Below are 142579 nucleotides of genomic sequence, written 5' to 3'. Positions count from 1 at the left end.
CACTTTCGCATTAGTTACATTAATCAAAATAAAAACATTATTTCTCCTAGGTTCACTTAAGTGTCAAATGAAGACCTGAAGCTACTACCTACCGGTCATTGCTCACACATTTGTTCAACAACTAAATTCACTCCTCACTAGGACAGTCATGAACTGATTTTCTGAAGAATGTTTGATGTTAACTTGTTAGGTGGCCCATTGAAGGAAAGAGACAACTACACACCTGAAGAAGATAGAAAGAAAACAAAACATAATAGTTTTTTTAGGATTTCAATCTAACTACAACCATCTAAGTCTTATTACTAAGAATTTGACCAATTCAACCTGATCTAACTTGGGTCCCATAAAAGGAATAAAGTCTCTTTGTAAGAATTTTTTCAATTCTCAAGACTTGAAATCGATAATTATTACTTTAACTAATTCCATGATGCTAATTAAACATAATATGTATCTGCTTGCCTAAGCATACACAGGAGGAACAAACCCAACTTTCCACATCTTATTTATACAAGTTTACTAGCAATAACTTTTCATGTAGTGAACTAGTTTGAATGATTAGTGAGATACACAGAACCATGGGGTCTGTGGAGTACCAACCATTGCTAGACTCAAACACAAAGGTTTCATCTTTGTCAGCTGATGCCATTGAGGATTTCTTAGAACACAAGCCAATCGAGGCACGGTGGTGGCTGAAGCTAGTTGCTTGGGAGTCAAGGCTCCTCTGGCTCCTCTCTGGTTCTTCCATTATTGTATCCATTTTCAATTACATGCTAAGCTTTGTAACATTGATGTTCACTGGCCATTTGGGGTCTCTAGAGCTCGCGGGAGCTTCCATAGCTAGTGTTGGAATTCAAGGTCTTGCTTATGGAATTATGGTATGTATTCTTATTTGCTCAGAAAACTCATACTTATCTTTGGTATAGTATGCTCAGTTTTGAATCCTAAATTTCCATCAAACAGTTGGGGATGGCGAGTGCAGTGCAAACAGTGTGTGGCCAGGCTTATGGAGCTGCGAAACACGCGGCAATGGGAATCATATTGCAAAGAGCAATCATCTTACACATAGGTGCAGCAGTGCTACTCACTTTTCTTTATTGGTTCTCGGGACCTTTTCTAAAAGCCATAGGTCAATCAGACAGCATAGCTGCGCAGGCGCAGATTTTCGCCCGAGGACTAATCGTTCAGCTCTATGCATTTGCGGTAACCTGTCCAATGCAGAGGTTCCTCCAAGCACAGAACATAGTGAATCCTTTGGCATACATGTCAGTTGGTGTGTTCGTTCTGCATGTTCTTCTGAGTTGGCTAGTTGTCTATGTTTTCGATTATGGACTTCTTGGTGCAGCACTCACACTCAGCTTTTCTTGGTGCATTCTTGCTTTGTTGAATGGTTTGTACATTGTTCTTAGCCCAAGGTGCAACCAAACTTGGAATGGCTTTACTTTAAAAGCCTTCAAAGGAATTTGGCCTTATTTCAAGCTCACACTTGCTTCTGCTATCATGTTATGGTATGTAACGATTTAATTACGCATAATATCTAACTGTTAATTTAAGAGGCGGGACCCAAACATGACACGTCACAAAAAAAAATGGTAAAGATCAGACGTGATAAAATCATGTGAAATTTTCATATCTGATGATCTGTTTAAATTTTTCAAAATACGTTAAATCTATAGAATAAAACCACTTATGTACATATTTTTTATAATGTCGTATGGAACCTAAATGTAGTTTGGAGATATGGTACAATCAAGGACTAGTGCTTATATCAGGACTGCTCTCAAATCCAACTATTTCACTGGACACGATTTCAATTTGGTATGTTCATAGTTAATTTTGGAATGATCTTTCTACCCATTGTTCAAATTTCTTTCTAACAATAATCTCCATTTTTATGTACTTTTCAGTATGAACTACTTGAACTGGGACATGCAATTTATGTTAGGACTTAGTGCAGCTGCAAGGTAACTTACAAAACAAAACACACAAATTTTATTTTATGTTAATTTTTTTCATCCACTCAACTTTCAGACAAAGATTTTGATCACAATTTCAATGAATTCAGTGTGAGGGTTAGCAATGAATTAGGAGCAGCACATCCAAGAGTAGCAAAATTTTCGGTGTTTGTAGTAAATGGAACGAGCGTCGCGATCAGTATAGTATTTTGCGTCATTGTCTTGATCTTCAGGGTTGGTTTGAGCAAGCTTTTCACTACTGACTCTGAAGTTATTGAGGATGTTTCTAACTTAACTCCATTGCTAGCCATGTCTGTTTTCCTTAATGGCATTCAACCTATACTCTCAGGTAATAAAACTATATACTATATATAAACACCATTCTATGGTTTATCATTTATTTCTGATCCAAGGTCTTAGGTTTGAGTAAATAGGAAGAAAGAGATATTGGGAGATATAAAATTGTACCAACAATAAAACATAATAAATAAACACTTTCAAATTTTTTATAGCTAAGTTTGATAAATGTCTCAAGACAGAAATACTATACAAACTATTTGGAGAATGAAAGATACAAAATTAGATAAAAGATCTTTGTCTTAACTGTTAAGGCAAAATTTGTCTCTTTTTTGTCTTTATAAAGTTGAAACCAAGACAAAATTTATGTGTTATCTTTGTTTCCTATCTTAAATAAATAAATACATCCAATGAAACATCAATCAAGTTGGATTGAATTGATCAAACCTTTTATAATATGGTTTAGATACTAATGGTTCATTTAGACCTGGAAAGAATAAATGTTCCATCTTTATTAGTTTACTTTTTGTTTGAAAATTTTCAGGAGTTGCAATTGGAAGTGGATGGCAAGCTATAGTTGCTTATGTTAACTTGTTTTGTTACTATGTTATTGGTCTTACTGTTGGATGTGTCCTTGGCTTCAAAACATATTTAGGAGTAGCTGTAAGTTTGAACCATTACCATTTCCCTCACTAATTAGTTACTGCTCCTAAGCTTGTATTAAAATCAGTGTAATTCTAAGCATTTGGAATTTCTTACAGGGTATCTGGTGGGGAATGATCCTTGGAGTTTTCATACAAACAGTAACTCTTATAATTCTGACTGCAAGAACAAATTGGGATAATGAGGTAATCAAATTCAAAACATTAGACTATACAACCTTAAATATTTTAGAGAAATTTAGTGCCAGAAAGTTAATATATATCATATTAGTATTTTAAGATTTTTTGACATCAAATACGCTTTTAAATGATATGCATGAAATAAAAGAAATTTCTAAAAATTCGGTTTAGGGTTTAAGGTTTATTGATGTCACGTGTATTTTTTATAGACAAAAATAACGACACATATTTAACTTTTAAAATATCTGTTTAGCATAAAAGAAAACGGTTCGATACAAATATAAATTCTGATTTGATCTTTTAAAGACTAAGTTGATGTCTCATGAATCTTTTAGAAACTAATTTGTCCTTGTTATGACATTATCAAAGGTGAGACTATGAAGCAATTTGTAATTGTTGTTTGTAGGTTGAGAAAGCTGTCATTAGAATCAAGAGATCTGCAGAAGATGATACCTTAGAACAATTGGTTGCTGATGCTTAGAATAATAATTTACATCACCTTTCTCTGAGCTTAGTAGAAATGCTGATTACCAAGCACAATGATGTTGTAGTTCATGAGGGTTTCTTTGTGTTTTCACATATTTTTGGTATCAAATAAGGAAATCCACTTATGTGAAACTTATAATCTATATAAATTATATTTACATCAACTCATGAGTTTGAATCAGTTAAGATAAACTTTTATAAAGTGAAAATTGAATTTTAAAACTGTGTTAATGATCAAATAATGTATTATGTAGGTTTTTTTATGAGATTATTTAAATTGAAACATGTGAGAAATTTTCTTATTCAAAACATCATTTATATTGCTCATTTAAAATAAAGTTTCTATCTTACGAATATCTCTTTAAAAAAAATTATAGGAATCAACATGAACATTAATATTATCAGACAAAAATTACATATCAATTAAGATATTACAAAAAATTATTTAAAAAAATTCCAAATCATGGTAATAGAGGACAGAGTTATCCTCACTTTTACAGTTGTACGGTAAAGAGGTAATCCAAGCCTCCAATCAATGGAGCCAGTGAATTCTCCTTGCAAACGCCATGCAACCTGAAACTCAGCATGACTTTTAATACTAATCAAACAGAGATTTTTTGGGAATAAGTAATGCTAGAATTAGTATATTTTGTGATTTGTAGTTATTAATTAGTCATAATTAATATTTTTAAATGTGTGAAATTATATTTAATAGTATAGAAATATACACTCTTATGTTAATGATTAAATATTGACTAGATTTTAATGAAAGTATTGGCTCTGAAATTTTTTCTCTGAAAATATTACTTTTCTGACTTTTTTCACTAACTTGGTAGACTTCTTTTACATGTTTTTTGTGAGATAACTTCGAAGTTTCTCTCCTACAAAGTCTCCCACGATCACATGGAGGTGCTTTTTGGAGTTCTTTTCGAGTCTTCCGTCCTCTCTTCTCCCTAGAACTTCTTTTTTTTTAATCGGAATTTTGTGGTCCAATTTTTTAATATGCAAATCAGTTTGAGTGGTATTGTAATTATTAAAAAAATTATTGGTTAACTATATTGACAGTTGGTTAGTTTTCTAATGAAAAAAACACAACTATTCACAAAAAATATAATTTGGGTCTCTAATTCTAATCATTATAATAAACACTCTAATTCCATCCTTTTTTTGTGGTTCACGAATTGAAAGTTCTAAGTTTGGAATAAGGATTATTGGCAATGGCTAGAAGTATTATTAGTTTCATGAAATAACTAACATCTTCTTCTAGTGTTCGACCTAGAAGGAGCAATATACTTATTTAATTGTAAGATTTCGAATTTTCGAAAACTAAATAATTAACTATTTATGAGTTATTATATTATATGGAGATTTGTTTTTAAAAAAACTATTTTTTAACAAAAATAACTAAATAAAAATTTTATAATTAATAAAATTTAATTTAATTATGACTTATTTTATTCAATTTAAATTATTTATTAAAAATATTTTGATAAACAAAAAAATTAAATTGGTTATTATTATTATTATTATTATTATTATTATTATTATCATTATTATTATTATTATATTATCATTAATATACAATTACTTAATTTTATTTTATTATTATTATTATTATTATTATTATTATTATTTATTTTAACCTTTTGGCCCAAGCCTTAAGGAAACAAAGAAAAGAATGGAATACCGTGACTTGCATGCTTATATATATATATATATATATATGAAACATTTTAAGTGCATCGAAAATATTAATGTACCAGTTGTTTTAACTGTTGATCTAAATTATAAAAAATATATATAATATATATTAATTAAAATTAACGGTTAAAATAATTGGTGTACCGGTGCTTTCCGATGCACTTAAAATATTTCCATATATATATATATATATAAAATTTTTACACATGTTTTCTTTCTACATGTATCACCATGACATGTGTTTTCTTTATTTTACTAACCTTGACACCTATAACCCCTGAACACCACAAATCACAATTCATCACTAATCATTTTTGTTTTGTTCCTCATGCATCACCGAACATGCATTTGGAGAAAGAAAAGAAAGAAAACCAAGAGAGTGAGGGCGTGAACTTCATATAAACATAAATCTTTCGACTTCGATTTCTTGAGTTTCATAACTCTAATAAAAAATTTAATCCAGTAAAAGTATTCGTATTCTCCTTCTTTACGTATTAGCGTTATTTTTGGTTGGTGGAAGTCGACGGTGACATAGCTCTCCTGTCCCTTGGGCTCGGCTAACTGGAGTTTAAGGAGGCACAGATAATTTCTGACGCTTTTCTCTTCAGCAGCTCGGTCAAAAAATTTTTTCGAAACTTTCGTTGATTTTGATTTCATACGGAAGTAAGGAATTTCGTTTTTTAAATTATAAGTTTTTAATTTAAGAATGCCAAAAAGCTTATTGAGTAATTGCAAATAATTTATACGTGTTTTGTGTGTCTCATTGATGAGAATTGGTTGTAATTGTGACTTGTGAGTGTTGGTCAATTTGGTGTTGCTTGTTAAATTAAAATGTGAATTGAGTTTATGAATTGGGGTTGAATTTGAGACTATATTGGATGCTGGAATTTATGGTTATGGAAGTGGATGGTAACTGATTTTGGTATTAGTATGATGGTGAATAGATGCTGATGAAAGGCTGGTAAAATACGCGAGAAGGTGATTTTGGTTAGTATTAAATATTAAACGAGTATGGTCAGAGAGATTTGTAAAGTTTGAATGAAGAAATGAATTTCCTTAAATTTCAAAAGCAAAAGATTTGAAACGAGTTAGTTTAATTAAAATAGAAAGAGGCTTAGTTTTAAAGAGAATGATTTGATTCTATTTGATATTTTGAACGGTGTGAATATTGAAAATGATTTGTTACTTGAAAATGCTTTGAAAAGAATTTGAAAGGTGGTAAAGTTGGGATCCTTGAAGGGTGGTAAAGTCTGGATTTTAGAAGAAATGCTGTCGAAATTTTATAAAACCTGAGGTTTTATTTGAAAAGTTATTTTAAAAGATTTGGTTTTGAAAAATTAAATTATTTGAGATTATTTAGTTGAGAAAAGGTGTATTCTATTTTTAAACTCGATTTATTATTAAAAACCTAATGTTTTAAATCCAATTTTATAAGGAGATATTTTGTTTTAAGTGTTGTTTTGAGTTCGGTTTTTGTAAGAAAAAGAATCTCTGCCACAGGAGAGCAGAGAACCAGGATTTAAAGAATATATTAACTTAAAGAGATTGTCTGCCACAGGAGAGCATATGTGACATTGTTTGGGTCTTAGTGCCAAATATAAAGTGGGGACACCCACATACTGAGAACTGTTTTCTAGATGTACGCTTATTGATTTGGAAAGTCACACTGTATGCGGCCTGGCCTTACGACTTAAAGTCACAATGTATGCGGCCTAGCCGTATGACTTATAAGCATACTGTATGCATCTGGAAAGCCATATCTAGGACTTGTGCCCGGGTAATGTCAGGAGCGGGTAGGCAACCGACACATGAGCTCATGGCCTGCGTTAGGGATAGACATGCATAATGTCTTTTGCATATTTGCATTTGATTGTGCTTGTTTGTTTTATTTCTTTGTGATTGTACTGCTTGTCTGGTTGTGACTTGCTTGTACATTAAATTGAGTCTCTTGCTTGTACTATTTGTTTGTGAATGTATTCAAGTGATTACGGATTGACATTTGACTGAAGATTAACTATGTGACTGAGAGACGGGTAATGTGACTAGTTTTATATTTAGAATTCGTTTTGAGTTTATAGATTTTAAAAAGAGATAATTAGTTAGATATAGTGGAACTAAGAGTATTTTCAAAGGGTTTGATAAAAATATGTTTTATTGAGTAAAGTTAATTATTTGCACTTTATTTCGTTATTTTTATGGCATTTCTATTCCCTACTGAGACTGTGTGGTTCGTTCTCATCCCAAAATCTTCCATCCTTTCAGTGACACAAGTTCGAAGACTCAGTTTGAAGCTATGGACGATTATTAGCTTTATTTGAGTTAAGTTAGGAGTTGAGTTGCTTTCATAGAATTCCCTCGCCTTTGTTATTTTAGATTTTATTTTATACAGAGGGATAGGAATTGTATTCGAATTTTATATTGGATTTATTTGTATAACGCTTATTATTATTAGTAATTATGTGAATATTAGTGTTTGAAGATCTCTTGATATGTGATTTTTAGTTAGTAAAAATAAGATTTTTTTTCTAGAATTTTTTCAAAAACTGAAACGCGATATCGACGTACAAGCTCAATAGTAAATTTATAATAAAGAAAATTAGGTTTGTAACGCGTTACTTTTGGTACAATCATAACGTGCTAAAAGTAAGGGTGTTACACTAATCAACCATCTTGACCAATTTTTCTATCAATTTTTGAGATCGTAATTCGTAAAAGTCATTGTGTTGAGTTAAGAAATTAACTAAATTAATTAATGATGACAAACATTATTTTTGGGCAAAATAAATAATTATTTTTCGTAAATGTTAATAAGTATATGTTGCTAATTATTTATTTCATGTTGCAGGCCAAATTCATTTTAAGCAGCCCAAATGGTATAATAATAATTTAGCAAGGCTGATGGGTAAATAAACAAACTCAGCCCAAAAGAAACAAAGCCAAAGGATCTGATGGGCCAACTGGGTTACTTAATGGAAATTCAATCCAAACCCGTATCCATCTCACAAAGCTTCTTTTGTAAGATTGAAGTCTTCTCCCTCTTGAAGTGCAACGTTCCTCTACTTTCTGACCAAGTCAAATCAACTTCAAAAAAAGTAAGAAAGAGAGAAAGCTTCTTCACTAAGCTAGAAACCAAAGAAGCAAGAAAGAGAGAGTTGAAGCTTGAAGCACAGAAACTAAAACAGAAATTCCAAACCAAATCAAGCTTAAGAAAGGTAATCCATCTCATCCTGCATGCATCAGATCCTCATCCCTTCTTTCCAACTCTCTGCTCTATCCGAAAATGGCATTCAAAAGAAAAGTTAATCTCTGTTCTTCACTGCTACAAATCCACGGTCACAGGAGATTCTTGGGGACCAAGTTGCATCTCTATGGTTCAGATTTGGTTGACCATTGGAAGACAATTTCGGTTACTCCTTCATGGCTTTCGGTAAAGTTGGAAAAGTCAGAAGCAAAGGTCCTACTTTGATGTTTGAGAAGAAAAAGTGAGCTTGTGGGTTGGTAAAGCTCAGTGCTCAAGGAGTTGACCTAGGAAGATGAACCCATCAACATGCAAGGAGATAAAAGAGGCTTGCTGTTCATTTAGAAACTAAGGAGAGAAAACTAGTGAATTGAGGTTTTGTTCTGAGAAGAGCTCTTTGAAGAAGTTCAACTAACTGGACAGTGTAACCTAATCAAAGGTACATTCTGCCAGTATGAAGAACTGAATCAGAGGCTTGCTAATATGGTTTTTCGCATAGCACAGAGGCTGTTGATGAAGTCAATCTTCTTCATGTTTTACTGATTGTAATGTACTTTTCTAAGTTTATCTTTCTGTAATTTCTTGTGAGGAAAGGCATTGTGAGAAAGCTCAAGAAAAAGCCATGAGTGGAAAAAGGTTGAGTGAAACACTTGAGAGAAAAGCCTAGAGTTATTTTCAGATTTCTTTAGGATGGTTAAGTGTCTTGTATCTTGTACCTGTAAGGTATCCCTTTCTTAGTTGGGTTAGCACTAACATGTATAGTTAGGTATTAGCATAGCCAATGTCAAGTTAGGTTAGAACTTGAGTGTGAAAGGATTGGGTCAATCCTGTGTTATTGGTGTATGTAATACTGTTAACTATAGTGAAATTCTTCCATAGTTGTGGAGGAGACTGGATATATGTTGCATAGCACAAGGCAACCGAACCAGGATACATGCTGGTGTTAGCTTTTCTCTTCTCTGCTGTGTTCTGTTTTCTGATATTCATAAGACAAAAATAAATTGTCTCATAAATTTTCGCTGCTGAGTTCAAACAGAATCAAAACTACAAATTTGTTTTAAAAGGGTGATAACAACAACCAAAAAGGAAGGCATAGATTCAACCCCCCTTCTCTAAGCCTACCACAACCTTCAATTGGTATCAAGAGCAAAGGTCTCAAGTATCAAGCTTAACCGCTTGGAGCAAAGATCCAATGGCGAACAATTTGGGCACAACCACAATTGCCTACACCCTCACTGAAGGCTAGTCAAACAACCGACCACCTTTCTTCAACGGAAAGAACTATTCCTACTGGAAAGAAAGGATAAGGATCTTCATCCAATCTATTGACTACAACTTATGGAAGATCGTTGTGAGTGGTCCCAAGATCCCAACAAAAACAAGTGTTGATGGAGTGGTGACTCTGAAAGAAGAAGCTGAATGGAATGAAGATGACAAGAAGAAGATAGAGCTGAATGCTAAAGCAATCAACCTTCTTCACTGTGCTATCAGCTTTGAAGAGTACCGGAAGGTGTCTAGATGCAAGACAGCCAAAGAAATCTGGAAAAAACTCCAGGTTACACATGAAGGCACTAAACAAGTCAAAGAAACGAGGATTGATATGCTGCGAAAAGAGTACGAGATGTTTAGCATGAAGGATGGAGAAAGCATTGATGAAGCGTTTGAGAGATTCTCAATCATAATCAACAACCTTGATGCTATGGGTACAAACTATGCAGAACAAACCTTGGTGAGAAAACTCCTTAGAAGCCTCACAAAAGAGTGGGAAAACACTGCCACTGTCCTAACCGAGAGTAACAACATAAGTCCCATAACCTATGATAAGTTGAGAGGAAAACTCCTTGCCTATGAAGCCACACACACAAACACAGACTCAAAGAAAAAGGGAATAGCCCTCAAGTCACAAATAGAACCAAAAGAGAGTGAGTCTAGTGATGGTATTTCAGACGACGAGCTTTTGTTTTTTGCTAGGAGATTTAGAAGGATGATGAAAAGCAAAGGCAAATACAAGGATTCAAGTTCAAAGGAGCAAAAGATAGACTTGAGCAAGGTGACGTGTCATCATTGCAAGGAGGCTGGACACTTCAAGTCAAACTGCCCAAAGCTAAAAAAAGAGGACAAAGGAAAGAAGGAAAAGAAAAGAGTACTCATGGCAGCTTGGGAAGATCTTGAAAATGATTCAAATGAAGAAGAAGAATCTGAAGGAGATGACAAAGACTGCTTCATGGCTGGAAACAACAATCTTGATGAGGTAAACTACTATGATTTGACTATTGAGGACTTGCATGCTATTATTGATGATCTCACTTTAAATACGTCAAAACTGCTTGACAAATACAATGAATGTAAATCTGAAAGAGATGTGTTAAGAGCTGAAAATGGTTTTTTAAAAGAAAAAATAAAGGAAACTGAATGTGCTTTGGACATCATTGAAGAAAACAGATTTCTAAAATCTAAACTTAAAAAATTAAAAGGAAAGCACATTATGGATCCTTCTCATGAGTTAATTGCTGAAAATGAAAGATTAAATGATATGATTAAAAGGCTGAATGGTGACTTGGCAAAATTTGCTCAAGGTTCTAGTAACTTGGACAAATTACTTGCAAGTCAAAGACCATTGTTTGAAAAATCTGGTTTAGGCTACATAGCCAAGGAAGATGCAGTTTCCAACACTTCCTCTATGAAATTTGTGGCCTCTTCATCAAATACCAAATCCATACCAAACAAATCAGGTATCGGATATGTTTCAACTTGTGAAGAAAAAGCTGATGAAGAATACACAAATGAAGCTGAGCCTTCACCAAGAACTGGTCCGAGTTCAAACCGGCCAGGTTTGGGCTACATTTCGAAAAATGAAGCTGCTTTCAAGAAACCATTTTTTTACAACAAAAGCTCATTTTCGAAAGGTAAAAATATTCAAAAAAATTCTGGTGAAGATGCTTTTGCAAGGAGAAATAACTTTAATAAAAATCAGTTTGTCAAAAGAAATGTATCTCCTCCAAAAACCAGAAAATTTCAAAAATTTAATCATTTCAAGCAATATAACTCATCTCAATTTCAGCAACACACACCAGAAAATCATTGTCTTAATTGCAAGAAATTTGGTCACTCATATGCACAGTGCTTCATTGAAAAGAGAGTTGTAGGAAACAAAGTTTACAATGTTGTTTGTGATTTCAATGCACTTGGGCAGCCAAGATGGATTAACTTCAAAGGATCCAAATTAATTTGGATACCTAAGGCTACCTGAAACTCATCATGCAGATTTGCCTAGCATCCAAGAACAAAAAGGACATGTGGTACATGGATAGTGGATGTTCAAGGCACATGACTGGAAGGTCAACCTACTTCATTAAACTAAATAAGTATGATGGAGGTTTTGTGACCTTTGGAGATGATGGTAAAGGTAAAATCATTGCTGTTGGAAAAGTAGGTAATGAGCAATCTACTTTCATTGATGATGTGCTTTTGGTTTGTGGTTTAAAGCATAATCTTTTGAGTATAAGTCAGCTGTGTGATTTAGGATATTTAGTTGTTTTCAAAAGGCTTGAATGCTGTGTTGTTAATGAAAAGACAAATGAAGTGATGTTTGTTGCCAAGCGTTTCAATAATATGTATGGACTTACTCTTGATGAACTAAAGGATCAAAATGTAGCTTGTCTTTACTCTAAAGAATCTGAAAAGTGGTTGTGGCACAAGAGATTGGGCCATGCAAGTATGTTTCAAATAAACAAACTTGTAAAGAAAGAATTAGTAAGAGGTCTTCCTTTGATAAAGTTTGACAAAGACATCACTTGTGATGCTTGCCAAATGGGAAAACAAACAAAAAGTTCTTTTAAACCTAAGGAAGACATTTCTACTAAAAGACCACTTGAGTTGCTACACATTGATTTATTTGGTCCAACAAGAACTCAAAGCCTAAGTGGTAAACATTATGGTTTAGTAATTGTGGATGACTATACTAGGTTTGGTTGGGTTTTATTTCTTGCACACAAAAATGAAGCCTTTTCGGCCTTTGAACCTTTTTGCAAGAAAATTCAAAATGAAAAGGATTTGAAAATCTCCTCTATAAGAAGTGATAATGGAACTGAATTTGAAAATAATTTGTTTGAAACCTTTTGTGAGGAATTTGGAATATCTCACAACTTCTCTTGTCCAAGAACACCACAACAAAATGGTGTTGTGGAAAGAAGAAATAGAAGCATACAAGAGATGACAAGAGCTATGCTTTGTGAGAGTAATGTTCCAAAATTCTTTTGGGCTGAAGCGGTTAACACAGCTTGCCACATTTTAAATAGAACAATCATAAGGAAATTTTTGAAGAAAATCCCTTATGAACTTTGGAAAGGCTACCCACCAAACTTAGATTACTTGCACATCTTTGGATGCAAATGTTTTGTTTTAAATAACAAAGAAAATTTGGGAAAATTTGAACCAAAGGCTTATGAGTGTTTGTTTATAGGATATTCCACAACTAGTAAAGCATATAGGGTTTATCATCAAGATGCTAGAATTATTGAAGAGTCCATACATGTTACATTTTGTGATACTAACTTGGTGCAAAGCATTTTGGAAGATTGTGATGCAGGAAATCAAGCTCAAAAGGAGGATGAAACTGCTCAAAATTATGGAAAAGAAAATTCTGTACAAGTTGAACCAGAAACTGCAAATGCTGAAAATTCAAGAGACAATTCCATTTTGTCTCATGAATCTGAAAGAAATCATGCAGCCAGCAGCGCCCAGAATTCCTTGGTGATTGAATCTGCCTCCAAGACCACCAGACCTCGTGAGTGGAGATTCTTGAAGAATTATCCTGAAGAATTTGTCATTGGGGACGTGTCTCATGGAGTGCAAATAAGGTCTTCCACTAGAAAAGAAAATGAAGGATCCAACATAGCCCTTCTATCACAAATAGAACCTCAAAACGTCAAGGAAGCACTTAGTGACCCTTTTTGGGTTAAAGCTATGAAGGATGAGCTTCTTGAGTTTGATAAGAACAAAGTATGGACTTTGGTTCCAAGGTCTAGTGGAAAGAAAGTGACCGGCACCAAGTGGATATTCCGGAACAAGTTGGGAGAAGATGGTAGCATTGCAAGGAACAAGGCAAGGCTAGTGGCACAAGGATATGACCAAGAAGAAGGAATAAACTTTGATGAATCATTTGCCCCTGTTGCCCGAATGGAAGCCATAAGACTTCTCTTAGCTTATGCTGCATTTTGTGGATTTAAATTATATCAAATGGATGTGAAATGTGCATTTTTGAATGGTGTGATAGATAGAGAAGTTTATGTGGAGTAGTCTCCTGGTTTTGAAAACAAAGAGCATTCTAATCATGTTTTTAAACTGTCTAAAGCTCTCTATGGTTTAAGACAGGCTCCTAGAGCTTGGTATGAAAGACTTAACTCTTTTCTTTTGAAAAATAGTTTTCAAAGAGGCACCACCGACACAACTCTATTTATCAAGAATTCTAATGATTCTTTTATCCTAGTCCAAATATATGTTGATGACATTATTTTTGGATCAGCCAATGAATCCCTTTGTTCTGTATTTGGAAAACTCATGACAAGTGAATTTGACATGAGTATGATGGGTGAACTTAATTTTTTCCTTGGGCTGCAAATTAAACAAACTGAAAATTGTATTTTTATTCATCAAGAAAAGTATGCCAAGGAATTAGTTAAGAAATTTGGCCTTGAAAATGCCAAAACCATGGGAACTCCCATGCACCCTAATTCAAAATTAGATAAGGGAGAAACTGAGAAAGATGTTGATGAGACTAGGTATAGAGGAATGGTTGGTTCTCTTATGTACTTAACTTCCTCTAGACCCGATATAGTGCAAAGTGTTGGATTGTGTTCTAGGTTCCAATCCAAACCAAAAGAGTCACATCTTTCGGCAGTTAAAAGGATCATTAGATATGTTCATGGCACATCCAATTTTGGTCTTTGGTATCCTAAGATTGATGATTTTTCTGCAGTTGGTTATTGTGATGCAGATTTTGCTGGTGATAGAGTTGATAGAAGGAGCACTTCTGGTTTATGTTGCTTCCTTGGAAAGTCCTTAAATGTTTGGTCAAGTAAGAAGCAACCAACAGTGGCCTTATCCACTGCAGAGGCTGAGTATATAGCTGCTTCTTCTTGCTGTTCTCAGCTTTTATGGTTAAAAACACAGCTTGCTGATTACAAATTAAAGGCTAAAAATATTCCCTTGATGTGTGATAATATGAGTGCCATTAATATTTCTAAAAATCCAGTCTTGCACTCTAGGACTAAACATATTGAGGTGAAATTTCACTCAATAAGAGAACATGTCCAAAAGGGGGATATTTGCATTCAATTTGTTAAATCAGAGGAGCAATTGGCAGATATTTTTACAAAACCATTAGCTGAGGATAGATTCTGTATGCTTAGGATTTGTCTAGAAATTCTGAGTTATGATTCTTTATTTGAAAAATGTTGATGTACTTGCTGGAGCTTTTTGTCTCATGAACAGGTATGAGACAATTCTGGGCAGGTGATGAACGCTTCCTTCAAGTTAGTGTGTTCTAGGCTTACTTCAAGTGGATCAACCTCAAATCAGATTTGAGTAGTCCTATATGTTACACAGAAATCCAAACCACATCTGGGCCCAATATGAATGTTACATTCTTGCTTGCTTGATTTTTGATGGCTTGTGTGCTTAAGTCTTCCTTAAAAGTTTTTTTGTGTGTTTTGTGGCCCGAAAAGGTTTTCAAGCTAATTCAATTTTTTTTTCAAAAAGGGTTTCAGTCTAATTTTGTTGTCTTTCAAAATTTAAAATTTAATTCCCTGTTTCTTTTTATTAAATCAAATAAAATCTTTCTTGAATGATGTCATGTCTTTTCAAGTCTTTTCAAATGGTGATGTAGTTGCATGGTTTTAGAAATCCACTTTTTGGGTATGGTTACCAACACTCCTTCTCTTCCCTCCATAACTTTTCCACACACTCTTCGGCTTCTTCCCACTCACTTTACTGCTTATCTTCCCTCAAAAGATTGAATCTAACCAAATGAGGAAGAAAACCATTGCAAAAAGGGCTCCTCGTGAAAAGATTTACAAGCTACCCACCAAACCTGCAACTCGCTCCCAAGACCGAACCTTCACGCCTTCACCCTCTCCTCCTCGCTCTAGTCCCATGGCCCGAACCAAGACCACGCCAAGGATCCCTGTCTCAGCCAAGCCGACGCCACCGCCAAAAGCCACATCTTCCAAGCCTGGCTCCTCAAAACCTGGTTCTGCAAAGCCATCCTCATCCAAAGGGAAGCGTCCGGTGATGGAGGAACCTGTTCCCGAGCCACCACAACTCAGGGCAAGGTCAGTTCCTGTGCGATCACAGAGAGGTAAAACTTGAGTTCCTCTCAAATCAGTTAGTGAACCTGACATTGGGCCGTTTGATCACAAAGCTCATTTTTTGACCTCTCATTCGAACTATAACCCTTATAGATTCAAATCAGCCATGAACAATGATTTTTATGAAGGGGTTATCCAGTATCGTACCATGTGTCCTTCATTTCTCGCTGATTTGCCATCTTTGAAAAGAAAAGGTTTTCCTTTTGTTGACAACTTAATTTTTCTGGACTGGAATCACCTTTTTGACATCAAAAAACCTGTCTATCCCTTGTTGGTCAAAGAGTTTTATGCAAACATGACTTATCATGAAGGCACTGCTCATTCGTATGTCAAGGGCCGAGATATAGTTTTAAACAATGAGATCAGTGATGCTTTGAAGTATACTGATGTTGGGCCTTGTGCCTACACGTCAGTTAAGTGGGATGAAGGAGTTGGAGTTTCTTACAATGATGCCCTGGCTAGTATTTGTGAACATGTCTCCTTAATAGATGGCATTACACCCACACACAAAGTCCTAGGATATGAACGTGTTCAGTTGCATCGAATGGTAAACCACATTATACTTCCCCAAAGTGGTTCATATCAAAGGGTTTCATACACTGACACTCTTGTTTTATATGCCATTCTCACTAAAACTGAAATTTCATTTGCATATTTGATGGTTAGATACATGTTTGATTCTGTTAGAATTGAAAAGGACAAAGCTCTTCCTTATGGCATGTTTCTAACTTGTATTTTTGAGTATTTTGGTGTTGACTTGACCAATGAGAAATATGAAAATAGACATTCATATCTAAAGGGAGGTGGTTCAGTGAAACAGCACAAAGGACCCACTAGATCTGAAAGAGTTGTCCTAGATGATGAAGATGATGATTTTGTCCCCGAGGATTCTCCTGCTCCTTCCACTGAGGGAACATCCATCTCCACTGGAAAGAAATCTACTCTGCTAAATGTGGTTAAGGATGTTGCTCAAGAGTTTGTCTCCCAATCAAATCACTTGATTGCCATGAGCAAGGAACAAAGGAAACTAGCTAGCAAGCATGAGAACTTTCTGAAGAAATCGAGGGATAGTGTGGTTGTGCTCATGACCTTCATTGATAACCTTCAAAATGATGAAGATGTTGCCACTGACGTTGAAGAGGAAGCTGCTTCAGAGGGGAGTGGTTCTGATGCCTAGATTTTGTCTCATGAAAACTGTTGCTGCTGCTCTTTCTGTCTCATGAATTCTATTTATTTTACTACCATTGAACTGTTTTATTTTGGATGACTGTAATAACTCTAAATACTGCTGCACTGTTGATGGTTTAGTTGGGACTTTAAACTGTGATCTAACCTTTCTTGCAGGATTTGTTTTACTGTTTTTGTTGATCTTGCTAGTCGTCCACCCTTGATGACAAAAGGGGGAGTAATAGTAGGATAAGCAATTTTTTGGCATTGATGCAGCTATCAGTATTTCTTTTGAAATTTTTTGTCTAATTGCTGCACTAAATTTTGATTCTACATGCTGAATACTGATGCTGATGATTGGGCTGATTATGTGATGTTGCTCATTTGATATTCCTTATACAAGATATAGTGTGCATAGCTCTTTATTGTGCTTTCTTTAAGTACAATGTGAAATAGGGACAAAGAGGAAAGCATAAATCCAGGGGGAGCTAATATTGAAAAGAAAAGGGGGAGCAACATAAAAGCAAATGACAAATATCAAAGGGAGTTTCCAAACCTTACTCAAACTCAATTCCTTTTGATTATTGCTTAAATCATGTTTGTCATCAAGGGGGAGATTGTTGAGTTAAGAAATTAACTAAATTAATTAATGATGACAAACATTATTTTTGGGCAAAATAAATAATTAATGTTAAATGTTAATAAGTATATGTTGCTAATTATTTATTTCATGTTGCAGGCCAAATTCATTTTAAGCAGCCCAAATGGTATAATAATAATTTAGCAAGGCTGATGGGTAAATAAACAAACTCAGCCCAAAAGAAACAAAGCCAAAGGATCTGATGGGCCAACCGGGTTGCTTAATGGAAATTCAATCCAAACCCGTATCCATCTCACAAAGCTTCTTTTGTAAGATTGAAGTCTTCTCCCTCTTGAAGTGCAACGTTCCTCTACTTTCTGACCAAGTCAAATCAACTTCAGAAAAAGTAAGAAAGAGAGAGAGCTTCTTCACTAAGCTAGAAACCAAAGAAGCAAGAAAGAGAGAGTTGAAGCTTGAAGCACAGAAGCTAAAACATAAATTCCAAACCAAATCAAGCTTAAGAAAGGTAATCCATCTCATCCTGCATGCATCAGATCCTCATCCCTTCTTCCCAACTCTCTGCTCTATCCGAAAATGGCATTCAAAAGAAAAGTTGATCTCTGTTCTTCACTGCTACAAATTCACGGTCACAAGAGATTCTTGGGGACCAAGTTGCATCTCTATGGTTCAGATTTGGTTGACCATTGGAAGACAATTTCGGTTACTCCTTCATGGCTTTCGGTCAAGTTGGAAAAGTCAGAAGCAAAGGTCCTACTTTGATGTTTGAGAAGAAAAAGTGAGCTTGTGGGTTGGTAAAGCTCAGTGCTCAAGGAGTTGACCTAGGAAGATGAACCCATCAACATGCAAGGAGATAAAAGAGGCTTGCTGTTCATTCAGAAACTAAGGAGAGAAAACCAGTGAATTGAGGTTTTGTTCTGAGAAGAGCTTTTTGAAGAAGTTCAACTAACTGGACAGTGTAACCTAATCAAAGGTACATTCCGCCAGTATGAAGAACTGAATCAGAGGCTTGCTAATATGGTTTTTCGCATAGCACAGAGGCTGTTGATGAAGTCAATCTCCTTCATGTTTTACTGATTGTAATGTACTTTTCTAAGTTTATCTTTCTGTAATTTCTTGTGAGAAAAGGCATTGTGAGAAAGCTCAAGAAAAAGCCATGAGTGGAAAAAGGTTGAGTGAAACACTTGAGAGAAAAGCCTAGAGTTATTTTCAGATTTCTTTAGGATGGTTAAATGTCTTGTATCTTGTACCTGTAAGGTATCCCTTTCTTAGTTGGGTTAGCACTAAGAGGTATAGTTAGGTATTAGCATAGCTAATGTCAAGTTAGGTTAGAACTTGAGTGTGAAAGGATTGGGTCAATCCTGTGTTATTGGTGTATGTAATACTGTTAACTATAGTGAAATTCTTCCATAGTTGTGGAAGAGACTGGATGTAGGTTGCATAGCACAAGGCAACCGAACCAGGATACATGCTGGTGTTAGCTTTTCTCTTCTCTGCTGTGTTCTGTTTTCTGATATTCATGAGACAAAAATAAATTGTCTCATAAATTTCCGCTGCTGAGTTCAAACAGAATCAAAACTGCAAATTTGTTTTAAAAGGGTAATAACAGCAACCAAAAAGGAAGGCATAGATTCAACCCCCCCTTCTCTAAGCCTACCACAACCTTCACATTGGTATGGTAGTCGTAGATATGGTAGTACTCGTAATACTCTTGTTACCTCCCTTCTTGCCCTTAATTAAATTTGGTGGAGGTAGCTTCTCCATGTTACAAATATTTTTGTAGACTTCAACTAAAAGAACTCTTAAGGGAGCGTAGGAGCAATACTTTTACATTTTCTTTTTGGTGACTGTAACTAAAAAAAAAGAAGAAGTGAAGACCCTTCCATGACTCCAGCCATTCAGCATGGTAAACACCTTCCTTGATAGCATGTTTGGCCAATGAGTCAGCTACACAATTTGCCGTTCTCTGAATCAACACTAGCTCTGTCCTCCACAGATGTTGAGTAATGACACAAATCTTCTCTGCTAGTATGAGCAGAAAAATCTCTCAACAAAAGGAAGGTCTCAAGGCAATCAGTCTCATAATAAGCATCTTTAAAACCAGCCTCTCAAACCAACAATAATCCTCTCTAAATAGCAAATAATTCACCCTAAAGAACACTGGAAGGGAAAATAATACCAACACAGCCTGTCTTCCACATACCGTTTCAATCTTGGATAACACAACCGAAGCCAACAACACCATCAGCATCAAGTTTGCTAGCATCACAATTGACCGTGACAGAGCCATGGGCAGGGGGGATCCAGTCTAGAATTAAGGGAGACATGCAGGAAGCTTGTTGCAAGGTAAAAATCTTGTGTAACTTATTCTCAGAGGCATAGATTACAACAATCACATTATTCAGAGCCCAATGATCTGAAGGATTGAAAATAGCCTTGTTTCTCTCCTTCCATATCCACCAAAGAGCAGAAAAAAAGCAATAAGCATTACAATTCTTATCTCTCAAAATCCAAGGTAATAAATCAAGGTTCACCTGATCATAATTCAACCTTTGCCAAATATCGCGAGACATAAGACAGTCACGAAGGCAGTGAAGCACAGTTTCAGGGTTAGAGTTGCACCGAGGACAAAGATCTGGAGAGGTAAGGCCTCTCCGAAAAAGAAAGGAAACATTAGGTAACCCTTGATGAAGAGAAAGCCAGACCAACAACTTATACTTTTCAGGAACCTTCAGTCGCCAAAACCACAATCAATTGTTTTGATCATCCCAATTTAAGTTCCTCTTGCACAACCAATAATAGCCCCATTTTGAGGTGTAAACCTTTGAAGAGGATGCATTCCAAAATCAACCAGTGCTACTTCCAACTTAAAGGTCCAGATTATAGGCTAGAATATTTTGTCTCAACTCCTCTGGAATCATGGTGCAAACCCGATTCAAATTCCAAGTACCATTCTCCGATAAATCTTGAAGTCTTAGCTCAATATCCAAGATGTGGACAAAGGGAAGAACGTCTACAAGGACCCTTCAAATCTCCAACCATCATACCAGAAGGATTGGCGAGGAAGACCAATACTCCAGGAATAGCTATCTTGCAAGACTTGGAAGGCTTTATAAATACCCTTCCAAAAAGGGGAAGCATTATTAGAAAAAGGGAGAGTTCTCACTTCCCTATTCGAAAGGTATTTATATGTGACAAGTTGAACCCAAATTTTCTCCGAAGAGTTGTAAGGGTGCCAAATAAGCTTACCTAGAAAAGCAATATTAGACCATCGAGGATTCCTTACTCCAAGACCACCATTTTTTTAGGGGTGATTACCGTCTTCCAATTAACAAAACTCATCCCTCTCCCATCAACTTGTCCTTTCTAGAGGAATCTGCGCATCATAGAAGAGATGTCATTACAAACACCTACTGGAAAGAGAGACACTTGCATATTATAAATAGGGATAAATGAGACCACTGAGTTGATGAGATACAATCTACCTACTTTGTTAAGGATTTTGCCTTTCTAGCCAGCAAGACACCCTCTAATCTTGTCTAGGATGTTATTAAAAGTAGCCCTAATCGTCCTCGAGTAACTCAAATTCACACCAAGATATCGCCCCAAGTCTTGGGTAAACCGGATGGAGATACCTCAGTGAACAAATCTTTTCTTCTATTGCTGACATTCTTGGAACACAAAATTTTAGACTTTTTAAGGTTGATCTTTATGCCCGAAACTTTACAAAAGTTGCTAAGAGCATTCATCACAACTTGCACTTGAGCTTTTTTTTGCTTTAACAACAACAACAGATCATCAGCAAACATAAGGTGCGATATTCTCGGGCCACCTCTAGAAATAGCTACCAGGTCCCAACACCCATTATCCACTAACTTGGAAATATAATAGGCAAGCCGCTCCATACAAATGACAAAGGATATGGGGTCGTGCACCCTGACGGAGCCTTCTGTTAGGAGAAAATTTGTTGAGTCTAGAACCATTCCAAATGATGGATAGAGAAGAAGCTTTGACACAAGACATAATAAGCCTGACCGAGGGAGCAGGAAAACTAAAACTCGTCAGGAAATGCTCAAGAAACCGTCAGTCAACTCTATCATACGCTTTTTTTTAATCCATCTTAAAGGTTAGCATACCTTTTTTTACTTTGTATGCTTCATAAAATACAGCACTTCTTGGGCAATAATGATATTATCCGGTGTACCTCTTTCCGGGATAAAACTACTCTGGAGGGGGCTGATGATCTCTTCCAAGAAAGGTCGTAAGCGATTAACCAACACCTTCGTAATGACTTTGTACATCACATTACATAGGCTAATGGACTTGAAATCCTTTATAAACGTTGGCGCTTCTATCTTAGGAATCAAAATAATGAGTCTCCATAAATTTCGGGTTAAAGTAACCTCCCGCAAAAGCTATTCTAATCAAATTCCAGACATCCGCTCCAATAATATCCTAAAGCCTTAAAGGAGTTCATGCCAAAGACAGCCACTTTGACCTCGAAGAAAGAGACCGGAGTGGTACTTTTTACTTTGACTAAATGAGTCATCATCCCGTTTTCTCTATATTTATTTTTATTGTGACCATTGTTATCCCAACCTTCCCTTTCATCCCGAGCTTGCTAGGGCTTCTTTAATTGTACAGCTTCTTCCATGTTAATATATTTTTTTACTCGTACTTGTATGTCTGCTATGGAAGTTGAATGACGTTTAGAGATGAATTTGAAAATGGTTAATTTTGCAGGCCATTTATCAATCTGATGATGGCCATTTCAGTGGGAAGATGACGTATCTTCAAACACATTTTGTTGTAGTATTTTATGTATGTCGTAAAAAATGTCTCTGTTGATGTAGCATTACGTAATTAGATGCACCAATAAAATTACTTTGTATGAAGAAATGTTGTTATCATCATGCTTGACTCACACAGTAGTCATGACTCATGAATATACATTAATGTGAATATACACTTTTGCACTAGTTTCATTAATTTTAATGATTTTCATACTTCTAAGATTAACTGTAGTTATCATCATTATTAATTCCAGCAATGGTTATGATTCTACATTCACGTAATACACAATATGCATTTAGTTTCATTAATCAAAATAAAGACAAATAGTATTTCTCCTATTAATGGTGAAGTAAAGAAGAAAAGAACCATTATTATTAATTAAATATAAAAGTGGGGACAACTCAAACACAAATTCAAATTCAATCCAAATGAAAATGAGTGTCAAATGAAGACCTGAAGCTGATACCAGACCTTCATTGCTCGCACTTCTTTTCAACAACTAAATTTACTCACTCACTTGGTAGTTGGCCCATTGAAGGGAAAGAGACAACTACACAGCTAACAAAATTAGAAAGAAAACAAAACATAATAGTTTTCTTTTCTCCTTTTTATGTCAACCGAACTACTAGTATCTAAGTCTTGCTACTAAGAATTTGACTAATTTTCAACCCAACCCAACATGGTTTTCCATAAAAGGGATGAAGTCTCTTTTATAAGAATTTTTTTTCTATTTTCATGACTTAAATCGAATCATTGTTACTTTAACTAATTCCACGATGGTAATTAAATATATAAAAATATATTATGTGCATATAGAAAATCAAGTACTAAATTAGCTATCACATATCTATATATAAATACATGTATTGTTTAATTCATTTCTAAAATATATATTGTATGGTTCTAAAATCCAAATCGAACCCGTCAGTTTAACCGAATCAACCAAGAATCGATCACAAAATCAATTCGATTTAAGTGAAAAATGGATTTGTAACAAACCTTTCAAAGAGTAAAAAAAATCAGTCAAAAAATTAATTAATCGGTTGAACCGATACAATTTTTTAAACGATTTAAAATAATAAAATAAAATAAAAAAATTTTTTCTTAAAATTATATATTTTATATATAAATATATTATTTTATCATATTCGATTCAATTCCGGTTGATTTTCGATTGAACCCTTAAATTTTGCACTTTTAACTTTATTTGTTTAATAACAGTTCGATTTTTAGAATTTTGGTATTTTGAATTTCAATATATATTTTGTGATGGGGGCTAATTTTTTATGTACACATGGTATAGTTGTTAAACTATGTATCTACCTTCCTAGCCCTCCACATCTTATTTATACAAGTTTACTAGCAATAACTTTTCATGTAGTGAACTAGTTTGAATGATTAGTGAGACACAGAGAACCATGGGGTCTGTGGAGTACCAACCATTGCTAGACTCAAACACAAAGGTTTCAGCTTTGTCAGCTGATGCCATTGAGGATTTCTTGGAATACAAGCCAATCGAGGCGCGATGGTGGCTGAAGCTTGTTGCTTGGGAGTCAAGGCTCCTCTGGCTCCTCTCTGGTTCTTCCATTATTGTGTCCGTTTCCAATTACATGCTAAGCTTTGTAACATTGATGTTTACTGGCCATTTGGGGTCTCTAGAGCTTGCTGGAGCTTCCATAGCTAGTGTTGGAATTCAAGGTCTTGCTTATGGAATTATGGTATGCATTCTTATTCTCTCAAAAATCTCATACTTATCTTTGGTAATATTATGATAGTATGCTCAGTTTTGAATTCTAAATTTCCATCAAACAGTTGGGGATGGCGAGTGCAGTGCAAACAGTGTGTGGTCAGGCCTATGGAGCTGCGAAACATGCGGCAATGGGAGTCATATTGCAAAGAGCAATCATCCTACACTTAGGTGCAGCTGTGCTACTCACATTCCTCTATTGGTTCTCAGGGCCTTTTCTAAAAGCCATAGGTCAATCAGACAGCATAGCCGAGCAGGCGCAGATTTTCGCCCGAGGACTAATCATTCAGCTCTACGCATTCGCAGTAACCTGTCCAATGCAGAGGTTCCTGCAAGCACAGAACATAGTGAATCCTTTGGCATACATGTCAGTTGGTGTGTTCCTTCTGCATGTTCTTCTGAGTTGGCTAGTTGTCTTTGTTTTGGACTATGGACTTCTTGGTGCAGCACTCACTCTCAGCTTTTCTTGGTGCATTCTTGCTTTCTTGAATGCTCTCTACATTTTTCTTAGCCCAAGGTGCAACCAAACTTGGACTGGTTTTACTTTAAAAGCCTTCAAAGGAATTTGGCCTTATTTCAAGCTCACACTTGCTTCTGCTATCATGTTATGGTATGTAACTATTTAATCACGCATAATATCTAACTGTTAATTTAAGAGACGGGATCCAAACATGACACGTCACAAAAAAAAAATAATGGTAAAAGATCAAACGTGATAAGATCATGTGAAATTTTCATATCAGATAATCTTTTTAAACCTGTCAAAACATGTTAAATATACAGAATAAAACTGTTTATCTACATATTTATTTTTGATAATGTCGTAACGAACCTAAATGTAGTTTGGAGATATGGTACAATCAAGGAATAGGGCTTATATCAGGTCTGCTCCCAAATCCAACACTCTCACTGGACACAATTTCAATTTGGTATGTTCATAGTTCATATTTAGAATGATCTTTCTAACCATTGTTCAAATTTCTTTCTAACAATAATCTCCATGTTAATGTGCTTTTCAGTATGTACTACTTGAACTGTGACATGCAATTTATGTTAGGACTTAGTGCAGCAGCAAGGTAAGTTACCAAACAAAACACACAATTTTATTTTATTTGTTTCATTCACTCAACTTTCAGACAAACATTTTGATCACAATTTCAATGATTTCAGTGTGAGAGTTAGCAATGAATTAGGAGCAGCACATCCAAGAATAGCAAAATTTTCAGTGTTTGTAGTGAATGGAACAAGCGTTGCAATCAGTATAGTATTTTGTGCCATTGTCTTGATCTTCAGGGTTGGTTTGAGCAAGCTTTTCACTACTGACTCTGAAGTCATTGAAGGTGTTTCTAGCATGACTCCATTGTTAGTCATATCTGTTTTCCTTAATGGCATTCAACCTATACTCTCAGGTAATAAAGAAAAAACACTTTTGATTATACTTTTATAGCTAAGTTTGATAAATGTCTCCAGACAAAAATGTCAATCGATTGTTTTGTTAATCTAATCGATTGATTTTCTAAGAAATACGACTTCAAAATCCTCGACGGATGTAATAGATCAAAGATAAACTTTTAATCGATTGTCCAAAAAGTTATTACGATCAATAGAAGATCTAATTCGTTATTGTTTTTGTTTTTTATTATTAATAAACATAATAGATAATAGATGAATGATAAAATAATAATTTATAAAATAAAAAATAGTTTTTATGATTAAATAAAATATATAGGGTTAATTTATAATTAAAATTAGAAACGGACTATTTAGCGGTTATTGAAAAACTTAAAAAACATGTTTTGTTATGAGACCATTTAATGGTCCAAACGTCTTGGGACCATTGAATCCTTTGCCCAAAGTGTCTTCATAAAATTGGAATGACTTAGTCAAATTTGTTATATTCTTATCTATTCTTATCTATTCTTATTATATAAAAGTTGATACAAACCTATTATAATATAAGTTTGTGACATATTGGTTTATGTGATTATACCACATCAGCAATTTTACATAGATGTCAATTTTGCAAAATAAAAATAATAGATATTTATATAGTAATAATACAAAAATAATCAAATTTAATACCTATTATTACTTAATTGAATTAAAAAGTAACGGTTAAATATAATTAATATCTACATTAAAACTATTATCTGATTAATTCGTAAAGAATATAATACTTTTAAATTTATAGTATATAGTATAGTTAATTTAGCTATTTGTGCATTGTGCGGGTCTTAATCTAATATGATTTAAATGCTAATGGCTCATTTGAAATTTTTCAGGAGTTGCAATTGGAAGTGGATGGCAAGATATAGTTGCTTATGTAAACTTGTTTTGTTACTATGTCATTGGTCTTACTGTTGGATGTATCCTTGGCTTCAAAACATCTTTAGGAGTAGCTGTATGTTTGAATCTTTACCATTTCCCTCAATAATTAATTACTGCTCCTAAGTTTGTATTAGAATTAGTGTAATCCTAAGCATTTGGAATTTCTTGCAGGGTATCTGGTGGGGAATGATCCTTGGAGTTTTTATACAAACAGTAACTCTTATAATTCTGACTGCCAGAACAAATTGGGATGCTGAGGTAATCAAATTTAAAACATTAGACTCTACAACCTTAAATATTTTAAAACAAATTGACTAATGTAATGTGTCATTTGATCTTTCAAAGGTTAAATTGATGATCTTTTAGAAATTAAGTTGCACGTGTATGACATTATTAAAGGTGAGATTATGAAGCAGTTTGTAATTGTTGTTTGTAGGTTGAGAAAACTGTCGCTCGAATCAAGAGATCTGCAGAAGATGAAACCTTGGATCAATTGGTTACTGATGCTTAGAATAGTAATTTACATCAATTTTCTCTGAGCTTAGTAGAAATGCTGGTTGCCAAGCACAATGATGTTAATTTGTGCTACAACTACAAAAGATGTTTTTGTTCATGTTTTTTTTTTTCGCATATTTTTGGTATCAAATAAGGAAGTTCACTTATGTGAAGGTTATAATTTATATAAATTATATGCATGGTGTTTGAATGTGATATTATTAATAAATTATATTTATTCTGTTTAAATCAACTCATGAGGTTGAACCAGTTAATAATCTTTTATAAAGTCAAAATTGAATTTTAAACTTGTGTTAATGATCAAACGGCAAATTCAATTTTCAAGACTTACAACCCAAATAGGATTAAATTATTCAAAACCCCACGCAGTCTTTCAAACCAAGGAGGCATGGAGTGTCTGGAAGATTCCCAAAATCGTGTAAATCACGTTACGGCTGCTGGGTCAGAATAATAATCAGATAGAAGATTGAGAAATCAGAATATGATGGTATAATGTAAGCTAATGACTAATATCACCCGTCCCCTGATCCTAATCTATGACAAAAATTCTACCGAACTTCGAGTAGATTAAGGTTGGGTTTGGTAAAGTTTTTTGAAGAGGTGTTTGTACTTTTTAAAAGCACAAGTACCTCATCTTGTGTTAGGTAAATTAAAAAGGTTAAGTGTTAGTGCTTGCGATTTTTAAAAGTTATGGGTGCTTTTGAAAGCACCTAAGAAGGAGTTTTTTAAGGTTGGCTTGTGCTTATCAAAATTAAAAAAAATCTAATATAATAAATATTCAAAATTACTATTATTAATTATTAACACCAGATTTTATTTGCTTTTCCACACATATTTCCTTCGTTATATTGCAATTGAAATATTCATATATTTCTAATTTCTCAACCTAACCTTCATAAATTTTAACACCGTCTTCATATATTTTTTATTTTCCAACTTAATCTTTACAATTTCAACACAAATACATCTCTATCACGTATTAGGTATGAACATCTGTCTATTTATATTATTTTTTGTGAGTTATTTTTGTATTTTCTAATAAATGTTTGTTTTTCTCTCTTTTTTAGAACGTGAAGAAAGAGACCTGATTTATGGAAACCAATCATAAAATTTTCATACACCAACTTCATGAACATTAGTCAAAATTATAATAACAACATATATATACATATATAAATATAGATATATAATTTTACTTGAGATATGTGTCCCATTTTTTGTGATTTATAAAAGTGAGTTAATATATATAGATGAGTAATGGATATATCAGTACTAACATTGGATTACATACAATTTTATTATTGACTATTGCTAATTCTATTTATATTAATATAGAGAATAAATCAAATAAATATTTAAATTATTGGTCCCTAAAATTAAAAAAAAATTATTCTTCGTTATAAATATGTTTATTATAATTTTTTTAATTTTTAAAAGCTATTTTACCAAACATAATTGTAGTGCTTGTGCTTATTAAAAGCTATTTTTGACGTGGTTTTACCAAACGCAAGTGCAGCAACTTTTAAAAAGTTGTCTTTTAAAAAACAGCTTTCATAAGTTACTTTTGAAAAGTAAAAGCTTTACCAAACCAAGTCTAAAAAAGGTTAAGCGTAAAAGGTGAACACCAAGCGGTTCCCATATTTTATTACAGCACAGCACAATAGGCACGTGAAGTTGCTTCTGGATGGCTGACACGTGTTACTATGTGGTTTAAAAAAAAATCGGTTTATTTTATATAAATGATTTATTTAAAAAAAACCGGTTTAAATTGGACCAAGCAGTTACTTTTATTCCCTCCTTCTTCGTTTCGCACTCTTTCAATCCCTTTTCAGAACTAATATGAAACTTTCAATTAGGTATGTTCCTTTTATTTATATTTCTTAATCAAATTTATTGTTTCAAATGTATTTCTTAATTTATGTTTTTATTCATTCCTCCGTGAATGATGAAAATTATTTAATAAATACGTACATATTTATGTCATCACACCATTTTGATATTCAGGATCATAAATGCCAAGATAATTCATGGCAATTTCATGTGATGGAAGATAAAAATGTAATTATGGTATAACTTAGACTAGTTGATAGCATGAGCATTGTTGAAATTTTGGCATGATATCTTTCATATTTATTATATATCTCTTTAGTTGGTGATGTTATAGTTTATTGTGATGATATGATGGTAGTTTAATTGTATGAGTTAAGTCCTTTTTATTTGGTTGAATTTTTTCTATGGCTATCATATTTTTTATGGCAATGTCAAAATAAATATTTTCATTAGTTGTTCTTTTTTTTCTCTATTTTTGAATCAATTTTATTTTGAAAAAATTTATTAAAATTTTTTGTTGTAGACAAAATTAATAATATTATGTTCAATTATTTAAGGAGACCAAATTAATATTTTGATTAGATACTTTTGTTTTATTGAAAATAAATTCTAATTTCATTAAAAAATAAATTCTAGTTGATAAGTAAAAACACAAAAACGTGCATGACAGTGAAATCATAATTTCTAGACAAGTAAATTATAGTCTTATTATCTTAAAAAAAAATTATTTATAGAATAATATCGAAAAATCAACATAATTTGTATGAAAATAGTTTATTAGTAAAATAAAAATTAATTGATTGATTACCATAAAATTTAATTTAACAATAAATTTGCAATTGAACATATTTTTACAGCTTAATTTAAAATCTGTTTACTGCTTAATTTAAAAGCAACTGAAAATGTAAGTTATGAAAACAAAACAAAACTCATCAAGAAAATAGAAATAGAAACACAAAAAAAAGCCAGATGATATCATTTATGCCATTTCTATAAAAAAACCATGAATTTTGTTTCTTTTTCAAAATACTAAATTTTACTTTTTCAAACAATTTGTATACATATATTTGACAAGAATTAAATAAAAAAAAATTTCAGATAAATTTAAAAAAAATGGGTCAATATGAATGAAGAAAAAGAACGTATCAAATTCATCTGTTAGGAATTTAGGAATAACATACGGTAAAAATTTAAATTATTTTAAAAGTAGTTATTTGATCTATTTAAACCGGTTTTTTTAAATAAACCATTTGTATAAAATAAATTGATTTTTTTTAAACGTAACACGTGTCAACGATCCGGAAGCAACTTCACCTGCAGTCGACTGCAGGTGAGTTTCCACCCAATAATAATAATGTATTATGCAGTTTTCGTGAGATTATTCAAATTGAGACTCCATGGGTCTCAGCACTCTCAAGGTACAAAGATTCACAACACCATAACAAGGCATGACACATAAACCCAACGTAAAGGAATGATTTACAAACGTGATATCAGAAGAGGTATGGACAGAGCCTCCTCTCCCATCACAGGCTGGAACAGATCAAGCTCCCCATATCGCTCCAGAACGCGCATCCTGCAGTCCTCTGCTGCCATCATCGCAGTAGAGAATGCCCCATGCACGGACCCCGGATAGAGCGCGCTTGTTGCTTCCCCTGCAAAGAATAAGTTATCTACAGGCACTCTCAGCCTCTCGTACAGATCATGTGGCTTCCCAACTGCATCATAACTATAAGAGCCTAATGAATTAACATCTGTTCCCCACCGTGACACAAGATACTGAATCTGCATGATCGAAATAAGTTTCATTGTTATCGCATCATCTTTGGAGAATTGAGGTGAAAAGAGAGAGAATAGTCGGAGTAGTAGTTACCGGGGAGGAAGCATCTGGAAGGATCTTCTTGAGCTGCATGAAAGCGAAGTTAGCAGCTGCTTCATCAGACATTTTCTCAATGTCTTTGGCCAGCCGCCCAGCAGGCATGTAAACAAGAACAGGGTGACCTGCGGCCTTGTGGAGATTGAGAAAGTAACTGCATCCATAAGATGTCTCAGCAACCACTCCCAAGAACTCCACATTAGGCCAAAACACATTCTCAAAGTGTAAAATTATTTTGTTCTCAATCCCAACCCCAAGGTCAGCAATGGCAGCCTCTTTCCAATCAGGGAGCTTCGGCTCGAACTTTATGCTCTTTGCTTTCAACACCCCAAGAGGTACAGCAACAACAGCAGCATCGGCAATAAATGTCTCTCCGTTTTCCACTGTCACCTTTACTCCATTATATCGCCTTTCGATTTTTGAGACCCTGAAAAGTGGTCCAGTTAATTAAGTTAAGGATGATAACAGGATAGACTCTCAAAACAAAAACTTCTAACGATTATCTACCTATGTCCCAGGCGAATGTCAAGACCCTTAGCCAATGTGTGTATAACAGGCAGGTATCCCCTGACCATAAGACCATGACCACCAGGAAGCAATTCTTCCTGTAAGCAACATATAGACCAAAATAAACATGACTTGTACAAGACGAATCTTGATGCATCTAATCATTAAACCTCAAACTCAAACCTATAGCTCATAAGGATTAGCTTAGAATTTCAAAGTGCAAGCTTCAGAGATATGGATAGAAGATAAGATTGTACACAGACAATGAAACTGACATATCTTGAATTCAAATTCTTCGACATACCTGATCCCAACATTTGAGTGATATGGTATCCGAATCTGCAGCAAACCAACCCTCCATTCTGCACAAATACCACTGGAGCACCTTGTGGGCAAGCCCCTCTAACCTGTATCCCGTAAGGAAGTCTAATTAAACCCATTTTGTTCTTAGAGAAAAGTAATTAGGCAGTAAAGGAATTTGCGCTATAAGTAAGAACCGACCTGAATTCTGGCTTTCTTTCGAAAACAATTGAAAGTGCCTGGAGTATGGATATGTCTTCACTGAGTTCCTGTCGGACTTTATCTGTCTGCATTAAATAAGAGCAAATTGTTGGAGAAAAAGCTTATTACAAGTATAACCAAATATCAGAAGTATCAAATAGAAAGGCAATGGCTCATGAAAATAAATAAAATAAATATAATGAGCAACTTACCTCCTCTAAAATCATCTCAAATACTTTACCAACTTTTTTTACAAGTTCTTGGGGAACTTGAATACCATCCATATCAAAAAGTGCATAGCTGCAAAACGTTGGACAATATTCAATTAGTAAAGGGAAAAGTTTGGAACCAACTTTTTTCATCCAACAATCAGTCAACATAGATGATAGAGCATCAAAATAAATGCATTTACCTTTCCAAATCATGGTCATATAGGACAGAGTTATCCTCACTTGTACGGTAAAGAGGTAATCCAAGCCTCCCAATCAATGGAGCCAGTGGATTCTCCTTGCAAACTCCATGCAACCTGAAACACAGTATGTCATGTTTAGTACTAAACAAACACAGACTTCTATTGGTTTCTCGTCAACATTTAAATAAAATAAAATAGAATAAAAAAAGTTTTACCATGATGCTCCTAGGTCAACAGGGAAGCCAAAAGAATAATCAGTATGAATCCGGCCACCAAGTCTTTCCCTCGACTCTAAGAGGACAACCTGACGAAAATAATACCCTTTAATATAACCCCTCAATAACGCATGTAAAGTAACTACAAGCCATAGAGACAACAGAATGACATATTATCATTTTATAGAGTTGCATGCAAGTAGATAATAGCAGGTAAATATTTGTTTGCTTGAATACCTGAATTGAAGCATCATGAAGTGCCCGAGCCGCAGCAACCCCAGCCATGCCACCACCAATGACAATAACAGATGGTGACCTCTGCAACTGCCCATCAACCTTTCCAAAGCAATCAGCTACAATGAAAGGTAGGAAGATAACAAAAGAGAACCCAAGTTAGTAACAGCAGTAATTCATGATGGAAAAGAAGAATAAAATAAAATAATTCCAAAACAAACATTACATATATACACACTCAGACCATCCAAGTTAACAACCATCCAAGTTAACAACTCTTAAGCTACATTTAGTAGCTCGGAAAGACAGTACTCACAATTTGTCTTGGGACACGAAATTTTGTACCTATCTCCAGATCCAAACACATTCCTCTGTCTAAAAGACTAAAACCAAACACGGCCTTGAATACACAAGCATAAGCACAAAAACAACTCAACTATCTTTCCACAAGTTGGCGTGGCAGATATCTGAGGATGATGTCTATTCTATTTTCAAAGCATAACCATGCTTCTTTAACAATAACAAAAACTCATCATGATAAAAAAAAATTATTCTACTAGGTATGTGGGAGTAAAGCCATTCAAAACATAGTTAAGGGACTGCAACCCTTCCCAAAGAAGTTAAGATCACTTTTAGTAGCTAGATTTTCAAAACCCACCACCCTAACAGCATGAGTTTACACATTTGACTAGACATTAGTAAACCTAAGATTCTACCCTTTTCCTTCTCCAATTAGTATGCAGATTATTATTTAATCTGACCAAGTGATGATTGGTTATCAGATTAATAATTTTTTCATAGTTGTGAATAATTTACTCATCATTCCTAGTTTGTAAAAGAAAATATATTATATTATATTATTATAATATCATATTATCAACTGAAAAAAAAAAAACATGCATGGACATTTACAAAACGAATATTAACTTGATCTAGAACTTCGGACACATCAAATATGAAAAGTTTAAAAAGACAAAAGAAGTTGTACTAATAAATAAAACATGGTGATCGCAAACAAACCTCTGCGCAATTGAGAATTGCTCTTAACTCGAGACTCCATATTGCGTTGATAATGATCGGGTATTACGATTGAGATTACTACTACTATTAATTTCGATTAAGGGCGAAGAATTTATTAATTGAGGTGAAAAATGGAGGATAAAGATTAACAAACAAGTAACGGAGCGAATGGAATTCAAATTCGAGAATAAACGCAGCTTCCCCAACCAGCTCATGCAGCTAGCTAAAGTTTTTTCTTCCGTGAGAAAAACCTCGAAACAAACAACGCAAACCCTCTCGATTCGGATCGCGACGCGATCAAGCGAAGAGAAGAAAAAGTGACGAACAATCGCAGTTTCTGCGTTTTCGTTCCGAGAAAAAATATACAAACTCAATTCGCAGAGAGAGTCGCGATCTCGAGAGAGAAATTAAACTTGTCGGTGTTTGATTTTTCGGAAAAATGGAAAGGGGAAAACGTGAGAGGAAAAAAAAGAAAGAGAAAACTCTAGAGAGAGAAAAAGAGTTGAACTGGAAAATTGAGATTTGGTGTTTTCTGCGCGTATGGTTCAGTAATTGAGTTATGGGTTGCAGCTTTTTTATAGTTTTTTTTTTTCTTTTTTTTTTTTGGAGTCAGCTGAACCTAACTGGGACGGTGCGCGCCGTTTCGCGTGGGTGCACGCGCAGGGGTAAAAAGGTTGAAGGGTTGAAGCGACGTGTCGTTTTGTAGTTTTGGTTAAATTTTTTATAGGGTTGAAAACGACACACGACGTGAGTGTGTTTGGTTTGCCTTGGGTTTTGGTCGGTTGAAACTTGAAAAGGAATAAGCGAATATGATATGAGGATAACTAGATAAGTAATGCTTTTCTATAATTATATCTAGGGGTGGCAAACGGGCCTAAACCCGCCAGGTCGGCCCGCGTAATCCGTCAAAAAAGGCGGGCTGGGCTGAAAAATCGGGATCGCCAAACAGCAAAAGCCCGCCTAACCCGCACCGCTTAAACTGCGGATTTTGGCGGGCTTTGGCGGGGCGGGACGGGCTTCTCCGCCGGGCTAAGGTTTTTTTTAGTGAGGGGGTATTTTTGTAATTTTTTTCCTAAAAGCTAACTTCCCCCAACCTAACTTACAAGAGTATGAAGATAAAAATTGAGTGTTTTGAATTATGTTTATGTTATTTTTGAGACAATATTTATAATTATGTTTTGGATTATGTTTATTTTGCTTTGGAGAGAATATTTATACTTATATTTTGAATGAAAATTTGGTTTATAATTATATTTATTAGATATTTACAATTACAAAGACTTTAATGTTTGTGAATATAAAAAATATAATTTTTTATACCATTAGAAATTATAAATTTATTAATATGGTTGTGAAATTATATATATTACTTAGTAGTTAATAGTAAAAAAAAAAAAAAGAGGAGCTTTGGCGGGCTTAGCCCGCCAGCCCGCCAGCCGCAGTTAGGCGGGGCGGGCTAGGATTCTAGGACCGCCTAATTAGGCGGGGCGGGGCGGGCTTCTGGCGGGGCGGGGCGGGCTTCCCCGCTTGCCACCCCTAATTATATCAATGGAAAATGATATTTATACTATTAGAATTAGGAAATAATTAATAACTCTTGAATTTGTAAACAAAGTTTAATCTATTGAAAAATAAAGGACAATTTATATAAATAAATCAATTGGATTTTAAATTTATGCAATTATAATTTTTTAAAACAGGTTATATTTTTGTTCTATTTTAATTTTATGTGGTTTATAATTTACACGTAATCTACTACAAGTAGTGTGGATTATGTTAAAATTCATGCCATGCAGAAATTGCTAGAAGGTGTCGCGATTTCTGAAGAACCTAAACCATGTATAAACTATTTCAAGTAGTGGTAATTCACTGCATCCTGTAGCGGAATATGTATACGTGGGTTATATATATATATATATATATATATATATATATATATATATATATATATATATATATATATATATATATATATATATATATATATATTTCTAACTCTAGTGTATTACTCTTGAAAAAATTCAAAAAAACAAAAGGCACGATGGTAAGTTTTTTTATAGGAAACCATTGAGTGCCTTTATCTGATTATCGAATACCTTATCAGAGCTAAAAATCAGTATATTGTAAAATTTTGGAGTGTGTGGGATCAAGTGGGTAAAGAAGTTGTATTTACAAGATCCCTATAACTATTTTGTCAACTGGTGTGAAGTATGATACATTTGTGATAGGATCTGACAAATAAATGCAGGTTTTGTTTTACTGTCAGCGAAGTTTTTTCGGAAGTGAGAATACACGTGTTGTATGCCAAGTTGGAAGATGGTGTCGATAGTTCTGGGGCATCAACTCCGAATCCTCAATCGACTGCGTTAGGGGTGCTTCTACCTCGATGCCTATGATTGCACCTGCTTGTCCGTTGGTTGAACCTCCATCAATTGCAGTTGAGATGGCTAGTTCACCTCGTCTGATTCCTGATTTTGCAAGTGAGAGTGAACCAGATTGAGTTGAAAATGCGATGCAAGATGATGATTCGTTGAGGTCGACCACGAACTGTGCCTAGTAGCCCGAAATCTGAGCCTAGACCTCCGCCATCTGGAGGTAGTAGCCCGAAATCTGAATCTGGACCTCCGGCATCTGGAGTTGGTACTCCGAGCCTGAACCTCCGGCTTCTGCGACTGGTACTCCGGTACCTGTACATGGTCCCAGTTGAATATGGTTTCTCCAAATTTTTCAAATTCTCTCCCAACCTTCTCCACTCTATCTCAAGCCATAATTTTCTTTCTTAACCGAAATGTTTCCTTTCTCTACCAAATGAAGAAATCGTTGCTGGCTATCGCAATTTTATAGCCAAGCTACACGTAAATCGCGACATCCTCTAGCGAATTAAGGTAGCTGCTTTTTTCTTCATAAACTGCTGATAAACCTCATTTTTAGGGTTTATCTTGTGTTGAATTTAGAGGGTTTTGTCAACTTGTCTCCCATTTATTCACTAAAATAGCATGGTTTTGTAAATTCTCCTTTAATTGTGCTTAAGAGTGAAAACATGCTTTTTGAGTCCTAAAATAGCTAAATTTAATTCACTTTAATTCCATTAGATGCCTTCATGTGTTTGTTAAGTGATTGCAGGTTTAGGAGGCAAAGATTGGAATTGAGGGAATGAAGAAAAAACATGTAGAAATGGAGAACTCATGAAGAAATGAAGAAATCGCAAAGCTGTCAAGCCCGACATTTTCGCACTTAATCGACCATAACTTGAGTTAGAGAGATTCAAATGAGGCGGTTCTAGCTGCGTTGGAAAGCTAACATCCGGAGCTTCAAAATGATATAAGATTTGCCATAGTTGCATCGCATTTAGGGGCGCGCACGTGCACTGTACGCGTACGCACCGATGGTTGCACATGATTCACTTAATGCAACTCGTGGCCAGCGATTTTAGAAACCTTGTGGGCCCAATCCAACTCACTTCTGATGCTATTTAAGCCAAGGATTGAAGAGGGATGAGACGCCTTTAGATACTTTTGATCATTAGTCATAGTTTAGTTTTAGAAGTAGTTATAGTTAGTTTCTAGAGAGAGAAGCTATCTCTTCTCTCTAGGATTAGGATTAGGTTTAGGTTTAGGTTAATCTCTTCTTAGATCTAGGTTCAATTTATGCTTTGATTTACTTTTCCTTTACAATTTCTTGTTCCTCTACTCTTCCTCTCTCTAATTTTGTATTTCATTCTTGTAATTGTTACTTTATTGTTGATGCACTCTTTCTTCTTCTATTTTTCTTTAATGCATTTGAGGTAATTCATGTAGATCTTGTTTTCTTTAATTATTGTTCTTAATTCTTTGCAATTAGCTGTTGTTAGATTTTGTTCTTGTTGTTGATTTACTATGCTTTCCTTTTATACCTTCTAAGTGTTTGATAAAATACTTGGTTGAATTTTAGAGTAGAATTTTATGCTCTTGGCTTGGAGAGGTAACTTAGGAATTATTGAGTTGCTAATATCCAAGTAATTGATGATTGGTAGCCATTAACTCTAGTTCTCACTAATTGAATTAGTGGAGAGTTAGGACTTATGGACTTGGATTGATATAACTCATTTGACTTTCCTTTACTAGTTAAAAGATGATTTAATGGGATTGATCCTTGCCAATTCTCATATTATGTGTGGTTAGTGATTAGGATAGAGATTCTTGACCACCAACCCTTGCCAAGACATTTTTTAGCTATTAGTTTACTTTCTTGCCATTTATCTTTCATGTCTCTTATCAAAACCCCAAAACATACTCCATAACCAATAACAAGATACTTTATTGCGATTAGGGAGAACGACCCGAGGTTTAAATATTTCGGTTTATAATTTTAGAGATTTGTTACTTGTGACAAACAATCTTTTGTATGAAAGGATTTTAGTTGGTTTAGAAACTATACTTGCAACGAGATTTCAATTGTGAAATTCTAAACCGTCAAGAATCTAATCATCAACCGCTGGACCCTATAGTAGTTTATGCATTGTGAAATTTCTTCAAAAACTGCAACTCCCTCTAACAGTTTCTACATGTCACGAATTTTTACGTAATTTGTGCTACCCTATAGCGGATTACGTGCAAATTTTAAAATGCTATAGCCTGTAACAGTTTACATAGAAATAATTCAGAACAAAGTTATAACCTGTTTTAGAAAGTTACAATTGCGTAAATTTGAAACCAATTTGATTTATTTATATAACTTGCCCAAAAATAAAGGGTAAAGTACTATTTCGATGCTCAACATTTGGGGTAACTTTTAATTTGGTCTCTAACGTTTCAAATTTCTTATTTCAATCCCAAAACTTTTAAACACATTCAATGTAGTCTTACCATTAAATTTGACAATAATAATTAACAGAATAAGCAACGTGGACATTAATAACGTTACTAGTTAAGTCATATCTTCTTCTTCTATGTGTTAGAAAAACATAATCAAAAATTTTTTGTAACACTTCTCCTCAATTTCTTTTTTGTACAAAATTCTAAATCCTAACAATTAATCATCAACACTTCAAAATCAAAGGACCAACTTTTATATTAGTGATCATTAGTGAATTGATTTTATTTACACACTAAAATTGAATGTTATTGGCTCTTTAATATGCGAATTGGATTAGATCGATTTTGAGGAACAAATATAAAATTCGATCTAATTTATACAGTTTATGAAAAATAAAATTTAATCAAATTTAAATTAAATTTAAATAAACGATTTAATTTGGATAGTTTGGATTTAAACCTCCCTGGAAACACCATTATAAGCTACATTGCTCTTTCACTTTGCCGTTTAAAGAGCATAAAAAGGAGTGTGCTAATACTTTGGACTAGGACTACACATTTAAAAAAGGGGGAAAAGTGAACTTGACTTTTAAAGTTTAAGGCTTAATGTTGTAAATAATTATTTTTAAAATATTATGAATGAATTCATTTAATTTTTCCAACATACTAGCATAAGTCAAGTTATTTTAATTATGTGGGTATATAAGTATTGGTAGTGAGTAGTGACAGTGGCATATGTAGTGGTAAGAGTGATGAAGATAACGATGACTAGGTTTTAACACAATTTGATGTGAACTATATTGTTTAGTTATACCTAATTTTGTCATGTAAGGATATAACATTATAACTGATGCTATTAACAAAATGTTGGTGAATAGACTAATTTATTCATATTTATATTATTCAAGATACACGAGGAACAGATACTAACATAAATACAAAATATATGAATATATTAATTTTAGTTTTTTTATAAGATACAGAACTATATATATATATAATATTTTAATATTTTAAGTATTTTAATTTTAATTATATAAAATAGTTAAAATAATTTATATTTTAATAAATAATAATATTTTTTTAAAATTCATTTTAATAAGTTAAAAACAAAATTAGATACACTAATATTAATAGTATTTAAGTGTGTTTAAATGCGTTTAGAAAAATATTTTTTTATTTTTTATTAAAATACAATTAAACAACATATTAGATTAAAATTAAATTAGTCTCATATTTAAAATATATTCAATACAATGATACAATTATTCTGCAAAATGTCTATATTTTATAGTTTAAAACTATATTGATTTAGTGTAAAATGTATATATAAATCAAATGGAAGCAGATATTACACAATTCTACCAAAAAAAAAAACGTTACAAGAATTTACCAGAAGGATAATTTTATGTAAATCGAATGAGCCTCATTCGAATTACACAATCCAAGAGTAATTCGAATCAGTCAAATTCGAATTACAAGTGATCAACATAAATCAAATTGGACCAATTCGAATTATACATGCATAGAATCTTAAAGTAATTCGAATTACCTTGATTCGAATTACACACACGTGAGCCAAACTAATTCAAATCATCCAATTTCGAATTAGCACATAGTTTGTTGCATATGGTAATTCGAAACAAGCTGTTTCGATTTAACCACGGTATAGGCAATCCAAGGTAATTTGAATTGCACTCATTCAAATTACTAAAGCTTTCCTTATAAATAGGATTCGAATTGAGCTCATTCGAACTACAATTCCAAACCCCTGCCCCAACAAATCCCAGAGAAAACTCTTTCCCTACAACTCAAACAAAGCATTCAACATCATATTTCGCTAATGGGGGATAACCCGGACCGACTTTATCGTTTGGATGGAGTCGCCCATATAACTGGTGTCATCAATGAAGAGGTTAGTGCACATTTTTTCTTCTAAAATAGGATTTATTGTGTTACTTTTATATTTTTGTTTTTTGTTTCTTATAATGGTAGTCATCATTTACCATTGTTAAGTTAGATATAGCGGTTATATTAGTGGTTTATTAGTTTCTAAACGTTCGACGGATCAATTTCTAATTTGGATAGTGATTCAAATAAGTAGAAGAGTATGAGTAGTAAAGATAATGGGGGTGACACTTATGTAGAGTAAGATTTTTTTGTTGACATGAATAGTAGTCATTGAAGTAAATTATGTTAATGTTATACTATTTTTAAGAAAATATTTTTTTATTAGGCCCAGTTTATGTATATATGATGTTATTTTCTATTTTAATGCGTAACATTATTTTAATGCGTACAAGTTGTTTTGTTTGAATTAAGATATGCATTAGTTGATGATGTTGTATAAATATATTCCGAGATGAGAGACAATCTGATACGTTCTTTATGCAGTCCCACCGATGTATCACAAGCATGCGACGGCAGCAGGGTATGCGCCTGGACGAGAGGATCGTTCCGTACCTGCAGCATGAGATTCCTGATTGGTGGAGCCAGCATGGGAGGAGATTCCTGTCACCTGAGCTCTTCCTCGGTGACCCCAGGGTTGTTCCTATCTGGTCGAGTTAACTCAGCGAGGTCCAGGCCGAGTTCCTGACATGGATCGGGTGGATGATGTTCTAGATAAGCATCGAGTTGAGCGGAGAGCACGTGTTGGGACACGTAGGAGGCAGCATGAGTGGCGGTGGCTCGAGCATGCGATGGCGGGAGGTGAGGGCAGGGGTAGAGGTGGTGGACGAGGTAGGGGTCATGCTGGACAGGCTAGGAGGGGTGGTCGTCAAGTTAGAGCTAGAGATAGGAGAGAGATGGACATGATGATGATGATAGTGTTGACGAGGATGGTGATGATGGGGATCATGATAGGGTTGACGGTGGAGATGATGGTTGGTATCATGGCGGAGGTGACGGTGGGATAGGGAGTGGAATTGGAGGAGGTGCGCATGGCAGCGGTGGTAGAGGATCCCATGGTGGAGACTGGTATGATTCTGGCATGGGTGATGATCTGGGCGACAGCAGCGAGAGAGATGAAGGAGGGTCATTTGATGATTACTTTGTTGGTGTCATCAGTGATAACCAAGCTGTTCATGAGAGCCAGACATGGGTTGCTCTAAGTAAGCTATCGAACCTGTTGACCAGTGAGGGTTTTGATGCGGACTTTAGAGAGTCAGACTTCCTAGAGGAGATTAGCATCATTATGCAGGAGGATGAGGCAGCATGTCAGAAATCACATGCTACCGGTCCTCAGTCACACCTAGATGTGGACCTGGACGAGCCTCCGTCAGTCCCGATTCAGGAGCATTTTGCTTTGGGTCGTACTCCTCCGTCCGCATATACAGTTGCCCCACAAGCTGTTGTAGGAACGTCGGTACCACTCCCACAGGCTTCACAGGAGGATGATGCAGACAGAGACAGAGAGGAGGACGAAGTACCGCTTGCCTAAAGACGCCAGAGATTTCGGCGCCCCCCGACGCTGCTTCACAGGGTCGCATCTGTTCGGATGACACATGAGTATTTGGGTGTAGTGTATGAGTTATGGACCGTAGTTGTTTTTACTTTGATTTGTATTTGCGTTACTTAGTTATTTTGACTTTACGTTACTTAGTTGCTTTGACTGTGCGTATTTAGTTGCTTTAACACTCCTAGTCGTACTTGACTTCATGTCATTATGAGTTTATATCGTTGCAACAATCATGGAGACCATGAGACATACTATCACATAAGTTTAGTAGTTAACATCAGATGACTGCTGGAAAAAAACTTGTACCATATAACATAACACAATAGTTGCGAATACATAGTCACTGTGAAATAAAAAAAACGAACACTACAATAGAACACGTGGAACAGTATAATGCATAAACTCAATGAATGCACACTAAACTAGCAAATGTTAACATACTTAAGTGCAAATATGAAACTAATGGAAATAAGCTTACTAATGACTAGACATCGACTCAAGTGCCCATGGTGACATCGCCCTGTGGACACGTCCTACGTGTGTGACCTGGCTGTCTGCACAGTCCACATCTCTTGGGTCTATTCGGGTCGGCCCTCGTCCATGGTAGTCCGAATCCTGGTGGTCCAGGGACGCCCTTCAGTCACACGCCTCTTGGATAGATTGGGTATGACTGTGGATCTATCATACGGTAGCCAAAAATCCTCAGGGACTAGAGGGGTGAATTCCATCCGATACACGTTGAACACCAAGCTAAGGCGATACACCTGATGCACATACAGCTGCCAACTGAGATGTGAATACGCACAGCAAGCTAAGGCATGACAACATAGATAATGAAGTGCCTGGAAGTATCCGTAATCACATGTCTGAGTCCTGACTGACACTCTGTAACTACCAAGTGAGAAGGACCCAGTAGGTGTGGTCTCGGCGACAGTGAACTCAGAATTATCTCTGTCATACAAAGTCACTGTGAAACACCTTAATGTCTTCAGATTAGCCTTTATAGCCTTCACCAGATGTTGACTAAACTGATGTCCAGTTCCCAGTTGGGCCTCTGCCTCTCTCCCCTTGCGAACAAATAGCTCAGTCAACCTCCCGAACGTGGACTTCACCAGTGAACAAATAGGAAGGTTCCTCACGCCCTTCAGTATCGAATTCACACACTCAAAAATATTCGTCGTCATATGTCTGAATCTCCTACCGTCATCCCGATGTTGAGTCCACATTGCATACTCAATCTTGTTAGCCCAGTCACACATGACAGGGTCTTCAGTTCATAAAATATCAAACCATTAATCAAATTCCACCTCAGCCTTGGCATATACTGCATTCACCAGAAGCCTCCGTGCATCCTTGCCCTTAAAGGTCAGGACAAAATTTGCGGCCACATGTCGAATACAAAATGCACGATATGTAGTAGGTGGCAGTCAACCTCCGTTGGGAGCCTCAAGTGTCGCCTTGATACTGTTGTGCCGATCTGAATCATCTGATATCACCAGAATACCCAGCTGCAGAGTCACGTGCTGGCGGAGGTGGGATAAAAAAACGACAACAACTCAGCATTCTCACCATCTACAAATGCAAATGCAATATGTAGGATATTAGAGTTTTCGTCTTGGGCAATCGCAACGAGCAATGTACCTCCGTATTTGCCGTATAGGTGGGTCCCGTCAATACTGACTAACGGCTTGCAATGCCAGAATGCCTCAATACATAGTTGGAATGTCCAAAAAAGCCGGTGAAAAAAAGCTTGTGACTGGTCCACTTGCCCACCCACTCGTACAGGATTCGTCCTCAACACTGCAACACTACCAGGCATCGTCATCTGCACACCCAGGACCCATCGTGGTAACTCATTATATGACTCGTCCCAATCTTCGTAATTCTGTGCCACGTTCTTCTGCTTAGCCAACCAAACCCTCCTATAAGTCAGTCTAAAGCCGAAATGTGCCTCTGTCGCATTCAGTAATACCTTAATACACACGGATGCATCAGCTCTACCATTGGTAGTATGAAGGCCGAGATCACATGATAATCAAGACTCCTGTGATCGTTCGAGATCGACGTGGCTAGATAAGTATGAGGTCCATTGTACCGTTTTACCTCCCAAATACCTCTAGGCTGGCGGAGACTGATCCTAATCAACCATGTGCACCCGTTTCCAAATTCCTTACATTTCCTAAAGTACTTGCAATAATCGGACTCTACCACTTTATACTGTACCCCGCGTCAGATGATACAGGTCTTCACACTTAACACGTCCTCCTCTTTGTCCTGAAACTGTTAACCAACCTGAAACTCCACTAGACCTCCGGTACCCTGTGTATCTCTGGCACCAAATCCAACAGGTTTGCCAGGAATCCCTCTTGTCTCATGGCATCCAAGTCCAACATTGAAAAGTGGGACAGGGGGAGTATTGATGAGTCCCTAAGCTGGACGCTCCGGCGCTCTGCCAGTCCCAGCAGAATTACTCGCTGCTATGTCATCACTGCTATCATCAGCAATGATGTCCGGCTCCACATCATCATCGTCATCATCATCCGACAAAATATCGTCTATACCATCCGATTCCCCACGCTGTAATGAAACCAGCGCCGTATCAATAATACCAACTTCACCATCACCAATGCGGTTGAGATTAGCTGCAAAGGACTGGGAGGCAACCACCATTGCTTGAGGTGCAATCACAGGCACGGATGAAGATGCACCAACAGGCCTCGAACTAGAACATGCTGCCGTTGCTGGAGTTTGGGTATTCCGATTTCGAACCGCCTAAGCTAGAGACCACATCTACAAGCTTGGCTAACAGCTCAAGTGTCCTGACCTCAGGACACTGCCGACGACAATTGAATAGAACCTCCAAATCCTCGTCACTTCCTATGACAAACGAATCGTACTTCACATCATCTCGCAGAACTGAAATATGAATGCGATAGAATAACTTCTCAACCTATTTCACGCCTCACAACCCCAGTTTTTGGATTATAGAATTTAGGAATTCAGCGAAGCTCGTTGTAGGTTTCAGAAAAACACTGAGGAGATCATTGTCAGTAAACTTAATACCACATCGTGTTTTTTTTTTAATTGACCCTCTGAACCAACACTAAAAAACTCTCCTCACTAGCCATTGTGTTTCACTCTCATGGGAGGAATTCACGTTCACATGATATTTATATCCGTTGGGCCCTGAATAAATCGAATTTACTTGGTTCGAATTACATGTTCTTGGTAATTCGAATCAGCCAAATTCAAATTATATAAGGACAACTATATGTGTAAATTGAAAGAGGTTGTTTCGAATCACTAGAGACGTTCTTGCATGCATAAATCGAATTAAGGTGATTCGAATTACCCTAAGATTCTATGCATGCATAATTCGAATTAGTCCAATTCGATTTATATTGATCACTTGTAATTCGAATGAGACATAAAATTATCCTTCTGATATATTTTTGTAATATTTTTTTTAGTAAAATTGTATAATATCTGCCTCTATTTAATTTATATATGTGATTTACCCATTGATTTATCAAAATTTTCAAATGTCAAATTGATTTTATTTGTAATTTTTCTATGAACTATTTTAATCATTAACCACACTTTTAATAAATACAGTTATTTTACAAATTTTACTTGTAATATGAAACACAATGCTTTTGAAGGTCAAGATATATTTTTATATTAGCCATGCATGCACGATATGGATTTTAATAATTTAATAAACAAAACCATACATAAAATGGATTGCATGAGCTAATCATTGTTGTTATTTCAATTTCTTTTCGTACAAGATTTTTCTTATACAAAGAATTCAGTAAAAGAAAGTAAAAATTTTCTACAAATAGCGAGGTTATTGTCTAAACTCTCAAACTCTGAGTCACACGTTTTCTTACATCACAATATAAATATAATATCTTAATCTGAGGGCGAAATTTAATTATTATTTTATTTTCTTTCATGTTCCGCTTTTTAAAAAGTTTGAAAAATACATTAAAAAATGCAATGTATGGCAGAGAAAATTGACGAATTAAAATAATGACAACTACACTCGTCGTTTCGCTTTTCCTTTTGATTTGGATTTTGGACACAATTAACATTGTTGAACTCAAAACCTTCAACCTTCAAATATAATTTGATAGTTAAAATATTCAAATTTTTAATAGTTATTTTTAAAAATAAATATTAAAAATTTAAATTATATTTTATATATATAGTAATTCATTAATCGATAATAAATTTTTAAAGAATATTATATGATATAATTATTTTAAAATATGTTAGTATCTAAAGTAATTATAAAAAAATTATTTTTACATTAAATATTTTTTATATTTATATAAAAATAAATTGTTACTAATTGATTATGTATTTAAATTAATTTTAATTGAAAAAACAAATAAAATACATGTTTAGTAATAAAAAAATTAATATTAAATCAGTATTTGATTAATTATTATTACTAGATAAAAATTTAGTTATAATTAATTTCACGTAAAGTTAGTTGATAGTTGAGAACCTTTAAATATTTTAAATAATTTTATTAAATTTTTGTGTAATAATTTTTAATTATAAACTTTACATAAAATTAACTGCATCTGAATTTTTATCATATTATTATGTTGTACAACACAAGAAGGTGAATCCATCATCATCAAACACGTCTTAATTTTTGTCCTCTTAGTTTTGTCACATTTTTTGATAATAATATCCCAACTTAACATGTGATATCTTAACTAATTTGTATGGACATTGAGGTTGTCACCACATGTATTGTGTTTGAAAGAGATGAAATTACCGAAATGCCCTTCGTTTATCTTGTTTCCCTTTCCACCCTCTCCAACTCTCGCCACTGATTTCTTGCCCTTTGCTCTTACAAATTACAATCATGGTGGACAATTAGTGGCACCCACTTGTGTGTGACCAATAATAGAATGCTTCTGGTATTTTTAACGTGCTAGAAAATGATTTTCTTTTTATATGAAATAAAAAGTTCAAAGTTTCTTGGATAAATCATATAATTTTTTTTTTGAGGTTTAGTCCAAATGTGTGTAATTACACTGATATTTTCTTTAGATGTCTCACTTACCACACACATCAAAATTAGTATAAATTCCAGCTTATTAAGAATTTATAAAGAAATTTATAAATTTCTTATAAAAAGGATATTTTTAACTATAAATAGAACTTAAATTTGTTATGAATATATGTTATATATCAACTTTTATTTCCTCTACCAATTAATTTTCATTGTCCCCCTAACTTGCTCAAGTCTTACCGTTAGTAACTAAATAGTAATTAATTTTATTTATCTAACTAAACTATTAATTATGATGATAAATGAGATATGAAATATGATATTGGATAGTAAAAGATGATATCATATCAAATGTTTTTTTTTTCTTCCCTATTTTCTTCGCACTTTATTTGGAGGCTACACTTTTTTGACCGATATGTTAGGTGACTAATTTTTGCACAACATCAAGTCTTACAAAATCAGGCAATCTTATATATATATATATATATATATATATATATATATATATATATATATATATATATATATATATAGAGAGAGAGAGAGAGAGAGAGAGAGAGAGGTGGCCTTAAATAGATATAACTTAATAATTTAATTATTATATAGTGACGGTATGATTACATTAGTATTACTTAATTATATAGTTAGGTGGTTGTCCATGATAACCCTCAATTCGACAAGCCAATGACTAATTTGTCGTATGTCGCTAGCTAATGGATTGCTGCATGCATAAGGTAGAATTTGAACCATCAACACTTGTTTAAGCGGATGAGTGATCCCTCGGATACTGCAGAGGCACACAAAGTGAGCGACCCTCCCAAGCAAGCAAACTCCATTCCCATCCTCCAGTGAGTATCGAACCCAGGAGAGATGGTTAAGAAACACAAACCCTCGTCCATATGTGCCAACTTTCGTTGGTATATCAATGAATTGTTAACCTTTATTATTATTATTATTATTATTATTTTTTGGGTTGGTATCTTGTTTGGTCATGGCTGAGCATTTACAGGCTCCAAAGCTTTGAATGATTAAGATGCAAGGTTCGTTAAAAGAACCCAAAGAAGTATACCAAAAAATAACCCAAAGAAAGTGAAGGAACATCCCACTGGGCTTGGATCAAGAAATTAAATAAAGTTAGGTAGCCCATAGTGGTAGTTTTATTCTTTTTTATTTTAATTATTCTTTTGGTTGAATAGTTACTTCTAAAATATAATTTTTGTTCACACTATTTGTAATTTTCTTTTAAAATATTTAATTTTATTCAATTTTCTCTCTAAAATTTTTTTACTCATTTAATTTTGTCTTTAATTTTTTTATTTATATCAAAATTAAATCAAATTAAATATTAGAGATATTTAAATAAAATTACAAACATTAAATAAAAAAATACTTTACTAAAATAAATAAATTCCCCCCACCCCTCCAAAGAAAACAAAATCCAGATGAAAAATTTAAATATTTAATTCAACCCGTGAACTTGTAGGTTATAATTATGTATCAAAATCTTTTATTTGGTTGTTATAATGGATGGCCATATATTTTGCCCATTCCATGTTGTCTAGGTTTGAAACTAAGCTGGCCCCTTAATTATTTATTATTATAATTTTCTTTTTTATATACATACAAAAGGTTATAATGTATGTATATCTAAATCTAAATAATACCTAAAGAAGAAGAAGATTAGCAAAAAAAGATATTGGGGTTGTGATTATTGTCATTGTCACCAATAGTCCCAAAACAACCAACAACCACTACTTAAATTCTTCTCCATTCAACATCAATAAAAAAAACAAAATCACCGACACCTTTATTTATTTATTCAATTTTTTTAAGAGCTTAGTGAATAGTGATGTCCAATAATGTTTAGATTCCATTTACTCTACAAGCCTCAATTTATGAAGAGAAAGAGCAAGCATGCAACCTATGATATATGTCATCAATGTATATATATTCCTCACATAAAACATATGTTAAAATAAATATAAAATATTCATTAAAAATAAATAGAATAATATATATTCATATATAAATATATAATAGTTAATTGGATAGTTAAGTTTTTATGTATATTTAGTAATTTTTTATATGCCATACTATACTATCTCATATATTATTTATTCATTATTCATTAAATAAATATGATCTTAGAAAATTATATATATATATATATATATATATATATATATATATATATATATATATATATATATATATATGTTTAAATTTGTTAATTAAGAAAAAATGAATAAGCAAATATATATGTATATACTTTAGCAGTTTAGTATCATCCACATAGATACTGCAAATATGCAATTCAAGTAAGTATGGTATGTAAATTATTTTTTTTTTTAAATTAATTAAGAGTGAAATTCGAATACACGATCTAATATAAAAAGACTATCATTTGAGCTATAGTTACTTGAGTACATGATATGTAAATTAATTACTTATGAATTGTTTATATTTTAATAATTTATTGTACGACTAATATTGATTTTAGAAGTCATAGGTTGTAATTGATTTTTTTTTGTGTGACTATAGGTTGTAAATGATTTAACAATTAAACAATAATTGCAGAGAAAGAAAAACAATGATTAATTGATAATTAGTGCCACATTATTCTCGGTCACTCATATCTTGGAACTGTCGTGGATGATGTTAAGAAGATTCTAGAGATTGATTTGATGAGATAACAGAAAATGACTTTTAAATTCATCTATCAAAAGTTCAAAACACCAAATCTCAAAAAAAAAAAGGGAAAAAAATCACAAATAGTAGTAAATAACCAAATTCTACATAATTAATTAATAATTAGCACAATTATTGCAAATATAAAATATATTTTTATTTTAAAAGTTTTTCAAAAAAAATAATTTACTTTAATATTTTGGTTCTTAAAATTTTAATATATTATATTTTATTTGTATTTTTGAAAGTTAATTAACATTGTTAATGAAGATGATAACGTAATAATTTAATCTGTCATTAAAAATTATTACGTCATTATCATCTAATAGTATAATTAAATATATTAAAATATTAAAATTAAAAATTAAAATGGAAACAAATTAATTATGATATATTTTTAAATTATAGATAAACCACGTACTTTTATGTATCCTTATTAGAAATAGGTATATTTGTGATCATTTTGAAAATACTCTAAAATACATCTATTAGCAATATAATTGTATAAATATATAATTCATAATTGTACACAAATCAATTGTTTGTATATTATCTGTTAAAAAATAATATATATTTAATTTTACCAGAGTAAATATAAACACTGAATTCTAAAATAATTATACATAATCAACTAATATAATAGTCATTAAGAAGATGGAAAAAAATAAATAGACGCCATAAAAGAATAATTACTTATGGTAATGTATTAATACTTTCTGAAAATTTTATTGTTGATAATATAAAATAATATTGGAATAAATATTGATAATAAATTTTTAAACCCAATATTCAATTAACTTTGTCTTTCTTTTTTCCTCTCTCTTTTTAAGTTTCCTTTTCTACTATTAGAAAAAATTCTATATCTCTTTTTTAAAAGATGTTAAAATAACATTTTTTTTTTATTTGTAAAATCTACTCTTCCTTCTCTTATAATTTTTAAAAAATATCCTCTTTAATCCATTTAATTTTTATGTTAACTAACATTAATTTTGCTTATTTTTCAAAAAAAAAATAAATTATATTTTATAAAAATACTCTTTAACAAATATTTATTTTTTGTGATTAAATTTTATTCACCAAAATACCTTTTAACAAATTATTTTTTTATTAATTAAATTTTATATATTTTTAAATTTAGTGATTAAATTATTTTTTTCAAAGATATCCTTTAATAATATTTTAATTATTAAGGAACTTATTTTGTAAAAATGTGAAGGAATAAGATGTTAATTTTTTTAAATTTAGGATTTATCCATCTCAACTTATTTTTAAATTTTGATAAAGTTGTTAATAAATTTTAATAATTCTATGAAAGAAATTATTTATTAATATTAATTGTCATACATATTAATAGTGGTAATATTTTTTGAATTTAATATTAAAATAATATACATTAACATCAAAAAATTAATAATAAAGTAAAAAAATAATCGTTAACAAAAATTTTGGTAAAATTATAATTTAATAATTAAAAAAAATTAAAGGGTATTTTAGAAAAAAATAATTTAATCGTTAAAAAATTAAAAAAATTAGTAAAAATATAATTTAATCAATAAAAAAATAATTTGATAAAGGGTATTTTAGTAAATAAAATTTAATCACAAAAAAATAAAACTTTTGCTAAAGAATATTTTTGTAAAAACTGATTTATTTTTTTTTTAAAAATGGATAAATTTTAGTTAACAAAAAAATTTTAAAATAGATTAAAGAGAAATTTTTTAAAATTTATAAGAAAGAAGAGTATACATTTTACAAATAGAGAGGAAGAAAATGTTATTTTAACATCTCTCAGAAAAAGTGAATGAAATTTTCTCTTACTATGATTAACTTAAAAAGATTAAATAATTCTCTAATTTGAACAAAATTAATCATCTTATCAATTCGAGAATATATATATATATATATATACTTTGTGAATTGTGATAGTTGCTATCAATCTTTGTCAAGATATAAATTCACGAAAGAGATAGAAGATAAACTTAATCCACATTCAACCAATTTGTATGGCATTTATAAAATAATCTTACATCCATGCATTCCTGCCTTGCCCTCTCAATTATTCTACGTTTTCATTCTTTGTTTATATGTTTCCCTTTCGCACAACTTGATTTAATTTCGTTGTAAAAAAAAAAGCATGATATTAAGAATGTTTTAACAAAATATATATTCCTGATTCATATTTCACCTCTAAAAACAAAAAATGTTCATCACAACAAAAGGTGTTACGGGCAACATTTTCGAGTCGATTTAAGATATATATATAAAGAGTAGACAGTTGCAAATTCTTAAATGGAGTTCAGTACCGTGACGGATTAGTTTTTAGTTTATCGAATTAAGGGATACCGTGAAAAACCAACAAAAAAAAGAAAATTTAATGACTAATATATCATATATCCTATTTTTAATATTTTTTGGATAACGACGAATTTAATCGATAGAAATATTAAAAAATAAATCCAAAGAACATATATATATTTGTTTTGGTGGTAATATAAGGAGTAGAATCTTGTATATATTATATGGTGTTAGTTTATTGTTCTTTATGTGAAAAATCAGGACAATATCTTTCTCATATCTACAAAGTGCGCTATATATATATACTTTAGCTTTGATGTGTCGTAGTTAGAAGCATGAGAATAACCTAGCCCACAACCTCTAATAATAATTAATACAATTTCTCAAAATATTAAATCTAATATGATGAATTACATATTTTTCTCTAAACCACATAATATTCATTGGAGTGTATCTTGGTGCTTTTGGAATTGACTACTATAGTACACTGCACCATACAAAACCCTCCAAGAATTATTAAGTTTATTAGTTATTGTTCAGTTGTTGAAAGGTGGAAGTACCTGCAAATATCATGAAATGTTAAAATCATGGCACAAAAGCATATATAGAATTAGATTTTTTTTTGAGAATTGAATTTGTATTTAAAATTAAAATATCTAATTAATCTTAATATAATTTGGTTTTTTTAAATATATCTATTTCTCTTCTTTTTCTTTTTTCTTTTTTATTGAGGGTAATATAGTAATATTACATATACTTTAACCATTTCGTTTTCTTTCAATTCCTTTTGTTCCAAATTTAAAAATTGGTTTCACATAAATTCTTTTAAACACACTCATATGGTTTTAAAGTAAGATCAGATTCTGATAAAATATACAAGATTTTAAATAACATTTTATAAAACATTGTTTTTGCCAATTTAATTATTGAATTATAATTACGTATATATTAATCAAGTATATTATTTGTGGCCAATTTTCTAAAAATTATTATCGTCATTAAAAACATCATCCAATAATTTATTTGGACTTATATTTACTAAATATATATGTACTACTTGATTTAATGTGTATAAATATTTTATACTAACAAACATTAATGCATCCCATGGTATTTTTTTTCTTTTTTTGCAACCCTAAAAGAAATTAAAGAATTTATTTGGAGATTATATAAATAGGTGGGTGCTTAATTACCCATTTTGGCAGTGATAGCATCTTCAAAATTAGGTGCAACATTCATGGTCCCATTGTTATTGCTGGGTGGCATCATTGTTTGACTCTGCTGAACAGCCTGGGAACCATATCCAAATACATTCATTGGCTGCAACACAAAACACCAACATAGTAACTATCATACTTTCTCTAATGTCAAACTTAACCCAAACCTATTCCATGAAACTTATCATGAAGCCATAATGGCTTTGTCCATCAATAGTAACATGACTTTTTATTTATATGAAAGCATTTAAATATATCGGTACACCGATCTTTAAGTGAATTTTAATTGTTGACCTTAATTATATAATTTTTATAATTAAGTTCAACGGTTAAAAATTATTGAAACACTAACGTACTAGTACATTTGAAAGTTTTTCTTATTTATATAATGACATGTAAAAGAACATAGAAAGTTAACTCAAATCAATAAAAATTATTTTATTTTATATTTTTTAATGTTTGTTTATTTTTTTGTTATTGTATAATTATTGATAAAATAATTGAGTAATATTAAATGTAATAAATGTGTAACTACAAATGTTATATATAAAATTATGAATATTAAATTAAATTAAATAACTTTGAGTTATTATATTTCGTATTATTACATTTATATTATTTTTTAGTTGATATACCAAGTCAAAACATATCTTATTAAAATGAATTTTTTTATGGGAATAAAAAAAGTGGTTTGAAATGTTAAGACTAAAATTAATCATTATTAGTTGACCTGAGATGCAGTTTGCATGAGATGATGATAAGCCATGTAACGTGCATATTGGTCTGCAAGGCATGGATTTTGCATCTGATGATTTTGGTAATTAAATGCACCCAAAACTGGATTTTGGCACATCAAAGCCTGGTTTGAAGGCGTTTGATGATGAGGCACAGACACAGTAGAAGGCATGTTGGATTGGTCAAGGGCATTCTTGGTATTTGCATTGGATTTTGCATAGAAGGAAGAGAAGGTTGTGATGCTGCAGCCATTCCCATTGCACTCATTTGTGACATGTAATGCTGAATCCCAGGAAACATCACTGGTGTCATCCCTGCTCCCATCCACATTACCTAACACCACCAATCATAAAGATTTCTTAAGTTTTCTTGGAAATTTTCAAATATATCATGATTAAGTAGATAGCTGAAGGTTGTTAAATGATTTAATAGATTTGATTAAATTATTATCTAATAACTTTCGGTTACCAATTTTATATGAAGTTAATCGCACTTGAGTTCCTACCTTATGAGTATTGGTGTTCTAATAATTTAATAGTCAATTTAATAGTTAATTTTAACATATATACATATATATATTGAGATCAACAGCTAAAATTATTAAAAGATTATTGTTTTTGAAATGCTTGAAATTCTTTTAAATTTTTATATGGGAGTAAATTATTATCATGATGCTATTTCTCCAAAAAACTTAAACTCATTGTAGGAGATAACATAAATGGTTTTATTTTTAATATGTCTCCTCAAACAAGAGTCTCTTTTAGACATAGAGCTCTAATATCATATTATAATACTATTTTTTTAAAAGTTTAAAGGGATAAAAAGATGCAATATGAATAGCTATATCTCTAATAATTACTATTTAAAAATATTTTAGTGTTAACAATTTTAATTAATATAAGGCTCATTTTTATACTAAGTAAAGAATGTTGTACTCTTTGTTAAATAAATAAAAAAAATTACTAAAGGGTTATCAGAATTTATTATTTTTTACTATTAATTAATAATTATCAATGTTTAAAAGTGTAGGTTAAATATGTTGTTGAATTACTAAACTAAAAAAATTGAGTTAATGACTAAAAGTGATAGTAAAAAATAATCTATTCAATGATTCTCTAATATTTCTCATAAATAAATTTTAATTATTTATTTATTATATTTTATATCAATAATTCAGATTTAGAATTAAGAATTTAAGATCTTTTATTCATTATTTTTTTATTTTTAATAGCAAATCAATTTTTAGGTAGTGCACTCTTTATTATTTTTTTTCAAAATACGTTAGCATTCATCTTTTAATTAAAAAAGAGATAAAGTAACACGATATCCATTAAAAAAATACGGTTAGTTCAACAAAAAATTTTAAATCTGTTAGTTCTTTGGATAATTAGAACTAGCCCAATATTTGATGGATATCTAGTTAGTTTATGTATTTTCTAGTCTAAAATAGTTGTTTACTGTTTATGTTATTTTTTAGTTAAATATAAGAAGTTTATATAAAAAAATTTTTGAAGTGAAATTTGACACAAATTAAATTCATTTATGATTTGTGTGGCACTTGTACCTGAAGCTGTAACTGAAGTGACTTCAAGTATTCAATTGCCTCTTCTAGCATTGATGCTTTGTCTGTCTGCAAACACATAAATAAAACAACACTTTGTTATTTGCCATAAAAGATTCAAAAAAGAAAAAGGGAAAGAAAAAAATAAAAGTTGACTCACAACTTACTGTTCAACTCACTTTTGCATAGCTGTTCACATTAGAACTCACATTTTATTTGTGGTTGTAAAGAGTTTGGATTTAAGGTTGGAAAATCCGTGGTTAAAGATAAAGTTGATTAAAAATATTTTGACTAATCGGTGACCACAAAAAAATAACAGTAGAAGTAGATTTGAAACTTATTTCAAATAGAATAATGCTATATGACCAATAAATATTATTATTTTGATCAGCACATAGTCAGCAATAATTTATACATATATTTATAAACGATTTGCATATAAAAAGCATATAATTTGTAGTTATATTTATCAGTTTTACATACATGAATTAATATAGTTTACACTCATATTTTTTAGAATGTGCATATATAAATTAATAAAATTTATTTGTTAAAAATAATTTAGTATTCATACTGATCAAATGATAATAAAAAATACTAAAAGTTGCTGATCCAAAAAATTTCTCATTCAAATATTATCAAAAAATTGAATTAAATTAGATATTAAAACAAATTTAAAGAATTTGGAAAACATTAACAACAAAGAGCATAAGCTTTATCTTTGTACATATTCTATTAAAATTATATAGAATAAAGTCCTGTTTTAGTTTTTAACATTTAGCTTAAGTCTTATTTTTATTTTTTAACGTTTGAAATAACCTATTTTTTATGATTTTTGTTGCTACTAGAATAAAATGATAACGAAAGAAAGGATATTTTTAGAAAAAAATTTTTTAATTTTGATTAGAAGACTAAAATAGAATAAAATATAACGTTTAAGATAAAAATAAAATGTTTTAAATATTAAAGATAAAATTAAGACTTAACCAAAATATTAAGGACTAACACACTCCATTACTCAATTATATATGTGTATTATAAAATTTGCCTCCTTGAACAAAATTTTCTGGTTATAAACAATTTGTTACTACTTATAACTTGTTAGCTTAGTTATCAAGTTTTTAAACCATGGCAGACAATAGTAGTGTCTAGATCTGACTCTATAGCTTGATAGTGACAATATATGATTAAATGCATGCATCTACATAAACAAAGACTTAATTAAAATGAAGAAAGTTACAAGTCAGCATGCATTGTATATGATAGTGAACCTTATTACTGTTTGGTATGAGTTGTTGGAGTGTTCTCATTTTCTCATTGATCCTGTCTCTTCTTCTCTGCATTAGTAAAAACAATAGTTACTGTTAAAAGAAAAAAGGATGAAAAGAAAAAACTCTTTCAATTTGAGCAGAAAATTATTATGATTCCCCTTACCCTTTCAGATAGGTTATGCACTTCTGCTGCACGGTTTCTTCTAGAAGATCCTGATCTCTGAGATGTTTTGTTTCCAACACCTGATTTAGGCTCTGTGGCCTAATGCATACAATAGACATAACTCACATTATCAGAAAAATGTAATAGTTGTCGAATTTATCGTCGAATTTTATTCGTTGGTATTATAGTTAGATCTTTTTGTAGAAATTTCTAACGGTAACAAAATCCGACGCAAAATATAACGTGAATTGGTTTTTAAATTTAAGTGAGAATTAGTGACTTACCATCAGAATCTGCGTCGGATTAAAAATTTTAAATTTTTTCATGTTTTACCGTCGAATTTAAAGTCGGAAAAATTGGATGCTAATTTCATAATTTTTCCATCAGCACTTATAAATCCGATTGTAATGTATTTCTGTCAAAACTTTTTTTGTTGGATATGATCTGACAATAAATCTGACGGTAATTTGTATTTTGTCTTTAGTGTAAAAAATTGATAGGGTAAAAGAAATTGGAAAGAGAGAGGAATTCACCTCACTTTGTTCTTCTGATTCATCTGCATCTGTGATTTTCCTCTTTAGGCTAAGATGATTTCCTGTTGATAAAGAACAAGTAGTTTTTCCAAGACTACTACCTGAGCCACCAGAGGATGAAGTCACAGTTGCCTCAATCATCTCTGAAGATTTCCCCTTATTGTTACTCCAATTAGGAACACTTCTCTGAACACAATCTTTAACTGCTTCAGAGAAAGTAGTATCTTGTTCCTGAGGGATGATGTTGTTGCTGCCACAGTGACTTGATCCAACTGTCATAACTGAACACTCCCTACCCTCACTTTGTAGCACATTATTGTTACCACTAACTTTCTCCCTAAACTTTTGTTGTGCGGGTGCTGAAAAATGATGAGAAAACTTTGGAACCTTTTGTGATGATGATGATCCACCAACAAAGTCATTGGTTTTCTGATTAGATGAATCAGGAGCAACCTGGAATCTTGGAGCAGGCATAGGATTTATCGGTTTTGTATTGTTGTTTTGTTGTTGTGGACTTAAATTTGCATTTGGGGTAGCAAATTTTGCAAACTTTGGTTCTTCCAATTGCTTGATTGGCTTGTAAGCCTCAACTTCACAAGGTGTCAATTGAGATAAAAGATTTGATGAGCAAAGTTCTTGTCCCATTGGATGATCCTCAACTTGGTATTGAATCCATGAAGCTGTCTCATCTTCTTGTTGACTCAAATTACTACTTGAGTTTCCACAATGAACACCATTTCTTAATGTTGATGATGCATCACTTTTCTGAACTGGTTTCCTTTGTGTTTGGCTGCTCAATACTACTTGCCCATTTTTCCATAGAAGCTCTACAAGATCTTGGTCCAGCCTGTATAATTGATCACATAGATATATGGTTAGAAAAATATCTGTCATATTCATTTGAAATTGAATTCAAAAGAGAATGATTGATGAGTTTGAACAGTGTTTAGTTAAAATGAGTACACTTGATATAAATCATAGTGAAGCTATATATATAGAGAGAGATATAGATGACATAACACACACCCTATTGGACTCTTTTGATTGATGACACAGGCATCACTCTCAAAGTTCCAACCAGGAATAGTGCTGTTGTTGTTCATCATGGCTAACCAACCAAATCAGTTATATCTGTTTGAACAAAAGAAAGAGAAGAGGTTTTAGACAGACTATTGGAATAAACTTTTACAATAAGCAGAATAAAATAATCTATGCATGTACTTTTGTGTTAGTCCAGCATCAAATTATTGAGTTATCAACATAAGCATGTAAAGATGCATGAATTTATATAAAAGGAAAGAAGAAAATAATAATAAAATATAGCCTTGTTGGGACATCTATGGAAATAGTTGCTTGTTTTTTTGTTTTTTGGCCATTCTGATTTCTTTGAATAAATAAAGCACAGAAAGTTAGTTAAAATTCTCTTGAGTTCTAAAAATGGAAATCAATTTGGCTTTGCTATTACAGTTGAAAGGTACATGCACATTACCAGGAAACAAACAAGGCTCAGAGAAAGAATAATAAACAAATATGATGAAACACATACAAGAAAATTGTAAAAACACTTAATAAATTTGGTAACAAAACCTGTCAAGTCAACTTAACAAAAAAGCTTTAGCATAACTACAACACTCATAAACAGAGAAACAAAGAACTGTATTACTTGGATTAATGATAGACATGAAAAGAATAGACCCATTTTCAGGCAAGCAAAAAAGTAACTATAAGAACTGTATTTCTTTTTCTTCCTACAACTATAAGCAGAAAAAGAAGAACCCCACCTGATATATAAGGCAAAAAAACACTCTTTTTTTTATTTTTATATTTTATAGCTGGTTGACTAGAGGATACTATAGAAACTGAAGCTTCATTCTTCTCTCTGAAGAATGTGTTGTTGCATTTGCTTTATGGGAACAAGAAGAAAGTGAGGTTAACAGCAAGAAATAATGAATGTGACATCACCAATAAGAAGAAAGGAGAAGAGATGAAAATACAAGGCCCCAAGTTGAAGTGGTGCTTGTTCTTGTTCTTGTCAACGTTCAAACAGCTAGAAAAAACACGGCTCTGCATTTGTGGCATGTTATGATAGAATGGAATATAATACTCTAAATATGGGACCAGTTCTGTTGATGAGGACTATTTACAAACATGGGGTGTGCATAATTTTGCAAACAAGGCTTTTCTGATTGGTTAATTGTAGAAGTTAGAACTATGTGTTAAATAAATGTGTGTGTGTGTATAATATATCTAATTCTGTATGAGCATGGTGAATGGTATCAAAAAATTCAGGGAGGGTGGTGACAAGTGGCATAGTGAATAGAAATGTGCATTATTGGAGGATAGAAAAGAGACAGCAATGTCTGAATAAAAGTTGTGGCACTCATTATTCATACTAAATAATCTTTGAATCAAAGTATCTTTCAAAGGACAAAATAATAATAAGAAGAATAAGAAGAAAAAAAGTTTCATTAATCTTATTTAGGAGTATTGGAGCATGTAATTCAAGGAAACGTTACACTATTTATTTTATTTTATTCAATCATGATCTAATTATTATTGATAAGGTAAGATTTGACCAGAGATTTAATTAGTGGCAATTTAAAAATATGATCTTTAGTAAAAATGTAAAATACTAATAACTATTTTTTATAAAATAATTCTAAAGAGTGAGGTTCAAAAGAATGTTAATTTATTATGGATTTTTTTTTAAAAATAAACAAATTAAATATTATAGTGATTGATATATATTTTGTAGAGTATTTACGTTTTTTCATATTTAGCCTTATTTTGTTTACAGTGTACATAAGATAAGTATAGCTATATCTCGTTTACAGTTAAGGCATGCACACCTCTCCACGTATAACGTTTATGAACACGTTGTGATACGTGTCTTATCTCGTTTACACAGTATAAACGAGATATGACCATACATAAGGAAAATTGTGGCCTATAAATATAACTTGTTGACAGACTTTCTGTCCCACTCCTCACCCACATTTCTCACATTCTCTCTATCCTTAGGCCAAATTATCGGTCTTTTTGAGTCTCGGGATGTTATGGCACGCAACCCTAACATCAATCGGCTGAACGCGCAATGGCACATTGTGGGAGCCATCGACTTTGAGGCTAATGTTATCTTTTATAGTTTGAATTAATAATTTATTCCGATTTAAGTAGTGAATAGATGGAATGGACTGAATGATATTTAGGTAACACAGAATTTGTTAATTAGCAAATAGGGATTAAGACATTTATAAGTAGTTAAGTTTATTCATAGTGAACTTTTTATTCGTAAGGAAGGCTTGTTGATAACTTTGTTTGCAATAGTTAAGTTTATTCATAATGAACTTTTGATAAATATGTTAGTTGGTAAATAAGAATTTTAAGTATTATTTTTTTTTTTTGGCTGGTTATCTAAGTTGTATATTATATTTTTTAGAATTGCTTTGAATATGGTAGAGAAGTTAGTCTGAAGTTTTGTATTTAATTTTTTTTTTATCTAAAAACATAGGCCTCGCCTTTTATTGCCTAGGCGGGTTAGTCACACACTTGCACTCTCGGATGCCATCGTCCCTTATCTGAGGGAAGCTGGATTTGGTGACGCGGTGCAGTTCAAGGACTTTGTATTTGACAACTCCCTAATCAATGCATTTGATTCACACTTTTCACCTGTCATGGAGTAAGTGCACCATCACCTTGCAAAATATTATGTACCACCTTGGCTTACGCACAGACGACGAACTGATGGGTGGGTGCTTGCGTGACTTCCAGACTTGGCACCAGCGGCCAACATGGGAGTATGTGGAGGAGCTCCTAGGAGCGCTGACCAGCAGACTATGTTCCGGATTGCATAACAGTTCTGTATGGAAAGAGAGCATGGTGCCACATATGGAGTCTCTTTCTCTACCCCACCTACTACGACATCGGTCTGGGTGCCTCAGATGTCTCCTAGTGCAGGCTCTTCCCACGGTTCAGGTTACCGGCTTGGACTTCAGTATGCCATACCGCCTTCCACTAACTAAAGCCGATTGATGATGACCTCCCAATGGTTGCCTTCTTTTGCCACAGTATCCGTCACCCACACCACACTTTCAGGCTGAGCCCTCTGACCAACTACTCGATACTCTACGCTTTACCGAATGATAACTTTGGAATTGGTTTGGGAGCAAGTAAAAGGTATCGATGTGATCCCCTAATGGGAGTCTCTGGTATGAATTCATTTTCGTCATCATACTCAGATGAACCACTTCCGTCACTATCAGCAACGTACTCATCGTCCGATTTCTCACCCTCAACGTCCATGTCCTGCACTGGACTCGCACAGTGCAACGGACGTGGTGCGAGAGGAGGGTCATCCGATATAAAGTTCGAGGTACCACTACCGCCCCACCAATGTCACGAACCTCCGCTAAAAGCTTCATCACTTGTTCCACTATAATTTTTTCGTGCACATCAAACATAAGGCGCACATGCTCATCGCCATCGAGTCAAAACACATGAAATCAAAACATCTCATTTCCCATCGGTGCTAGCATCCTATACCCAACTCGACTAACTTCTTTTGTCTCCGCACCACCGACGTGCGTCAATATCATACTCTTCAGCTCCGACAACGAATTTGCTCTTCGACTTCAGAACAATGCCAAACTCTCATACTCAAATATCACCCCAATGTCACTATTTTTTATCTGACAGTTAGGATAAACCATCACAAAAAAAAAATCACTACCACTAGACATTTTTTCCAAAGCTCTATGAAAAAATAGGAAAGAGAAGGAAGAATTGATAGTTTGGTGAAGAGTACCAATGGTTTGCTACTCCTTTATAGATGCTTGATGGTTGTTTTATTATATCTCATTTACTGTGTCAACGACCTAGATTTACTCTTATATTATTTACAATGTAAACAAGATAAGCACATATCATAACGCGTTTATAAATGTGCATACGTGGAGAAGTGTGCGTGCCTTATTTCGTTTAGAGTGTAAACGAGATATAGGCATACTTATGTAAACGATATAAAGCTAAATATGAAAAAATATAAACAATTTACAAAATACACATATCAGTAATTATAATATTTATATTATTTATTTAAAAAAAGTCCTAATTATTATTCATCGAAAAAAATCTCAATGTAAAAAAGTATATAATTAGTTGTCTATTGAATTTGATTATTCTATTATGATAGATTTTAATTTTTTTGGTGATTGATTATTTAGTTGAAAAATATGAATTAATATATATAAATATATAATAATTAATTTATGACTAAATTTAATTTTAGTGTACATAGAATATTTTTATTATTTGTTTTTTAAATTAAGAACCCAATTCTTTTATATTTGAAATATTCTTTTGTTAAATTATTTTATCAGTCTTTATAATTTTGTTAAATTTATAATTAAGTTTTTATAGTTTAAAAGTTTTTAATTTGATCCTTATATTATTTTAAATTTTATAATTAGATCGTTGTCAAGACAAAAATATTTAAATTAAGAGAATATTTTAAAAATAAGAGGAGGTTTAGGGATTCAAATATTTATTCTTTAAGTGTGGATATCTTCAATCTTAAGAAAAATATTCTATTAATCTATGTATATTAAGTTTTAAACTTTTTTAAAACAAAATTAACACAACTATAATAAAATTTAATACAATTTAATTAAATATATCAAATCAAACTTAATTTAAATACAAATTTAACATAATAATACATACATAAAATTTTTAATATATAAATTAAAATAAAATAAATTATAATTATTTACATAACTTATATATATAGACATTTAAATAATTTTCTTTTACAAAAATTTTATGAAACTTATCCATTTATTCACGGGAGTGAGTCTCTATTTCCATAGAAATTTTATGAATCCCCACTAATATTTTGGCCACAAATATATTCGCGAGTGTGAATATTTTTACCATCCCCACACACGAATCTTTCTGATCTTAAAGCATTGAATTCTCCTTGTAGATACCTTTTTCAACATGAACTTATTGCTACATGATTTAACAAGTTCCCAAATTTCATCGTCCTTGGAATAATGGATAATACTCGGAAAAAAAAAAAAAAAACCTTAGCTATTAGCTAAGGTCATTTATATATAATGTCCTAAAATTGGTGTCATAGCTCATAACATTATCCAAAATACCCCACCAATGGATTAGAAGCTCTGCTGTAATATACACCGTCCAAGTCTTAATTATTATGTTTGAAACTTTGAATGTCAGTTGAAAATTTAATGCTGACATTCAATGTTAGCATCTTTTCAAAATCACCAATTCACTCCCTTCATTTGCTTGCCTTCATTCACCATTCACAAATCATTAAGATTGATGGGACAAAAACTAATCATTTGTTAAGCATTAAGGGACAAAATTTAATTTGTTAGTTGAAAAATAATATTTTATTTTTATGCGCTCCTTAATTAATTGTTAACTAATGTTGACAAACTTATTGACAGAAATAATAACAAATTTTCGAATCAAAATTAAGAGTTTAATTTTGATATATTGATAGTATAATTTTATACAATTATACAATTAGGTTGCATTTATTTTTTAGAACAAGACAGGATAAGATATTGATAACAGGATAGGACAAAACATTGATGGACAGAGACACAAAATTTTATGTTTTTGTATTTTGTTTAGTAATAAACTAGAACAAATTATAAAAATCCAATTTATTCTCATTTTTTTATTCAAAAAATTGAGATGAAAAATATAATAATAAAAATATCATTATAAAAAATTAACAAGAGTCATGGAAGAAAAAATAAAAAATAAATTGTGTTCTTTGATAGTGTTTGGACACATTGTCTCTGTCCATGTCTCTTCTGTCAAACACGATTTTGTGTATCTGTATCCCTGTCTCAGTGTCCTGTTTCTATAAACAAACACAGCCTTACATCCGTTCTTTTGATCATTCAAGCGATTAATATAAAAAATAGTTATTTTTACTGATGTGATATTACGTCATTAAAAGTATTATAAAATTACTTTTTATTGACAATACATCAAAATTAAATTCTCAAATTAATTGTGGCACAAGCAAGTTGTTATGTTAAACTTAAATTCCTCCAAATACAATCTTAGTTAACAGCATATTAAATTACTCACATTTGAACTTCTTCTGACACATTGAACCAAAAAAATAGGAGCATAGGACTTATAATAAATATGTGTCCTAGCTATATATCATTGTCTTCTTTCACCTGCACTCGTTCACAATTATTTCACCAATTTATGTCTGAGACATAACATAATTGCCATGTCGAGGTATTGTATGATCCCTATTCAGACTGAACATAGTACATACCATTTGAATTGAAAAGTCTTCAGTCTTTACATACACAGTTAAATGTACAAATAATACCCCCAAAAAAAATGTACAAAAATAATAGTGGCAAAGTGTTTGATGAGCACTTTATGACTTATGAGAGTTTCATTTGATAAAGTTATTTAAAATATTTATGAAATTATCCTAATTTAAGATTTTATATTGATTTATTGACATTATTAATCTGTTTAATCAAATTTGAATTACTCATTATAAATAGACAACTCAAAAAATAAAAACATCTTTTGCTTCATTTGAAGATGGCCATCCACCCTGAGCGATGGTTAGCAACGACTAATTCGTCGCCGATCGAAGTTTTATTTAAGGGTTTGTTGTCAATGAATTTCTACATATACAATGCGGGATTTAAACTCCTCACATTTGCTTAAGCGGATAAGAGAACTAAATACTCGGGCAATCTAATTTAGTTTCATTTTGTTTTATTTTATTATTAAGGAAAAAAAGGTCCTTATACCATTTTTTGTTCATATACACCATTTTAGGGCTAATAGCACTGCTTTTGTTTTTTTCTCTTGGTTAGGATTAGCACTGCCTTTATTTTCCTTTTTGTTTTTGGTCTTTGGCTTTTATTTTCCTTATCCTCTATTTTCTTCTTTTTTATTTTGGGTCAGACTCATGGTTACCCGCTACTGATATATTATATTTCATAATGGGCTTCACCAAACAAAACAAGAAGCCCAACAATCCATTGCACATATTAATCTTTTCTTATGATTGGGCCGAGGCCCATTTATATAAAAAAATGCTTGAAAAATATGTTGCTCACATCGAAGAAGAACGTGCTAAATTCATATCATAATGAAAACATATATATAATAATCCACATTTATATTAATCCCAGCAACACATGCATGCTGTAATATTTCAAATAATTATTTTGGATATAATCGATGTCTCAAATAATAATAAACAGAATAACAATTATGTATTTGGTTCAAAAAATGGTTAGTCAGAAAATAAGAGAAGTGTCGGATAACAACACTATTTGATACACATACTTAAGCAAAATTGAGGTAATAATTATTCCATTTGATATCTAATCTACACTGTGTATATCGTATTCAGGACATGTATGTTGAAGGCACCTAATATAACTTTAGTTAGTGAGTAGTTATTTTTTTGAAGAGGAAGGCACTTATATTTGAAGTAGTATATTGAAACATCACAAGTTAGATTTAGACATAAAATAGTAATAGTAATTTGTTCGTAGAATTCAAGGTGATAACTAATTAATAAGGTAAATAAGCTAATTAATGAAGCATAGGAAAAACCAATTTATCACTCAATATATATGTCCAATCCAATACTGCATTGATGAGAGAAATATGAAAATGATTATATATATAAAAGACTTTCCTACACTACTGCTTGATCATTCCAAAGTGGAAAAAATTTAATCAAAGCTAGTTAAACACAATATGTATTTATACATAATATAAATACATGTATGGTGACTATATACATATATATATATATATATGAAAAACTTATTAATAGAAAAATAAAAATATTATTTATACACTAAAATTAACTATTATACTAGAAGAAGAAATTGATATGCAGAAGTAGTTGATATATACAACAAGTATATGTATACACCACAACTACTTATAACTGTCATAACAGAAACGGTTATATAACCGAGTCATCTTAACCACTTAAGAAATATGAACGTTATATCTTTACAATAGTATTATATATAATAATATAGATTAACCTTTTAATACAGAAAATATTTGTTTATTTTATGATGACTTCATTGCCATGCAAAGTACAAAGAATTAAATTAAAGTCAGTTGCATATCACCTGGCCCCTCTTCTCATCGTTTTGGCTCATACACCAAATTAGCAAGAGAAATTTCATAGAGATATTAGAATTTATTATTTTTATTTATTATTTTTAATTATTAATCTAATTTTTTAATTTAAATAATAATATATTTTAATTTACACAGTTAAATATTAACAGTTAATTAATAGATAAAAATAATAAATTTTAATAATTTTTAATACTTTTTTATTAATAATAACACATCATTTTTTGTGAAAATATGTGATACTTCAATGTACATATAAATTAAAAAATAAAAATAATTAATTTTTAATTAATTAATATTAGCCAATTTTAAAATTTAAGTATATAATTTAAGATTTAGAGATTAAAAATTTATAATTTAAAATCAAAATTTAAGATAAATAAAATATTAAAAAAAGACTGATATTAACAAAAAAAATTAGTTAAAAAATAAATTAAATAAAAACAAATAAAACTACACCAACCTCTCTCTCCCAAAAGATATCTTTCGGCGGAAACCAGATAGCAAAGCAATTCTCATGACATTTATTTATTTAAGAATTTCGTTCTTTATTTGCACCCAGCATAAGAAACATTTGTATATATTATATTAGAATTAAATAAATTAAAGGAGTACATAAAATATTTGGTGTTTGCATCTGATTATGTTTGTTATATATATATATATATATATATATATATATATATATATATATATATATATATATATATATATATATATATATAGCTGTTTATATATGACATTATTCACATTCTCAGATATAGTATACCGAGTCAATGGCCAAAGAAAAATTAGATATTATGAGTCAAAGAGGGAGAAAAAGAGAGAAGAATTAAACCCTACTTAATAATAATACTAATTATTAATATAAAACTTGATACATATATATGAGTAAAAGATACACTATACTATATTAATTATTTGACTACATTTCATTTTTTCAGTCAAATGATGGAAGCTAAGCAAGATTATTATATGGAACCCTAAATCTTATTATTCTATATATCTATATATATATAATAAGCATATGCATTCAGAATGCACTACTCTCTCTATAGTCTTACTGAATAATAATCTTTGATGTGTATGGTTTCCAAAAAGAAACTATGCTGCTGGTGCTATATCGACCCCATTGTCGTCGTCGTCGTCGTCGTCGTCACCGCCATTATTGTTGTGAAAGAAGCTTCGCCATTGATGAGTTGTTTCAGACTGATGGTAATTGTTCACTTCTTCAAGCATGGAGAAACTGACCACCATTGTTGTAATAAACTATACTTAATAAGTTGACTCAAGTCTCTTGATGAGATCATGAAGTCTTCAAAGACACCATTTTATAATGTTGAAAAATATTTTTAAAAAAATTAAAATATTTTCGTAATATCTATCTGGGCCCACTTAATTTTTTTAATAATATATTATGCTTTTTTCATCTCCATAGCTTAGATTCTTCATTTCTTTATCTATTATTAGACTAGGCTGATATATATATATATATATATATATATATATATATATATATATATATATATATATATATATATATTTTAACTTTTTTTAGAAGAGATAGAATTTAAAATTTAAAATTTAAGATTTAAAAATAAAAGGAAAGATTGTGAATATAAGAGTAAAAAAAATTGAATTAGAATTTAGAATTTAAAATTTAAAAAATAAAAAAATATTGTGAATATATAATAATAAAAAAATAATTTTGATAAAAATTAGTTGACATTGATAATGTTGGTTAATGGAAGATTGATTCTCTAGTGAGACTTATATTTTAAATGAATGTAAAATAAATTAAAAGAAAATGTAACATAGCTAGCGGCGGGTTAAAACAATTCCTATATGCCTTGATAGTATTATTTTTTTTTGTTTATCCAAATGGTATCTCCCAATTCGACAGGTTGAAGACTAATCGTCACAAATCTGAACTCTATTTAAAGGTTTGGCGTTGGCTAATGAGTTGCTGCATACACAAAGTGGAGTTCGAATTTCCGACACTTATTTAAACGGACGAGTGAGCTGACCACTTGACCAATCCAAATATTACTTTATTCTTGTATCTAATTACCATCATCAATAGTTTGTTAAAACATTCCTCCCACATTATGATGATTTTTCTTTTTTTTTTTAAATATTATGTACACATTATATATATATAACTTATTTTTAATATATATTTTATATTAGTGATTGATTTTGTTGACTAATTTTAATGTATACTTAAAATGACTATTTTTTTAAATCTAGCAAGCTCCTTTTAATATATTCTAGATTTTCTGAAAGATAAGTTTTGCCTTTTTTTGTAGCAACTTTACAAACTAGCATAGAGGCACTTTAATGAGTATTGTTTTGTTGTCAAATGGTAGCATTCTTTAGGAGGCAATGGAGGATGACATGGTGAGGATTGTATCCATACATTTTGCCCTAATGGGCAGTGAGGGCCCAAGAATTGAGCATAGCTCATGGCTTGTTGAGGCAAAAATGCATTCAACATGTGTTGTTTAGGGTTGAACACACGCCTTGATGTTCCTTTCACATGCTTACACATGGATGCCATGCATATACCAAACAATTTTGACATGAATGAATCAATATTAATGTATGTACTAATTGTATATTGAACACACCAAAGGTTAAAAGATCCTTACATGAAGGCTTTTGGCCAAATGTGACCATGACTACAGAAAAGAAGAAAAGGGTACATAGATTAGGGTTTTTTAGGAATACCCCACACCAAGTTTGGTGAAATTTTTAAACCAGTCTTAATTTTTTTATTTTATTAAATAATCAATTTTTATATTAAATTTTAGTAAAAGGTTAAACAAATTAGTATTTATTGTTATTTAATAAAGACATAACTATTTTTAAGAGTTTTTGAAACTCTCCGATCAAATTCTTTTACGTGGACAAACAATTTGATGTAAGAATGAATTTGTCTAATGAAATAAAAAGTTTGGAAATTAAAGTGTTAGACTAAAATTTTTTAAGAATTTGTTCTGAGACTTACTTAAAATTAGGATGAGTTAGACCTGAACTTGAAGTCTAAACGTATTTAAATGAAAGATTTGAGATGGTACTTATAAGAAACTCTGAAACTTAAGTTATCTGATATTTAAGTTAATAAGGGTCTTAAATAGATTTTAGGTAGATTAGAGTTAAGAAATACTTAAGGTAGTAGGTATATATATTAGTAATAAGAATGAATTATTTTAAGTACTTATCCACTTATCATAATAGGAGATTGTTTTTTATTATTTAAGAGTTTGTTGAGAGCTCATATTTAAATATATGAACATGTTTATAGAAGTAGTTAGACCCATTGAATATTTATAAATAATTTATTAAAATGACTTTCATTTCACCAATACAAATGGAATTGAATTTTTTGTGAAGTTTATTAAGGCCATTTCTTAGTAAATGTATTGATTATCTTTGATGAATGTGTAGCCTTTGTATCTAGTTTGTGCTTGTTCATTGGACGATGACTTTTCAATTAAAGGGATATGTGGCTCTAATAAAGGGAGACATGATTGCAAATATTCTATTGTATAGCTCAAGTTTCACCTTAGTAACACTTAATCATATCTTTTGTTTTTTGTGGACCTAAATGCATGATTTGTTATTTATTTATTCCGAAAAAGTTATTTCATAAAAAGATTAGAATGAAATTCATTATGACATCATATTTAATAGGGTATTGCTGTTAGGGTTTATTCCACCTACCAACTTAACTTGATGTATTGATTTCATTCCAAAATACTTAGTATACCATATACTTCTAACACTCAAATTAAAAAGGAATTGTTGTTGATTAATTTTTTATTTAAATTATTTTTTAGTTAATAAAATATAAAACACATATTCATCGCCGATTATTGATATCAAAATAATATATGTTATAAAAATTTTAATTATATTATTTATACACAAAAAAATAATCACTAAATTAATTACTCATAAAATATATATTAAAAAATATATATTTATACACATTACACAAATACATATTAACAAATTTGATGTCTAATTGTTTATATGCACACGTTATTTTTATAAAAGTTATACTTACAAAATTATTACTCCAGATAATTAACATTTTGTGGGTCATGTAACACTTTTCCCAAGACATGTTTAATGTGCGTTTATGGGCTATGGTCGAAACTAAGTTTAATCTTTTTTCTTTGGTCATTAAACTAAGTTTAACCAATTTGTTTGGCAACCCAGACTAAACCAGTCCACTCCAGCTTAGAGCCCAATCCAGGTAGGCCCAATATAGGAACGCAGAGCTATAAATTAATAATATTACTTTATTAAAATTCATTTTGTTTATAGCATATGTAAATGAAACAAGTTAAAAACAACAAAAAATATCAGATTAAATTTGGGAAAATAATAAATTGTTACCAAATATATTCCATGGGAAACAGTTAAGAGAACAGAGACTTATCTTCTTTTTTTTATGTACTTGAATTTACACAGGAAGAAGATCAATCGCTGCCTAAAGCTTAAAGCATAAATTTTTTTGGTCCAAACCATTTTACATATAAGAATAAGAATGAATGTAATCATTCAAACTTCTTTCCTTTGAGCTTTCCCTTTGGGATCTTGCTAAGTAAACCAGCATCAAGCTTACTATAGTGATTTCTCATCTCACCAAGGACCTTATACACAAAGTTGTCAACTTGATCTTCATATCTTTCATACAGAACTGGGAGTGTATGTGCAGCAACAAAACCTTTGGGAATAATATAACACAAGTTTTAGCAATGAAGTATGTATAAATATAACATGAAAAATATCAAGAAAACTCTGTTCCTGATGGAACAATATCTAAAAACAGTTAACATGGTGTACCAAAATGGGATTAGGCTTGAAGCAACTGAATCGTTAATGAAAAAATCAATAATTTCAGAGTATGATTGCGTTTGTCTCTTGGTATATCCGAAAGTGTAAGTAACCAAATACATGATTATGTGCTTGCATTATGTTGAAGTATTTCCACAAACAAGCATCTCAACAGACAATCAACCAAATGTTTAAGAATGTTTTGGAATAGTTTACAGCAGCAGAGAACATAAATTCCATGCCATGCCGTTTACAGTCGCTTTAATCGTCAGTATAGTATTCAGCATACAGGCATAAATTGGCTTTACCATCCAAGAAATGCTAACAACTATTTGTGCTTTTAGCTTAAAACATTCAATGGGAATTCTTTAAAGTAAATACATTTTTCCATCAATAGTTTAAGAAAAACATAATGATGATTGGTGAGTGCATTTGATTAGAAGAGCCATCGAATGATAAGCAGATGAAGGAAAGCAGGTCTCACCGACATATATGACAGTCAAAAAGTTGCACCAGCTTCCAATCACAGCACCAGCCCACAAGCTGAATACAACCTGGCAATAATATGTTGATTTTAATCACAATAAATCTTTTTTAATCACGATTGTCGATTATAAATAACAAAATGAAAGCAAGCACCCCCTACCAGAAGAAACTGCTTTAGGTTTCCTCCACATGCAACATCTTGAAGAACCCTCAAACCACGGTTAACCTCAACACCAATGGCAGTTGCAATATTCACGAAGACATCTTCCGGGAGAACAAAACGAGGAACTTTAGCCGGCTTCCTGTAGCAACAGAGAACAAAGCATACTTACCTTAAGCTTTAAAGTTGCATAATAAATTAATTACAAAACTGTGCAGCAAATGAAGAGATGAAAGCATGCTCGAATAACCTGCTCATCAAACCAGAAGCATTTGTCCAAAGAAACTGTGCAAGCATTCCAAGAACCAAAGCAAAACATAAAAGAGTTAAGAAGTGATAGTTAAGCCATTCGAAAAGCACCCATATAGCTGTTGCAGCAGTTAAAACACTTGCAGAAATCTTCTTGTTCCTCCATAACAAGACATCGGCAGCTGCATCATTTGAAGAAAAATATAAGATTAAAAAGGTTAAGACTACGAAATGCCAATACTCTCTCCTCCCCAGAATACCTCGGCTTGGAAATTCTGTACATAACCCAATGTGCCAAGATACAATTTATATTGTATACATTAAGTTATTACTGTACCGAATTCCCAAAGTGACAAATATTTTAGAATGAAGAAGTATATTTTACAGCAGCAAATAGGCTAGAACTAGCATACATTTTCCGCCACCTAAAAGATTGTGCAACGGTTTCTGGCGTCCAAAGAGTCTGTTGAACTGGGAGCTCACAGAGCTCGATTTCTCTTCCTCAAAGAAGGATACAGATTTTGGCTTCTCTGCTGCCATTGTTTCCACAAGGGTGTTAAAAAGCTTTTCAGCTGTGATCTTGTCTGCCATTGTTCTTCCTGTGCTACTAAGAACAGGAAAGACCATCAATGTACGAAATAGCAATTCTGCCTAACATCATTGAATCATCATCAGAGAAATTCTTATTTAATCCATATGAAGAAATCCTTTTCTTCTTCCATATTATTCATCTACCTTTTATTCTTCTCTTTTTCTATTTCTTACTTTTTCAAATTCAATGGATAAAATCACTCCATGAAGTAAGAAAATGTCCCCAATTATCATCATCTATAAAGAAACCAGTGTGCAGGAATCAAATGCAAAATTCTGAACCATAACAAAAGAGGAGATCATCTAATAATCTAATTGCTAAATTCAAGCTATATATAGATTCATAAAGCTTACACCCACACCAAGTCAAACTTCAAGGCAAAACCTTGAATTTACAAGCTCATTGAATAATACAGCTTTGTTTTCATGAAACTGATTTTTCGTTATGAGAAAGTCTAAGGACTAACATTTTTATTAAAATCTGGCCAACACTTAACTGACGAAAGAAAAGTGAGTAATTCCACGCCATTAGATATAACCTTACACCATTAAAAATACTAATGATGACTAATTGATGGGTATAAATCACAAAACCTACTGGCCTCCTAGCACTCTTCTATTGTTATTATACATATTTCCAAAATTTCAAGGCACAAACAGTTATAAACAGAAATCCCAAGACATTCATAAACACATTAATAAACACCAAAAAGTAAGCCAAAAAAAATCAGAGAAATGTTGGCAAGTCAAGATCATTGATACAGAAGTCAAAAAATAAATAATAACAAATTATAAATATACATAAAAAGGAAAGCAGAAAAATAAAAAAGAAAAAAAAAGCAAGTACCCCAAAGTTTTCTTTTTTATTTTCTACCCCCAAATTCAGAAACATAAAGCGCATTTAACGTATCACGATTCACGAAAGGATCAAATAAACAATGGAATTCAAAGCTTATTCCACAAGCTGAAAACACCAACAAATGATTTCATTTTCAGAACAGAACGAAGATTTTCAAACACACACGCACACACTGCTTAAAACGGAAAAAATCGTAAGAACTAAAATTGAAGGCATGCACAAACCAGAGTAAGCAAAACGCAAGCTGAAGCAAATTCGCAGAGAAAGTGAGAGTGAAAGAGAAAGAGAGAGAAAGTGATGGAACTTGCTTTGTAGCAGAAGGAACAATGGTGTGAAAATAATAATAATAATAAATTAATAATAATAGTATTGTAATATTGTTAGATTAATAATTTAATTTGAAAAAAAAAAGAGTAAACACGAATTTCATGTTGCCATGGAAAATTAGTTAATTTTGTCGAATTTATGGAAAAAACAAAAAAGTGTTTAAAATTATTATTTTTACTTTTTTTTAGAACTTTTTTTTACAATTAAATCATTTGAAATTTTGAATAAAGTTTTTAACTAATTTTTTTAAATAAATATTTTTTTTTAAGAGTGGGAGACCTATAGGGAATATAGTAATTAATTAATTAATGTTGTGAGGAAAAAAGGAAATAAATAAATAATTATGCAACTACCTTTTTTCTTTCTTTTACTGCTTTTTAAATATTCTTGATGTCAAATTCCACGTGAACCTCCACACCAACCTTCCTTTCTATCTTGATATTTTGGCATCTTTTTTAAAATAAAATAAAATAAAATAAAAAAACCTGGTTTGACTGTTCTCAAAAATCAAAATGGTTATGGTTTGGTGATGCCTCATTTTGACCAAGTTGACTATAATTTCAGCATAGTTTATTTATAACTTATATGGTTATAAACTATCATTTTATCTTTGAAAGGTTTAATTTTTGATAAAAATATACCAACAAATATTTTAGTTTTCTAAAAAAACTTTAATTTGATAAAATAGATCATTTTTATAAATAACAAAAGTTTTATTTATTCATTTAATTTTTCGTTAGAATATCTAAAAGATTATTTAAAAAGTAAATATTAAAAAAAATCAATTTAGACCATTTTTGTAGAAAAAACAATTATACAAATTTATTTAAAGTAAAATTATCAAATTTAGAGAACGAAAAAATATCAATTAAGCAAATTAAAAGGAGAAAATTTTTTATTAAAATTTATTTTCTCTAATTTTTTTTACACGTAAAATGGTAATTTAAGATTAATGTACTTTTAAATTAAAAGTTATAAATGAATTTTATTTTTTATTTTTTATGATATCTTTTAATTTGATAAATTAAAATTAATTTATCGTAATAGTAAATATCTAATTTAAATTTTTAATATTTATTTAAATAAATTAATAAATTAAGTACTAGATTAACCTAACTTAGTTAGAAGTTATAAATGAATATATTAAGACGGAAAGGGAGACGATGATTTTTGGTGTGGGCCAAGCCATGATATGCTTCTGAAAGATGATAAGATTTTCCACGTTTGTATCCTATCATATTCATATCAACTATCAAGGCTTTGTCTTCAAAATAGAAATTAATCTTCTCTAATTTTTTTAACATTTAAAAGAATAAAGTATGATCTCTCATCTTTAATTTTATAAATAAGATCAAAATTAAATAAAAAAATAATAAAAAATAAGATCCTATATTAAACACCATCCAATTTTTTTTCCACAAAAAAAATTCACTCCCCTTCAAAACCAACTAGAATATTGGATTTTAATGGTCCTTGATCATAAATAATTTTAAGTTATGTCAAATTACGAGTTATTACTCAATTTAATAGTTGAATTTATATGTAAATTTTAATTTAGCTTTTAAAATTTTAATTATTTTTATTTAATTTTTAAAATTTATAAATGTAATTCATATTAATTTATGAGATAATTTTTGGTACATAAAAATTAATAAAGTGTTAATATAGATTATTAAATATTATATTAGAATTTAAAAAATAATGCAGTTTTAGTTTTGATATTTAAATAGCTTAAGAATAAAGTTGTATTACTTATTTAAAAAAAAATTACAGAATCTAGTGTAATATTTAATTGTCTATATCAGTATTTTATTAAGTGTTAATGTTAATGTCAAAAATTATTTCAAAAATTAACATCAATCACGTTTGTAAAATTTCAAAATTAAATAAAAGTAATTAAAACAATTGAAACTTTAGAAAAAATGTTAAATTAGACAGAAATAGAAGAAGAAAAGTTTAGAAAGAATAAATTTAGTTTCAAATTATATTTTTTAATACAATATAATGATTAAAAAGGTAACAAAAATTTGATCTTAACTATTTATTCAAATTTTTTTAATGGCCAAGATTCTTTTCTCAATGAAGAATTTTTCTCATATCAATTATCGTAATCATATCATAAATTAAGGGTGGAGTTTTTGGTACTTACAAATTTTTTGTCTAACTTATCTAAAAATAGAAATAAAATAAAAAGAAATCTACTTCTTTATTTTTAAATGTTATTAATAAATATTAACCACAATAGAAGAGACCTAAATTAAATCAGGAGTATTAAACCAACAAGTAAAAGACAAAAATAGCAACAAATGGACTAAGCCTATATATTTTTCTCAATTTGGGTGTGAAGACTGAAGACTACCTTCATTGCATTTTTCTTGTTTTTTTTTTTTTATGTCTCAAATTTTAATTTTCATGTAACCCGAATGGATCCAGGAGATAATAAACTATGAACAAATGACACAACTATTTGGGCCCAAAAATAAAAAAGTAACACAACCATTTGGGCCAAAAAACAAGTGACACAACCATTGACCAAAAGTTGAAGGTGACCGAACTCGGAGTTTGATTATGCCGTAAGGGATAAGAAAGAAAGGACTCAAAGGAGAGATTGTTTTCATAAACAGATAAACTTGAACTGCAGTGTAATATTTTTTTTTCTTTCTTATAAGAACATTGTATTAATATAGTTTTAGTTTAGAAGTGCCTTCAAGAGAGAGATAATTACGTTTTGGCAATCATGACTTGCACGTAATTAACTTTGTTAATGAAACGCTGATGATCCTTTAATTTCACTAGACTTGCATGCATATACAGACAAGTTCTTCACGCTTATACTTTATGTAATAAACTACAACTTCTTAGCTTCAATCTTGCTATTATCATGGGGTCTGACTCTCACTTTTATCTAATAAGAAAAATATTAGAGTAAAAAGGTGAATAAATCCTTGATATGTTATCATAAAAATAATAAATTTCTCATTAAATTAAAATATAAGTGTAGTAGGATGGAATATATAAAATGTAAGTTCGACCGCCGAAAAAAAAAATTAATACAGAGATAAAGATTGAAGAAAACATCCTACGAAAAAGTTAAAAGTTTTAAGTATCTTGGGTGCATCATACAGGATAATAAAGAGATTGAACATGATGTAAATCATAAGATCCAAGTAGGTTTGTCAAAATGACGGAGTGCGTTTAGTTTTATATGTGACAAAGAAGTGCCTTTAAAACTTAAAGGTAAATTCTATCAGATCGGCTATGCTTTATGGTAGAGTGTTGGGCGGCCAAAAAAAAGTCCCATAAGTTAAGTGTGACAGAGATGAAGATGTTGATATGGATGTTGATATGGATGAGTAGTCATATGCGATTTAATAAAATAAGGAACGAATATATAAAGAATTAGAATAGCATCTATTGTGAAAAAGATGGTAAAATTGCGTCATAGGTAGTTTTGATATGTGAGAAAAAGACCGATAAAGCATTAAATGAGGAGGGTAGATGAGATGGATGATGGACAAGGGGTAAAAGGCAGAGAAAGACCTAAAAAAACCATCACGAAGTGGTCAAACGAAATCTACATGTAAATGATCTCTCTTGTCTCTATAAACATAATACATGATAAAATTCAATAACATAATTTGATTCATGTAGCCGACCCCTTACTTAATGGAATAAAGTTTTGTTGTTGTTATTATTTTTTGTTATAAGCGTGTTTCTGATTTTTGTAAATAAGAGATACATAAATTCTTCTAACAATGGTTTAAATTTAGTACGAAGGAGTTTATATATTTTTCGTTTACAAAGCTCAAAGATCTATTTATATTTAAATTTGATAAGAGATTTATTTGCCTTCGTAAAAAAAAAAATTAGAAATTTATTTATATCTTTTAAAAATATTATTTGAACCACCATTTAATTTGGACGTTAAACATTTAAAAGGAGATGAAAAAAGTTAAAATGGAGAGAACAAATAGAGATCAGAAAAAAGGTAAGGCAATATATACATTTTTTAATTTTTCTTGTTTTGTTTTTGTTATTATTTTTGAGATTAATTATTCTATTAATTTTTATAATTTAAAAATTATAATGAAGTTTATATATTTGATAAAAAAATTTAAATATGTTGTTTTACTAACTGTTATTTTTTTAAAAAATAATATTTTTAGTATATTCGCTTCTAAAACATTTCATGATTAATCCTATATTAAACACAAAACGAGTATTTCAAGAATATGTTGTATTTATTCAACAGAAAAAAGTTAACAAAGACACTATTATAATATTTTATTTAATATAAAAACTCGATTACAAGCTTTTAAATAATAAGAAATTAATTTAAAATTTTGTAACAATAACATTGGTGTCTATTAACTTAAAGACGACTCCAACAATTTTTTTTATTCAATAATAATTGAAGTATAATTAAGTAACTGTTCCACATAATTTATAAATAAAAAATATCTAATTGAAAAGTGTGTAAATTTTCACAATTAATTTATCATATATATATCCTTATAAACCCTATGCTAAAGTTGTAATTGCCACCAATCCATGGTGAAAATTGAAAATGCACCTTCTATGACATAAATATTTTATCACTATTAAATTAAAATAATAAAATTCAAATTTTATTTAATATTTATTAATTATAAAATACATTAAATAAAATAAAAAATAATAAAATTTAGTAATTTTTTATTAATATTCTTTTAAAATGAATTTTAAAATGCTTCTATAATAGTTAAAATCTCGATTTAATTCTTAAAATCTTTCAATATTACAATTTTAAATGAGTTTATCGAGTTTATGAAATTTATACTAAGTCTACGATTTTACGATTTAAATCTTGTTAAAATTTTATATTTTACGTTCTCGATTTACTTTTTCAATTTTGCTTCATATTTAATAGAGTCAACCTACACAGCAGAAAAAAGCATGATACAAGAACTTGTGGCTGCAACACAAGAAAGATGAGAATTGAGTTGCCACGTGGCACCACTCAGAAGCTACAAGACCTTATCCGACATAATCAAGAATCTAATCCAAACCTGTCTCTCATTGGTGACATATCAGCACATCAAAATCCAATCTCCATTACCACACACTCCCTCCATAGTTCTAATAGCTCTAGTAGAAGTTAACAAGTATAGTGTTAGTGTGAGCAAAGTAGTAAAGAGAAACAATGGCTTTAACACAATGTTTCTTGCACCAACATGCACTTACTACTCCAACAAGAGCCTCATCACAACGCCAAGTAGTGTGCACAAAGCCAAACCAGGTTGTATGCAAAGCTCAGAAGCAATCACATGATGATGCTTCTGTCTCAGTGTCTCGTAGGTTGGCTCTAACTGTTCTCATTGGTGCTGCTGCTGTTGCATCTAAGGTCTCTCCTGCTGATGCTGCCTATGGAGAAGCTGGTATATATCTCTTGCCCATTTTCTGATTTTAACTTTGATAGATGTAACTTGTAAGTATCTGATCATGTATTTTAATGTTGTTACAAGTCTATGATGTTAATTGGTTTCTACATCTGATTGATGAAAGGGAGTAGTTGATACTGTAAGATACTTTATATTGATAGACTGATAGAGTATTTTTCATCATTCAAATTAATCTAAAATGAACTTGAAAGCCTAGTCTCTTGTATGATTATGATCCTTAGTGCCATGCAAATTCTTGGAGTACCCCAAATGAACTTGAAATTGCTTTACTTTGAACTGAAATGACATAGTATGCCTTTGAATATTGTGAATTCTACTCTTTTGTAACATGAAACAGAATTGAGTGATCATTGGATATTGAAAGAATGGTGTTGACAAACAATGATTCTCTTAAAACACCAGTTTAATTTGTCAAGTTTCCATTATCATAACAATGACTTTGATCTCTGACTTTGCTTGCAGCCAATGTGTTTGGAAAGCCGAAGACAAACACCGACTTCCTAGCATACGCCGGAGATGGATTCAAAGTATCAATTCCTTCAAAGTGGAATCCGAGCAAAGAGGTCGAGTACCCCGGTCAGATACTTAGATATGAAGACAACTTTGATTCAACCAGCAATTTGGTTGTCACAGTTACTCCAACTGATAAGAAATCCATCACTGATTATGGTTCCCCTGAGGAGTTCCTTTCTCAGGTAAACTTGTTCAAAGCTAGTACTATTGATTTCTAATTAAACGAATGATGATTTCGAATTCTAAAAGACAAAGTCTTTTTTGTTCTTTGCAGGTTGATTACTTGCTTGGGAAGCAAGCTTTCTTTGGGGAAACTCAGGCTGAGGTAAGTGATGAACACTTATTTGTTGTTTGAACACCTTTAGTCTGCTTTGATTTCATATCCTAAGTGAGTATGAACCTTGATCGAGCAGGGTGGTTTCGACGCGAATGTTGTAGCCACGGCTAACATCTTAGAGAGTGCAACACCAGTGATTGATGGTAAACAATACTATGTTCTATCTGTCTTGACAAGGACTGCCGATGGAGACGAAGGCGGCAAGCACCAGCTGATCAGGGCAACTGTTAAAGACGGAAAATTATACATCTGCAAGGCTCAAGCCGGAGACAAGAGGTGGTTCAAGGGAGCTAGAAGATTCGTTGAGGACTCGGCGAGTTCCTTCAGTGTTGCTTAAGAACTTGGTAGAGAGGGCTATAAATGCTTAATGCTTAATGCTAAATGCTGTATGTAAATCCAACTTATTAAAGTGTTATGTATGTTTTTTTGTTGTTGAACTCTCCTTTTTTTGTCCCCAAGCTTCAGTATTTGAGGGATTTGGTTCAAGTATATGGAAGCTTAATCTTAATCTTAATTAAGCATTTTAGTTTCAATAAGCTGCTATCATTTTATTTAGAAGTACTATGCTTGACAGAGAGCTTAAACCATCTCAATGAGAGTAATACAATAAGTTTCTCCTAATCTTAGTTACTAACAAGAGGAGAGGAAGAAAAAAGAGAAATTCTTGTTTGATCTGAGAGCAAGAAAATCCTTTTCTGCATTCAAAAAATGTTGATTCAAGTATATAGTTCGTAATTAGCATATAGATCTTGATTGAACCAAAAAAAATAATTACTAATAGAACCAATGTTAGAACAAAAATAGAAGAAAAAAAAGATTTTTCTTAGTTTAATTAGGGAGTAGTGATTTGAAGTTGTTCTATAATTAGTATAATGTGTTGGAAATATGATAGTATTAGTTATCAATACAAAACAGTCCAAAATAAATAAATCACATTGTTCTTGTGAAAACTTCAAATTTGGATGATGATGATGAATTGATGATGATTATTATTATTATTATTAAATCTTTCATAAATTTAACTGATATTACATATATATTTATAAATCTCCTTAATTGTAGAATTACATAACATTCAATATTTCCATAAAAAATATAACACCAATTTTTTTCCCTCTAAACACCAATATTGGAATAGCAAATCAAAATATATCTTAAATAGTGTATATATATATAAATAATATCCAAGGAAGAACAAGTGTTCTTGGTCAAATATTTACACTAACCAGAAAGTGATTGGTTTAGAAGGTGCTTGAAAGTTAGAGAAGCTAACAAATGCTGAACCTGATGATGTGGCCACGGGGGTTGCCACGTGGCATCAATGAGAGCCTATAGCACCTTATCCAAACTCAGAAATCTAATCCAAAAAACATGGCAATCCCAATCAATCAATGAACCAGTCTCCAAATCCAAAACTAGCCATAACAAGTTCCTTAGAGTGTGTGTGAGAGAAAGAAAATGGCTTCTACCCAATGTTTTTTGCACCACCATGCACTCACAACTTCAACAAGAGCCTCATCACAACGCCAAGTAGTGTGCACAAAGCCAAACCATGTTGTATGCAAGGCTCAGAAGCAAGATTATGATGATGCCTCAGCCTCAGTGTCTCGTAGGTTGGCTCTAACTGTTCTTATTGGTTCTGCTGCTATTGCTTCTAAGGTCTCACCTGCTGATGCTGCCTATGGAGAAGCTGGTATAGTTTTTTCTTCTTTCATTCATATATGCACGGTATAATTTACAGTACTATAGTAAAAGCTTTTATGAGATGTTTAATACATATATGCATGGTTGATCAGTGGCTATTTAACATAATGATATCTATCTAGAAAGTTTGTGATGTTATATGGTTAATGCAGAATATATACTTAAAATTCACTAGTGTATGATTTATATATGTGGTGTTAGGCTGATAGCAACTCATAGTCTTTAGATATGAATTGAAACTATACTCCTTTGCATGATCATGACTTTTCATTAAGATGAAACAAAATTGAGTGATATTGGAGTGATATCAGTAATATTCTTGAAACCCATTGGTTATTAAGTCTCTAATATCATGCCAAAGATTAAATTTTCTCAAAAGTTGAAGTGTCTAGGTGTATACCAATAAGTGGATTCGACGAAATTGATTGCTTGAGCAGGTAGATTTTGGCAGTTTTGCATCAATTTTGATTGTTTTGCTTGCTTTCTTGCAGCCAATGTGTTTGGAAAGCCAAAGACTAACACAGACTTCCTAGTATACAATGGCGACGGATTCAAAATTTCGATCCCTTCAAAGTGGAACCCGAGCAAAGAGGTCGAGTACCCGGGTCAAATTCTTAGATATGAGGACAACTTTGATTCAACCAGCAATTTGGTTGTCACAGTTACTCCAACTGATAAGAAGTCCATCACTGACTATGGTTCCCCTGAGGAGTTCCTTTCTCAGGTAAACTTGTTCAAAACTAGTTCTAATTAAATGAATGATGACTTTGGATTCTAAAAGACAAAGTCTTTTTTGTTCTTTGCAGGTGGATTACTTGCTTGGGAAACAAGCTTTCTTTGGGGAGACTCAAGCTGAGGTAAGTGACAATAAACACTTGTATGTTCTTGTAACACATTTAGTCTGCTGCGAATTAATGTTCTTAGAATGCAAATTAAGTATGGACTTTGATTGAGCAGGGTGGTTTCGACGCGAATGTTGTAGCCACAGCTAACATCTTAGAGAGTTCAACACCAGTGATTGATGGGAAAAAGTACTACTTTCTATCTGTCTTGACAAGGACTGCTGATGGAGACGAAGGCGGCAAGCATCAACTGATCAGAGCAACAGTTAAAGATGGAAAACTATACATCTGTAAGGCTCAAGCCGGAGACAAGAGGTGGTTCAAGGGAGCTAGAAGATTCGTTGAGAACGCCGCGAGTTCCTTCAGTGTTGCTTGATAAACTAGTAAGGAGTTCTTCTACCTGTATGTAAATCAAATGAAGTGGTATGTATGTTCTGTTTTGCTTTGAGTTTTGTCCATTATTTGAGGGAGTTGGTTGGAGTATTTATGTGGAAGCATAAGCATGATTTTCATGGAGTTTGTGAAACTCTTAAGACATTACCCCAACCTACTTTAATTTGTTGTCTGTGATTGCTGATTAAGCATTTCAAGTTGCATTCAACAAACCTTAACAATTCATTTATATGCTTGACAAAGGGTTCAAGACTATGATGTAACTGTAACATGCCTTAAATAGTTGAGTTATCTCAAATGAATTAACAACTGTATCGTGTCGTGTCACGCATCCGTGTGCTTCGTAGAAGCATACAAGAAATTTTTGCAACAAGATTTGTTACTAAGAAATTTCTTAATAAGTTAATAACCCAAGGTTAACTATTTCTCACCCAAAAAATGATGATTAGAACATCATAAGTAGTATTCTTAATATGTTTTTCTGTTATACAATTAAGAAGTATTCTTAAGTTATAAAGTAAACTCTCATTTTTAGGTTTAATTACTTTGTTGTTCTCTATGGTTTTACCAAATTTTAATTAGGTATGTATATATTTTTTCGTTTCAATTGAGTTCCTACATTGTTTTTAATTTTATAATTAGGTCATTTTCATGTCAAAAATATTAAAATTAATATAATATTTTTCTCAAAAAATATATAGTTAAAGATCTAGTTATGTTTTTAATTGTGGACACCTCCAATTTACAAATAAATATTCAATTAACTCTAATAATTTTTATACTAGGAAAGACATAATTACAAAGTTAAAAGTAGTGTAAGGACCTAATTATAAGAAAAAAAATATAAAAATCTAATTAAAAATTTGGTAAAACTATATAAGTCAACAGAATAATAAAACCTATTTTTTATCGTTAGAATTGTTGGTATTTGAATTTTTGATGGTTAGAAATAATAATTTACTTTAATTTCTAAACAAATAAAAATTTCTCAAACATGGAAAATGTGAAAAAATCATGGAAAATAATTAGAAGCATGAAGAGTGAAAAAGGATGAAAGAATGATCAAGTTAATTAAGCATGAATTGATTTCTTGTTAGATAAAAAATCAACATAACATTATAGTTATGTTCTTTGCCCTACTAAGTTCTCATCCATTCTCTACACCAAGGTTTGTTATTATCCCTTCACACCATATCTATCTATTATTATTTCTAGAAAAAAAAAACTGATCCTTAACTTTTTGGTTCACTGATATTTAAATTTTTGAAGATTTAAAAATACATTTAAGTCTCTGACAATGACATCTTCAAAATCTGGATACATAGATCCCAGAGTTTAATTTGTTCAATTTTAAAAATTCTTTCACGTGTGCATCTGTATCAACCAGATCAGTACAACAAAAGTCACATTTGATTTTTCTATTGAATTTGACAGACCCAAGTGAATATAAGAAATCAATATATCCAAATTTTAAATAATCAAAAACTTAAATATATTTTTAAATTTTTAAAAATTTGAATGTTAAGGACCTATTTGTCTTTTTTTTTTTATTTCTATTAGTTGAACCGTCTCAAAATTGCAACACTTTTCGGTTGCATATTTGTACCTTATTCTAATTCTAATTAACCATCATGTGTAACATGAATACATAGCATGAAGTTGACTCTTAGAAACAAAATGTTTGGTCCTCCTACTCTCTTGAAAGCGAGATTATAGATAATTCATAAATCATTCTCATTTTGTTTATTTTGTTATCTTTCTTTTTATGATAGATTTTTTTTATATATATATAAAAAGAAAGTTTAACTCGAAGATATGTAGAATTTGAATTTATTCCTTATCAACTATCTTTGACATGATCTTTTTAAAAATTCATTATATGCTTAAATTATTATAGTTACTTATTATTTCACCAATATTCACTTTACACTTTATTATATATGTATAAGTATGGCGTAATTTTTAAATTATGCATTGTCTTTACTTGGAATTATAATAATAAATGGTATTAGAATGTTGAAGACTTCAGAAAATGAATCAAGTTTCGTATGCAAAGAAAACTAAGAAGGCAAATGCGTGAAGGTTTAAGTAGCAAGGAAGGTATATACCGAAACCAAAAAGGAACTGTGGAAGGGTCATAGTTGTCATTTCAAGGTTAGGGACGGAAAGAAAAGAGTAGAAAGCTTTTATCTTTTTAAAATATTGTAGGGACCACAAGGTATTTTCACATATTCGGTGGTTTTTTTCAAGGTTTTTTTTTTCAAAAATATTATTGGTACATTAAAATCAATCACTAATGTATTTGTGTATATATATATAATTAATTTATTTTTAATATATATTTATATTTCAATATTATTTTATATTTATAACTAATTTTAGTGTATACATAACATAATTTAGATAAAAATAAATATAGTTAAATCGAACTTTAATTTAGATGAATTTGGTCTATATTGTAAATATATGGCCCAAATTTAGATTTGTTATATCTGTAGATTTTTTTTTTCAGATTCGAATTCGACTTATTTAAAATTTCACAAATCCACAAATTTATTTAAAAAACTTGTTTATTGAATTATAACTCAAAACGATAAACTTAAAAAAAAATCTAAATTGACATTAGATATATTTTAGATTTTATAATTTATTTATATATCAATCATTAGTCACATATCATAGTCATACTTATAATTTATACACATAATTTAAAAAAATTACAATTTTAACTAGTTTTAACTATTAATTTTTTTAATTTTATTTTGAATTTATTATGAGTGAATAGTTAAAAGCTTAAATTAAGAACAATTCATTTTTATAACTGATCCAACAAATTTCATAGATTTTTTTAAAAGTCTATGGTTTAGTCTTTTTAACTAATAAATTTTATAAAAAATTCAAAATCTAAATTATTTAATAAAACAAGCTGCTTTGAGCCTAACCTAAAACAAGTCAAACTAAGTCCAATTTCGAACAAATTAAGTCACGAATTTTATCGAGTAATTAGACCAATTTTCACTCTTATTAATCTTTATTAGACATTGTAAATCTTACTCTTAATTAGTAATTAGTAATATTTTCTTCAAAATTTGAATGGACTTATTTTGTTATAATCGACTAAACTAGTGACATTTAAATTTTTTTGTTAGAAACTTAAATTTTATTACTGAGAATTTGATTAATTCGATTCAACGGAAATAAATTCTCATAACATATCTCAATTATTTTTTTTATGATAGACTTAAATTCAAAACTACTATTAAGATATTTGTCACATTCACCAATTCACGTTTCAAAAATCGAATATGATTCTTCCTTAAATTTCTACAACAACTAAATGGTTGTGAAATTTTCTTTGTAATAATCATGTACATTTATATTTGAACTTGCAAATTTTTTTTACAAAAATTTAAATTGTTAGGTAAAGAAATATAAATAATGCTTTTTGATCCATATTTTAATACACTTTGTAAAAGCATTTTGAGGTTGGAAGTCTGAGTAATACCAACAACAAGAGAATGGACATAGCTCATTCTAAAATCTAACTTTTATTAGAAAAATATAAACAAATAAAAATATAATTATGATAAAAACTCACATACAGTTATTTTTATATGAAATTGATAATTAATAATAATTTAATTAAATTTATTAAATTATTTAATAAATTTTAAATATTTATTTTATATAAAAATAACTACACATAAATTTCTACTTATAATTATAAGTAATTTGGTTACAAAAATACTAATGTTATCATATCATGTAAAGAATAATTACTTTCAAACATTCAAACTTCTGCATTAATAAAAAAACATAGGAATCCTTTTACTTTAATACTACATTCATTTCAATACTAAAGTTGCTTAATACTTTAACTAATTAGACAACAATAGTAGATCTCTTATAATGCATAAATATTGACATAAATATAGGTTATGACTTATGACACAATATAAAATACACAGATATGGATATTTAAAATTTTTATAAGGTATAAGGATATAACATAGGTATAAAATATATAATATTTTTTAGATAAATTATAATAATATTTTAATATTTTATTAATATTAAAATATAAATTAATTTTTTAATTATATAAAATATTTAAATTATTTTTTGTTTTAATAATTAATAATATATACTATTTTTAAATTTATGTCAATAATATATATTAAAAATGAATTATGCTACACATACAAGTCTTTTTAACTTACAAGTCTTATAAGTTGGACAAAGTCTAACAAAACTTACATTCACCCACTGTAACACACGCGTCACTCAACCGTTTATAAAGCGCGTTCTCACTCACCATTATAAAAGATACTACTTCTTTTTCACGTTCCTCCTTCTCCTTCTCCTCTTTCTTTTTATTCTTCTCATTCTTTTTTGCGTTTCTCCTTCTTTTTCTTCGCGTGTTTCATCTTCATCGTTATTTTTTTATTACTGTTGTTGTTGCTGCATTTTTTTCCTCTTCTTTCTATTGATTTTGCAACATTATGTATTTTTTTCTTTGTTTGATTTGTTCTTCCAAAAAGAATGATAAGAAAACGAAATAAGAAGATGAAGAAGAAGCAGTAGAGGAGGAAGAGTTTTGAATTATACAAAATTTACCAGAATAAAAATACACAAAAAAATTCTTAAAATACATCCAAATATCTTCATGTTACACTCAAATTTGCTGTAAATATAGAAAAATATTTTCTCTAATGCTGCGTTTTTTTCTTCTTCTTTTTTTTGTTATTTCTTTCTTTCTTTTAGTTAAATGACTGTAAGTTCATTCTCTTCCAAGTAATTCTGTAGCATTATGTGTTTTTTCTTCTTCTTTGTTTGTTTTTTTTTTTGTTTTTATTCTTATTAAGAGAGTAAAACAAGAAAAAACTTGAGAAGATAAAATAAAAAGGAAAAGATGAATAAGAAAAAAAAAGAAGATGGTGATGATGATAAAAAAAAGAAGAAATAGTAGAAGATAAAAAGGAGGAAGAGGGAAAATTTTGAATTATGCAGAACTTATCAGAATAAAAATACATGCAAAAATTCTTAAAATACACCAAAATATCTTCGTGTTACACCTAAATATCTTCATGTTACACCCAAATTTGCTGCAGAAAAATGTTTTCTCTAATGCTATATTTTTTCTTCTAAATTGAATCACACCTTAGCCACTTGATTGGATTCAAAACAATAATAAATTTTGTTATGGTTCAATTGACAATCTGAATTATTTATTATCTTCAACAACGAGATAACTGATGATAAAGGAAAAAGAGAAAAAGAAAAGAGGAGAAGAAATTTCAATAAAAAAAAAGGAGGAGGAGGAGGAAGAGGTGGTCAATAACGAGAAAGAAAAATTACGAAGAAGAAAAAGAAGAGGCATAAAAGAAGAAGAAGAGGCAAGGAGAAAGAAGAAGAAGAGGCACGGAAAAAAACGTGAAAGCGCGTTAATATAAATGACTTGTATGAGAAAATGCTTATACGTGGAGAATAACTCATTAAAAATAAGGTTGGATATGTGATGATATTTAAGTGTGACGTGTCTGAAAGTTTTTTTTTTTTTTTATTGAGATACGGTCACACACAAAAGACAGAGATACGGTCACACACAAAAGACACGTGTATGTCTAAAATGTATCCGCTACACAATAAAATAAAAAAAAAATCCATACTTCATAGCCTCTTAATCATATAAATATAAATATGTAATCGAATTATACTATAATAATTTTTTTTGATAAATTAAGATTAACCATATATATATATATATATATATATATATATATATATATAAATTTTAGTGTGTTGATAGCCGTTTTTAATAGAAAAATTGAAAACTATAATCTCATACATATTACTAGAATCTTACTTGCTAATAGTAAATCTCTTAATTATTTGTCAATGAATACTAGAAAGGTAATGGAGAAAAAGAGGTAAAAAAGAAGAAGAAAGAAATCCAGTAGAATAATAATAATAATTTAGGTAAAAAAGAAAAAAGATAAATTTAATAAATAATTATATATATCCAAGAAGAAGGTGAGAGAGGCATTTGGGATTTTCAGGCTGTGTGGTTTTTGCCTTTTGGTAACTGAAGAAAGAAAACAAAGAAGGAACCTCATCAAGAAGAAGAAGAACAACAACAACGAATCGAAACGGTGTCGTTTCACTCGCCGATCGCACCTCAACTCCGTTCACGTTCAACTCTCCGATCGTTCTTCTCTGCTGTCTTCCGGTAAGTCGGTGGATCATCATCGCCTTCAATTTCTCTTCTGAAATACTTGGATCTGCAACTTCTACCTTCGATTGTTGTATCGCATCTTCTTTATCTTGTTTTGCCGATATTCTCGAATTTGCCTCTGTTTCTTCGGAAAATGTATTTTTCTTTTCTTATTATTTATTTATTTATTTATTAATTATTACTATTATTTTTTATTATTTTATTTTTAATAATAGTTCAGCTTCCGTTTTCGTGTGATGGTTTCAGATAGAGTATGATAAACCTCCGCTAGGATTCTGGTAATCCCTCTGTGTTCGTGGATTGTAGTAATTTGGTAGAAAACCTTGCTGATTTTGAGTGGATTGTGTTCATTTCTTAGTTTAGATTGTAAGGATGTTATAGTTTGCTGATTCTTGTTCAATGGATTTTTTTAGTGTTGTGGTGCTTAATCGATTCTTACTTGCAGGCATTTGTTCCTTGTGGTTTTTTTCAGAGGCGTTTTTTACTTGGTTATGTGATTGTGTGTGTTGTTTTTGATAGCCGCTGAAGAATTATATCTATATATATGGGCTGAGGTTTACTTTTCATGGGAGGTGTGGGGGATGAAGAACCAGCTTTGAAACGGATGAAATTTTCCTCGAAAGGAAAAATTGGTTTGTCTAACGGCTGTTCTTCTGTGGAGCCTGTTGGTGGAGGTTTGTGCAGCGACTTGATGGCTCGGCCCCTGCCGTCCGAAGGGGACGAACAAGTTATTGGCTCCAAAGGGGTTATAAGGAAGGAGGAGTTTGTCAGGATAATCGCAAAGGCGTTGTACTCTCTTGGTTATGGAAAGAGTGGTGCCCATCTAGAGGAGGAGTCTGGGATACCTCTACACTCGGCTGCTGTGAATCTGTTTATGCAGCAAATACTTGATGGGAATTGGGATGACAGTGTAGCTACATTGCATAGGATTGGTCTAGCGGATGAAAGCATTGTTAGGGCGGCCTCATTTTTAATATTGGAGCAGAAGTTCTTTGAACTTCTAGATGGGGAAAAGGTCATGGAAGCATTGAAGACACTGAGGACAGAGATTGCTCCACTTTGCATTAAGAATAGTAGAATCCGTGAACTTTCTTCCTGCGTAGTCTCTCCATCTCCTAGGCGAGATGTTGCAAGGGTGAGGTCTAGGTCAAAGCTTCTGGAGGAATTGAAAAGAATGCTACCCCCGACTGTAATGATACCTGAAAAGAGATTAGAGCATCTAGTTGAACAAGCCCTTATGGTGCAACGAGAGGCTTGCCCCTTCCACAACTCATTGGATAAGCAGATGTCATTATATTCGGATCATCATTGTGGGAAAGCTCAGATACCTTCTAAAACATTACAGGTTAGAAATGATAATAGGCATGAGCTTTTATTTGTTCTGTACTCCTCTAATTGATGTGAAGATCTTCATTGGTTACTTCTTACTTGTTCTCTATTCCTCACTTTTCCCTCATGTCCTTGCTATGAGATCCTTTTCCTTCCAATGAGAATATTCACCTAAAGCTTAAAATAGTGCCATGTCATGAATTATTTGAGTATCTAAGTGAGGATGTGCCATTGACTGTCATATGCAGCTTGTAGAAACCAACTGATCACATTTACAGCTAAATAGATATCGGATTGAATTTCTGTTTCTATGGTATCATGTATTTTACTATATATAGTGTACATAAGATGCCATTTTCAAATATGCATTTCACTTGATTAGTTTCTTGCTTGATAAAAAAATGTTTCATATATCATTACATGATTTGATAGTAAATTTTGCGCACAACTTCAATATTTATAATTGGATTTCTCTCTAAAGTCAAATCTAGAGAGGAGGAAAGAGAGATAAAAAAAATGTCTGGTTTGTTCCCTTTACTGTTTAATAACCATACCATTCTCCATTTATTTCTATTCCGTAAGTGGTTTGTATATGTATTTTGATGTTATTTTCTTTTCCTATCACTATTCAAACAGATATTGGAAGCACATGATGATGAAGTCTGGTTTGTACAATTTTCACACAATGGGAAGTATTTAGCTTCTGCATCAAATGATCGATCTGCAATAATTTGGGAGGTAACATTTGACATTGATCTGACAATTTTTATCGTGGTCTTGTATTTTCTCTTGTTTTTCTAATTGCTTATATTATGTGGCTTATTTTCTTAGTTTATCATTAACTCATCATGTGCCAATGTTAGATGTTATGCAATCTTAACCCTGGCTGGTTCCTAAGCCTGGATAATAGGAGGGTTGTGTCAGGGCATTGACCACTTCTATAAATCTGTTGTGAAATTTTTATGGCATGTATTAAAGGCACCAAATGGTGATTAATGCACAAGAAATGAATTCTATCTGTGCCTCTCACACTCACACAGACACACATGAAATAAGGCTTATTGTTATTAACGTAGATCATTTTTATTTTTTTGTCAAATAGGTTGGCATGAATGGCGAGCTCTCCGTAAAGCACAAACTATCTGGTCATCAGAAATCTGTTTCTTCTGTCTCATGGAGTCCTAATGACCAAGAGCTACTCACATGTGGAGTGGAGGAGACTATCAGGCGTTGGGATGTCTCCACTGGTAAGTGCATCCAAATTTATGAAAAAGCTGGGATTGGCTTAGTCTCCTGTACGTGGTTTCCAAGTGGGAAATATATACTTTCTGGCTTAAGCGACAAAAGCATTTGTATGTGGGAATTAGATGGGAAAGAAGTGGAGTCTTGGAAAGGCTCAAAAACCCTTAAGATTTCTGACTTGGAAATAACGGGTGATGGGGAAGAGATTATAAGTATTTGTAAAGACAATGCCGTGCTGTTGCTCAACAGAGAATCAAAAGATGAGAGATTTATTGAAGAGTATCAGACAATAACATCCTTTTGTTTATCCAAGGATAGTAATTTCTTGTTGGTTAACCTTTTGAACCAAGAAATACATCTCTGGAACATTGAAGGTGAACCTGAGCTTGTTGGCAAGTACAAAGGTCACAGGCGCAGCCGATTTGTTATCAGGTCTTGCTTTGGTGGACTTAAGCAATCCTTCATAGCTAGTGGAAGTGAGGATTCACAGGTATGGATCTTACATTATTAATCACAGATATAGTTCTTAATGATTGGCAGCAAATTGAGATTCTTCAGGTGCTTGTATGTGTACATAATGAGTTATGCCATCAAAAGGACATGTTTTTAAATTTGGTATTCCACTTTTTATTCTAGTAATCTATTGCAACAATCATTAAAGTATTCTGTTTCTTGAATATCGATATCATAGATGCCAACCAAACAATGCTTATGTTACAACTTCCAAATCATGATGTCCATATTTTAATGTCTGGAAAAATACTTGCAGAAAAAGATAAGGCATTTTGCATTATTAAACCCAGGTGCAAATTTCTTTCCACCATTGTAGGTATACATATGGCACAGAAGCTCAGGGGAGCTTCTAGAGGCATTGCCTGGACATTCAGGAGCTGTCAACTGTGTGAGCTGGAATCCGGCAAACCCTCACATGTTAGCCTCGGCTAGTGATGACCGGACAATCCGGATATGGGGCCTAAATTGTCTGAATGTAAAGTACCCGAATGCACACAGCAATGGCATCCATTACTGCAATGGGGGAACATAGAACAACAAAGTCAGACTCATTTCATTTTATTTCTCTTTTCTTCTTTATCATTGCAATTGTGTAAATACCTTTACTTATCACCACAAGTAGAGACATTCATATCAAACATGCTTGTGACTTTCCATATTTCTCACAATAAATCCATGTTCTATTTACGCTTGACTCTTTTGGGGGGCTTATTAAAAGTTGATGATTCCAGAATGAGTGTTTTTAACTTCTAAGATTAGCAGATTTTAAGTTACTTACCTGTTAACATTTATAGTGGTTTAAACTAAAGTAGTCGTGAATTTCCTTTACTTTAGGCGCATACATTGAACCAGTTTTGGAATTTTGGTAGGGACATTAATATTCTTATTTTATTTGAGGTGGTGTTTCTTTTATAAACTTTCCGTGCAAGGTTGAGTGCTAAAACATGATTTGAAGAATGTCATGAATGATGTAAACTGCAAAAACATTCTTAATTTTGAGGGTGTATTTGGTATGGAGTAAAAAGAGATGTAAATTATTTCGAAAAAAAAAAAGAGATGTAAATTATTTACAAGAAATTTATTCGTGAAATTTAACTTTCCAATTTTCTTATGCCGAATACCTTTTGGGCTTTGGGTTGGATTGGATAAAGAGCAAATATTTGTTTTTATATAGTTTATTTTAGAATTTTATGAAAAAAGAAGCTAAACACAATAAAAGTATGTTTTTTAAGTTTTTAACTGTTTTTTTAGTCTAAGCTAGTTGACTCATTTGTCAAATTGTTTGTTTTAGAATAATTTACTCAAAACAAAATTGTGAAAACTAATTTTATAGTTTGAAGTATAATTTACAAATAGCTATATAGTCTAGTCACAAATTAATCTTCAAAAAAATTGTCTGATATTTAGTTTTTAATTATCAAAATTGATATTTTAATCATTTTTAAAAAACTGTCTTTGGCAAATAATCATAAGATTAGTTTGTTTAAATTTTTTAAGTAGATCTGATTATTTTAATGAAGAAAAGGTTGGATATTAGTTTAATAATTAAAATTAGTTGAAAATCAAAATATTCTATTGAAAAAATGGTTGATGATTAATTTGAGGTATTAGTGCATCCAAATTAATATCTCATCCATGGAATTGTGTATAAATCAATAAAAAAAAGTTATTATTGTATTGAACGGTATTTATATCTAAGTGAATAATATATCAAATTAATCTTTGAAAATTTTAGACAATTTAATTTTCAACAAATTTTAGTTACTAAGCCAATTTGGTAAATAACTTAAATAAATTCTTTTGAAAAAAAATTTAAAACATAAGGACTTTTATTAATAACAACTTATAAATAAGTTATTTTGTGTTTGAATTTTTAGTTATAAAAATACTTATTTTAAAGTTGTAGCGTTTGGATAAATAACTCAAAAAATATTTTTTTTTTACAAAAGATAATGAATATTAAAATAACGATAATAACAAATATTTTTTAATATTGAATATTGATTTTACATAACCTAATCACTAATATTGTGTATGATATGGTAGGTGAAAATAAAAAATGAATATAAAATGTGTGTCAATGTATATTTTGTTGCTGTTTTTTATTTTTTTTACTCCTATTAGAACTCTCTTCTCTTTTATTATGGTCAAGAACTTGCTATAGTTAACTATGAAAATAATAGCAAGTTATAAAATCACATATGAAAAGAATAAAACTAAAATTGAAATTTTATACAACAATTAAAATATAAATTTAATAATAAAAAATAGAGTGATAAAATGATAAAAAAAACTTAGAAGGAATATATGCAATAGGTTGTTCAAATGTAATATTGTCTGAAAATGGTGGTGGAGGATCAATACTTCCATCAGATGAATCATTACGTGAAAATGGTGAAGTTTGGAACATTGCGTGAGAATGATGGTGGAATTATGGTGAAAGGCCAGTGCTTCTAGCAGACCTTGCGTAAAAATAGTGGTGAAAGGTCATTATTTTTCATAGAGAATGAAGAAGGAAAGTAAGTAGATTGCTTTTGTTTTAAAATTAATTTTTTTTAAATAAGTGGTAGAATGATTTATCGAGAAGTGGAGACGTCATATATTTCTATTTTTTTAAGAAGCTGCAAATTAACTTTTCAGAAAGTTAAATTTTTTTTTTAAAATGGTATCAAACATATAGATTGTGGCTTTTCATAATCCAAAAGTAAAAAAAAAAATAGCTTCTACTATTTCTCAAATGAGCTCTAAGTATATCTCTAACTTTTTGATTTTATTAGACAAATCAATTCTCATGTCAAAATAAAAAGTTAAACAAATTAATTTTTATCGTTATTCAATAAAGATATAATAATTTTTTAAAATTTTAAAAATTCTCAGATTAATTTTTTCAATACAAACGAATTAGGGACAGAGTTTAGTTGAGACAATGGAGGACCACGGCCCTCCCAATTTTTTTATAAAAAAATTAATAATACTTCTTCGAAAAAAAATAGTTCAGTTGACTCAAATATTTTACTATGACTTAAAGCACTCAAGTTTAATTCTCATTCTTGTTTTTATTGCACAATAGTTTTTAGTTTTAAACATTAAAAATATGTTGGATTTGGACTGAATTGAATATGTCTTTATTGACTTTCACAACACATCAAAACTAAAAGATAAAATCAAATCAAATAAAAAAATTATCTAACAAAAAAAATCATCTAACAATCAAATCAAATAAAAAAGTTATATAACAAAAAAATAAGAATAAAAAAGATCTTCTAATAAAATAAAAGATAAAAATTATTCGTTATAAAAACACGCTGCTTTACTAGTAGCTATATTCACATTTTGCAGCTCTCTATTCAACAAGCAACACTCCCTCTATTTTTGAGTTCAAATATAAAAAATTAGGTATTTATTATTTATTTAATTTAATATTATTTTATATTTTATTATTTATTTAATTTAATTTTTTATATGATAAAATATATTATAATATCTAATAAGTATTGATATTATTGTATTTGTATAAATTGATAAAAAAATTTAATAAATATTATAAATTGCTAAAAAGTTTAGTTATGATTCAATTATTAAAAATTTTAAGTCACTAAAGACTCGAAGTGTACCATTATAAATTATTTTGTATTTTTTATTTATAAAATTATTTATTTATTATCTTATTAGAAATAAAATAATTATATTTATAAATTTAATTTTAATATAAATATTATTATTAATTTGTTTGCCCCTCTAAAATTTTGCTTCAAACTCCGGTAGTGAAACGAACAAAAAATTAGAGACTAATTTAATAATTAAATTTTGTTAAGACTTAATAAAATATCGTATCAAATATTTTTTAGGAACTTATTTAAGATATTACCGTGTGGCAGTAAATAAATATCTGAAAAAAAATTCTTCGGCTTAACCAAAAAAGAGTTTGTTTCCATGTTGTAAATGGAGAGGTAAATTTTACTCGAAAAGGAAAACGAGAAATAAATAGAGACATAGCGAGAGATGAAAGGACGGAAAAGGACCTTGCTTCTGTCTCTTTTCAACCAAAAACGAAAAACCGAGGGGATCGGGTACGGGTATTCCTTCGGTATATACTATGAAGCCCACGCTGTTGTCAAATATCAACGACGAAGAAAAGAAGAAAAATTCATACACAAAACGCATAGCACAACCATAACTCACAACTTAGCCTCTTTTCTTCTTATTATTCTTCTCGTTTTCGATTTCTTCACTTGAGCTCATTCTTCTTCTTCTTCTTAATATTTTGACCGAAAGTAATGACGAAGAGAAAGGAGAAGAACAAAGGAAATCCACTTCAGCGTCAGAATCCCAAGGTTGAGGAAGTTACCAGGATCCGCATTTCACAGATTCTCGAACAGTTTCGAGCTTCCAAAGATGAAGGTCAGCTTCACCGTTTTGTGTTTGAAATTATAGTGCACTGTTTTTCCGCCCCTAAAAAATTGGACTTTTACAGTTCTTATTGGTTATATGCATTCCAGGTGTTTGTTGTTTTGTCAAATTTTGAATTGAAATTTGGATTTTTTATTTTTTATTTTTTTCCCCCGACTTGCAGTGTACAAATTTGAAGCTGGTTTGTCGAATGAAGACCGTGCTTTGGTGCATCAATTAGCCCAGAAAATGGGGTTTAAGTCTAAAAGTTCTGGGTGAGTGATAACAGGAGCAACATACAAAGTTGTCTCCATTCTCAAGTGGATTGGTTGCTAATAGAATGTGATTTGTTTGGTTTTGTGCTTATTTTTTTAATGTCAAGTTTCGTGCTGCTTTTGTAGGTATGGGAAAGAAAGGAGGGTGGCTGTTCATAAAATAAAAAAGAAAGTTGAAACCAATAATGGGTTTGGGAATCTTCCTTGTTTTGCATTTTCTCAGGAGGCAAGCCAGGTACTAGGTAATTTATTTGCCCATTATCCGCCTGGTGATGGAAGCCTGTGGGAGATGATTGGAGAGGATAGTGGCTCTACTGAGAAATTCAAACCGAAGAAAGATGACATTTTTGCTAGACCTTCTATGTCGAAAGCTGATATTGCTAAGAAAATGGAAGCCCTTAACTCTAGAATCATGACAACCTCAAACCTGAAACAGGTCCATTCTTATTCCTCCCTTTTGTAGTCAATGGCAATATATACATTTTGTTGGTCGGATGCTTTTCTGCCATCACTCTTATTATGTAGTATGTGGTAAGTCTTCTTAATGATTCATTTACTTGATTTCCATTCATTCAGATCACTGAAGATAGATCTAAGCTGCCGATTGCATCCTTCAAGGATACCATTGTGACAACTATTGAATCTCACCAGGTTAATTTACTATTTTGCTTTGTAAAATTGCCTTAGACATGCTTCTGCTTGATAGCTCGCTTGCAAATTGAACAATAATGAAGCTTATCTAATATTGTTAAGTAAGACTTTTTGTTTTAAATCTATTTCAATATAACAATTGATTTGAATTGAATTTGAGGATTAGATTTTGGTATGTGGTTTGGTCTTAATATTCTTTTCTTCTATTTCAAACAGGTAGTTCTGATATCTGGTGAGACAGGTTGTGGAAAGACTACTCAGGTTACCAACTCTTTGCTTTGCCTTTAATCTTTATTATGGTGCAACTATGTATACATAAATGTCAACTACTCTTTTCAAAATGATAATTTTTTAGTCATATACTATTTTTGATGATTGGTTCATTAGGACATTTACTGTGTTAGGTTAAACATTTCCCTTTCCCTGTCCTACTGTCCTACTTAACTTGAAGTTGAAACATGACTCAGGTTCCTCAATTTATTTTGGATCATATGTGGAGTAAGGGTGAGGTATGCAAAATAGTTTGCACCCAGCCTCGACGTATCTCTGCAACTTCAGGTGTGCATCATTTTCAAACTTGGCTTTCTCAATTTTCATATTTTATACTTTATTGACATTTTCATTCTTCTGTTTCTATGTCTAGTGTCTGACAGAATAGCCAGTGAGAGAGGAGAGGGTATTGGAGAAAGTGTAGGATATAAGGTAATTTTATTTATATATCGTGTGTGTTGATGCGATACTCTATGCGCCCAATTTTTAAGATGTTTTGGTCTTTCAACCTTTTCATACATTGGTTGCTTGCATCTTATTCTTAGTAGCATGTTACTAGTTTTATTTGTGGTTTGCACCTTATACATTTAACAAACAATCCAGATACGACTGGAAGGCAAAGGTGGAAGAAACTCATCAATTGTGCTATGTACTACTGGAGTTCTCTTAAGGGTGTTGGTATCTAAAAGTTCTTGTTCATCAAAGACGGGGCCCATAAAGGATGACATTTCTGGCATTACTCACATAATTATGGTACATATTTTTGTTAATTTTTTTTTCTCGTTTTATTTTTTAATATTTGGGTAGAGCACAATTGTATGTATTTTAGTCTTTGGGTAAAATACCTTATATTCTCACTTCTATACCACAACTGTTCAGTTTGAGTTATTAGGATGGCCGAAGATATTTGTTTATTAGGTATGATTAGTAAGATATCAGATGCGCTGGTCACCTGGAAATGCATATAGCTAGTGAATCCATTAGAATCTTAAAAGTTACATTTGAAAATCCGTAAATTAGATTTGCAGAGCCACATCATCATTTTATTGTATTGAGTTGAACTTAGATTTTTGAACAAGTTCGCCTTTTGTAATGAGTGAGGTCACAACTGATTCTATCATTGGTCAATAACACCGCAATTGCTATTATATGGTTGGTGAAAGTAGAAATTTTTTATTGTTATTCAACTTATTCTATAATATTAGAAAGTTATAACTGGTGTAACAGTTAGTGCTGAAAATTGTGTGTGAAAACTGATTATAGGAGTTAACATACATAGAGTGGTGACTATAACAATACAGACCAAAAGCAAAATTCAGTATGACCATTGTCCTTAAGATGGTCTCTACAGAAGTTTGTATACACCAAAAAGAGAAAAACAAAAAAAGAGGGGCAGGGGGTGCTCTGATGCTAGCTGTAATACTTTGTTGAAGGGAAATGATTTTTGAAATTTTCCTATATTGCCTTGTGAGAACTGAAGTGGATTCAAATGTCTTTATATATTGTGTCATCAAGAGTCTTGGTGTGTTTGAAACATGTAATATGCATCCTTGGCCCTTGCCTTAGGCAAGCGTGCATTGGAAAATGAGGTGACATTCATTTCTTGTTCAGGATGAAATTCACGAAAGGGACCGATACTCAGACTTCATGTTGGCAATCATCAGGTATACCATTGAAAGGAACTCATTAGCCTTTATATGTTCGTGAGAGTAAAAGCAAGTGTATAATTTCTTGTTGCATATATAAGGAAGATTAAATTGGGGTTGTAGCTTAAACTTGTTGAAGATATCTTACTGCTAAAACTAATGGCTCAAGCTATTAGGGTCCTGTTGGTCCTTAACAACAATGGCAATTTTTTTATGCTATTCTGTCTTACAATCCTCCATCATAAAGAAGGGGGGGGGGGGGATCTTAGTTTCTTGCTTAAGTTGGTTCTCTGAGTTTTTGGTCTAATATTCTGATTTTTGGTAACTTGTATGCAGAGACATGCTCCCTTCATATCCTCGTTTACGTCTGGTCAGTTCAAAGTTATTTAGTTTGCATATCTTCTTTTCTATTACTCTCATCCAGTCAAGTGTGTATTTAATTTGGTTATGTCAGTTCCCATCATTGACCAATATCTTTAACCTCTATTTTCTTGGTCACTTTAATATTTACAGGTACTTATGAGTGCTACAATTGATGCTGCGAGATTTTCTCAGTATTTTGGTGGATGCCCAATCATCAATGTTCCGGGATTCACTTATCCGGTATCTACACAGTTGTAGATTTGGATTAATTAATATTTCATACGTTGCTGCGATGTCTACCTGACTAACTGTTCTCTCTTCAGGTCAAAACTTTCTATCTGGAGGATGTACTTTCTATTATAAAATCCAATGATGGTGGTAATCATCTTGAAGATAATACCACATCTGAAACTCCAATAAACAACTGTGAGCTAAGTGAAGAAGAGAAGCTCTCTATTGATGAAGCTATTAATTTGGCTTGGTTTAATGATGAGTGGGAGATGCTGTCAGAGTTGGTTTCTTCCGAAGGAAGCCTGAAACTGTTCAATTACCAGCATTCGTTAACTGGCCTTACTCCATTAATGGTGTTTGCCGGAAAAGGTAGGGTGGGTGATATGTGCATGCTCTTATCATTAGGGGCAGATTGCCATTTGAGGTCCCATGATGGAAACATTGCTCTAGAGATTGCCGAAAGGGAAAACCAGCAAGAAGCAGCCGAAATACTCAAAAAGCATATGGATAATAATTTTTCGAACTCCATTGAAGAGAAGCAGTTACTTGATAAATATCTTGCTACGGTCAACCCCGAACTTATTGATGAAGTTCTAATAGAGCAGCTGATAAGAAAAATATGCGTAGATTCAGAAGATGGAGGTATCCTTGTCTTTCTCCCAGGATGGGATGATATAAACAGAACACGTGAACGATTGCTTGCGTCCTCTTTTTTCAAGAATCAATCCAAGTTTATGGTCATAGCTCTGCATTCGATGGTTCCAAGCATGGAGCAGAGGAAGGTATTTAAGCGCCCACCTCATGGTTGCCGCAAAATAGTTCTTTCAACCAATATTGCTGAAACAGCCATCACCATTGATGATATAGTGTATGTCATAGATACAGGACGAATGAAAGAAAAAAGTTATGATCCTTATAATAATGTCTCAACTCTTCAATCATCTTGGGTTTCAAAAGCAAGTGCTAAGCAGCGAGAGGGGCGTGCTGGCCGTTGTCAACCTGGTATTTGCTATCATCTGTATTCAAAGATTCGAGCAGCTTCTTTGCCAGATTTTCAGATTCCAGAAATTAGGAGAATATCTATCGAGGAGCTTTGTCTGCAGGTACTCATCTTCTCCAATTGGTTACATTATGACATTGATGATTACTATATTTCAGGATAATGGTAAAATGTTTTCTCTTTTATCACCTAAAAATGCAAATTTTAAGAATGATAAAGTGGCCTGTTAGTGGCTTTTATATTCTTCACCACGGACATGGAATGGATTTTATATCACACAAGAAGATTATAATTTTCCCTTCACATTTGAGTTGTTCCTTTTTTTGGGGTGATAATAGGTGAAGTTGCTTGACCCAACTTGCAAAATAGAAGAGTACCTTAGCAAGACATTAGATCCTCCGGTTTTGGAGTCCATACGTCATGCAATTTTAGTTCTACAAGATATTGGGGCATTGTCTACTGACGAAAAACTCACACAGCTCGGGGAGAAACTTGGTTCTCTCCCTGTTCACCCATTAACTAGCCGGATGCTTTTTTTTGCTATATTGATGGACTGTCTCAATCCGGCTTTAACGGTAGCATGTGCATCTGATTATAGAAATCCATTTACACTTCCAATGTTGCCTGAAGAAAGGAAGAGAGCTTCCGCTGCCAAGGCTGAGCTTGCTTCTCTATATGGGGGCTCTGGTGATCAATTCGCTGTTGTAGCTGCATTTGAATGCTGGAGTAATGCAAAGAATATGGGTCTAGAATCCCGCTTTTGTTCTCAGTATTTTGTTTCTTCGTCTGCTATGCATATGTTATCTGGCATGCGGAAGCAACTTCAGAAAGAACTCGTTCGAAGTGGCTTTGTTCCTGAAGATACTACGAGTTACAGCATGAATGCGCATGACCCTGGTGTACTCCATGCAGTTCTAGTCGCAGGTTTGTATCCAATGGTTGGGAGATTTTCGCCGAACAAAAAAGGGAAAAGGGCCATAATTGAAACTGCTGGTGGGGATAAAGTTCGCTTGCACAATCATTCCATAAATTTTAAGTTGTCGTTAAAGAAAAACGCAGAGCACACGTTAATTGTGTATGATGAGATTACTCGCGGCGACATGGGAATGAGCATACGGAACTGTACAGTTGTTGGACCACTTCCACTCTTGTTGCTTTCAACAGAGATTGCTGTTGCCCCAGCACAGGATAATGATAACGGTGATGGGGGTGATGGAAGTGATTATGACAACGATGACGATAATGATGAAGAGAGCGAAGATGAAGATGAAGTCAAACTCGAAGACGCAATGGAAGTTGATAACAAATCCAGTGGTGACAGAGAAGATAAGATTATGTCTTCTCCTGAAAATATAGTTAAAATAATCATGGACCGGTGGCTTTATTTTGGTTCAACAGCAATGGATGTTGCTCAGCTTTACTGTCTGAGAGAGCGATTATCAGCAGCAATTCTATACAAAGTAACTAAAAGCAATTTCATTTATCTTTGTTTTTTCTATGTTTTTACTTGCTTCAGTCTTTTGGTGCATTTTATTTCATAGTAGTTTACATTTTCAGGTGACACATCCAAGAAATTCTCTTCCTCCAATGCTAGGGGCATCTATGCAGGCTATAGCTTGTATCCTGTCATGCGACGGGTGTTCAGGTTTGCCGGTGACATCGGATGGCGTGGACACACTGGCTACTATGGTCAATACAACATATTTGGGCAAGCCAGCTCCGGGAACAAGGCGACTGGGGAAGAAGCAAAAAGGGCAGTCTACAGAACATATAAATTCCGAGGAGAGTCAAATCCCTGGGCCTTCTAAAGGCAACATATCTGCATCTTAGGAGCTCCCCGTAACATGATAGATTTCCAATTTTAGTGTACTGTTTTACAATATCATCGTTCATACGGAATGCTTGGTAGAAAATGTTCGACACAGAGTTGTGTTCAGGTTATATAGAGAATACCAAATGCCAACAAAAAGTTTAAATTTCGGTTAGCAGACCCACGAGTTTTATGTTCATTCAGCGGATATATTAATGCTGCACAATTCGGGGAATGGATTTTCAGTTGATTGAATTAGGAACATTTTTTATGGAATGCAGAGTCTTTGTACGTAGAAGCCATCATATGTATTAAAATTCATCAACTTTTTGACTAGTATGGTAATATCTTGAATACGAAATAATAATGAACCAAAAATAACAAATTCGAAAAGGTTAATAAGAACAAAACTATATAGGCTTAGATTCTATCTAGCTCAAATATCAGGTATAAAGAATACAAGCAAATTTTAAGCAACCTTAGTTATTCAAAGGTACAAAACATTTTTTCTAGACAAATCTATTTGCATATACTTTTCATAAAGGAAGATACGAACTCTTGAAAGATGGTCCTGTCTAACGTCTCCATATAACAAAAGCAAACAAGAAAATGACAGTTAAAAGCATGCCTGCATATTTGATCCACTGATCAACACGGTTACGTCTCTCAATTAGCCTCAAAACAGAATTTGACATGCCCACTGTGTTCAGCACATCCAATGCTTTCCTATGAGCATTCTGCAGCAATCATTTAGTGTTAACATTGCTAGAAACGAAATCTAAAGCAACATTTTAAATTTAGCTTTTAACCAAAGAAGAGACAGAAGCTACACTTGTTCAAAACCAACTTATTAGTCACAAATGAAATCTGCAAGAAAATGAACTATTTCTTCAAGAAGTGCTATGTAAACAACAGTTTTGACAAATATATATAACTATACAAAAAGTAAAAGAGATGTCTGTTTCGAACTTGTTATGCCGTTTCATTAAACACCTTTTTAACTTGTGTGTGGTTGTCGAGTATAGTTGTCAAAAACTAGTTGTTTGCGTGAAAGTTAAAAAATATACTAATACATATAATCTATCATTCATAACGGATAATTAAAAAAAGAGATTATAGCTAAACATAAACAATAGTTTTAATCTAAGTGTTTGCTAATCCTATCTTTCATATCTTTCAGGCCATGGATCAAGTATATTATCATCGTATTAAATGTATGAAAGGAAGGCAAAGGAAGAATGAAGATACCTTCAAGCGTTCCCTTTGCCCATGTATTGACGAAAGGATGGTTTCCCCAAGTGCAGTAGAATTCTGCAGCTCAAGCCTTGAGTTTCGAACCGATTGCATAGCTTGTGCCTCCTCATCAAAGATCCTCAAAACATGGCTGGATTCCCCATTCTGCCACATCAAATTAACAAAAATCAAATCAATCATGCATGCATCAAAATCAAGCAAGAACATAAAAACAGTAATAGAGAGAATCACCAAAACCAGAGCATGATGAAAATTCAAGTACATACTGCTCGTCCCAGAAGCTCTGCTCTCTCTTTAGCTTCTGTGATCCGTTTCTGATTTTTTATGTTATATTTATCTAAAGACTGTTTCAGAGAGTCAGCCTCTTCAGCTATCTGTTCCACTTTTCTGCACCAAAATTCACATAGCAACCACTTCAACATCAACCACTGGCAAAAAAAAAAAAAAAAAAAACCAGATTCCAAACTTTGCTACCACACTAGTTACCGTATTGGAAATTCTTCTTCTAAACTACAATGTACACAAACTGCATGCATTTATTTTACCGATTGCAGATACTTCGTTTATTTCAGAAGCATCATGGCCTCATAACTAACGTGTTGCAGAACCAGAATTTTCTATTAGAAATTATTAAGAATAGGTTAAAAAACGGGCGAAAGAGGAGATGATTTGGAACGAACCTTTTCCAGAGATCTCGCTGAGATTTGGCGGCGATGGAGCGCCAGAATCGATCCATCTGGACGCATAGGGATTGGATCTGAGAGATGTCATTGGAGAGGGAGAGGGAGAGATCGGAGGAGGCGGAGTAGTCGAGGCGCTCGAGGCGTTCCACGCCGTCACGCGTCTTCAGGAGGAGCTTCTTCGCGCTTTGGTAAACATCCGATAGCGTTGCTCCGCCACCTTCCATGGTGGCGCTCAGTGCTGGTGGTAACTGTGGTGGTTTTTCCGGATGAGAAGCTAAACGTCAGAGAGAGAACCTGTGAATTGAAGGAACGTAGAAATCGGAGCAACCCCAAATATTTTCTTTTTTATTATAAAAAATGTTAGTTTTTTAACATTTCCTTTTGAAAATATTTACTTTCTAACAATAAAAATATTTCTTTTCTTAGAGATTAAGCTCCCTCGTTGTTTATAAAAAAAAATATACTACTTATTTATACTATATATTAAGATCTATGAAAAAAATTAGAAAAGTAATACAACAAATGAACAAATATTATGTCAACAGATAAAGAGAGAATACAAAAATTTTGTTTGAAAAAATTTCTAATGTGTTGTAAGTACATTTTTTTTTTTATCTTTTATGTATACTTCTTACATTCACATTTCATAATACTCGGGAGAAAAACAAAACAAATAAGAAATTTACTCAAGATATTTAGTATGTATGGATTTTTTTTTAAATAAATGTTACATGCATTACTTTTGTTTTAATCTTGTGTATACATATTCTATTTTTGCTATTAAAAAAATGATAAAATTAAAAAAATGAGATAATACAAAATGTTTAATTTTTCTACTATAATAAACTATCATTTCTAACCATTTATATATATATTTAGTTAATTTACATTTTTTATTTAAAATTATCAATATTCAAATATTTTATGACTAGATTTTTTTTGGGGTCATTTTATGACTAGAAATGAGTGGTTGTAGTTGTACACGGGCTTTTGGGCTAGTTGGTTGAAGATCCCTTATATGATTTAAGAATTGAGACATGATGAAGCCCAAAGTAAAAGCCCTTTTCATTCTTCCATGGTTGGTGAGTTTGGATTCTTTGCTTCATTTTCTGTTTTTGGATTCTCTGGTTTTGAAGAATAGTATTATCAAGAATCAGCATTTTATTCTCAATCTCCCCCAATTTTCTAGGGTTTTTGAGGATCCCAAATGGCGCTGAGGAACTTCGTCAACGAGATCAGGGGTTTGAAGGTGAAGGAGCTTCCCAACTACATCAAGCCCAAGTTATCTCTCGATTACATCAAGAACTCCTTTAACCGCGGATTGGATAACTACTATACCAAGTACATCGAAACCAGTTCTCCTGATCCACTCTACCATGTTTGCTTCGGCGGCATGGTTTTGTCCTACCTCGTTAATCTTCCCGAGGAGCGCCGCCATTATGAGCACCTCGAGCACGAGCGCCTCGCTAAGGCACACGGTTCCGCCGCCGCCCACCATTGATCTCCAATCGGTACTTTTTAATCTTTTTATTTTATTTGTGGTTTTAGGGTTTATGATGTAGATAGATCTAGAATTCGGTTGGTTGTTGGTAATTCTAGGGTTGATTGTGTTAGGTGCTTTATATGTGGGTAGAAATGGGGATAATTTCCGTGGGTGAGATGTATTTGTAGAATTAATTACAAGCCTTAGGGTTTGATTTTGGTAACGTGTGATTGAAGAGGATTCTTACTGTGCTAGTCAATGCCGGACTTGGATATATTAGTGAAAGTGTTTGACCTTTTCTATCAGCAAGCATCTCAAGAGTCAAAGATGCAGTGGTGGATTGGATTTTGATGTAGTGAAATTTACACTGATATGTTGTCAAATTTGAGTACTACTACTTTTGATTTGTTTGGATTGCTTGTTTGGTATGTTTTCAGTTTGGTGATATGTTATATGTCTTTGAGAGTTTGAGGTGTAGTGATCAGGATTGCATTATGATCCATGCCTGTTTGGGTATCCTTGAAATGATAACATCGGTGGAAGGAGTTGTTGGCTGAATTTTTTTTGGGAGGTTTTGTTGTGATAATAAGTGGAAGTTCTCACCTTGGATGAGTGGGAAATGGAGCATCTTGCATAAGTTTCTGTATTATTTGTCATTCCATCTTGAAATGATTTTTGTGTGAGCAGTTGTTAGCTTTGTTTGGCTGTTTGCTATATACAAAATTCTTTTGACCCTTTGGGAACTGCAGATGAGGGTGTTGTTTTAAATTGAGTGGTGATTGATGATGATCCCTTGCTGCAATTGTGTATGAGAAATTCAGAATAGAGTTATACTTAGTTTTGACATGATGGTGCATTTTGACTTTTGGAGGCCACGTCTTTCTATTAGAATTTATTACTGATGTTTCATGTGTTTGTGGACTTATAAATAGTTGTTCTAAACAATTGATATTATTTTATTCCTGCAGATGATTGGTTGAGCTATAATTGTACCAAAATACACAATTTGTGATCTTTTCGTAGCACACGTTTTTAGTTTTAGCTGCTGTATGACTCTTCCTCCTCTGTGTTTGAAATTATGGGCATGTTGTTTAGGGTTCGGAATTTACATATTAACTATGATGCTGTTTGATAACATTGTTTGCCGTTTCTTTCCAATAAAGGGTGCAGCACTTTTAGATGTCCAACTCACAAATCACCGGTTCTCTTTGATCCTTTTGTTTGCTCCAAAATTTTCAGATTTAGAAGTATTTATTGGGCATAGACAAGCTAGTTAGAAATATTTATGGAATGTACTTAACATGACATGACAATGAAATCGGTGGCGGCTGAAATGCCTTATTTTTTAAATACTTGCTGTAGTGTGGGATAAATGATAAAAACTGACTGTATCAGAATTTCATAGTGTAGCAGAGCCCTCGCTGTGTCCAAAGTTCAAAACGTTCAAACTGTTTGCGCAGATGATTATGTTTTGAATCTCAATAGTTTCATGACGTGTTTGTTTTTTATCTTATTATGTGGTTGTTGATATATGACTTAATTGATTTCTGCATTTGCAGGTTCCTGGTTGTTGAGTTGGAGATGGTCCGCTTGCATAATCATTTTGTTTGAAAATCTGAAAAATCAAGGCTTAACAATGCTGTTGCCTTCAATGTATTTCAGCGCTTAGATGGTTAAATAAGTTTTATTTGATACAATACTGGTTTCCTTGCATTAAAAATGCTAACTGAATCTGCGAAAGGTGGACATATTTCTTGTTTCCCTTGCGTTTAAAGTGACAATGGAATTTGTGGAAGGTGAACATATTTCTTGGTCTCTTTCTAGGCTGAGTCCTCTTCACGTGATTTTTTTTTTATTTTTTAAACTAAAAATATTGATTGGAATAGGGGGATGAGTAGGGATGCCAAATGAGCCTAAACCCGTCAGGGTGGCCCGTGTAGCCCGCCATTAGAAAATTGAGCGCTACACTTTGAAAGCCTGCTTAAACCATGGGCTTTGGTGGGGCGGGACGGGTCTCCTTGGTGGGCTCAACGCTTTTTTTTTGTCCATGTTGATTTTATTATTGTTTCAAAAAATTTGGTTTATGATTATGATTATTACATATTTATAATTATAAAGATCTCAATATTTGTGAATTTAAAAATTATAATTTTTTTATGTTTTTAAAAATTATAAATTTATTAAAATAATTGTAAAATTATCTATATTATTTAATTATTTAATATTTAATAAAAAAAAAGATTTGACAGGTTTGGTCTGTCAATTCGTTATTAGGCGGGACAGGGAGAGATTTTAGGATCTTCTCATTAAATGGGATGGGGTAGGCTTTTCCATTTGCCACCCATAGGATGTGGCCACATAAATAGTTAAATGTTTAGTCCAAAACGATCAAAAAGTGTTTAACCAAAAACAAAACCTTGGCTTATTAATTAGGGACTCTGAGTCAACTCTATTCAATGTAATGAAGAAATGTAAAATTACAAAGAAGAGCTGAGAGTGTTTTATTAGATGGATATTTCTTCCGGAGCAATTTATTAAGCTCAATATAGATGAATCTTTTTATGCACATAATAATAATGCAGCATGTGGAGGTTTGTTTTGTTTTGAGATTATTTGGGTAGGTTTATTTCGGCTTTCTCTTGCAACATTGAAGGTGTTTAATTATGCATGCAGAATTATGGGATATTATTAAAAGATAGGTTAGTGATACAACATATTATCGTTGAGTCTGATTTATAGCTAAGTTTTGTAAAGAAAGGTTCCTTTCCACTTATCCTTGCAGTACTTTAATTGAAGATATTAAAATTTTGTCAAGAAGAATTCATAATGCGAGATGGAGTCATTTGCTCAGAGAAGCTAATTATGCAGGAGAGCATCTAGCAAAGAATGGGCAAGAAGTTCCCTTTAGATTACACACTTTAGACTTCTCCATTCTGATTTTATGTCAACTTTATCTTTTGATTTGTTTAGATCTCCCATATTAAAAGGATCTTGATTTTCTTTGTTTTGTTTTTATTTTTTTTGGGGTTTATAATCCCGTTGATTCACCCCAAAAAAAAAAAATCAATTTGGTTTGGCCGGAATAATCAACTCACTCGTCTGCTTAAGTAAGTATTGAGAGTTTGAATCTCGTCTTGTATATACAAAAATTTATTGGTCAATGGTATACCCTTAAATAAAGCTCAGATTTACATTTACAGCAGATGAATTCTTATTCTATCAGAATGAAAAAGTGAAAACCAAAAGAAAATTTTCTAAATTCTACTAAAGTACTAATAATAATGAAATAATCATACATAGGTTAGGACAATGAAGTAGGTCAAGCCATGAAGAACAAGCAGCAGCTTCAACAAACACCTCTTCCAGAATTAAACCCACCAATGCAATTAATCTCTTTTAGGAAATCTGATACACTTACAACATACATAATTACAAGTTTAGATTATTCAGTTGGTGTGGAAAATAGTTAATCAAGTCAACTAACCTGCTACAATCATATATTTATGGCAAATTACATGACATAATATCTCAACACGTGTCTACTCTAAACATTGCCCCAATCAACCAAATCCTTTTTTTAATTAAAACTTGCTTAATTTTTATGTGATTGGCTATATTATATTATTTCTTTATTTTATGCTTTTCTTCTTGTTGAGAGGTTAACCGCTTATCACACCTTGGATCGGAGAAGGTACATGATTATTAATTAGTAGATAGCTAGTTATACTTTTTGTGTTTATTTTATAATATAATATATAATTGAGTGTAGAATGATTCAAGTTTGACTATATATTCAAGTGAAGTTATAGCTAGCTAGTTTTTATTTAGTGGCGGTAGAAAATGATTAAGACAGCATATAATATTTTGTTTGAATATTCGTATACTATATATATACGTATGCTCCTTTCTTTGTTTTATATATTCCTTTCATATTTAGAAATCATATCAATATATATGAAAAAAAATTGTGTATTTTGAAAGTAAATAAATATTTTTATTCTATGTTATTTATTTTGTTAGATTAATGTTAGTTTTTATTTTAAATTTTAAAATTTTTAAGATTTTATTTTATTAATATTTAAATTAATAATAAATTCATAATACTGAAATGAAAGATAATTAATTGATCTCCCACACATATACACACACACACGCATACACACACTACAAGAAAATATTAGAATAGCGACCGATTTTGCGATCGATATAGAATTTTTAGGACCAAAAAAATATTAGTTGCTAAATCGATTGCTAAATTATATTCAACGACTGATTTTAGCTACTAAGAAAATCGGTCACTACTAGCAATCGAATTAGCGACCGATAAAATTTTAATGCAACCAGAATAAAATTGGTCACTAAAATCGGTCGCTATTTTTTCATTTAGCGATCGAATTAGCAACCAAAATAGAAAATAATTTTTTGGGACTGTTGGTCACAAAATCGGTCGCTATTTTTTATTTTAGCGATCGATTTTGCAATTGATAGTGAAAGGGTGAATAAGTGTATAGTCGTTAATTCGGTTGCTAACGTGCTGATCGCTAAATTAGTTGCTAATTGTTAAGTTAGCGACTGATTTTAGTGACTATCACTAATAGCTACCAAATTAGGGACCGATTAGTTTTATACTATTAGAATAAAAGTGCGCATATATATATATATATATATATATATATATATATATATATATATATATACACGCCAATTATTACAATAAGGTGAGCTGAGTGAAATTTAGACATGTGATATGATTAGGACTACTGCACATGACGAATTTATACAGCAATAATGTATGACTTTTGTTGCATTATTTTGGTAAAGTAGATATAGGTGTAGTCAACAAATTAAACTTAAACTTTACCCTAAAATGAACAATGAAATTGTGCGGATAGAAACAAACTTTTATCCATATATCATAATTTTATATTGCATAAGCATGCACAATAATCTCAAGAATATTAATTGGTAATTAAGAACCTGTTTATGTTAGATTATCTTAAACCGCATGTTAATTACCTACTTTTCATGCTAACATTCACACGCAACATGAAGAGAAAAGTTGACAATAACTACACCAAGTTTATTTCTCACCAAAATCAAGGTAGCTAATGATTCCTTTATTAGTGCATTTTATTATAATTTAATTTTAATACATTCACGGTGTAATATAAATAATTTTTGGTACATGTTATAAATAGTGTCTATAATATTATAATAGTTATAGTAGTATATATATAACTTTAGCAACACTTTTTTTAAAATTAAAATAATATTTTTTATTATTTAATAATATTTTTAATTTTAAAATAAAATTTATGAGTATTATTAAAATATACAAAAATGTGGATTTAATTTTTTAACAATTCTTTTTAAATATTACAAAAAAAATTTAGTCACTATAATTAAATATATGCATTTAAATAATTTTTTTATTGCCCACAGTATCTCCAGCTCAACAAGTCAAAAATTAATCCGTCGCCGATGATTCGAACTCACAACACTTATTTAAGCGAATGAGTGAGTTGACCACTCGACCAATTCAAGTTGGTTAAATAACTTCTTAATACAGTGAAACATGATTGAATGTCTGTATATAAGATTTATACTATTAGGTACAAAAATTAAATTCATATATATATGAACTTATATCTAATAATTTATTTTAAAACCTTCAAAATATTTAAATAATAATGGTGCCGTGAGAAAGATTATTTATTTGAGCGTGTGAATCATTTTCAAGAATTGAGGCGCATGTTGTTTAGTTTCATTGAAACTTGGTATATATATAGTGGAAAAAATTAATTAAATATATAGATAAATAGAGAACATTCTTATTCTTAATACTAACAACAATAATGAGGAAGTAGAACACATAACCCTAGCTAGCTAAATTGGAAACTTGGTATATATAGTGCGCATGAAAAGAAAAAGTTGTTCAGAAATTCTGTGTAGTTTACTTTACAGCATGGCCCTTTATATATATATATATATATATATATATATATATATATATATATATATATATATATATATATATATATGCATGGATCAATAATAATATTGCGGCTATTGGATATTACATAGCACAAACCATACCTACATAGATATGCATCTTTCAACTTCAATCACCAAACTAATTAAATAGGTGTGAAGAGTGTGTTTGTGATTTTTTAAGAATGAAGAATGTGTGTAGGTAGTTTTAAAACTTGTTAAAATATAATAATATTACTGAAAAAAGTTAATGTATCCTTAATTATTTCCTAGAAGATGAAATTCTTAACGAGGGTATTTTTCTTTATGATTTCCGAAAAGAAAAATCTAGTAATAATAAGAGTTTGTATTGGGTGTCGCTAAATTATTAGGAAACAAAATTCAATAAAAAAATAATTTTTATTTGTTATTGTGTTTGACAAAATTTTAGTAATGAAAGTAAAAAAATATCACAAATATATAATCATGTAATAATTGAAGGGTTATAATTTTTAAAAGTTATAATTTATATATTTTTTACTTAAAAAATATTTTTAAAATAATAAATAAACAAAAAACACTATTTTTATATAGTTGTACTCAAAATAATTATCAAATAAAAAAATATTTTTATATAAAATATTTAAAAATAAAATTACTTTTATTTTTTTATTTTTTAAAAAATCACCTAAAAAAGGATCTTTTTATATAAACCCACCCCAAGTCTTAAATCTTTTCATATTTATAAAATTTTATTTAATTTTAATATTTTTTTAAACTGATTTGTCCGTTTATTCTACCCGCTTATGAATATTATTCGTTTTCAGTATGGATAATGACAAAATGCTCCACATTTACTTGTCAAAATGTATCTATATATAAAAAAATATCTTCATTCTCCACATTCTTATATATATAAAGTATATTTCATTTTTCTCTCCAACTAACTTGAGGCTTGGATTTTTTATTTTTATAAATAAAATAAATGTGATAATTACTAAAATAAATAATTAAAAATTATTTACCAGATCAAAACCCTTGAATTTAAAATGATAAATTATTTATAATAATTATTACATTTATTTTATTTATAAAAATAAAAAATTCCTTGAGGCTTATACCTACTCTTAATAATAATAGTAGGAGAAAAAAAACTTTTTGAATCTACTTTTTAAATTATTATTTAAATCACTGAATATAATTGAATAACAATATAATTTTAAATTCTCAGTCAAAACTAAACTCCTTTTCTAATTGGAAAATCTCATTTCTAAAATTTCGACTTGCAAAGCTCCAATTAATAGTTCAGTAATTGCGTTGTTATTGCGTAGTTGAAAAAAAGAGATGTACTCGCAGAGAATTTATTTATGTACATATCGTACGCAATTGCAACTTGTAAGAAAGAAAATCAACACAATTGAATTTTTGTCGCAATTCTAATAAAATGAACTTACCTTATTTGTTTATATTTATTTAAGTAAAGTATGTTTTTGTCTCTAATGTTTAGAGAATAAATTTTATTTGTGTCTCTAAAGTTTAAATCATCCAATTTATATATTGTAAAAGTGATTTAATGTTATCCTATCATCAATTACACATCATGAGCTTTAGTTTGGGTTTTGAAAATCTCTCCTTAAAATTATAATACAAATGCGAAAAATAATTTATCAAAAGTTGAAATTAATCCCTATAACATTTACATAATTCACTTTTTTAGGAACATAATTGAACCTAAACACAAATAGTGGGTACAATATTGAAATCGAATACATCTAAATGAGATCTAATTGAAAATAAATACATTCAACTGAGAATAATTGAAAAATACAATCTTATTTGTTAGTATAATTGACAGTAAAATAACATTGAATTACTTTTATAAACATTAGAGATACAAATAGAACGATTTAAATATTAGAGACACAAACAAAAATGATACTTTAATCTATTTATTTTTGTATCATCCAATACAAAAAAATCCAAAGTCTTTTGCGTTGCATATATATAGTTAGGTGGTCACAATTCTAATAAAATGCAATATATATATATATATATATATATATATATATATATATATATATATATATATATAGTTGACTTATCTGATTTTAAGCTGCATTTATTTTTAAAAATAAGATAAGATAAGACATTAAGAATAAGACACAAAGAATAGATAAGACACAAAATATTATGTTTTTGTATTCTATTTGATAACCTAAAATAAATTATAAAAATTCAATTTATTCTCATTTTTTCATTTAAAAAATTGAGAAGAAAAATCTAATAATAAAAATTATAATTATAAAAAATTAACAAGAATAATAAAAAAATAAAATAAAAAATAAGTTGTGTTCCTTGTTAATATCTACGTATCTTTCTTGTCAGGATAAACACAAAATACACAAATTTAGTATCTCTGTCTATATCTTATCTGTCAAACACAATTTTGTGTTTCTCTATTCCTATCTCAGTGTCCTGTCTCTATAAACAAACCCAACCTTATATATCAGTTTAGTTCATTAATCCTATCTAAAACTACCAAAATTGTTGAGACAAAAATTAAAAAAAGAATTAATTTGGATTTAATTTTATTTTAGTCACTATCAGGCTAAGTTTCTTTTTTCAATTAAAAAAAAAAAGTTTCTTGCAAAAAAGGAATAGTTTGATACTTTAATTGGAAAGCACTATGCTAATGTAATAATTTTTTTTTGATATTTTGTTTTACAAAAATAGGAGATTTTTCTTTAAATAATTATTATTCATTCCATAAAGTAGTTAGTTTGATGAGGAAGTTGAGAAGTGGTTATTTGCAAGGACATGGTAGGGACCAATTATGTGCATGCATAATATATAATAATGAAAATAATTAGCAGATCAAGAATACATAATAATTATGAATTAATTAAGAATTAAAATTCTATTTGTCTGACATGAAAAGTGAAATTAAAGCCATTGGTAGTAGATAACATTATAACAATAACCTACACATATATCTACATTCAAAATTGTCGTTTAACAAGTTTAAAGAATATTATCTTTTTTAATTTGTCACTTTCACACATTGGCAAAAGAAATAATAAGACAATATTATATCTATCAATTGATGATTCATACATGATCCCATTGTTTTCTCATTTTGAAAAGAAAATCAGAAACATTCCAAACACGAAGGAAAACTGTGGAACAAATCAAAGAGGTAGTGTGTATTTTATTTATCCTAAAAACTATAATTTAAGGGGCAAAAGAAAATGTCTACCTCACATGTATAATTAAACACTCACCCTAAAAACCACATTAAAGAAATATAAAATTTATAATATGCCTATTTCACGTCCAGAAATAACATTAAATCTAATAGATTTTGTTTCTTGACATGTATTAAAGTTATGAGGTTCCATATCATTTTTAAAAATATAGATATGAAAATTTTATAATTAATTTGATTTGGTCAAATATTTAGTTTATTTGTCCACTTAAATAAGTTTTAGAATTTTAAATAAATCATGTCTTATATACGTAATAATTTATTATCTAACAATAAATTCTTAAATAGAGTTTCTATTCCTAAAGTAGCGTTTGTTTTCAGATATTAGGACGGAGATTATGCAATTGAGACTCAATATTGTGTTTGATGGTCAGAAATTGAAACTAAAATTTTAGTCCCAGGACATAAATTTCAATTTCTTCAATTTCTCTAAAAAGTAGAGACACAGAGAGCTGAAATTTTTTGGGATAAAAATTAAAACTTTAATAACATTTCTTTTAAAAAATACATTAATTTAACTTTTCAAATTTCAAATCAACCACAATCTTTATATTTATCTTAAACTAAACATAATATTAAAACTTATAAGTCCAATATATTTTACACAAAATATAATATAAAAACTTAATTAATTTCTGGCTCTCATTAGTCCATGTCTCTCAATTTTAATCTCAATCTCCTTTTTAAATATAGTCTAATGAATTAATTTTTAATCTATTAAATTAAAAGATATTGTGAATAACAAAAAGAAATTGCCAGGTTTGTAAGTAATTTTGCAACTTTAATCCATAGAATTCCTGCTTTGTGCGCAGAATATTTCTATTTTATTGTGTCTTAAACAGTAAAAAGATACAATGTAACTCATCATTAATTCTACCTAATAATAATAGTGTGAACGAAGAAAATGATACCTAGAATTTTTTGCATGCTTGCTTTTAGGGTTTACGTGCATGAAAGTGGGACCTAACATATAATCTTATAAAAGAAGGGACTGGTCAAAGAAATACCATTAGTTTGTTGTATAAAGGGAATAATAATGAATGAGAGTGCATGTGTTTTGCCATGGACGGCTATTCAGAGGAAACTGCTCTCCAACAATTAATATCAATAATACCATACTCTTAATATTTGTAGTATAAAAAAACTGTTACTACTAATTAATTATATATTTAATTTTTAATTTAAAAATAAAAAAATACATGTTGATAAATTACTGATCCAAAATAATGTCTACAATAAAGGGTGTAGGTATATAGTGAAATTCTTAATATATCATCATCATATAATAAACCCTTTAATTAAAATTTGAAGAAATTGAAGTTTAATTTGTTTAGGTTAATTGTTTTGTTTTTCCATGGTGCTTGAATTTTTGGAGCAGTATGGTGTAGTGTTGAACACGGCAGTATCAAAACAGATAGATGGGTCCAAAAGTAGGCACCGTCTATTATTGACATCAAATTCTTATATTCAATATTATTCTCATTCTTCTTTTTTTTTTTCTCTTTTCCTTTGTTTGTATATATTTACATTACAACCTTTGATTTTTTTATTAGATAGATTAGGGTATTACTTATATAATATATTTATAGTAAGTTTAATTATTCTAATATAATAAATTTGATTATTCTGTAAATTGATTATTTAATTTATATAAATATATATAGATATATATTAATGATTTAATAGCTAATTTTAGTATACAACTATAGATAGAATATTAGTTTTCTAAAGGAATGAATATGTATGTTGAAGGAAACTAATAAATATAAAAATAAATTATACAAAATGGTGTGTTACATTAACTTAAACGATATTTAAATACTATATACACATTAAACTATGAATAAATATTAATTCCATTTAGATTGTCTCATTTGATGGGGGACACATTATACATGTGGTGTATGTCCAAAAAAATATTATTTTCAGAAAAACGTAACTATATATAAAATTATTATATTAACTTTTTTGGTAGAATATAGAGAAAAAGATAAAGGAAATTTCTAAAAAAATGAAAATTTGTCAACTTTACATTCTGGTAAAAATAATTCAAAACAGATCAAACTGCAATCATTTCCATATAGAGATTGTAAGTACTTAATTAATATATATATATATTATTCTCATCCATATATTATAGGATAGTAGTAGAAGTTTCATTCCTGCATAACACTATATTAATGATTGACAACGTGATGACAAGAATTTATATATATAAAATAAAATAAATCAAATAAAGTACTAGCCAGTGTTAAAAGCAACTAGTATTTTCCAACTCTATGTAAATTAACATACTTTTTTTTTCTTTCTTTGAATAAAACATTTCAATATATATAAACAATTTGACGAAGAGTATTTGATGATTTATTATTATTATTATTATTATTATTATTATTATTATTATTATTATTATTAGGTTTAATTACTTTGTTGGTCCTATAGTTTCATGAAATTTTCAATTAGGTCTCTATACTTTTTCCTTTTTAATTGGATTCCTGCACCAATTTTTTTTAATTAAGTCTCTATTAGTAGTAATTGGCTTAATTTTATAGGGACCCAACTAAAAAAAAAGAATTGGTACAAGAACCTAAATAAAAGGAAAAAAAGTGTAAGGACCTAATTAAAAAAAAAATTTGGTGCAAGAACTCAATTAAAAGAAAAAAAATATAGGAACCTAATTGAAAATTTTGTGAAACTATAGGAATAAGTAGAGTAGTTAAACCTTATTATTATTATTATTATTATTATTATTATTATTATTGAAAAATGGAAAAATAGATCACAACAAACTATAGAAAAATTGGAAAAATATTGCTTTAAATTTGAAAAGTTTTGTTTAGTCAACGGAAGAAGTTAGCAATATAATGTTTTGTAATGAACTCCCTTCCTTACCTATCTCTTTATTTTATAAAAAGAGAAAAGAATAAAGAAGAAAAAGAAAAAAGAAAAACCATTTATATATATACTTTTAGGAAACATTCTTTATAGTCTATATTATATTCTATATATAGTTGCATCTTCATGCATTCACATTATTAATTAATTAAAAGGCCAAAGACCAATCTCATTTATTTATATATATATTCTTGCTCTTCCATTATTGATGAGCTTCTTCATTATCTTCTTCTGCTGATCAATTGAAAATTAGAAACAACAAAAAAAAAATGAGAACTTGGGAGAAAATTGGAGTAAGACAATACAATAAATCAGAACTTCCAAGGTTGAGATGGACACCTGAACTCCATGAACAATTTGTTGAAGCTGTTGAAAGCCTTGGTGGAAAACACAGTAAGTACTTTAATTAAATTTTCTTTAATTAATTATTTTCCCTTAATTCTTCCACTACAACATGTTCTTCATTTTCTACCTAGCTAGGGTTTCAGCAAATTAATAAAGGAAATTCAAATAAAGCTATGCACAGTTTCATGATCATAAAATTTTGATGTTTCAAATTTCAAGTTGATCTCTTTAATAAAATAATAACCACCATACTTTATTATTTGAATTAACTATGCTTATTTATTTAATTTCCTTGACCTTGGTTGCTCCCTAAAAATTCTTTTACAGGAGAAGATAATATAGTTATTATTAGGGTAATAAGCAAAATTTAGCATGAATGATGAAGGAAAAATAAAGAAATTTGTGTTTAATTTGAAGTATCATTTACTACAAAAATTTCTTTTTTAATTGATTTTTGGTAATTATATGAACATATATTTGATATGTAATTAAAAAAAGATAAAAAAAATATTGAAGGGGTTGCTTCATCTCTTTTTTGTTTAATTCTTGTGTTTTATTATTAACAAACAAGAAAGGGGAAAGGTTAATTAATTGTATTTGATATATATGATTAATCAAGTCATATATATATTAAATATGAAAATTATTTAACAAATTATAAAATTTAATTTGTTTGACAGAGGCAACTCCAAAGCAAATTTTGCAGCAGATGCCAGTGAAAGGATTAAGAATTGCTCACATCAAAAGCCATCTTCAGGTACAAATTATTCTTCTATCTCAATTCATTCTCATCTTTTCTTTTAAAAGTAGTGGTTAGGTTCCAAAAGGCCATGATTCATTTGAAAAATGTGATTGATATGATTATATATATTATTCCCCAGCTGGCAAAAAAATTGATTAATTTTCCTTCTCTAACTTATGTCACATCTCTCTTTAATTTTAATCAATCAAAGACATAGCCCTAGCCAAGACCTAATTTTAAATATAGAGTGATGCATATATATTAATTTAATTATTTAATATCTATATATATTTGATGTTCTTTTCAAACATTCTATTAGCTAGTATATATGTAAATCCATTTAATTTACAATATTATCCGATCCTTATATTTAGGATAAGATATATAAACATTAATTCAGCATATTGTTACTTTTCTTTTCTTTCATTTGTTAATTAGAATTATTTTATAAGAGGATATTTATTGTACCTTAGCTTCTATAAGTACATATACTTAGCTTTGAAAAAGAAAAAAAAATAGAAAATAGAAAAAAGCAAACAGATCCTTCTTTAGGAAAAGACAATAATATTAGTTGAAAATATATATATACATATATATATATATATATATATATATATATATATATATATATATATATATTGTGTCACATTAATGATGATGAATGTTACTTGTTGAAAAAAGAGTATAGTGCACATTTAGTCATTTACTAATATTAATATATGACATAAATGTAAAGATGAAATAAAGCAAGAGATTATTTTTCTTATTAGCTTTGTTGTTGAAGAACTCTTAAGATTTAATTTATCTCTCTATATTATAATATTATGCATTCTAAAAAGTGATTACAATTTTTAAATGTGTTTCTCATGCATGTGCAACTTTGGACACTACTCTAGGTTAGGTTAGGTACATATGCATATATATATGCTCTTTATGAACAATGAAGATAAGCTAGCTTTATTAACTAAATTGGAATTACTACTTTCCCCTTAGCTTGTCCTTTTAATTAGTATGATTATTTTTCTTTGAAAAATGAAATGAAATTAAAAACTAGCTACTTTTTTTCATTCTCTAGCACCCAAATATGTAGTCCTATATATTACAGCTGTCTCTCTTCTAATTGCCACCAAATTCTCAACTGTTACTAATATGATTAATTCAATGAAGTCATACTTTGTTAGCTAGTATATATATAGGCCACACAATTTTATGGCATATAGTTATACGAGTTTAATTTTGATGTATTGAGAATGTAAAAATATTTTATATAATTATATTTATTTTTTTGAATAATTATCTACGTAATTAATATAAAAGATAATTATTTTTATTGATGTAATATTACGTAAATAAATATATATATAAAATTAATTTATATTCACAGTGTATACACTTATCTTAATTGTGTTCTTTTATTAATTTTTTTTTTGAAAATTTATATCCTTGTAATTATACATGTGTACCTTAATTAGATATATCTAAGAGCACTTTTTGATTTTCTAAATTAGATGTACAGAAATTTGAAGGGACATGCTTCCCTCTCAGTGGATCACTTGATGGAAGAATATCAACATGTTAAGGATCTCAAAATCACCTCCATTCCTTCACCAAAAAGGTAACTCGTGTGGATTAGTAATAATTTTAATAATATTATATGTGTTATTAATGTATCAACACCGCACATATACAATTAATCATATATATTATTTAGACACCAAGAAAAAAATTAGACACCAAAAAAATCATATATTATTTACTATTCATCAAGATAAATGACATAATTGGTTTAATATATATTTTATGTTATGATTTATGGATTAATTTAATTAATAGCATAAAATTCTAGTATATATAATATATCACTTTGTATCATTTTAATTTGAAATATATTAAGAATAATATTAGGAAGTTAATTTTTTTCAGTCAGGCTGACTTTTTTAAAATTATTTTATTTATCTTAAATTTTAAATCCTAAATTTTAAATTATAAATCTTAAATTCTAAATCCTAAAAAAAAAATTAAAATTGAAAAAATTAAAGGACTAATGTTACTCATCAATTAAAATGTTGGTTCTCTATATAATTTGTATATTAATTATTTTAGTCTCCTTTATATTTTAGATCATCGATAGTGACCAACTTAACAGATTCAAATTATGAAAGGAGGATTTTGAGGGAAGACCTTCATCTATCAAACGGCATTTCACAAATCAGTGAAGAAACTGATTATGATTTAAACCAGGTACTATTTATATAAAACCATGCATAATATAAAACCAATGTTTGATTTTAGGTGTATAAAACCAAATGTTTAATTTTAGGTTTAATTACTCTTTAGTTCTTATAGTAGTTTTACCACATTTACAATTAAATTCTTATATAATATTTTTTTAGTTGAGTTTTTATATTGTTTTTAATTTTATGATTAAGTTATTTTCGTATAAAAAATGTTGAAATTAACGAAATATTCTTTTCAAATTAAAAAATATGTGATTAAAGATCTAATTAAATTTTTAATTATAAATACCTTCAATTTATGAAAAAATATTCCGTTAATTCTATTATTCTTTACATTAACAAGAATCTAATTATAAAATTAAAAATAGTATAAAAATTTAATTAAAAAAATATAAAAACCTAGTTACAAATTTAATAAAATTATAGGATCAACAAAATAATTAAATCTTGATTTTAAAAACCTATATATACTATATATTGCTAAATAATTAGATGGATTAACGTTCATCTAACTGAAATCCTATGCATATATATAACATAAAATATAAACACACCATCCACACAAATAATTTTGACATATATATATATATATATATATATATATATATATATATATATATATATATATATATATATATGTATGTATGTATGTATATTATTTCATTATGATTATATTTGCCTTAAGACATTATATACATGACATGTTGCTTTTATTTATTAAACCATGTCTCTATGAATTTGCATAATTAATTAATTACGCTGTTTATATTTCTGTTCCGCACACGATTTTAATTTGAAAAATGAGCTTATTATCATGTTGTCAACAATATATTACATAAGCTAGACCAGTGGTTAGAGATTTATGAATGAATGCCTAATTATGGATCACATGTAAATATCTAAACAAAATCATGTTTACACTAAAAATTAGTCATCACATATAGAAATGTATATTTAGTATCTCAATTTTTTTTTATTATATTACTGTAAAGTGTAAACAAATTTGATTATACGTCTATTTTATATATATATATATATGTTTGATGTTTGATTATTCAATTATAACAGATTTGATTATTATACTTTGCTGACTGATTATTTAATTAAAAATATATAAATCAATATGAGTAAATGTATAAAAATATATAATAATTAATTTGATGACTAATTTTTAATATGTAAAAAATATTTTTGAAAAAAAATGACACACTTAAATTTTTTATTTTAAAAATAGAAAATACGCACTGAAAAATATATATTTTTGCAGGATCTAATAGAATTTAAATAATAATATTAATTAATTAATTAATGAGATTTTGTCATTATAATGAATTTTGTTGGTACATCTTGCAGGAAGCTGAATCAAGTGGAGGCTTATTAACTTGTGATGATGAATTAAACGAAGAAGAAAACAATAATAATAGTAACAGTAATAGTAGTAGAGTAATTCATCAATTTATTCCTGCTGTCTCATTCTCTTTTAACACTAGTACTGTGCCTCTAAAACAAGACATAATGCATTTTTCGACAACTATGACAACGACGACAACACCAACAACTGCAGTTGATTCTAGTATCTTTGTACCATCATCTACCCCAAACAATAATTATATAAATTTAGACCTAAGAATATGATGATGAATTTGTATTATATTTAAATACTTTTTAATTAGCATTCAACTTTTTAGGCAAGGAGACTTAGTGTAATTTAATTAAATTATTATTGTATTCATCACATGCAATAATAGTAAAAGGTTTGATCAAACATGACTTCTCTTACAAATTATTCAATTACCAACAAATCCATTTCTAATGGCTTTATTCGGTACATATTAGTGTTTTTCTACTAGTAAGGAATCCGATTAGGGTATAATTAGGGTGTTTGTAATTTTTGAGTAATTAATGAATAATTAGTTAATAAATTAATTATTAATTCAAGAAATTAGAAACTTTAATCTTATAGTTTAATGAAGTAGGAATAATTAAAATATAAATTTTGACTCTAATTTTAAAGTTTTTAGTAAAAAAATAGGCCAACGAGTTAAATTGAATGAATTGGGTTCAAGTGAGCCCAAACCCACCTATACACTCATATATATACACTTGCTTCAGCCTTGTCCTCCCCCAAACATTCATGAAACATGCTGAAAGTAAAAGGAGAAACGTGAAATCCTAGTTCCCAAATCTTTTTCCACTTTAAATCTACGTAATTTTCAATCCGGAGCTCCAATTGACAACCTGTCAGCGATCACGCATTCGTCTCGAAATTCTCTACAAAATTTATCTAACAATTTGCTAAGAAATTTGAGATTTCATTCCCAATTCTTCCCCTCTTTAGTTCGTGCTTTTGGAGTTTTGATATTGAGAGATTTTGTAATTTTGATGGTTTAGAGGCACTCTAGTGGCGAGTAACTGTTGGATTTCACCCTAATTAATTTTGAGTGGATAAGGTAAGAAACTACTTAATCTTTTATGAATCATTAATTATCAAACTCTATGTTAATTATAGTGAATTTGGATTGTATTAGATTGAATTGGGTGTTTTGGAGTTAAATTGGTGGATATTGGAAGCTTAATTAAAATTGAATCCTCGGAGCTGAAAATTCAATTAGTGAGAAGTTGGAGCTTTGGAGCTTGAGAAACGGTGGATGATTGAAGCGTTTCGAACTTAGGGAGGAATCGGCCAAAATATAGTTTCGGTTTTTGATAATTAAAATACAATGTAACGTGAAAACTTAGGCTAGTTGACCATTAGATAAACTTGAATGGATTTTGGTTAGTGAATAAATGTGTGGTTGATGTATAATATGAAGAATATATATTAGCATGTTGTGGTATGAGACTAGTGTGTGTGGATTGTTGAATGAAGTTGCTTGATGTTGAATTGTTGAGAGGAGAAGTGAATTGTGAATATTGTTCATGATGTGGAATAAATATAAAGTGTTTAGGCATATTTTGGGTATGGTTGGTTGAAATGGAACTTGAAAACTTGTAAGTTATGTAATGAATAATCGAGTTTATGTGAATGATTTGAGAAAGTGTTGAATATAACATGAAAAAGGCTGTAATGACGATGATTGATCGATATTATTGAGGATGAATATATGATTGATGATTAAATGATTGGGAGTAATTGAAGAAGTGTGAAAAAGTTGTGAAAATGTCGGAGATGCATATACGAGTTAATGAATGAATGAATGATTTAAAATGAAATTGATCTTTGAGTTTTGACCTGGCAAGAATCGTGGTAGTTTACTGCTTGCGCAGTGTCAAAATGTCTGTGAGGATCGTGGTGGTTTACCGCTCACAGAAGGTGGGAATTGTGGTGGTTTAACGTCCACGTGTATGTTGTTTTTCCATATTGAAGATCTTGCAAGATTCGTGGTAGTGTACCGCTTGCAATGGTGGGGTTCGTGGTGGTGTACCACTCGCCAGGTGGGGTTCGTGGTGGTTTACCGCCCACCGGTTTTCAAGAGAACCATATCCGGGTTAGCTATCGGATGTATTGGATTCTGAAAAAGTAACCGACATGTGAGCTCACGACTAGTAGGAAAGACAAGCATCATATGCATTTATGTGTCTTGTTTGGTTTTGCATTCTTGGGTTTGCGTAACTGATATTCATGCTTAACTACTGCTATATGTTATGTTTGGTGTAACTGTAAACTACTTGTGTTTTCTTTGTATGCACTATTTGTCTGTGCACGGTGTGTCGGAGGATTGGAGGAAAGGCGATGAACTCAGGAGTTAAGTTAGAAATTGAGATAGAATAAAAAAATTCTTAGATACCTCACCCTGTTTATGGTATTAAATTTTAGTTTTAAGTTTGAATCTATTATCGAAAGTTTTAGGATCGCCTCTTACTTTCTCGGGACATTATATGTTAGTTATGTGGGCATCATTACCATGCTGAGAACCTCCAATTCTCACTCTATACATATTTATGGTTTACAGATGCAGGACGTGAGACACCTCGCTAAGGCATTCTAGAAGTTTTTGAAGCGAAGGATTCTAGATTTTTGAGGATTTTATTTTGGTTTCGATATATCTGTAGATACTTTTATATCTCTACTATATATGTATATTATGCTTTATCCCTCCTAGAGGTTGATTTGGAGAAACAGGTTCTGTAAACTGTATTTTGAGCCTTTTGGGGATTTTCATTTATATATATATATATATATATATATATGTATATATGCTCTGGCCGGTTATAACTTCGTGAGGCGAGTCAGAAGTTTTGTTATCTGTTTTCTTGGAACTCTTCTTCTATGTATTTATGTTTTGCTTCGCTTCCTATCCGGTCTATATTTATCGCCTCCGTGAGTAATGCGTTTTTCTGTTTAACGCTTTTGTCTTAACTTTCCTTCAAAGGCTCCTAGGTACAACCCTTTTTAACTATATATATATATATATTACTTTTAGAGGTCGTAGCGCTTCGTCATCTTTATTTTACATTCTAGATGTAAAGCTCTGTGTGATAAGATGTTACAGTATTCACATCAACTAAACTGAAATTGCACTAAATCATTTTAAATTGTTTAGAAAATAAACCAAACTATTTGTCACATAAGAAATTAATTTCAATTAAACGAATTTATAATACAATGCATCAATTTAAATCAGTTCATAAAAATAAAATTAGTTTTAATTAAAACTAAATTAAACAGCAGCAATCATGAATTTAAACTCCTACCTAACTTCGTATAATGCCTCTGCACCTATATATGGTGTTATAAAAATTTTGAATGAAATCAATTATGATTTATTAAGGTGTAAATATTGTGATTAAGAGGGACTGTTAGGAAGATGAATATGCAGGATCGAGACACAAGACTGCAAATCTCCTTGTTCTGAGTTTGTATTTTCACCGCGCTAGAATTGTATTTATAAAAGTTTTCGATATTAAAGAGTATATAGATTAAAAATAGATAATATACGTTGGCCTTGGGCATATGTAAGTTATTTATTTATTCGGAAAAGCTTTGCATACAAGCGATTAGGACTTGTAAGCATTACAAGTCAATTAATCACTAACCCCCCAAAACGCGCTCCTAGTATTATGTCCCTTACACGCGCTATATAACAGATTCCGCGTTTCCTTCTTCGTACTCTTTCTTTCCAAATTTTTTCGTTCTTTTTCTCGCGCGTCTTCCCCTGCTTTTTCTATCGTTCTTTTCCCCTACTTTCTCACTGGTTTGTTCTTCGTCATTGACGTCAATTCCTCTCTCTGAAACTCCAGCTTCGTTTTCTTTTCGATTTTCTGGTTTTTGAAATCAAAATTTGAACACGTTTTGAAGATAATAGATGATTCAACCTCAGATTGTCAGCTAAATCAGGGCAAAGTGGATTATAAATTTGAATCTAACGAAGTTCTTGAGGTTTGATTTACATACAATTACTCTAAATTTTGTTACAGTTATTTGTAAAGCATTGTGTAGCTGACTAATTCGTGAACATTGACTGTGAAATTAGAACGTGAACATAAATATGTGGATTGAATATAATATATTAGTTTTGATTAATTATCTGCAATTTATAGCAGACACTTGGGTGTATATCAGAATTTTTTGGGTGTATTTTAGGGGAAAGTGTGGGTGTATTTACAGTTTATGGCTTTTTTGTTATTTTAGTTGAGTTGTTTTCGTTCGGGTGTATTATATCAGACATGATTGGGTGTATTTTTAGTTTTTGACAAGGTGTATTCTGTAGCCTCTCTTTGTTGTTGATGACCAGTTTGTTCCCAAGGTTGGAATGACCTTTACCACCCTTGAAGATGCTGAAAATTTTTACAAGAACTACGCCAAGGCTGCAGGTTTTTCTACAAGAGTTCGGAGTACAAATAGGAAGGAAAACGAGATTAAGAATCAATTGATTACATGTAGCAGAGAGGAAAAATGAAAATCTAAAATATCTCCGACCGAGAAGACGAATCCGACAGCCGGTTTAAACTGTCCTGCAAGAACTTATATACACACATTGAAGGATGTTGGTGCTTGGATCATTTCAAAGGTTGTGCTGGATCATTCACACCCTTGCTGTCTAAGTAAAACAAAGATGCTCAAACAGCACAGGAAACTAAGCAGAGATGCTCAAGGACGTGTTATAAATTATCATTTTAGGGTACCAGCAACAGCGGATAACTCTTTGGGTGTATAGTTACAGAATATGGGTATAAAAGCACTGTTGTTTTACATATATATACATATATATATATATATATATATATATATATATATATATATTTCACAATATGTTGTTTATGTTATAAAATATTGTTTGTTTTTTTATTATGGTTTTAGGGTGTAGGGTTTTAGGGTTTAGGGTTAAGGGTTAAGGTTTTTAGGGTTTAGGCTTTAGGGTTCAGGATTTTAGGGATAAAGCGTCAGGGGGATAGAATTTTGGGTGTATATTCAACTTTCTTTTGGTGTAAAAAATATCAGGTCATGGGTTATATTTAGTTTGATGTTTTCCTTCATATTATTGTACCTGTAATTCAGACATTTTGAATACAGCAGAGAGAATTTTACTCATAATTGGTAAATTTTTATAGCATGTGTTCAATTTGTTATATTAATCAGTTACATCAATCATATAATAGTTACATTAATCAGTGTCAATATTCTTAGAATCTATCTGACACTTGGGTGTAAGTTGTGTATTCGTTTGCATTAATCAGTGGCGGGATGTGCATCAGGCCACCAAATCCCAAATCCCTAACAATTGTTTTCTTCTCCTTGCTCATGTTTCTGAATTTCTCATTTAACAAATGGGTTGCACACTTAAGGTCTTTGGTTTGCTGTAAACAAAGCAAAATTATAGTCAGATATATTTCTATTATATAAAACTGATTTCATCTAAGACATGTATTTGTTCTTACATTTTTTTCAACTTGGTTTCTGCTTGCCATTTTTTCTGAAATGAAAAATACACCCATAGATATCAGTCGGATACACCCATAGATATGAGTCAGATATACCTATAGATATCAGTCAGATATCACTCAAACATGCATTAATATACAAGGTCAAGCAATATACACCCATGGACAAGCAAATATTAGAACAGTTGCAACTGTTTACTATGTTACAGTATATCAGTTCAGAAATATACACCCAACAAATTATGCCATATACACCCAACAAATTATTCCATATGCACCCACCAAATTACGCAATATACTCCAAAAAATCAGTTACGAGAAGAACTAGAACAATAAGAACAATAACACCTAGAACAACTAAGAAGAACAGTATAACCTAGAACCAAGAATAACAGTAAAATCTAAAACAAGTAGAACATTAAAAACTGTAAAATGAGACCTAGAACAAGAAGAAGAGTAAAACCTAGAAGAACGTAGAAGAACAGTAAAACCTAGTTCTTCGATTTCGAAATGTGAAAAATATACAAGATGAGTAAAATAGTAACGTACCTTGAGTAATATATCTTCGTTTTTTTCTGGAGATTGTTGATGGAGAGTTCTATCTTGTGTTGATGGAGAGTTCTGATCTTCGCGACGAGTTCTATCTCTGCAGTTTGCAATGTTGCTCAAAAATAGATGGTTTGTGTTTTCTTTGAAGGACTTGGAGAAGTGGAAGAGTGCGCCATTAAAGAGCGCTATTTGCGAAGAGAAACCGTTTGAGTGGGGCGCGTGCAATTTACGCTCCATTCAAACTGAGATGAATGCGCGTGTGAATGATGTGTGAATTGGAAACTTGTAAAATTTGTAGGGTCTTTTTGCTTATATGTGTAGCAGGCCCGTTATTTATTATGTTTAAAAAATAAATCTAAAAAGGATTCGAATAAATCCATGTAAGATATTCACAAAAATCTTATATGAATATGATTTAGATTGCGTTCTTTATGAACTGATATTTTTTTAAGAAAAGCGCTCTTGGACCGCTACCGCTTTAGATCCAATCTAAAAGTTGGACCATAACAATAACTTGTATTTCTACCTACAATGTTTAGTATAATAGTATATATCCTAGTAAATAAACCATGCTTTAGTGGAGAATATGTAAGTCTCTTAATTCACATATCCGAATTCAAATCTCAAATCTCAGTAGAAAAAGTGGTGAAAAACCCTTTAGTAGAATGTGTATTATATACAAAAAAAAAAATCTTCTAGCTATTTTTAAAATAATTTTTGGTATTGCAATAGTAAATGTCATTTAAGGACTCTCAATGAATTTATTTTGGTGTCTACTCTCAATGAATTATTATTATTATTATTATTATTATTATTATTATTATTATTATTATTATTATTATCATTATTATTATTATACATCTAGTAAAATTTGGAATGATAAGTATTATCTTTTAAATAAAATTGCACATATTGATAATACAACATTCAATTGGGTTCAGTATTCATATACTATATATATATCGAAAAGGATTAATCTCTACATACGAGTGTTTTGCGCTTAAACTCGAAGAGAACGAAACCCACTAAATGCGCTACGTGCCTTAAATCAATTCAAATCAATTAACGCGCATATATATTACTTCTATTTTTCAAAAGATTTCGTTTTTTTTTTTCGAATTTGTTGCCAAATTTGTTGGATCTTCTTGTTGCTTCGTTTTTTTTTTTCGATTTTCATGGTTTCTGAAATCAAGCTTTGAAATTGTTTTGAAAATAATGGAACTTCAAAAATACACCCAAACGATTACAGAAACGATTACAGAAATACACCTAAAGGATTACAGAGATACACCCAAAACATGGGGAAGACAATATATTTCTTCTTGAAATCTTTTAATGTTTTGCTAGTTAAGGATGAGGCACATGACAGAGACAATCTAGAAAAAAACTTAGAAGAACAATAAAACAGTACCTTGAATAATGTTTCTTCGTTTTTTCTGGTGATTTTTGATAGAAATTTGTATCTTTTCTTCTTGATTTCTTCTACTCTTCGCGAGGAGTAACGTGTTTTCAGAATCATAGTTTGTTTTGAATGTCGCTTGAATCTTGACGTCTTGCGTTTTGATTGAGGAAGAAGAGGAAGAGTGCAGCATAATGAACGCGTGCGTTGGATGCTCGATTTTAAAGGAGTGATGCGCGTGTTTTTTTCTTGAACTTAGGAGGGAAAAATGCTTGTCCCAACTTTTTATACATAGTCTTCATTTTCCAGTACATGTATTAACTTGCATAACTACTATATCATTTCCGAATGCCAAATTGATGGAACGAAATTAATTACATTTAACAAAACATGAAATAAATTTAACTAATTAACAAGGACATATATATATATATATAGCAATAACACATTTATACAAAGACAAATGTATGAGTTCAGATTCACATGGGAACCACAGAAGTTAAATAAATCCTTTCTGCTCTGTTACATCTTACAGTGAACAGCATGACATTTTAAGTTTACCTCAGAAGAGAGAGATGAATGGATGGTTGGCAGGGATATTAACAGTGTAACCTATAATTCATTTTCCTCAAAATTTTTGAACTATGCAGATCCATCAAAATATATTATGTTACTGCCTCTTGGCCAAGGTCTTCCTTAGGCCTTTGATAATCTTTGAGAACCAAATCAAGTTCATTGCTGATAGTACCAATGGCACTACAATAACTAGCATTTCCCCAAAGGTGCTCATATGCTCTACCTGTTCAATAATTCAACAATCATATCTCATCACAAAATATATGAAATATTGTTTTGATTTCCCACACAACAGTGATATTAAATTTAACCACCATGCTATGTGTACAGAAAAAATAGCTACCAAATCAGCCACCCATATAGAATACATGTTGGAATACAAAATATACATTGGAAATGAGTTAAACAACACACGTATTTATACACAAATACATAGTGACTGATTTGGTGGCTGATTTTTTGTGGCACGTAACAACCACCAAAGCCTCATTTGGTGGCTTATATTTTTATGCGCACATATCATTTTAGTAAATTTAATCACAAGATTTGAACATCCCAAAATTGATATCCATTTGACACAATACAAACATATTACTTATATTTCATTATAGAAAAACTGATCTTTTGGTCAACAAATTGATCCAAGTTCTATGTCAGTTTTCACACAGTACAAGATGCAGCTATATTAATAAGGAAAAAAAATATTCAGTGTTAAGATCTACATCTACTTGCAACAACATCGCAAATTCAATTACAACACAAGTGTTATATCAAGTGTGTTAGTATCTATTACCTGATCATAGTGCAGGTAGACGTGGTAAAACATGTACACAAACAAAATTATTCTGGCAACCTGCGGAAAAACCATTCCTGTTAGCATGATAGAGGACACGAACAGAGGACAAGAATGGAAATGCAAATACATAAGACGAATATTACAACATAGAATGCGATGAACCTACCAGCCATGCAACGAATATTACAACCCCGTTGACAAGATAAGCCTTTGACTTTTTCATTCCCGCTACATCTAGATACCTATACACAAAAAATATGCACGTCAATAAAGAACAACATTACGTGATGTATTAGATTTCAGATATAAGCACATGAATACCATCTCAAATTTATCCCTGGAGTTGTTGTCTCGGAGATCAGGACCATGTATGTGTAAAGCTGCCCCTCTCCACTCAACATTGAATAGGCGACTGCTACTAAAGATAACAGATGATGAATCACCTGAATCAATGGTAATATGAAGTCACATTAAATACCCGATCAACAACCTAAAGAGGGAGAAAGGGGAAGGAAAGCAAACTCTGGCCATAATCATCTCCAGCCGGGTTCCTATCAAGTGAAATATCTTAAACTTGAATGACAGAGTTCAGCTAAAGAGACATGCTAGTTTAGTCAAAAGGAATGATCCTTACATACTCGTATCCACCAAGAGAAGGAAAATACCAAAATATCATCGCAAGGTCAGCGATGAAGTAACCAACAGAGACCTGTCAGGGGAACTTCACTATGTGAGAAATATGGACTTCTAGACCAGAAAAAAAAAAGAGAGAAAATGTTACCAGCTTATAATACGGGTTACAAACGTGTTTTCTTTTTTCAAATGAAGGTAACTTAATATTCACATGGGATCTATATATTGAAAATGAAGGCATTTCATGTAATAATAGAAAACCTAGCAACAAAAAGAAGCCTTCAACCATTTAGGCATTTACGATTAATTATAGGTCATTATTATTTATCACAAATCTGACATGCAGAGATAAATGGCAAACAGGATAACTGAATATGAAAAGGACAAGGCAAATTGAGAAAGATCTAGATCATTCCTACCCCTAGAGCAAATGTAGACACTGGTGAGCTTCTATGTGTAATAATTTCAGATGACCAATTGTCAGAATATAGAGTTGAGCAAAACACCAGGTACAATGACATAGATGTTATAAAAATGGCATGAATAGTTGACATAGAACTGCACAGAAAATAGGAAAATATTCAGAAACATATTAGATCATCGAATACAAAAGAAGAGATTCTCTACTAGCGAAAACTTCCAGTTACCGGTTATTCCACTCGATACGCTGGATTTTAGTGAGGCTGGAATAGGTCTTAAAGTAAACAGTGCTAAAAAGCTGAGTAAGATCATAAACCTGAAAACAGGAAACATTTATATATAATATAAATACAAATCGATAGAATAATGACAGTACTAAGTGCATACATAAGAAATAGAATTATAGCATAATACAATAGACTGTTGTGGCATACCATCTTGCAAGCAAAAATGCCACCAATAATGGATGTATAAGGAATCAGAGGATCTGCTAACAGATATTCCTTCACGAATAAATTTGCCTGATTCTGGTAAGATTTGAATTTCATAATTTCATGTGAATTCAACATTGCAAAGCCTTATATGAGAAGTCCCTTGAAGATTATGTGATTTCCAAACTTTCTTCAATTTCACCTATTATACAAATGAATAATAAGAATGAAAACACAATTTAAGGATCACATAAATTACATGAATTACGGGAAAGGGGATTAGAAACTTAAGTATATGCCTATTGTGTGTCAAAGAGGAAAAACTAATTAATTAATTACACCTTTCCTCTGGATCAAGAAAGAATATCCAGAGAAGTAAAGAAGAAATGTAAGTAATATGAAGGAAAAGGCATCCTGGTCAAAGAAAAGGACACAATAGGTCACAACCAAACTAACAATAGCAATACAAAAAAGTGTTCCAAACTCTCTCATTACAAGCTAACTTATCCCAAGTCAAGGGTAAGAACTTCCCATGGGAAACCCTGCACCAATCAAAGACACCAAAAATTCTTTGGCACACAAAATGCATTGCCGTAGCACTTTTTTCTTACGTATTGCCGTTGCACTTTTTCTTACTTAGTTTAGCCGAAACCTTAAAAATCAATCAAGACCAAAACACCAAATGCTTCAACCTTGTGTACATATACCAAAGTTTCACCCAAAATCCAAACATTCAATTCCAATTTCCCACATGTAGCTTCCTATCAAAATGAAACATAACCAACTCCAATATCACAGATCCTCCAATCAAATCCAACCAGAAAAATGAAGGCAAATCAAGTTTTTAACATCACCAAGCAATGAATTATTCACTAATACTGTTTCAAACCTGAAAAATTGGTAACTAACGGCTTCTGGAATTAATATCAATCCTTAACAGTTACGACTATAAATATCTACTGTCATCAGTAACAATCAAAGTTAACTAATACCAAATGAAAAATAAATTTTTCATTTTTAGAAATTGAAGCTAACCAAAATGCAATTCAAATAAACAATAAAAAAAATTAATAAAATATCCACATCAAACCACCATCCACAATTGAAGTATTTTCAGAAACCCATTAAGAAAAAGTTTTCAGCTTTGCGAGCACTGAGAGTAACAACGAACAAAAAAAAACGTCACATTCACCGAATCAAAGTGTATCCGATGCGTAGATTGGTTGACTCACCCAAACGTTAAAAGGGAGCAATTGCAACCGCGTGTGTATCTGAGAGCATGAAATTTGAAGATGGATGCAGTGATGATCGAAGAAAAAAAGGGAAAAATTTTGAATTCAAAAAACCCTAATACGATAAAATCGGGAATTTGGGAATCGGAGGTTAAAGTAAGGTATAAGGTTAAAGGATGAGGAAGAAAGATTATAGGTTGTTGCCACCCGCCTCTTGTTTTCTTTTTTTTCTTTCTTTTTTTCTCTCTTCTTTTTTCTTCTTTTTTATCCCTAAATTCTACAATATTCTTCAATTTTCTTTTGGTTTATTATTTTCCTATTTTCTTTTTTAAGAAAAGAGGAAACCCTAATAATAGTAGTAGGCTACTAGCACAATGTTGTTCAATCATTTTCAACAATGACTTCAATTATTATCATCTGAAAATCATTACAAGTCACTAGCACTTGTTACTTTGTAGTACTACTTCTACTACTTAGTTTCATTGATTGTGTTAGGTTTGGATTTATTTATTATCCTTTGTTCCAGAAGCTTCATAGAGTTATCTATGCCTGTATTGTGGATTGGTGGACCTAGGTTGTTGATATTGAATTTGAGTTTAATTTTTAAAACATTTTATAGAATTTTATCATTATAATTATTTTTTTAGATAATTATTTACATAATTAATATAAAAAATAATTATTTTTATTAATGTAATATTATATAATTGAATATATGTATAAAATAATTTTACGATAATAGTGCATTAAATTAAATTTATTGAATTTATGTGTTAGTAATCGTCAAAAATTTTAGATTAATTAATTAAATTGAAATACAGATATTTATGCAGTGTTGAATTAAGCTTAGAGATAAAAAAATTAATTTACTATGTATTAAAGATTAGTTTATGAGTTATTGCATATATAATATGAATTTTGATCACTCTTCTCATATTATATATTGTTTGTTATGTTTTTCACTTTATTTCTTAATCCAACAAGTCAAAATTTAATTTATCGTAGAATAAAATTTTATTTTAAAATTTATATAATAAACTAATAAATTATTGTATATATAAAATGAAATTTAAACTTCTAATATTTATTTAAATGAATGAACAAACTGATCATTTGTGTTATTATATATTGTTTGTTACACTAACAAATATGTATGACATATCATGTGATTGAACTTTAGAAGTTATTTCTCTTATTCAATTTTAGCATGTTCAATTAATGAAGCCTATGGAATCAATCCAAAATAGCTAATGAATTATTGGCTTTTTGCGTTTGCAAGTTACTACTAATTGATGTTCATGCATCACCATTTCATGTTATTGATTTCTCAATGTAATTTACTTATTTATTTTACTCTCACTTTATTAGTGTGTACAAAAGTTTAAAAAATAAAAATTATGACTTAATTATAAAGTATGTTTTCTTAATTACATAGATAGGGCTAAGATTTACATTAGAATGGTGAATTGGACTTATTGATGCTGACTTGCTGAGAACTAATGATTAGGGACATCATGGAATTTCTAATATTTAATTATAGCGTATGAATAAGCTTACCATAACAATAATATATTCCTTTGTCTGAATTATATAATTACATGTTTCTGAATGGTTCCTTGTAATCTTTGAATAATTCATAATGGTAGTCCAAATGAAAACGCGTGGCTAAAATTAAAATAGAGTTTTATTGTATAGGACATTGATATGGCTAGAGAGAAAATTATTACTTTAGAAGAAGAAAATGATAACCCAATAAGTGTTGCTAAAAAGTGGAATCTTGTGGGGGTTTGGAGAAAGTGTGTGGTGCTCTAATTTGAGTTCATGCTTCCAAGGTGATACAATTTTGTCTGTGTTCATGCAATCACATTCACACCATCAATGTCACGTGACTTGGAGAGGGATAATTCTTGATTTATGGGGCATACCCACGTTACTACTAATAAGTAATAACTCTTGAATCATTTCATTTTCCCCTACTCTTTTATTTTATTTTTTTGTTTTATTGACCGAAATATTCATTATCAATCACGATGTCGATTTTCATTAACTTAAAACTTTTAGAAAAATTTTCAAATGTTTTTCAAATCAACGGATAAAATTATCAAAAAACCAGTGTAAAATACAAAAAAGATTAATCTTTTGCTTAACCACATAATTGGGTTTCTCCTGTTTCTTTTAAACCTAAGAATTTAGTATATCGTGGAATCAATATAACTTAATCAATGCCAATAATATTGATCCAATAACATACTAAATTTAGTGTTGCTATTAGTTGGAGACATGTTTTGTATCTCTTCTATTGTGTGATTTGGTGTGCTTTTGCTGTAATTTTGTAGCTGCTTTCCATCAAGCTCCACATGATTTTAGAGCTCTCTTCTTTTACTTATAAAATTTGAAGAATAAAAAACTTACTAAAAAAAGTATAATTAATTTGGTAAAACTGAATTCACCAAATTTTTTTAAATTTGGTGATGTTAAAATGTTGGGTTATTTTAGATGATTTTTTAAATAGTGTGTTTAAAAATATAGTTACTTGTGTTAAAAAGTTAACAAACGACTAAATATCTGTGTAAAACTTTTATATACCATCAACAATAAAAATTAAATTATGTGCAATAATGTTTTCTGAGCATTAAATTTAGATCCAGCTCTCTTGTAAATTGTAATTACAGCCAAATATGTCCCTCATTGCAAAGTTGCTACCAAATCACATGATCCAATTTGGGTGCTATCATAAACACATTTCCATGTTATATAAACCAATGGCTCAAAAGACCCTCCAACTATTGGAAAACTTCATTGAAAGCTTTTAAACATTGAAACAGCAAAATTCAAGTTAGAATAATAGAAGCAACAGCCTTCCACAATCTTCATAGAACATAGAACTACTGCTCTTAATTTTGATGATAATGAAAAGGGAAAACTACCTCCAAATAATTAAATAAAGTGAGTTTCTAGTTTCTACTGAATCAGAGATGGCTCATGCTAGTTTGAGGGATCTACCAGATCATCAATTTATTGCAGCTAGAAACATTTATTAGCTAGACCTAGAAAATCACAAACAATTTACTTCTGATTCCCAGTACTCGTGAAACTATGTTGCCAAGCAATTCTATGCTGGTTTAGATAGACATAAGCTTCTCTACCAGCAGGTTTCAACATATGCCAATGTACCAAAACACTCCACAGGACAGTTGATTGAATATTCGAATGTCAGTATTAATAGTGACTTTACCATGATTTTCTATACAAGAACCTCTAAATTAATGTATATGATAATCAAAGTTCCATAGCATATGAACTTAAAAGCATACATCAAACATATACTCATATAAGAATGTGAAGTATTGAAATAGAGGGGGTAAAATAAAAAGGCTAAAATATTCACCAAAATAACAGGTAAGAGTATAAAAAGAAATCCAATATAGATAGACGGTGATTCAATATATCACTTTAAATGACTTGTCTATTAACATGGTTTATGACAGGGTATTATGTCGTCAATTGATCCATATAGCCAAACATACATGGTGGAATTAGAATAAGGAACTAGTTGTTGTTTTATGTTTGTTATCACTTATTGCTTCTAATTCGAAGCACAATTATCGTACAAAATGATATTCAACCAAATATTTCCCTTGACAAACAAAAATAATTAACATAAATCACAGATCATAAGAAAATAAGCATCTTTGTTGATTGTGTTTATGCGCCATCAAAATAATTATCCAAGATAATAACAAAACTAACAACCACTTGTAAGTGGTCTTAGACTTTTGGCTACTTGATTAAGGGATCAACATGATACAAAATCAATGGCTTATGCAAACAATGCCCTTCTCAAGTTCTCAATGAACTGCAACTCAGTCTCAAATCCATGCACAAAAAGTGAAATCGATATGTCCAGCTTTGCAATGAATGCACAACTACAAGTCTACAACAAAAGTAAGAAAAATCTCCAATGCTAAAGTAAATCCTTATAATCAACCAAACCTTGATATACCTTAGGTAGAAGAGGCACCTGACCCAGATACTTAGTCACAAAGTCCTCCAAAAACTCTTCCTCCTTCATACACATGAATGTTGCCAAGCATAACTGATCTTTGACGAGTCGTTTCGATTTCAAGACCTTAATCACATGGCATCTAGGGATAACCCTCTTCTCCAAGCTGTATCCTAGAGTTGTGGGGAACCTCGCAATGTCCTCGGAAGACCAACCCATATCCTCCACCAAGAATCTCATCGCTCGCCCGATCCTCTCCGGCGAATATGACATGAAAGTAGGGAACTTTCTAAACGACGAAAGGGACACCTCTTTTGACCAACCCCATTTCTCCAAAGACTTCATTTTTCGGTCCATCTTCGCGCAATCCATATGCGAGAGCACATGTACAGCACTGATGAAATTGCACTTGTTAGGATCAAACCCCATTTCCTTTGCCAACTTCACACATTTAGCAAACCTCTCATGATTCATAAACGCCTCGCTCGGGTGAAACATAACCAACAGTGAGATTGAACTCTGAGGCACACCCAAATCTCTCAAAACCTTTGTGTTGGGAATCAAATTCTTCATCACATCACACAACACAAAAGCCATTGCACCGCGCTTCAATGAACAAACAATTTCTTGCTCACTTCGAACAACACTCTTCAGGACCTCATAGCGCGGAATGAGGCACTTCTCCAAGCTCCTCGCTAACAGGTTTTGGTTCTCAATCACAAGTTTTGGGAGGAGAACACGTGGAATCCCAATGGAGGAGAAAAACATGAGCTTGGGCTTAATGATCTTTTCCGCATCAGTGAGGAGGAACAACGGTCGCTTCTGAATGAACTTAGCGATCTGCGTATCGGAGAATCCATATTGTCTGAGGAGGGCTAAGACCGCGTTTGGCTTTTCAGGGGTTTTGAATTGAACCTTTTGTGACAAAAGCGCGGCGGTCTCGGGGGAGAATCCGCATTCGGCGATTAGATAGGAGATTGTAAAGTTGTGATCTTTTGGGCGTTTGGTATCTTTGGTTGCGAGTGAATTGAAGAAAATGAGATGCGATTTATGCTGTTGAAGAAGATTCAATTGGGATTTGGGGTTGTTGAGATTTAGGGTTTTAAAGGAAGAAGCTAACCTTGAAATGAGAAAATTGGGCATCATTTCTTTGTATGGCTGCTCTTCTAAGTGCTAATTTGATCCTCCACCTCCACGCATGGTTGAATCACTCACTGATGCAGAGCTTCAAGATTTGCAAACGGAGCTGCTGCACTGCACTGCACTGAATAATAGTTGAGAGAAAAAAGATGAGCAAGACCTCCTCTTGGTGAACATTTTTGGTTTTCAATAACCTCACTAAAGCTCAAAAGGCCCAAAAAAGAGTTTGGGCTTCGCTAAAAGCCCAAAACTGTTCAGTGAAAGTGAAACCCACAAATAGCATTACCAAAACGGCAATACCTCTCCTCTTGTTGATGATTTTTGGGTCACTAAAGCCCAAACGGCCCAAAAAGGGCCCAAAACTTTGTTCAGTGAAAGTGAAACTCACAAATAGCTTTTACCAAAAAAAAAAAAGAAACCCGCAAATTGCATTAGCAAAACCTCTCCTCTTCACGTCTTCTTCTTCGTCTTCAGGAATGTCGGAAAAACGGATCGGCGGCGAGGGTTTATCGGCCAACCTGGCCGGAATGTCGAAGAACCAACTGTACGATATAATGTCTCAGATGAAGAATCTGATTGAACAGAACCAGCAACAAGCCAGGCAGATCCTCATCCAGAACCCTATGTTAACCAAAGCTCTCTTCCAGGTTCTCCTTTTCTTTTTTCAGAACCCTATGTTAATCAGAAACTCTTTTTTCCTTATTTCTGTAACTTCATAATTGCAGCTTTAGGTTTATAACATGAAACCCTAAGTTTAATCATACAAGTTGCAAGAATGGATTATCCCTATTTTGAACAGTTTCCACTCTTTCCAAGTGTACTCTTGCTAATTCTTCAATTCACTTTGTGGTTCTTCTGAATTAGTTGTTTAACTTGGAATTTCCAATTTTGTTTTACTTAACCAGGCACAAATTATGCTTGGAATGGTGCAACCACCTCAAGCGGTATGCTTTCCGATTTCAATTTCAGTTTCAGTTTCACAATCGTAGAAATTCGTTCATTGAGGGTGGAAAATGTTTGATTCTAGGTTCCAAAGGTTCAGCCAATTGTACCGCAAAACACTCAGCCGTCGCCGCAGCCGAACGTTCAGCCTGCCCCTTTATTGCCTGGGCAAGGTGGTTCTCAGGATCAAGCAGGTGTATCGCAACCCCAAATTCCTCTGCGAAAACACCCAAACCAACCTCCACCACTGGTCTCATCAACTGCTGTTCCTGCAATGAGTCATCAATCTCAGCCGATGGCCGCACACTCTTCCCAAATGCCACAGCAACCTAAAGGACATCTGGCTCCCCAAGTGGGTTCGGGGCCACTTCCGCAATCGTCACAACTTCCAAACGTACCGACTCCTTCGCTCCATTCATCTGCACAACCATTGCAGACACCTGGATTTTCACATATGCCTCTGCAACCACCATTGCCACCGCAGCACCGACCACCATCAGTACCTAATTACCATTCCCAGTACCCTCCACAAATGGGTGCCAGTGTGGGTTTTCAACATGCTGGTGCTCCTCACAATCTTTCGCAATCCATGTTTCTTGTGAGTTGAATATTTCAGTTTACAATTTATGATCCCATGTCTTGTTGAGTTTTAATAATATTGTTTTATTGATGAAATTTGCAGCCAGGTATAAAACCACCTTCAAGTGGTGGATCCACATTTCCACAGGGGCAGACCCCCCTGCTTCCAAGTCAACAATCGTCGCAGTCGCATTATCAGGTATGACCATGTGTGAGCACCATGAACTCTTATAAAAATATTTAGGGCTTGATTGGTTTTTTGACTTTTTGTTTTTATTTGCTCAATTTTTTGCTTTCTATTTATATGATTTGTTACCCTTATGAATTTAACTCTTGGTTCATTGGCATGCCTGACTAGAATCAAATTTTATTTGGCTAATTAGATCCTACATGTCTGAAGTGAAATCTATTCTTTGTCTAAGATGTTATTGCCATTAACCTATATGCCTAGTATAGAACTGTTAAGATGAGTTTGGGGTTATATATACAGTAGGCTTTTACAAGAAAACATGGCTCTTTTTTGTTTTGAAGGTTAAATTTGCCATGGAGATAAATGAATTATTGAATTAGAAAGTTGATACCTATTAATTACAGAATACTTGGATGTGGAGAAAAAAAGTTATATTTTCTAGTTTACTTAACTAGATAATTTAAGATATCATCAAAGCAATTGTTAACAGAAGTAGCGGTTTGATTACTCTAGTTAGCATCCAGTTTAACTCGTTTTTCTTTTATTTTCTCTTTCTGCCACTTATGTGACTCTTGTTTGTGCACATAACTATCCTTAAACCCAAAGTTGATTGTCGAGATTTGAACAGAAGAAACACTGAAAAAAGTACTTGAGGCCAGTATTC

General features: G+C 31.2%; 15 protein-coding genes across 25 annotated transcripts in view; 9 read left to right on the top strand and 6 right to left on the bottom strand.

Annotated features, from left to right (window-relative positions):
* Positions 1–443: 443 nt before the first annotated feature.
* Positions 444–3741, top strand: LOC112702082 (protein DETOXIFICATION 41). Its single transcript, XM_025752976.3, has 8 exons — positions 444–875; positions 961–1505; positions 1729–1815; positions 1905–1961; positions 2063–2301; positions 2794–2912; positions 3011–3097; positions 3498–3741. Exons 1-8 carry the CDS (start codon positions 552–554, stop codon positions 3570–3572), a joined length of 1533 nt encoding a protein of 510 aa, XP_025608761.1. The 5' UTR covers positions 444–551; the 3' UTR covers positions 3573–3741.
* A 20012-nt stretch (positions 3742–23753) lies between these two features.
* LOC112702080 (protein DETOXIFICATION 41) lies at positions 23754–27223 on the top strand. The gene is made up of 8 exons (XM_025752969.3): positions 23754–24160; positions 24255–24799; positions 25032–25118; positions 25209–25265; positions 25360–25598; positions 26472–26590; positions 26689–26775; positions 26954–27223. Exons 1-8 carry the CDS (start codon positions 23837–23839, stop codon positions 27026–27028), a joined length of 1533 nt encoding a protein of 510 aa, XP_025608754.1. The 5' UTR covers positions 23754–23836; the 3' UTR covers positions 27029–27223.
* A 2989-nt stretch (positions 27224–30212) lies between these two features.
* On the bottom strand, positions 30213–34353 carry LOC112702079 (polyamine oxidase 2). Its single transcript, XM_025752968.3, has 10 exons — positions 33629–34353; positions 32612–32727; positions 32375–32463; positions 32160–32273; positions 31960–32047; positions 31748–31833; positions 31551–31653; positions 31247–31344; positions 30737–31166; positions 30213–30648 (listed from the first exon to the last, which is right to left on the bottom strand). The coding sequence occupies exons 1-10, from the start codon at positions 33666–33668 to the stop codon at positions 30343–30345; spliced, it is 1470 nt and encodes a 489-aa protein (XP_025608753.1). The 5' UTR covers positions 33669–34353; the 3' UTR covers positions 30213–30342.
* Positions 34354–52173: 17820 nt separating this feature from the next.
* LOC112702078 (transcription factor PIF4) lies at positions 52174–59742 on the bottom strand. 2 transcript variants are annotated; one of them, XM_072199916.1, is made up of 10 exons: positions 59158–59742; positions 58403–58507; positions 57377–58223; positions 56844–56942; positions 56681–56746; positions 55413–55478; positions 54041–54181; positions 53844–54002; positions 53090–53216; positions 52174–52456 (listed from the first exon to the last, which is right to left on the bottom strand). In XM_072199916.1, exons 2-10 carry the CDS (start codon positions 58480–58482, stop codon positions 52422–52424), a joined length of 1620 nt encoding a protein of 539 aa, XP_072056017.1. In that variant the 5' UTR covers positions 58483–58507; positions 59158–59742; the 3' UTR covers positions 52174–52421. The 2 variants fall into 2 exon arrangements, 1 of the variants encoding a protein (XP_072056017.1); XR_011864248.1 differs by having other exon boundaries at positions 53844–54181; positions 59040–59314.
* Positions 59743–70948: 11206 nt separating this feature from the next.
* On the bottom strand, positions 70949–74194 carry LOC112702077 (reticulon-like protein B8). 3 transcript variants are annotated; one of them, XM_025752966.3, is made up of 6 exons: positions 73983–74194; positions 72722–72912; positions 72310–72490; positions 72060–72201; positions 71898–71967; positions 70949–71303 (listed from the first exon to the last, which is right to left on the bottom strand). In XM_025752966.3, exons 2-6 carry the CDS (start codon positions 72897–72899, stop codon positions 71134–71136), a joined length of 741 nt encoding a protein of 246 aa, XP_025608751.1. In that variant the 5' UTR covers positions 72900–72912; positions 73983–74194; the 3' UTR covers positions 70949–71133. The 3 variants fall into 3 exon arrangements, with proteins under 3 accessions (XP_025608751.1, XP_025608752.1, XP_025608750.1); XM_025752967.3 differs by having other exon boundaries at positions 72722–72907; positions 73983–74178; XM_025752965.2 differs by having other exon boundaries at positions 72722–72915; positions 73983–74111.
* A 4818-nt stretch (positions 74195–79012) lies between these two features.
* LOC112702075 (oxygen-evolving enhancer protein 2, chloroplastic) lies at positions 79013–80909 on the top strand. Its single transcript, XM_025752963.2, has 4 exons — positions 79013–79502; positions 79989–80221; positions 80314–80364; positions 80453–80909. Exons 1-4 carry the CDS (start codon positions 79268–79270, stop codon positions 80711–80713), a joined length of 780 nt encoding a protein of 259 aa, XP_025608748.1. The 5' UTR covers positions 79013–79267; the 3' UTR covers positions 80714–80909.
* Positions 80910–81084: 175 nt separating this feature from the next.
* On the top strand, positions 81085–83624 carry LOC112702076 (oxygen-evolving enhancer protein 2, chloroplastic). The gene is made up of 4 exons (XM_025752964.3): positions 81085–82069; positions 82572–82804; positions 82887–82937; positions 83038–83624. Exons 1-4 carry the CDS (start codon positions 81835–81837, stop codon positions 83296–83298), a joined length of 780 nt encoding a protein of 259 aa, XP_025608749.1. The 5' UTR covers positions 81085–81834; the 3' UTR covers positions 83299–83624.
* A 5609-nt stretch (positions 83625–89233) lies between these two features.
* Positions 89234–93321, top strand: LOC112702074 (WD repeat-containing protein 26 homolog). 5 transcript variants are annotated; one of them, XM_025752961.3, is made up of 6 exons: positions 89357–89544; positions 89797–89828; positions 90070–90895; positions 91516–91617; positions 91982–92611; positions 92951–93321. In XM_025752961.3, exons 3-6 carry the CDS (start codon positions 90116–90118, stop codon positions 93164–93166), a joined length of 1728 nt encoding a protein of 575 aa, XP_025608746.1. In that variant the 5' UTR covers positions 89357–89544; positions 89797–89828; positions 90070–90115; the 3' UTR covers positions 93167–93321. The 5 variants fall into 5 exon arrangements, with proteins under 5 accessions (XP_025608742.1, XP_025608744.1, XP_025608746.1 ...); XM_072199915.1 differs by having other exon boundaries at positions 89361–89544; positions 90023–90895; XM_025752957.3 differs by lacking the exon at positions 89797–89828 and having other exon boundaries at positions 89234–89544; positions 89996–90895.
* A 3325-nt stretch (positions 93322–96646) lies between these two features.
* On the top strand, positions 96647–103630 carry LOC112702072 (DExH-box ATP-dependent RNA helicase DExH6). 2 transcript variants are annotated; one of them, XM_025752954.3, is made up of 14 exons: positions 96647–97035; positions 97208–97298; positions 97425–97734; positions 97875–97949; positions 98166–98210; positions 98417–98507; positions 98593–98651; positions 98823–98972; positions 99831–99883; positions 100202–100235; positions 100379–100468; positions 100552–101562; positions 101798–102919; positions 103017–103630. In XM_025752954.3, the coding sequence occupies exons 1-14, from the start codon at positions 96912–96914 to the stop codon at positions 103287–103289; spliced, it is 3528 nt and encodes a 1175-aa protein (XP_025608739.1). In that variant the 5' UTR covers positions 96647–96911; the 3' UTR covers positions 103290–103630. The 2 variants fall into 2 exon arrangements, with proteins under 2 accessions (XP_025608739.1, XP_072056015.1); XM_072199914.1 differs by lacking the exon at positions 98166–98210 and having other exon boundaries at positions 96758–97035; positions 97875–97970; positions 98401–98507.
* A 34-nt stretch (positions 103631–103664) lies between these two features.
* On the bottom strand, positions 103665–105899 carry LOC112702073 (membrin-11). The gene is made up of 4 exons (XM_025752956.3): positions 105204–105899; positions 104790–104910; positions 104518–104667; positions 103665–104006 (listed from the first exon to the last, which is right to left on the bottom strand). Exons 1-4 carry the CDS (start codon positions 105428–105430, stop codon positions 103845–103847), a joined length of 660 nt encoding a protein of 219 aa, XP_025608741.1. The 5' UTR covers positions 105431–105899; the 3' UTR covers positions 103665–103844.
* A 255-nt stretch (positions 105900–106154) lies between these two features.
* Positions 106155–108494, top strand: LOC112702071 (uncharacterized). Of its 2 annotated transcripts, XM_025752951.3 has the most exons (3): positions 106155–106288; positions 106396–106717; positions 108249–108494. In XM_025752951.3, exon 2 carries the CDS (start codon positions 106414–106416, stop codon positions 106705–106707), a length of 294 nt encoding a protein of 97 aa, XP_025608736.1. In that variant the 5' UTR covers positions 106155–106288; positions 106396–106413; the 3' UTR covers positions 106708–106717; positions 108249–108494. The 2 variants fall into 2 exon arrangements, with proteins under 2 accessions (XP_025608736.1, XP_025608735.1); XM_025752950.3 differs by lacking the exon at positions 106155–106288 and having other exon boundaries at positions 106303–106717.
* A 10485-nt stretch (positions 108495–118979) lies between these two features.
* Positions 118980–123908, top strand: LOC112703903 (uncharacterized). The gene is made up of 5 exons (XM_025755527.3): positions 118980–119212; positions 119845–119921; positions 121415–121521; positions 122027–122147; positions 123497–123908. Exons 1-5 carry the CDS (start codon positions 119089–119091, stop codon positions 123776–123778), a joined length of 711 nt encoding a protein of 236 aa, XP_025611312.1. The 5' UTR covers positions 118980–119088; the 3' UTR covers positions 123779–123908.
* A 7465-nt stretch (positions 123909–131373) lies between these two features.
* Positions 131374–135479, bottom strand: LOC112702070 (uncharacterized). Of its 2 annotated transcripts, none has more exons than XM_025752949.3 (9): positions 135062–135479; positions 133833–134031; positions 133626–133714; positions 133398–133536; positions 132980–133054; positions 132667–132788; positions 132512–132587; positions 132343–132402; positions 131374–131772 (listed from the first exon to the last, which is right to left on the bottom strand). In XM_025752949.3, exons 2-9 carry the CDS (start codon positions 133965–133967, stop codon positions 131644–131646), a joined length of 825 nt encoding a protein of 274 aa, XP_025608734.1. In that variant the 5' UTR covers positions 133968–134031; positions 135062–135479; the 3' UTR covers positions 131374–131643. The 2 variants fall into 2 exon arrangements, with proteins under 2 accessions (XP_025608734.1, XP_072056014.1); XM_072199913.1 differs by lacking the exon at positions 135062–135479 and adding an exon at positions 134466–134486.
* A 3257-nt stretch (positions 135480–138736) lies between these two features.
* On the bottom strand, positions 138737–140379 carry LOC112702069 (transcription termination factor MTERF15, mitochondrial). Its single transcript, XM_025752948.3, has one exon. It carries the CDS (start codon positions 140208–140210, stop codon positions 139026–139028), a length of 1185 nt encoding a protein of 394 aa, XP_025608733.1. The 5' UTR covers positions 140211–140379; the 3' UTR covers positions 138737–139025.
* Positions 140380–140589: 210 nt separating this feature from the next.
* LOC112702068 (cleavage stimulating factor 64) overlaps positions 140590–142579 on the top strand; it is a 2766-nt gene continuing 776 nt past the window's right edge. The window contains exons 1-4 of the mRNA XM_025752946.3: positions 140590–140851; positions 141110–141148; positions 141232–141744; positions 141829–141924. Coding sequence (XP_025608731.1) covers positions 140681–140851; positions 141110–141148; positions 141232–141744; positions 141829–141924 — 819 coding nt within the window. The 5' untranslated portion in view covers positions 140590–140680. The remainder of the gene's footprint in view (positions 140852–141109; positions 141149–141231; positions 141745–141828; positions 141925–142579) is intronic.

The sequence above is a fragment of the Arachis hypogaea genome, chromosome 7 (genome assembly GCF_003086295.3).
Source record: "Arachis hypogaea cultivar Tifrunner chromosome 7, arahy.Tifrunner.gnm2.J5K5, whole genome shotgun sequence".
In the NCBI taxonomy this organism is placed as follows: domain Eukaryota; kingdom Viridiplantae; phylum Streptophyta; class Magnoliopsida; order Fabales; family Fabaceae; genus Arachis; species Arachis hypogaea.
This window is presented reverse-complemented; position numbering and strand designations above follow the sequence as displayed.

Excerpts from the sequence above, each read along its gene's own strand:
- LOC112703903 (XM_025755527.3), top strand. The coding sequence starts at position 119,089 with ATGAGAACTTGGGAGAAAATTGGAGTAAGACAATACAATAAATCAGAA. Across the intron at positions 119,213-119,844 it reads AAGCCTTGGTGGAAAACACA|AGGCAACTCCAAAGCAAATT; the intron begins GTAAGTACTTTA and ends TTTGTTTGACAG. Across the intron at positions 122,148-123,496 it reads CTGATTATGATTTAAACCAG|GAAGCTGAATCAAGTGGAGG; the intron begins GTACTATTTATA and ends TACATCTTGCAG.
- LOC112702077 (XM_025752966.3), bottom strand. The coding sequence starts at position 72,899 with ATGGCAGACAAGATCACAGCTGAAAAGCTTTTTAACACCCTTGTGGAA. Across the intron at positions 72,202-72,309 it reads GCTTCTGGTTTGATGAGCAG|GAAGCCGGCTAAAGTTCCTC; the intron begins GTTATTCGAGCA and ends CTGTTGCTACAG. Across the intron at positions 71,304-71,897 it reads TTTGACTGTCATATATGTCG|GTTTTGTTGCTGCACATACA; the intron begins GTGAGACCTGCT and ends TTATTCCCAAAG.
- LOC112702072 (XM_025752954.3), top strand. The coding sequence starts at position 96,912 with ATGACGAAGAGAAAGGAGAAGAACAAAGGAAATCCACTTCAGCGTCAG. Across the intron at positions 97,036-97,207 it reads TCGAGCTTCCAAAGATGAAG|TGTACAAATTTGAAGCTGGT; the intron begins GTCAGCTTCACC and ends CCCGACTTGCAG. Across the intron at positions 98,508-98,592 it reads ACGTATCTCTGCAACTTCAG|TGTCTGACAGAATAGCCAGT; the intron begins GTGTGCATCATT and ends TTCTATGTCTAG.
- LOC112702073 (XM_025752956.3), bottom strand. The coding sequence starts at position 105,430 with ATGGAAGGTGGCGGAGCAACGCTATCGGATGTTTACCAAAGCGCGAAG. Across the intron at positions 104,668-104,789 it reads CAGAGCTTCTGGGACGAGCA|AATGGGGAATCCAGCCATGT; the intron begins GTATGTACTTGA and ends TTGATGTGGCAG. Across the intron at positions 104,007-104,517 it reads GGCAAAGGGAACGCTTGAAG|AATGCTCATAGGAAAGCATT; the intron begins GTATCTTCATTC and ends TGATTGCTGCAG.
- LOC112702079 (XM_025752968.3), bottom strand. The coding sequence starts at position 33,668 with ATGGAGTCTCGAGTTAAGAGCAATTCTCAATTGCGCAGAG. Across the intron at positions 31,654-31,747 it reads GAAAGAAAGCCAGAATTCAG|GTTAGAGGGGCTTGCCCACA; the intron begins GTCGGTTCTTAC and ends TACGGGATACAG. Across the intron at positions 31,167-31,246 it reads GACATTCGCCTGGGACATAG|GGTCTCAAAAATCGAAAGGC; the intron begins GTAGATAATCGT and ends ACCACTTTTCAG.
- LOC112702076 (XM_025752964.3), top strand. The coding sequence starts at position 81,835 with ATGGCTTCTACCCAATGTTTTTTGCACCACCATGCACTCACAACTTCA. Across the intron at positions 82,070-82,571 it reads TGCTGCCTATGGAGAAGCTG|CCAATGTGTTTGGAAAGCCA; the intron begins GTATAGTTTTTT and ends GCTTTCTTGCAG. Across the intron at positions 82,805-82,886 it reads CTGAGGAGTTCCTTTCTCAG|GTGGATTACTTGCTTGGGAA; the intron begins GTAAACTTGTTC and ends TGTTCTTTGCAG.
- LOC112702078 (XM_072199916.1), bottom strand. The coding sequence starts at position 58,482 with ATGATGAACAACAACAGCACTATTCCTGGTTGGAACTTTGAGAGTGAT. Across the intron at positions 58,224-58,402 it reads AATCAAAAGAGTCCAATAGG|GCTGGACCAAGATCTTGTAG; the intron begins GTGTGTGTTATG and ends TCAATTATACAG. Across the intron at positions 56,747-56,843 it reads TGCATAACCTATCTGAAAGG|AGAAGAAGAGACAGGATCAA; the intron begins GTAAGGGGAATC and ends TTACTAATGCAG.
- LOC112702075 (XM_025752963.2), top strand. The coding sequence starts at position 79,268 with ATGGCTTTAACACAATGTTTCTTGCACCAACATGCACTTACTACTCCA. Across the intron at positions 79,503-79,988 it reads TGCTGCCTATGGAGAAGCTG|CCAATGTGTTTGGAAAGCCG; the intron begins GTATATATCTCT and ends CTTTGCTTGCAG. Across the intron at positions 80,365-80,452 it reads TTGGGGAAACTCAGGCTGAG|GGTGGTTTCGACGCGAATGT; the intron begins GTAAGTGATGAA and ends TTGATCGAGCAG.
- LOC112702069 (XM_025752948.3), bottom strand. The coding sequence starts at position 140,210 with ATGATGCCCAATTTTCTCATTTCAAGGTTAGCTTCTTCCTTTAAAACC.
- LOC112702071 (XM_025752951.3), top strand. The coding sequence starts at position 106,414 with ATGGCGCTGAGGAACTTCGTCAACGAGATCAGGGGTTTGAAGGTGAAG.
- LOC112702080 (XM_025752969.3), top strand. The coding sequence starts at position 23,837 with ATGATTAGTGAGACACAGAGAACCATGGGGTCTGTGGAGTACCAACCA. Across the intron at positions 24,161-24,254 it reads GTCTTGCTTATGGAATTATG|TTGGGGATGGCGAGTGCAGT; the intron begins GTATGCATTCTT and ends TCCATCAAACAG. Across the intron at positions 26,591-26,688 it reads AAACATCTTTAGGAGTAGCT|GGTATCTGGTGGGGAATGAT; the intron begins GTATGTTTGAAT and ends AATTTCTTGCAG.
- LOC112702074 (XM_025752957.3), top strand. The coding sequence starts at position 90,116 with ATGGGAGGTGTGGGGGATGAAGAACCAGCTTTGAAACGGATGAAATTT. Across the intron at positions 90,896-91,515 it reads TACCTTCTAAAACATTACAG|ATATTGGAAGCACATGATGA; the intron begins GTTAGAAATGAT and ends CTATTCAAACAG. Across the intron at positions 91,618-91,981 it reads GATCTGCAATAATTTGGGAG|GTTGGCATGAATGGCGAGCT; the intron begins GTAACATTTGAC and ends TTTGTCAAATAG.
- LOC112702082 (XM_025752976.3), top strand. The coding sequence starts at position 552 with ATGATTAGTGAGATACACAGAACCATGGGGTCTGTGGAGTACCAACCA. Across the intron at positions 876-960 it reads GTCTTGCTTATGGAATTATG|TTGGGGATGGCGAGTGCAGT; the intron begins GTATGTATTCTT and ends TCCATCAAACAG. Across the intron at positions 2,913-3,010 it reads AAACATATTTAGGAGTAGCT|GGTATCTGGTGGGGAATGAT; the intron begins GTAAGTTTGAAC and ends AATTTCTTACAG.
- LOC112702070 (XM_025752949.3), bottom strand. The coding sequence starts at position 133,967 with ATGTTGAATTCACATGAAATTATGAAATTCAAATCTTACCAGAATCAG. Across the intron at positions 133,715-133,832 it reads GCATTTTTGCTTGCAAGATG|GTTTATGATCTTACTCAGCT; the intron begins GTATGCCACAAC and ends TCCTGTTTTCAG. Across the intron at positions 132,403-132,511 it reads TAATATTCGTTGCATGGCTG|GTTGCCAGAATAATTTTGTT; the intron begins GTAGGTTCATCG and ends GTTTTTCCGCAG.